General features: G+C 46.1%; 3 protein-coding genes across 11 annotated transcripts; all 3 read right to left on the bottom strand.

The window, feature by feature from the left end:
• Positions 1–61,632: 61,632 nt before the first annotated feature.
• On the bottom strand, positions 61,633–67,247 carry Ecm1 (extracellular matrix protein 1). Of its 4 annotated transcripts, none has more exons than XM_075978152.1 (11): positions 67,070–67,247; positions 65,944–66,006; positions 65,448–65,549; positions 65,258–65,332; positions 65,098–65,178; positions 64,628–64,681; positions 64,053–64,366; positions 63,409–63,783; positions 62,698–62,918; positions 62,323–62,410; positions 61,633–61,957 (listed from the first exon to the last, which is right to left on the bottom strand). In XM_075978152.1, exons 1-11 carry the CDS (start codon positions 67,137–67,139, stop codon positions 61,724–61,726), a joined length of 1,677 nt encoding a protein of 558 aa, XP_075834267.1. In that variant the 5' UTR covers positions 67,140–67,247; the 3' UTR covers positions 61,633–61,723. The 4 variants fall into 4 exon arrangements, with proteins under 4 accessions (XP_075834267.1, XP_075834268.1, XP_075834269.1 ...); XM_075978153.1 differs by having other exon boundaries at positions 64,628–64,678; positions 67,070–67,243; XM_075978154.1 differs by lacking the exon at positions 63,409–63,783 and having other exon boundaries at positions 67,070–67,245.
• A 409-nt stretch (positions 67,248–67,656) lies between these two features.
• On the bottom strand, positions 67,657–83,746 carry Tars2 (threonyl-tRNA synthetase 2, mitochondrial). Its single transcript, XM_075978150.1, has 18 exons — positions 83,402–83,746; positions 82,987–83,183; positions 81,009–81,132; positions 79,548–79,672; positions 78,781–78,898; positions 78,618–78,682; positions 78,350–78,428; positions 76,814–76,960; positions 76,365–76,463; positions 75,766–75,983; positions 74,912–75,074; positions 74,453–74,590; positions 74,206–74,283; positions 70,478–70,578; positions 70,235–70,336; positions 70,021–70,093; positions 68,953–69,067; positions 67,657–67,984 (listed from the first exon to the last, which is right to left on the bottom strand). The coding sequence occupies exons 1-18, from the start codon at positions 83,480–83,482 to the stop codon at positions 67,836–67,838; spliced, it is 2,172 nt and encodes a 723-aa protein (XP_075834265.1). The 5' UTR covers positions 83,483–83,746; the 3' UTR covers positions 67,657–67,835.
• Positions 83,747–89,571: 5,825 nt separating this feature from the next.
• On the bottom strand, positions 89,572–142,874 carry Rprd2 (regulation of nuclear pre-mRNA domain containing 2). 6 transcript variants are annotated; one of them, XM_075978145.1, is made up of 12 exons: positions 142,136–142,873; positions 118,629–118,758; positions 114,726–114,826; positions 113,777–113,854; positions 112,492–112,544; positions 111,069–111,195; positions 107,226–107,401; positions 105,099–105,381; positions 103,310–103,570; positions 100,202–100,402; positions 94,386–94,805; positions 89,572–93,483 (listed from the first exon to the last, which is right to left on the bottom strand). In XM_075978145.1, the coding sequence occupies exons 1-12, from the start codon at positions 142,338–142,340 to the stop codon at positions 93,395–93,397; spliced, it is 2,124 nt and encodes a 707-aa protein (XP_075834260.1). In that variant the 5' UTR covers positions 142,341–142,873; the 3' UTR covers positions 89,572–93,394. The 6 variants fall into 6 exon arrangements, with proteins under 6 accessions (XP_075834260.1, XP_075834258.1, XP_075834262.1 ...); XM_075978148.1 differs by having other exon boundaries at positions 93,252–93,483; positions 93,624–94,805; positions 142,136–142,874; XM_075978143.1 differs by having other exon boundaries at positions 89,572–94,805.
• Positions 142,875–144,179: the final 1,305 nt, after the last annotated feature.

Below are 144,179 nucleotides of genomic sequence, written 5' to 3'. Positions count from 1 at the left end.
AGGAAGCAAATAATCTGGGCCAGTAACCTCCCTTCAGGGATGGCGGCCCGACCGGAACGCTGAACTTGTGGCTTTGATACAAGCTCTACAGATGGCAGAGGGAACGTCTATACTAACAGCAGGTATGCTTCAAAGCAATATACAGACAAAAAGGACTGTTGACATCTGCTAAAATTTTGAGCCTCCAGGAGGCCATACATTTGCCAAAGAAGACAGCCATCATACATTGACCAAGATTGAGACATCCAATGTAATGGCTAAGAAGATCATAAAAAAAAAAAAAATCATCCTAAGGTTTGGGATGCCCAAGATAATCATGTCCCAAAATAGACCTGCCTTTGTTGCCCAGGTAAGTTAGGGTGTGGCCAAGACATTGGGGATCAATTGGAACTTAAGCTTACCAACCCCAAAGCTCAGGTCAGATAGATAGGATAAATAAGATTCTAAAAGAACAAATTGACATAATTGGCCCTGGAGACCAGCAAAAATGACTGGACAGACCTCCCTCCCTCCTGTCCTGTCCTGGGTTCAAAACACCCCGGCAATCGCTGCCACTAGTTCTGTTGCCTGGCTAGTTAGCTGCTGCTCATGTATCCGCTGACAGTGGCTGACCCTGGTGATGAAATCCTGAGCTCAAGGCTTACACAGGGCAGGCACATCCGCTATAAGGTGGGCTTACATCACCTTTTAGGCTCTTCTTTCCTAGAGTCAGAAACTCACAGGGCTCTGCTCATTTTTTTTTTTTTTTAGGGTCTTTTGAAGCACAATATCAGACAGCAGAAGCAAAAGGCAATTCTGTTCTGTTCCTCCACTGTGTGTCTGGGACCTATTGACAGGAATTATTTTTTACAATTTGAGATTTTTCCGGATCAGACCATTTTGTGCAGATAACTTCAGAGAAAAAGCAAACACACCTAAAGCTTCCTTACCTCTTGATAGGTTTTGTTTTTCTACAGGAAAATCTTGTTTTAATCTGTGGGGTTATGAAATGATATGGCTTTCAAAAGATAAACAGATATGGTTTAATATATGATAAAATAGATATCAATGGGATGTTAAAACTTTTTTTAATGCTGTACTTACAAATGTAAAGCCTGAGTAAGTCAGTCTCAAAAAGATATTTATGTCCTCATTCGCTGTCCTCTGGCTTTAGGGCTTTTTGTTTTGTTTTAAACATTTGTCATCCTGTATTGCATTTTCTCTCATTGTTTGTTAAAGTTCTCACAATGGACACAACCCTGTACATTTGGATAAAGCTGATGCTACAGGATGCAATGGAAACCTGTAGATGCCATGTGGTGCCAGCTGGACCGAAACTGACTTCTCCGGCACATTCTCTGGAGTTGAGGAACAACACTCCCGGTGTCTACAGCAAAAGAGATTTGTATTCATAATACTGAACTTGCCTCTTATGAGAAGGCATCCATGTGTTTCTTAGGGCTGAGTTAAGCTCTTTGTAGTCAATAGACTATTATTGCCACAGTGTTGGGTGCTATTCTCGGGACTACAGTGGTTCACAATGTCTACCATGTAGTTACTTTCAAGCCTCATTCAGATAATTTTGTTAAGAGCTATGTACACCCTAGAGATGTTCTACTATCTTCTCCCAATACTGCTCTGTAAAGTATAAGTTATTTTGTCCCATCAGTTGTACTAGTTTTCATATGGCTATTGTCTGAGCAAATCTTTCAGAGGTGGTGCTCCATAACAGGAGGGGCCTAGACCTGTTGCTTTTAAAGAAAGGGAGTCTTTGTGCTACACTCAGGGGAAAATGTTACTTTTATGCTGACCATACTGGATTGGTTAGAAGATCCATGACCAAGCTTAGAGAGAGGTTAAGACAGAGACAAAGCTGTTCGAATCACAACAAGGATGGTTCGACGGATGGGTTAATAAGTCTCCCTGGTTTACAACTCTATTGTCTTCTTTGATGGGTCCCTTGATTATCCTCCTCCTGATTCTCCTGTTTGGGCCCTGCATCTTAAACCGCCTGGTCCAGTTTATAAAAAAACAGGCTGTCAGTCATTCAGGCCCTAGTACTGACCCATCAGTATCACATGTTACCACAACAAGATACCGAGGTTCTGTAATTGCTTTGAGTAAAAGATTTAACTCATTAACAAAAAAGAAAAAGGGGGAAATGAAAGACCCCACAGACCCCCTCCTCAAAACCCGCAGCTAGCATGCTCCCGGGGGAACGTCCTGTTTGTTTTAAACAAATCTCCGGATCAGCAGCCAGCCTGCTCCCGTAAGAACATCCCAGGTGCCTGAGAGAGCAGGAGATAGAGATAGGAAGACTGCAAGGCAAGATGTCAATAAGATAGGATGTCAACAAAGCAGGTTAGTTATAAGATAGGAACAGGATGACTGTTGCCAGGCATCCATGCTGAGAGAGGAAACCTTTCATGCCCCCCGCCGCATTCCGATAACCACGCTTTTGCTTCTGTAAACTTGCTTCTTGCTGACACCCATGCTAAGAGGGGAAACCATTCATGCCCCCGCCTCATTCCGGTCGATCGATAACCACGCTTTTGCTTCTGTAAACTTGCTTTTTGCTCTTCCCTATAAAAAGCCCGCCCTCCAGTTGGCAGGCGCGCAAGTCCTCCGAAAGACTTGCTGCCCGCAGGTACCTGTGTTTACTCAATAAACCTCTTGCTAATTGCATCCTGTGGCCTGGTCTCGGAGTGTCCTGGTTCTGGGGTCTTCATCAGAGAGGAAAGGTCCTCTCTGAGGGTCTTTCACTGAGAATGGGTTTCCGTCTGCCGGGAAGAACCTGTTCGCTTTTCTTCCCCTACCAGATGGAGTAAACCGTGCACCTAGTTTCCTATCAGCACATACCTGTAACACGCATCCCACAACCTCCCCTACCACCACCTGAACTTCTAGGTTGTTCTGGCGTGCACACCTTCTTCCTGGAAGCTGCCCCTCTCTTTATAACTGGCCAGACTTTGCCCGCCTTTTTGCTCTCCCTCCGCCGAGCCCCGAGAGATATAGCCTTGGGAATTTGAATCAGTTTCCCTTTCACGCACGGGAGCAATCTAGTTCCTCGGCTTTACTGCGCTATGGGCAAATTATTAAAGTCATTTACAGTTTATCTTCATTTTCAGGACTTGTTCCCCAGACTTTGCCCTTGCCTGGCTCATTTTCCAAACCTTTGGACAGGCTTGGCTCACACTACACTCAGCAACTACCTGGGGAACCCTCACAGAACCTTTGGGGCTACTGGATGGACTTTTGAGCACCTACCAAACCTTGCTGCTCACAGTCGCTGGCTCCAGGCGGAGCCGCCCCTGGCTCAGTCTGCAGAGGTCAGCCTTCACTTCTCTCTAAGGAGCCCGGCCTCCCTTTCCTACTTCGCTTAGCCGCTCCCTCCACAGTCAGCATCTAACAAAAACTCTTTTGTGATTTTATGCCGGGAGGGATTCATCTGAGTCAACCGCCACAGCGATTCCCGCGGAGCTGAGTCCAAAGGTCTGCTCAGCGTTTCCTTCGCTGAGGCCAGAGACCCGCCCTGAAGCCCCGCCCCGAAGCCCCGCCCCTCACCCTGGCGCTGGCTCGGCGCGTGCACTGGGGTCTGGGGAAGCCAAGGATCACATGAGACCAAATGAGCAAACCTAAGGCGGGGTACCGAGAACTTTCAGGGGAGCGAGAAGGCAAGGTCGTGACACAGGAGGAGGCTGTCGGCACTGGGAAATGGCGTGCAGCCTGCGCGATCCACCCTGGCTTTCTCTGCCAAAGCGCTTTAGGTTTCCAGCACTGGCAGTTTCAAGCTGATGATGGCTTAGCTCCTTGGTTTCCTGAACTGCCCCGATACAGTGCCTCGCCTGTAAAACAGGATTCCTGCAAGATCGTGGATAACCTTGCTCGGCCTTTTGGTCGTCCCAGAAAGGATACTCTATCTTGGCAAATAACATCATTGACAAGCCCTTTACCCCGTTCCTAACCGCAGCATCAGTCAGCTCCTCCTACCCCCTGCCGATCTCCCAATTTCCCACGGGAGAGAGGCTGCCTCTTGCTGAGTGTGCTAATAAACACAGCCCAAGCTGTGTCAGGCTCCTGTCTTTTCTGCCTCCTGTCGCTTTAATTGGTCTCAGAAATCTCACAGTCCGAGAGCTGACCTTTTGGCCTCCAACAAGTCTGACTTCTTTGTAGACCTGAGGTTCCCCTAGCTGCAGGTCGCTGAACACAGCTGTAATAATTTTTTAACGTTTTTGTGCACTTAAGTGTTTTGTTTATTAACATATGTTAATTACCTGTAACAATAGGCTTCATTATGACATTTTTGTTGTTTTTCAAGATAGGGTTTCTCTGTGTAGCACAGGAGCCTGTCCTGGAACTAGCTCATGTAGCCCAGGCTGGCCTCGAACTCACAGAGGTCTGCCTGCCTCTGTCTCCTGAATTCAGGGATTAAAGGTATATGCAATCAACTCCCGGCTTCTCTCTCTCTTCCTCTCTCCCTCCCTCCCTCTTCCTTCCTTTCTTTTCTTTTCTTTTATTTTTTAAGATTTATTTATTTATTATGTATGCTTGTGTGCCAGGAGAGGGCACCAGATCTCATTACAGATGGTTGTGAGCCACCATGTGGTTGCTGGGAATTGAACTCAAGACCTCTGGAAGAGCAGTCAGTGCTCTTAACCTTTGAGCCATCTCTCCAGCCCCTCTTTGTTTTTGTTTTTTTTTTTTTGGTTTTTTTTTTTTTTGAGGCAAGATTTCTTGGTGTAACCCTGGCTGTCGTAGAACTTACTCTGTAGATCAGGCTGGCCTCAAACTCACAGAGATCTGCCTGCCTCTGCCTCTGCTGGGATTAAAGGCGTGCGCCGCCACCGCCCAGTGCTTAGTCTTATTTCTGATAACTTAAATGTATCCATTTCTATTAATTTATATGCTGCCACGTGACTCACATCTCCTTACCTCATCTCCTACATGTCACGCTTCCTCTGCGTCTCCTCGGGACCCAGCTCTTCTTCTCAGTGTCCTCTGTGCCTGGAAATCCTGTCTAGCAGTTGAACATTCAGGGTTTTTTTGTTTGTTTGTTGTTTGCTTTTTGTTTTTGGCTTTTGGTTTTTTGAAACAAGGATTCTCTGTGTAACAGCCCTAACTGTCCTGGGAACTAGCTCTTATAGACCAGGCTGGCTTTAAGCTCACAGAGATCTGCCTGTCTCTGCCACACACACACACACCCCGCACCCAAGTGCTAGGATTAAAGGCATGCGCCGCCACTGCCCAGATCAGCTTTTTATTAAACCAATCAGAGTGGCAATGTCACAGTGTACAAAAAATTATTCCACAACATTTCCCCCTTTCTGTCTAAACAAAAAAGAAAGGTTTTAACTCTAACACAGTAAAACTATACACAATAAGAACAATTATCAAGAAAGAATTAAATTTACAATGTCCAGTCCATTTGCATTTGATTTGACAAAGTCAGAAAAACACTCCATTATCTATCCTATTTTGATGAGTCCAGAGCTTTGTACCTAATTTACTTTCTATCATGACTAAGGAAAATTCTATTATTATCTAGTTTTCAACTCCATCAAAGACCCAAGAAGGATGTAATATTACCTGGGTAAACAGGAAGTGCAGAGCAAACTTCCAAAATGATGAGACAACAGAGATATTTGGCTGCCTGGACAATTGCCCCAAGGTTCCTGTGCAATGTTGGGGCATCTGTCTTCAGCCTACAAGCCTAGAGTATCTGATAGACTTTTCTGTGAAGCAGTATTTTTGAAGAACTGTCCTCCCCTGTCTTGGCAAAGATTGGCAGTTGCTTTCTTTTGTGTCCTGCTTGTCCAGTTTGGACATCATACTGTCAGCAGTCAAGGTAAGGGCAGTTTCTTGCCCAGGGGCTAACTTTTGCCACAAAGACAGCAAACTCTATGTGAAAGTTCTTTGATGCTCAACATCTTCTCTGAATTAGATTTGTGCTTCCAGGAGCAGATGTGTCTCATTGTCATGAAAAGCCTTAAGTTATTAAAGCATCTTAAAGCTATATTATGTAAATCTCTGAAGTGTTTGAAGACCCCATGTCTATCTAAAATATATCTGTTTGACCTTGAAAACATACCTAATATGAATATAAGTTTGATTATTAAAGTTACTAACTACCAACCTATATTTCTTAATTATTCTAAATAGTTTATAATAATAATTTTCAAGGACTAGAAATGTACATTACAGGGCTGGAGAGATGGCTCAGTGGTTAAGAGCACTGTCTGCTCTTCCAGAGATCCTGAGTTCAATTCCCAGCAACCACATGGTGGCTCCAAACCATCTGTAAAGAGATCTGGCGCCCTCCTCTGGCATGTGGAGGCAGAAAGTTGTATACATAATAAATAAAATCTAAAAAAAAATGTACATTACATTGTTTTATTTTTTGTTTTTGCTTTTGTTTTCGAGACAAGGTTTCGCTGAAGCTTTGTAACCTGTCCTAGAACTAGCTCTTGTAGACCAGGCTGACCTCAAACTCACAGAGATCCGCCTGCCTCTGCCTCCTGAGTGCTGGGATTAAAGGGGTGCGCCACCACTGCCTGGCATTGCATTACATTGCTACATGAGCTGCATAGGTACAATAACAAGAGTAGAAATGTATGTACAGTATGTTCTAATGAAAATAACCTTAAATTTGTATTAATATACAAAAATCCATACCAATGTTAAATATTTAAGACTAGTAGTTTCTTTTTAAAAGTAGATTCTAATCTATTCTTTTTATCCATTATTTCTATGTCCCCCCTTTTCTTTTCAGAATAAGATACCTGAATCTCATCTCCTTTGCTTAGTCTCCTCCCTGATTATGATCAATAACAACTTGCAATCAACCCCCCTGAATAATAATAAAATTTCATAATCTACTGAACAACCAAAACTGTCCACCTAACCCTTGGGAATGTGGGTGTCATGTTTTCTAGCCTGCTTCCTGTTTTCTGGGGTCAATGACGTCTTTAGGAGACCATGAGAAAATTAAGATAATGATCAAGTCCTGAGAGAGCTAGCTATTGTCTAGTCTCGGTGTGATAAGAAAATTCAGGGTTTATCTGAAGTGTGGCTGGAGTAGTCTGTGAGGCTTTGAAACTGTTCTATATATAGAACTGCAACAGAGGCACCCTGAGAGGCTGGGTCACCTGGGCAACCCGTTTTCACTGATGTCTGGTCCCCTTGCTCTGAAAACACACAAGCCTTTAAAGGTAACATACATGTCTGCATTAACACAAGCATGAGTGTGCAATGAGCTCAGGTCAGTTAATGTTGACTTTTTATTCTATATTTGAGCAGGTAGAAGTCTGTCAACTTTATAAGGCCATTTGGACTGTGTAATCAAACTGTAATCTAGTCTCTATCCATGCCACATGAAAGAACAACATGAGCCGGGCGGTGGTGGCGCACGCCTTTAATCCCAGCACTCAGGAGGCAGAGGCAGGCAGATCTCTGTGAGTTCGAGGCCAGCCTGGTCTACAAGAGCTAGATCCAGGACAGGCTCCAAAACCACAGAGAAACCCTGTCTTGAAAAACCAAAAAAAAAAAAAAAAAGAAAGGACAACATGTAATAAGCCATGAGGACCTATAACCAACAAGATTTATCATGTCTCATCTCGTCTTTAAGCTGTTCCCATGAAGAAGGGATCAGTTTACGCATCTCCTATTTTGCAGTCTTTCTTAGCTTCCTCCCCTGGTCAAATATGATCTCAATTTACCTGGAAGGAATCCACAGCCTTTTGTTTCCTAACCTGCTCCACAACCTAATACAGTCTTTCATTTAAAATTAAGGCATTTCGCTGGGCGGTGGTGGCGCACACCTTTAATCCCAACACTCGGGAGGCAGAGGCAGGCGGATCTCTGTGAGTTCGAGACCAGCCTGGTCTACAAGAGCTAGTTCCAGGACAGGCTCCAAAACCACAGAGAAACCCTGTCTCGAAAAAACCCAAAAAAATAAATAAATAAATGAAATTAAGGCATTTCTATTTCTTTTCTTTCTTTCTTTCTTTCTTTCTTTCTTTCTTTTTTTTTTTTTTTGGCTTTTCGAGACAGGGTTTCGCTGTGGCTTTGGAGCCTGTCCTGGAACTAGCTCTGTACACCAGGCTGGCCTCAAACTCACAGAGATCCGCCTGCCTCTGCCTCCCGAGTGCTGGGATTAAAGGCGTGCACCACCACCGCCCGGCCTGTTGTCTGTTCATTAGCAATCAAAACGCTCAAATGTAACAAAGCAAAGGTAAGACCCACCACTTCCTGTGTTGTAATGTGTCCCATCCTTACACGGCTTGTTTTTATTACTCTATTTCCTTCTCTCTTTAAAGACTGTATTATTTTTTAATTATTTTTTTCTCTTAAGCCTACACACACTGATAAACACACTGTAACCTACTTAGAGGGTTTTTTTGGTTGTCCTTTTTTACTTTTTTGTCTGAACCAACTTTACTGCATATCTGTAACCTTTTCCGTCTGCATGAACAAAACAAAACTTAAACCACCACACAGATTAGCTCATGGTGTGCTGGCGATTCAAGCACACAGTCAGTGGCCAGGAGACGGGTCTTTGTACTGCATTGCACTGTAGCCCCGATGAGAGACTTCGGGATTAGAAAGCCACGTTTGCCTTCATTTTTGTGTTTGGGGCCCTTTTCCTTTTTTTTTTTTTTAAGCTTTCTCAGATTGTTTTGTTTTGTTTTTCAAGACAGGGTTTCTCTGAAGATTTGGAGCCTGTCCTGGAGCTAGCTCTTGTAGACCAGGCTGGCCTCAAACTCACAGAGATCCGCCTGCCTCTGCCTCCCGAGTGCTGGGATTAAAGGCGTGCGCCACCACAGCCCAGCTTGCTTTCTCAGCTCTTATGTGGAAATATGTGCCCAGACACTGGGCATAAGATATAGCTAGTTTTTTCCTGTCCCATCAGCCAGCTCCCAAATCATAACATGGAGACTTACTATTAATTGTGATAGCTTAGCTGATAGCTTCGGCTTGTTTCTAACTAGCCCTTACACTTAATTAGCCATCTCTATTAATTAGGGGCTGCCGCGTGGCTCGTGTTGTCTCCTCTCCTGTTTCCACTGTGTCTCCTTGTGACTCCACCCTTCTTCTCCCCAGGCTCCTCTGTGTCTGGAAATCCTGCGGAGCTTTTAGTCAGTCGGCTTTTTATTAAGCCAATCAGAGTAACACATCTTCACGGTGTACAAAAAGATTTTCCCCTAACTCAACCAGCTTAAGATGACCTTGACTGTGCTAGCCTGGCTGTAACTCCCAGGTGCTGGGATTGTAGACGCCACTGTGGGGACGTGACAGCCAGCCCTACCCTGATGGCTGTGTCATTGCCTACCAGGAATGAACTGCTCTATCCCAGTCTGTCAGCGTGCTCAGACCTGACTGATAATTTGCACAGTTTCCCTGTGTTGGCTAAAGCAACTCAACATTGACCTTTAGTTCTGGAATGCCTGGGGGATCCCAGTGGCCTGCAGGTGAGGTAAGGACAGTTTAATGAGTTATTAACAACTTGCTTCTATAAAGTTTGTCTATTGCTATGGGAAAGGGATGAATGATGTTTTTATTATTATATAGCAGGAAAGCAACAACCGATGGGGTCAAACGTTGTTCCCTGCCAGCGGGGGGTTCCCTGGACAGCTGCACCGCACACCTTTCTGGGGTCCCCCGCCTTACCCCACTTCCGCAGGGCACACTGTCTTCTATAGCAGTAAGAGTAAATTCATTTCATCTGAATTTGAATCGAGTCTCAGTCCTTGGTCTTTCCCAGTAGATTTGAACAAACCCCCAAACAGACCACACCTAGTTCACCTCCCTTTCTTTCATGGGGGAATTTAACTCAGGGCCTCAAGCAAGCTAGTTCTACCTCCCAGTTGCTCTTGGTCTGTCTGGGTGACCAACCTTCCCTTCCTGTAAAGGTGTGAGTCCTGAGAAAGAGAGCTGACTCACGAGCCCCTCCTCTCCTTCACTCAGGGCCTTCGTGACTGCCTGCTTCAAAGCCTGTGCCAGCTAAAGAAGCTCTAGCTTCTGTTTGCTTGCTGTTTGAGACAGGATTTCTCATAGCTTTGGGGCATGTCCTGGAGCTCGCTCTGTGACCAGGCTAGCCTCGAACTCACAGAGATCCACCTGCCTCTGCCCCCTTAGTGCTGGGATTAAAGGCGTGCCCCACAACCTGGCAAGAAGCTCTATTTTATGCTAGGCATCCATCTTGGTACCTGTTTGTCTGTGACCCCAGTAACCCAGTGACTCCCAACAAAAATGGACAGTCCTGGTTACGGTATGACTAGTTGCTTTTTTCTGTCTTCTGTAACTTGCTTTCACAGATACCCAAAGATTGTTTGGAGTTGTTTTAACCACTTAACCTGGAACAACAGAACAATTTTCACTAGCTAGCACAGATATTAAAGGACTCTGTGTGCTTTTCCCCACACACCTTTTACATGGCAATCTCAAATTTGGTCCTGAGATTGTTCCTCCTGCTAGCAACTAATCAATAAACCGTTCAATTAATTGGATTAAGTCTATGACCTTTTCCCAGGGGTCACAAACTCCGTAGCAAGCCCATGTACTAAAATCACAACCAAGCAGGGTGGTGATGGCACAAGACTTTAATCCCAGCACTTGGGAGGCAGAGGCAGGCGGATCTCTGTGAGTCTGAGGCCAGCCTGGTCTACAAGAGCTAGTTCCAGCACAGCCAGGGCTACACAGAGAAGCCCTGTCTGGAAAACAAAACAAAACTAACAACAACAAACCACAGGGAATGACACGGAGATGGGATGGTCCCTGTGACGGTGACATGCTGACTCCTGAAGTGTGTCAGGACTCTCTGCTCCCTGTTTGTTTTTAACCAGGGTCTCCTGTCGCTGAGGCTGGCTTTGAACTTCTGAACATCCAGGCCTCTAACCTCCCTCAAAGGGCTAAAATTACAGACAAACCCCACCATGCCTGATTAGCTTACCGTTTCATAGCTTAGAGAGAGAGAGAGACCGACACAGAGAGAGGGAGAAAGAAAAAGAAAGAAAAGAAAACACACACCTGAAACCCAAGACTGAGGCCAGAGAGTCTCAAATTTGGGGCTAGCCTGGGCTATGTGAAGTAATAGCATCAAAACCGACACAGTGAAACCTTGTCTTGAAAGGCAAAACAAAAAAGAACAAAAAAGTAACCATCAATCCTAAAAGGGATATCTTCATCAAACCCTTGCTCTTAGGGTTCAGGAACTATAGAGAAGAGGAGACAGCTTTTTTTTTTTGGGGGGGGGGTGATTTCAAGATAGTCTCTCTGTGTAGTCCTGTCTGTCTTGGAACTCACTCTGTAGACCAGGCTGGTCTGGGACTCACAGAGATCTGCTTACCTCTGCCTCCCGTGTGCTGGGATTAAAAGTGTGTATCACCAATGCCCTCTAAAAAAAAAAATTAAAAACAAAAGTTCAAGGTTACGCTTAGGTCAGGTGGTCATAGCATAAGCTTTAATCTATCCATATATGTAAAGTAAAATGGCTTTACAATATAAATAAACCAGTAAGTGATGACTGGTGGGCAGGAGGGCAGGTGTGTCTGGTCTGACAGCAGCCACGGGGTGGGCAGAACTAGGACTCCTGATTTCAAGATCCCCAGGGCTTTGTCACCCCAGAGTGGGAAAGTCAGGGAGTCCCAAGAGGAAGGGGACAGGGGAGAGGCCTAGGTTTAATCACTTCCTCTCTCTGTGGCTCAGTTCTTCAGCCTGTGGGCTGTGGTGAGAGACAGTCTGTGAGAAGATGCTTTGTAAGCTGAGAAGGTTCCAGAAGACAGAAAGCGTGGGAACCTGGTGGGAAAGGCTTGACTCCTCAAGGAAAGTTAGCCCGGGGGGTGGGGTGGGGGGGTGACGGTAGGAGAGCTGCTATCTGGGGAGTGAGTCAGCCACCAGAGCCCTGGAGAAACCCCACAGCCACCAGGAAGTGTTATTATCACCCTTTCATTTGTCTTCTGGAGACGGGAGCCTGGCTGTGGAGACTGTGGAGCCGTGACTGCAGTGGAGACTGTGGAGACTGTGGACCCATGACTGGCTCAGACTCCCGTGAGCAGACATTTGTCCAGGATCACACAGTGGACACAAGGACAGAGAACGGCTGGATCTCGTGACTTACACAAAATGAGCGGTGCAGATTCTAAGTCAGAGTCATCGTCTTGAACTGTAGATGCCCAGTGTGTGCAGTGTCTTGGGTTTGATCCCCCGGAACCCTAAATATGCACAAAATTTAAAAGTCCTTAGCTGGTCATAGAGCCAGCTGTAGTCCCAGCTGTAGTCCCATCTGTAGGAAAGGATTTCAAGTTTGGGGCCAGCCTCAGCTACTTGAGACCTTGGGTCAAAGCAAAACGGGGCAGAACATGACAGCACAGAGTCTTTATTATTTATTTATTTATTTTTCTGAGACAGGGTTTCTCTGTGTAGCCCTGGTTATCCTGAACTCCCTCTATAGACCAGGCTGGCCTCGAACTCACAGAGATGCTACTGCCTCTGTTTATCTCTCTCATTTTAAAGATGAGGAAATGAGGCTCAGATTGATCAAAATCCAGCAATAAACAATTTTAAATGTTTATTTATGTAATTTGTGTATATGGGTGTTTTTGCCTGCAGGTATGTCTGCCTACTGGAACAGTCTGTAGGCTCCCACGGAACTACAGTTATAGACTGTCCTGAGTCACCTTATGGTTGCTGGGAATTGAACTCACGACCTTTGGAAGAGCAGCCAGTGCTCTTAACCACTGAGCCTTCCCTCCAGTCCTAATAATAAGAATTATTAATTAACTAAAAATTAACTAAAAATAAATGTTAGAAGACCTTGACTCTCCTTTTTTTTCCTGTCGCTAAAAAAAAAAAAAAAGGCCAGGCGGTGGTGGTGCATGCCTTTAATCCCAGCACTCGGGAGGCAGAGGCAGGCTGATCTCTGGGAGTTAGAGGCCAGCCTGGTCTACAAGAGCTAGTTCCGGGACAGGCACCAAAGCTACAGAGAAACCCTGTCTCGAAAAACCAAAAAAGAAAAACAAAAAACAAAAAAAACTGTGTGTGAATGCCGATCCTGACTCCTCGCTCCTCCACGTTAGTCACACAGACCTTGCACAACCTCCGAATTACATATTCCCGGCTGGTTTGACTGTTAGAACCCTCGAAAGAAGAAAACTCCCCAAGATGTCAAGTAATTTCCTCAAGGTGGTACAGCCCAAGCTCTGGGCCTGACGTCTTTCCCTCCACCTGTGTCACACTCCGGTTTAGGGGCAAGTGGGTTGTGCGCATCAGTCAAGCCCTGATGGGGGACTCTAACCTCATGTTAGCGGGCGCTCGGTCGGGACCACAGACCCTGCAGGGAAGAGCGCACGCAGGCTCACACTGTCTTATGTCCTCGGGAGCCCGTGGACTCCTCTGCTGTTGTCTAATCGTAACTGCTGGGCAGTTAGGCGGTGAGGGACCGCTTGCAGGACGGATGCTGAAGCCCAGGCAGTGTTCCGTCTGGAGAAAGGATGCGCCTCCAGCTCTGACCGGGTTCATTCCCTGGAAGGAAAAACCCACACTTGCTTCCCCGTGCTCCGTCTTAGAATACAAAGCGGCCAGCTCACAAGCCCTCATTTTTGGATTAATCTAATCAGTTTCTTTCCTACATCCAGGGTGCTGTGGGGGAAACGTCTCCTAATTCTGCCGATTCCTGCCAATGCACATTTACGGTTTCCGGGCGCAGTGACGTCTGTAACACTTCTTGGCAGCTCTCCCTTGAGCCGGAGCGCGCACGCCCAGCGGTCTCACGGCCCTTCTGAATGGGCAATGGAGCTTTACAGGTTTTCCTGTCATTGAAGAAGCTCGTGTACACACTTTTAATTCCCACCTCTGTGTTTTTGTCCTGTTCCCTCCCACCGGCTAGTTTGTTTGTTTGCTGAGAGGGATCTCCTGTGACCCGGGCTAATTTCAGAGTTACTATATAGATGAGGCTGGCCTTGAGTTCCCTGTCCTCCTGGCCTGCATTTACTGAGTGCTGGGATTACTGCCTTGTGTCAACACACTTGGTTTTATTTTCTTTTCTTTTAAATTTTTTTTGAAAGGAGCTGGGCAGTGGTGGCGCAGGCCTTTAATGCCAGCATTCAACAAACAGAGGCAGGCGGATCTCTGAGTTCGAGGCCATCCTGGGCTACATAGTAAATTCCAGGACATCCAAGGCTACACAGAGAAACCCTGTCTTTTAAACAAACAAACAAACAAACAAATAAATATAAATAATAAACATGAAAATTTTTTTGAAAAGGTTTCAGTTTGTAGCACAGCCTAGCCTTGAACTGATAATCCCCCTGCCTCTGCGTGTCAAATGCTGGGTTGCAGCTGTGCGCCACCATGACCACTGGGTCTTTTGAGCCTGACGCTGGGGGCGGTGCCGGGATGTTTGCCGTAGTCTTGATGCAGGGGACCCTTGAAGCAGTAAAACTGACGCTATGAGGATTTACCAACAACCGCGCTTAACGCGCTTAGGAAATACCAAGTTGCCTGAGGTAGAATTGAGCTCAAGGAAGGCTGCTTCCGGTGACTGGAGGTAAGCAACGCTCTTGCAGGCTGACTAGACAGTGTACTAAAGAAAATCTGGACCGTGACTGATATTTAGCGTTCCTGAGAAAATTTCTGCTAACATATTTTTCAGCAAGACTGGTCTCCAATGGGCTCCATTCCACAGGACAAACCTGACTTAAAACTGGCCATTAGCCCATTCCCAAATCACAGAACATGCATCTTCCCCGCAGTTCATGGTCACAACCATAGCAAGTCCTGGGTGCCGTTAAGTCCTCTTCTCTCTTAACAGGAAAGCATAATCCTACAGGTGGGCACAATAGACCTGTGTAGCAACTGCTCAAAAAGAACAGCATTGGTGGACCTAAGAAATAGTTCTGGGGCTGGAGAGATGGCTCCGTGGCTAAGAGAGGGCACCCACATGGCAGCTCACTACTGCCTGGAACTCCAGTTTCAGGAGATCTAAGACCCTCACACAGACATACATGCAGGCAAAACACCAATGCACACAAATTAAGGCAATATATGTAACCTGGGGAGTGGAGAGAGGTTTAAGGGTGACAGCATACACGGAATGGAAGAGCCTGTGGTGTGTGTGTGTGTGTGTGTGTGTGTGTGTGTGTGTGTGTGTATATATATATATATATATAAATCTTCCCTTCCTGGCCGGCTCCTCTTTGAGCATCATTCAGAGCTGGATGCAGTAATTTCTTCCTTTACTACCTCTAAGTGGACGAGCCTTTCTCTCTGGAAGGCAGATTAATCCTGTAGCGCTCTGTCCTCCTGGGTCCAGAGACAAAGACAGCGCTCAGCAAATAATCACAGTGATGGTGAGAGGATTTTGAGGCGAAGTTAAGGGGACTTTAGATTGCTCTAATCTGAGGGTTTCAAGGATGTCTCCTTGAGAAAACGATATTTCAATGGCTTCTTCTTCTCCTTTTTTTTTTTTTTAAAGACAGTTTCTCTGTAGCTTTGGAGCCTGTCCTGGAACTAGCTCTTGTAGGTCAGGTTGGCCTCAAACTCACAGAGATCAGCCTGCCTCTGCCTCCCAAGTGCTGGGATTAAAGGCATGTGCTACTATCACCTGGCTCTCAAAGGGTTCTTTTTTTTTTTTTTTTTTTTTTGGTTTTTTCGAGATAGGGTTTCGCCGTGGCTTTGGAGCCTGTCCTGGAACTAGCTCTGTAGACCAGGCTGGTCTCGAACTCACAGAGATCCACCTGCCTCTGCCTCCCGAGTGCTGGGATTAAAGGCGTGCGCCACCACCTCAAAGGGTTCTTAAGTGATATGAGAATTAGAAAAGCCTGTAGTTGTTTCCCACAGCATGGAGCCCTAGGGATTCCTGCGATTTCCATAACACGGCACGCTCAAGAAAACCCAGAGCCAGGTCTTGAGGCGGGACCCACAGTGCGGAAGGAGGAAACAACCTCTGGAAAGCTGTACTTGAACCGACGTGCCAACCACCACCACCACCACCACCACACACACACACACACACACACACACACACACACACACACGTACGTACGTACGCAAAATAGGTAAATAAAGATGTAATAAAAAATATCCAAGGCCACCAACTGACAGCTGTAGTTCTTTTGGTTTCCTTTAGTCAAGAGGGCTGAGGCAAGGGAGACTGTAGTTCTTTTGGTTTCCTTTAGTCAAGAGGGCTGAGGCAAGGGAGACGTCCTTATGGAGAGCAAGGTCTCAAAGCAAAAGTAGAAAGTAAAAAGAGTCTAGTCTCAGGAGCATGGAAATTCATCTTCTTGGGTCTCTGGGTTCCACATAGGTCACATGCCTGCCTCAAATAGGCAAGGAACAAGAGGCAACCAAGACTGATTTGGACCAATCATGATTTATTTTTCAATTGCATGGTATTGTAAAAACCCCATCTTACCAGAGGATAGAGCTGCCCAGGGAAAGATCATGTGAGGGGTAAAAGGTCCTCAAACCCTCTACCAAACAACACTTTATTTTTATTTTATTTTATTTATTTATTTATTTATTTTTTTGAGACAGGGTTTCTCTGAGTAGTCCTGGCTGTCCTGGAACTTGCTCTGTAGACTAGGTTGGCTTTGAACTCAGAGATTCACCTGCTTCTACCTCCTGAGTGCTGGGATTAAAGGTGTGTACCACCACTGCCTGGCTTCTTTCTTTCTTTCTTCCTTAAAAAAGATTTATTATTATATGTGTATGGCGTTTTGCCTTCATGTATGTCTGGGTACCATGTAAGTTTCATGCAGTGCCTGGGGAGGCCATAGGAGGGGCTTAGAGCAGATGCTTGTGAGCTGCCGTGTGGGCGCTTGGAACTGAACCCAGGTCCTTTGGAAGAGCAGTCAATGTTGTTAACCGCTGAGCCACCTCTCCAGCCCCCAAAGAATACTTTCTTTTTCTTTTTTTTTTAAAAATATTTATTTATTATGTATACAATATTCTGTCTGTGTATATGTCTGCAGGCCAGAAGAGGGCACCAGACTTTATTACAGATGGTTGTGAGCCACCATGTGGTTGCTGGGAATTGAACTCAGGACCCTTGGAAGAGCAGGCAATGCTCTTAACCACTGAGCCATCTCTCCAGCCCCCAAAGAATACTTTCTTACATAGACTTTTTGTTTTGTTTTTCGAGACAGGGTTTCTCTGTGCAGCCCTGCTGTCCTGAATCTCGCTCTGTAGACCAGGCTGGCCTTGAACTCCCAGAGATCCTCCTGCCTCTGCATCCTGAGTGCTAGGATTAAAGGTGTGTGCCACCATGCCTGGCTTATTTTTATTATTTTAGGTGATGTGTTTATGTCTGTGCGTGGTTACACAAGAATGCATGTACCAACAGAGGTCGGAGAAGCCCCAATCTCCTGAGAGCTGGAGTTATAAGTGGTTGTGAGCCACCCAACGTGGGTACAGGGAATTGAACTTGGATTCTCCAGAAGAGAGGAACATGGTTTTCACCACGGAGCCAATACTCTAGCACAAACCACAGGTATCTGTGATACCGAGTGAGCCTGGAGGCCAGTATGTGCTTTGTTGTGCTAATAGGTACTACATACAGACATTTGTTCCAAGTTTCTTTTGGAACCGATCCCCTCAAACATATTATATGATTAAAAATATAAAAAGTCAAGATTCAAGCAGGCTATGGCATTTGCCTTTGATGCCAGCCCTCAGGATGTACAGGCAGCTAGACCTCTGAGCTCCAAGTCAGCAAGGGCTACGTAGTGAGACCCCATCTCAAAAGAAAATAAGTAGCCCAACAGTGGTGGCGCACACCTTTAATGCCAGCACTCAGGAGGCAAAGGCAGCTGGATCTCTGAGTTTGAGGCCAGCTTGGTCTACAGAACAAGTTCCAGGCTCAAAGCTACACAAAGAACCAAGGTTCGATTCCCGGCACCCACATGACAGCTAACAACTGTCTGCAACCCCGGGTCCAGGGAACCTGATGCCTCTTTCTGTCCTCCTTACATTCAGATATACACGCAGTCTTTAAAAAGAGCAAGCACCTTTAATCCCAGCTCGTGGGAGGCAGAGGCAGGTGGATCTCAGTTCAAGGCCAGCCTGGTCTCCAAGAGCTAGTTCCAGGACAACTAGAGCTGTTCTACAGAGAAAGCCAGTCTTGAAAAACAAACAAACAAAACAACATCAACAAAACAGTACAGCCTCTTACACACTATTTGCAGTGTAAGACTCAGCAGAGAGCTAAAGCAGACAAAATTAACAAAGAGAACTTGGGATACCTCAGACGCAGCTGCCTAAGGACTAGTAACCCAGAAACAGCAACCTTGACGTCTACAAGGACTGGCTCCAGTGTCAGACAGACAAGTCCATTCCAGGACAAGGACACTGGACTAATGTCCCCTTTGTCCTTTTGTCAGGGTTTTTGAGAAAGTCTTGGGTCAGTCTAGATCCCTGCAGAAATCTAGGCACCATGGCAAACACCTGTGACCCCAGCCCTGGGGAGGTTGAGGCTGGAAAATTGTTGAGTTTAGGGTGTCCTGGGATCCCCATTCTCCTGCCTTCCCTCCCCCAAATGCTGGAATTACAGGCATAGTCACCATCTCGAGCTCAGTTTGAGATCAGCCTGGGCAGCATCCACACTCCGCGTCTCTTTTTAAAGACTGTATGATTGCAGGTGAGGAGGCCAGAGGAGGACTTCAGGTCTCCTAAAACTGGGGCTGCAAACAGTTGTTAGTTGTCATGTGGGTGCTGGGAATCAAACTTTGGTCCTCTGGAAGAGTAACCAGTGCTCTTAACCTCTGATCTGTTTATCCAGCCACCAAACCCAGCCGTTAAGTACGCTTGCAGCTCTTCCAGAGAACTCAAGTTCCATTCCCAGCATCCAAGTCACGCTTCACAGCTGCCTGTAACTCCAGTTGCATGGGATCCAGTGCCCTCTAACACACACACACACACACACACACACACACACACACACACACACACAAATAAAATTAACTCTTGCCAGGCATAGTGGAAAGTGGCAAATGCCTTTGATCCCAGAACAACATAGTGAGACCCTGTCTCAAAACAAAACAGGACAAAATCTTTAAACAACGACAACGAAGACAACAAAGAACCCGGGTGTGGTATTTCACGCCCACAGCTCCAACACCAGGGAAGCTATGGCAAGAGGCTCCTGGATTCCAGACCATCCCAAGCCAAAGCCAAGCCAAGCCAAGGCTTGACCAAAGTAACACCAGCAAAAGATGGTGGGTGTAAGGGTATCATAGACCCTAGGAACAGAGCCACGAGGTTTCCAGATGCTGAAAATGAATAGCATGGATCACAAAACAATCGTACATTGTGCAGTCAAGAGTAAAAGCCAGAATTAGCAAACTGATCGAGAATTAGAAATTTCAAAAAAATGACGGAGCAAGAAGTGGCACACACCTGGGATCCGAGGCCCGGAGGATCGGAGTTCTTTAAGGTCACTATTGACTTTATAGCAATATAGCAAGAGGCTGTTGCACAAATTCTAATTGGTATCAATAATAAAAGCCCAGAGCCAGACACAGGGGTTAATGCTGACTGAAGTTCAGAGAAGCTGAGTGACCAGCCACTAGAGAATTCTTTTAGCTCTACCAATGCTCAGACAGAAGGGTGATTCTGTCCTTAGACTGTCTCCTCAGACTTTATCTTCTCTGCAGGGCGACCCTCAGACTGCAACTGTCTTCACCAAACCAAACTTCCCTGAGCTCCTGTCTCCTTCCACCTCATATTCCCCTCTCTGCCCAGCCATATCACTTCTGTCTCCACCTCCCCAGTGCTGGGATTAAAGCCTGGGATCCCAAGTGCTGGGGTCACCTTTGTGTGAGCGCTGTTTCTCTTTTAGACAGATTCAACCTTAAGTAGCCCAGGGTGGCCTTGAACTAACAGAGATCCCTCAGCCTCTGTCTCTCTCTCCAGTCCTGGGATGAAAGGTGTGTGCCACCACTCCCTGGCCTCTAGTGGCTTACCTCTGCACTCTGATCTTCAGGCAAGTTTTATTTGTTAAAATATAAACAAAATAAACAAGAGGCTAGCCAGCACCATATGGAATTCTGTCCAAAAAAAGGAGGGTCAGGGGTAGGGTCAGCTCCTACTATGCACACGCTGGTACCTCTGGATTCTTCCATTCTATAGAGACAACCTCAAAGACAGTGGCTGTCTCTCTCGCTAGGTGTCCTCGTTAGAGTGACATCGTCTTTAAACCCTATGTGGCAATCCCTGATGCACCACTGTGGTGCCCAGGGAAGACAGGGCGACCTGGAAGTCCAACTACTTCCTTAAGATCATCCAGCTTTTGGATGATTGCCCAAAACGCTTCACTGTGGGAGCAGACAATGTGGGCTCCAAGCAGATGCAGCAGGTCCGCATGTCCCTGCGAGGGAAGGCTGTGGTGCTGGTGGGCAAGGACACCACGATGCGGAAGGCCATCTGGGGGCACCTGGAGAACCACCCAGCTCTGGAGAGATCTGCACTCTCGCTTCCTAGAGGGTGTACAGAATGTTGCCTGTGTTCATCTGCAGACTGGCTATACCACCGTGGCTTCAGTGTCACACGCTAGCACCCATGGGTACGAGCGGGTTCTGGCTGTGGAGACCGAGTACACCGACCCACTTGCTGAAAAGGTCAAGGCCTTCTTGGCTGATCCATCTGCATTCGTGGCTGCTGCCCCTGTGGCTGCTGCTGCAGCAGCCCCAGTAAAGGCTGAAGCCAAGGAAGAGTGGGAGGAGTCAGATGAGAGGATATGGGATTTGGTCTCTTTGACTAATCCTCTCAAAGCAACCAACTCAGACAACTTAATCCGAGAAACATGGAAATAAAGGCTTACTTCTGTTAAAAAGTTGATTGGAAAAGTCCTTTTTGTTTGTTTGTTTGTTTTGACTTTGTTTTTTGGTTTTAGGACAGGATTTCTGTTTCTGGCTGTCCTGGAACTTGCTTGCTTTGTAGACCATGATGGCATCAAGATCCACCTGTCTCTGCCTCCTAAGTGCTGGAATTAAAGGTGTGCGCCACCACCGCCCTGCTGCCTAAGTCTTTCTTAACACATTCCACATTCCAAACCTTTTCCTCGGACCTGAAGCTCTCTGACTATAGTAGACACGTAGGTAGGGGCCCTGGAATCTCATCCTCCATCCCGGGAATCTGAGGGGTGGCGACGTCCAAACTGCCTCTAAGTCTGTCTGCAGGTGAAGCCCACAGAGATCAGACAGCCTCAGCGGTCCATACAGGAGCTGGGATTTATTTTAGGGTTATTTTTATTTTATGTGTGCGGATGTATTGCCTGCATGTGTGTCTGTGTGCCATGTGCAGCACCTGAGGACGTCGGAAGAGGGTGTCCTGTCCCTTGGAACTAGAGTTACAGACATTGGGAGGCTCCACAGTGTTTGAAAAGCTCCATAGTACAGTTAGAGGTCACTAGCATTTATTAGTGATAAACAGGACCACAGCAAAAATATTTTTTGAGCCAGGCAGTTGTTGAGGTCTGGTGCCATCCCGGACCATAAATTATTTCTCTGGACCTGAGGGGAGGCAAGGGAATAAATATACAACTCACATGGCTTTATCAGGAAGAGTTTTCAAGGATCCTCATGAAATCTGAGTTCACATCCTGAAAATCACCTGTGTTTATTCTCCAAACAGCTTTTATACCAAAATGCAAACTGAGGGGGAAATTCACCAGCATTCTGTTTCCTAGGTAACCGGGAGAATGGTTGTGGTCATGTCTACGCCTTTGACCACACCTTTCTATGCCCATTTTATCTTTCTGTCTTCCTGTTCTGTATGCCAGCTCTGTCATGTAGGCCAAATTAGCCTCTCTATCTCAGGCGTCCTTCAAATTATAAAGAAGGAGCAGAACAACATTAGCATATCCTGACCCTTTGTCTGTAAAGACTAGGTGACCTTCTGTGAGGCCAGGTGTAAACTATGAGCTGGAAGTCTGGCCTCCATCCACTGTAGGGATATGGGCCTGTATGGTCTACAAGCCTACAATCTGCTCTCGGTATTTAATTTTAATAAAGCCTGTGCTTCTACAACAGGACAGGTGATCGCGTCTGCCTTGGGCAAAGACTCTTCCCATTACCCAAATTTATCCGTTGTTGGAAATTAGGAATATTTTATGTAAGCTCTTGTCTTGGGTTTTTGGGGAGGAGAAGCTTTAAACCTGTCATTGCTGACCTCTGTGAAGAAAAGAGATTAAGGGAGGATACCTTTGGGCTCTGCCTCTTGGAGCCATAATTTTTTGTAGGACAAATTATGATGCTTTATGCATAATCATGTCCTTAAAGGCCATAGTCTCCTATTTAAAGAAGAGAATCACCTGAGTTTAAAACGTTTTTTAGCTAGTTTAGAGCACCTCTTTAATTTTTTTACATTGTATCAAAATCTAAAATTTTTTTTTTTTTTGGTTTTTCGAGACAGGGTTTCTCTGTAGCTTTGGAGCCTGTCCTGGAACTAGCTCTTGTAGACCAGGCTGGTCTCGAACTCACAGAGATCCGCCTGCCTCTGCCTCCCAAGTGCTGGCATTAAAGGCGTGCACCAACACCGCTCGGCAAAATTTTTAACATATGCATTAAATCTAAACATTTACAGAGTATGTCAAACCATTCTCAACATCTTACAAACAGTTACAAACATTATCAGGTCAATACCATAATTTTAGAATGGGAATTAACAATGAATCCACAATAAACATATCACAGTTTTTTTTTTAAATCCACATTCATCAAAAGACAAGAAAAGCTTTTCTGATGGGTGAGAGTCCAGTGGCATTGCTGTTATCAAATACCAGTTCCAGTCTCTGAGCAGTTAAACCCTTAGGCTGCCCCCCTCTTAAGTGAAGAAAGGTTTTAGTCATATTTTATTTTGAGTCTTTTTTCCGAAGAGAAAAGCTGTCTTAGTTCTCAGATCCAATATTTTAATCAAAATGAGTTCTGTATCCCACTTGATATGACTGCCCTTCTATTGGGCCAACTTTCTTGAAAATGAAAAAATTAAAAATAAAATAAAAATCCATGTGGGGGCCGGATGGTGGTGGCACACGCCTATAATCCCAGCACTTGAGAGGCAGAGGCAGGTGGATCTCTGTGAGTTCGAGACTAACTTGGTCTACGGTGCTTTGTGCCTGTAATCTAATTTTTAGAGAGGCAGAGATAGGAGACAGGGGATCACTAGAGCTCCATTTCCAGGCAGCCTGAATGAATCAGTGAGAGACCCTGCCTCAAAAAGCTAAGTGATAGCATTTTTAGAAGAAGCTGAGTCTGCCTCTGGCCTCTGTGTGCTTGAGCACACGCGTGCCCTCAGACGCACACACCATATTTCCTGTGTGCCCTCAGACGCACACACCATATTTCCTGTGTCCTCACACGCACACACCATATTTCCTGTGTGTCCTCACACGCACACACCATATTTCCTGTGTGTCCTCACACGCACACACCATATTTCCTGTGTGCCCTCACACGCACACACCATATTTCCTGTGTGTGCTCACACGCACACACCATATTTCCTGTGTGTTCTCACACGCACACACCATATTTCCTGTGTCCTCACACGCACACACCATATTTCCTGTGTGTTCTCACACGCACACACCATATTTCCTGTGTTCTCACACGCACACACCATATTTCCTGTGTCCTCACACGCACACACCATATTTCCTGTGTCCCCTCACACGCACACACCATATTTCCTGTGTGTTCTCACAAGCACACACCATATTTCCTGTGTGTTCTCACACGCACACACCATATTTCCTGTGTGTGTTCTCACACGCACACACCATATTTCCTGTGTGTCCTCACACGCACACACCATATTTCCTGTGTCCTCACACGCACACACCATATTTCCTGTGCCCTCACACGCACACACCATATTTCCTGTGTCCTCACACGCACACACCATATTTCCTGTGTCCTCACACGCACACACCATATTTCCTGTGTCCTCACACGCACACACCATATTTCCTGTGTGTCCTCACACGCACACACCATATTTCCTGTGTCCTCACACGCACACACCATATTTCCTGTGTCCTCACACGCACACACCATATTTCCTGTGTGTCCTCACACGCACACACCATATTTCCTGTGTGTCCTCACACGCACACACCACATTTCCTGTGTGTCCTCACACACACACACCATATTTCCTGTGTCCTCACACGCACACACCATATTTCCTGTGTGTCCTCACACGCACACACCATATTTCCTGTGTGTCCTCACACGCACACACCACATTTCCTGTGTGTCCTCACACACACACACCATATTTCCTGTGTCCTCACACGCACACACCATATTTCCTGTGTCCCCTCACACGCACACACCACATTTCCTGTGTGTCCTCACACGCACACACCATATTTCCTGTGTCCTCACACGCACACACCATATTTCCTGTGTGCCCCCACACGCACACACCATATTTCCTGTGTGTTCTCACACGCACACACCATATTTCCTGTGTGTGCTCACACGCACACACCATATTTCCTGTGTCCCCTCACACGCACACACCATATTTCCTGTGTGTCCTCACACGCACACACCATATTTCCTGTGCCCTCACACGCACACACCATATTTCCTGTGTGTGCTCACACGCACACACCATATTTCCTGTGTGTTCTCACACGCACACACCATATTTCCTGTGTCCCCTCACACGCACACACCATATTTCCTGTGCCCTCACACGCACACACCATATTTCCTGTGCCCTCACACGCACACACCATATTTCCTGTGTCCCCTCACACGCACACACCATATTTCCTGTGCCCTCACACGCACACACCATATTTCCTGTGTGTGCTCACACGCACACACCATATTTCCTGTGTGTGCTCACACGCACACACCATATTTCCTGTGTCCCCTCACACGCACACACCATATTTCCTGTGCCCTCACACGCACACACCATATTTCCTGTGTGTGTCCTCACACGCACACACCATATTTCCTGTGTCCCCTCACACGCACACACCATATTTCCTGTGTGTGTCCCCTCACACGCACACACCATATTTCCTGTGTGTGCTCACACGCACACACCATATTTCCTGTGTGTCCTCACACGCACACACCATATTTCCTGTGTGTCCTCACACGCACACACCATATTTCCTGTGTGTCCTCACACGCACACACCATATTTCCTGTGCCCTCACACGCACACACCATATTTCCTGTGCGCCCTCACACGCACACACCATATTTCCTGTGTCCTCACACGCACACACCATATTTCCTGTGTGTCCTCACACGCACACACAACATTTCCTGTGTGTGCTCACACGCACACACCATATTTCCTGTGTGTCCTCACACGCACACACCATATTTCCTGTGTGTCCTCACACGCACACACCATATTTCCTGTGTCCTCACACGCACACACCATATTTCCTGTGTGTCCTCACACGCACACACCACATTTCCTGTGTGTGCTCACACGCACACACCATATTTCCTGTGTGTCCTCACACGCACACACCATATTTCCTGTGTGTCCTCACACGCACACACCATATTTCCTGTGTCCTCACACGCACACACCATATTTCCTGTGTGTCCTCACACGCACACACCATATTTCCTGTGTCCTCACACGCACACACCACATTTCCTGTGTGTCCTCACACGCACACACCATATTTCCTGTGTGTCCTCACACGCACACACCATATTTCCTGTGTTCTCACACGCACACACCATATTTCCTCTGTGTGCCCTCACACGCACACACCATATTTCCTGTGTGTCCTCACACGCACACACCATATTTCCTGTGTGTCCTCACACGCACACACCATATTTCCTGTGTGTCCTCACACGCACACACCATATTTCCTCTGTGTGCCCTCACACGCACACACCATATTTCCTGTGTGCCCCTCACACGCACACACCATATTTCCTGTGTCCTCACACGCACACACCATATTTCCTGGGTCCTCACACGCACACACCATATTTCCTGTGTCCTCACACGCACACACCATATTTCCTGTGTGTCCTCACACGCACACACCACATTTCCTGTGTGTGCTCACACGCACACACCATATTTCCTGTGTGTTCTCACACGCACACACCATATTTCCTGTGTGTTCTCACACGCACACACCATATTTCCTGTGTGTCCTCACACGCACACACCATATTTCCTGTGTGTCCTCACACGCACACACCATATTTCCTGTGTCCTCACACGCACACACCATATTTCCTCTGTGTGTTCTCACACGCACACACCATATTTCCTGTGTCCTCACACGCACACACCATATTTCCTGTGTCCTCACACGCACACACCATATTTCCTCTGTGTGTTCTCACACGCACACACCATATTTCCTGTGTCCTCACACGCACACACCATATTTCCTCTGTGTGTTCTCACACACACACACCATATTTCCTGTGTCCTCACACGCACACACCATATTTCCTGTGTCCTCACACGCACACACCATATTTCCTCTGTGTGTTCTCACACGCACACACCATATTTCCTGTGTCCTCACACGCACACACCATATTTCCTGTGTCCTCACACGCACACACCATATTTCCTCTGTGTGTTCTCACACGCACACACCATATTTCCTGTGTCCTCACACGCACACACCACATTTCCTGTGTGTGCTCACACGCACACACCATATTTCCTGTGTGTTCTCACACGCACACACCATATTTCCTGTGTGTTCTCACACGCACACACCATATTTCCTGTGTGTCCTCACACGCACACACCACATTTCCTGTGTCCTCACACGCACACACCATATTTCCTCTGTGTGTTCTCACACGCACACACCATGTTTCCTGTGTGTGCTCACACGCACACACCATATTTCCTGTGTGTCCCCTCACACGCACACACCATATTTCCTGTGTGTCCTCACACGCACACACCATATTTCCTCTGTGTGTCCTCACACGCACACACCATATTTCCTGTGTCCTCACACGCACACACCATATTTCCTGTGTCCCCTCACACGCACACACCATATTTCCTGTGTCCCCTCACACGCACACACCATATTTCCTGTGTGTCCTCACACGCACACACCATATTTCCTCTGTGTGTCCTCACACGCACACACCATATTTCCTGTGTGTCCTCACACGCACACACCATATTTCCTGTGTGTCCTCACACGCACACACCATATTTCCTGTGTCCCCTCACACGCACACACCATATTTCCTGTGCCCTCACACGCACACACCATATTTCCTGTGTGTGCTCACACGCACACACCATATTTCCTGTGTGTGCTCACACGCACACACCATATTTCCTGTGTCCCCTCACACGCACACACCATATTTCCTGTGTGTCCTCACACGCACACACCATATTTCCTCTGTGTGTTCTCACACGCACACACCATGTTTCCTGTGTGTGCTCACACGCACACACCATATTTCCTGTGTGTCCCCTCACACGCACACACCATATTTCCTGTGTGTCCTCACACGCACACACCATATTTCCTCTGTGTGTCCTCACACGCACACACCATATTTCCTGTGTGTCCTCACACGCACACACCATATTTCCTGTGTGTCCTCACACGCACACACCATATTTCCTGTGTGTCCTCACACGCACACACCATATTTCCTGTGTGTCCTCACACGCACACACCATATTTCCTGTGTGTCCTCACACGCACACACCATATTTCCTCTGTGTGCCCTCACACGCACACACCATATTTCCTGTGTGCCCCTCACACGCACACACCATATTTCCTGTGTCCTCACACGCACACACCATATTTCCTGTGTCCTCATACGCACACACCATATTTCCTGTGTCCTCACACGCACACACCATATTTCCTGTGTCCTCACACACACACACCATATTTCCTGTGTGTTCTCACACGCACACACCATATTTCCTGTGTGTCCTCACACGCACACACCATATTTCCTGTGTGTCCTCACACGCACACACCATATTTCCTCTGTGTGCCCTCACACGCACACACCACATTTCCTGTGTGTCCTCACACGCACATACCATATTTCCTGTGTCCTCACACGCACACACCATATTTCCTGTGTCCCCTCACACGCACACACCATATTTCCTGTGTGTCCTCACACGCACACACCATATTTCCTGTGTGTCCTCACACGCACACACCATATTTCCTGTGTGTCCTCACACGCACACACCATATTTCCTGTGTGTCCTCACACGCACACACCACATTTCCTGTGTCCTCACACGCACACACCATATTTCCTCTGTGTGTTCTCACACGCACACACCATGTTTCCTGTGTGTGCTCACACGCACACACCATATTTCCTGTGTGTCCCCTCACACGCACACACCATATTTCCTGTGTGTCCTCACACGCACACACCATATTTCCTCTGTGTGTCCTCACACGCACACACCATATTTCCTGTGTCCTCACACGCACACACCATATTTCCTGTGTGTTCTCACACGCACACACCATATTTCCTGTGTCCCCTCACACGCACACACCATATTTCCTGTGTGTCCTCACACGCACACACCATATTTCCTCTGTGTGTCCTCACACGCACACACCATATTTCCTGTGTCCCCTCACACGCACACACCATATTTCCTGTGCCCTCACACGCACACACCATATTTCCTGTGTGTGCTCACACGCACACACCATATTTCCTGTGTGTGCTCACACGCACACACCATATTTCCTGTGTCCCCTCACACGCACACACCATATTTCCTGTGTGTCCTCACACGCACACACCATATTTCCTGTGTGTCCTCACACGCACACACCATATTTCCTGTGTGTCCTCACACGCACACACCACATTTCCTGTGTCCTCACACGCACACACCATATTTCCTCTGTGTGTTCTCACACGCACACACCATGTTTCCTGTGTGTGCTCACACGCACACACCATATTTCCTGTGTGTCCTCACACGCACACACCATATTTCCTGTGTCCTCACACGCACACACCATATTTCCTGTGTGTCCTCACACGCACACACCATATTTCCTGTGTGTCCTCACACGCACACACCATATTTCCTGTGTGTCCTCACACGCACACACCATATTTCCTGTGTCCCCTCACACGCACACACCATATTTCCTGTGCCCTCACACGCACACACCATATTTCCTGTGTGTGCTCACACGCACACACCATATTTCCTGTGTGTGCTCACACGCACACACCATATTTCCTGTGTCCCCTCACACGCACACACCATATTTCCTGTGTGTCCTCACACGCACACACCATATTTCCTGTGTGTCCTCACACGCACACACCATATTTCCTGTGTGTCCTCACACGCACACACCACATTTCCTGTGTCCTCACACGCACACACCATATTTCCTCTGTGTGTTCTCACACGCACACACCATGTTTCCTGTGTGTGCTCACACGCACACACCATATTTCCTGTGTGTCCCCTCACACGCACACACCATATTTCCTGTGTCCTCACACGCACACACCATATTTCCTGTGTGTCCTCACACGCACACACCATATTTCCTGTGTGTCCTCACACGCACACACCATATTTCCTGTGTGCCCTCACACGCACACACCATATTTCCTGTGTGTGCTCACACGCACACACCATATTTCCTGTGTGTTCTCACACGCACACACCATATTTCCTGTGTCCTCACACGCACACACCATATTTCCTGTGTGTTCTCACACGCACACACCATATTTCCTGTGTTCTCACACGCACACACCATATTTCCTGTGTCCTCACACGCACACACCATATTTCCTGTGTCCCCTCACACGCACACACCATATTTCCTGTGTGTTCTCACAAGCACACACCATATTTCCTGTGTGTTCTCACACGCACACACCATATTTCCTGTGTGTGTTCTCACACGCACACACCATATTTCCTGTGTGTCCTCACACGCACACACCATATTTCCTGTGTCCTCACACGCACACACCATATTTCCTGTGCCCTCACACGCACACACCATATTTCCTGTGTCCTCACACGCACACACCATATTTCCTGTGTCCTCACACGCACACACCATATTTCCTGTGTCCTCACACGCACACACCATATTTCCTGTGTGTCCTCACACGCACACACCATATTTCCTGTGTCCTCACACGCACACACCATATTTCCTGTGTCCTCACACGCACACACCATATTTCCTGTGTGTCCTCACACGCACACACCACAATTCCTGTGCCCTCACACGCACACACCATATTTCCTGTGTGTCCTCACACGCACACACCATATTTCCTGTGTGTCCTCACACGCACACACCACATTTCCTGTGTGTCCTCACACACACACACCATATTTCCTGTGTCCTCACACGCACACACCATATTTCCTGTGTGTCCTCACACGCACACACCATATTTCCTGTGTCCCCTCACACGCACACACCACATTTCCTGTGTGTCCTCACACGCACACACCATATTTCCTGTGTCCTCACACGCACACACCATATTTCCTGTGTGCCCCCACACGCACACACCATATTTCCTGTGTGTTCTCACACGCATACACCATATTTCCTGTGTGTGCTCACACGCACACACCATATTTCCTGTGTCCCCTCACACGCACACACCATATTTCCTGTGTGTCCTCACACGCACACACCATATTTCCTGTGCCCTCACACGCACACACCATATTTCCTGTGTGTGCTCACACGCACACACCATATTTCCTGTGTGTTCTCACACGCACACACCATATTTCCTGTGTCCCCTCACACGCACACACCATATTTCCTGTGCCCTCACACGCACACACCATATTTCCTGTGCCCTCACACGCACACACCATATTTCCTGTGTCCCCTCACACGCACACACCATATTTCCTGTGCCCTCACACGCACACACCATATTTCCTGTGTGTGCTCACACGCACACACCATATTTCCTGTGTGTGCTCACACGCACACACCATATTTCCTGTGTCCCCTCACACGCACACACCATATTTCCTGTGCCCTCACACGCACACACCATATTTCCTGTGTGTGTCCTCACGCGCACACACCATATTTCCTGTGTCCCCTCACACGCACACACCATATTTCCTGTGTGTGTCCCCTCACACGCACACACCATATTTCCTGTGTGTGCTCACACGCACACACCATATTTCCTGTGTGTCCTCACACGCACACACCATATTTCCTGTGTGTCCTCACACGCACACACCATATTTCCTGTGTGTCCTCACACGCACACACCATATTTCCTGTGCCCTCACACGCACACACCATATTTCCTGTGCGCCCTCACACGCACACACCATATTTCCTGTGTCCTCACACGCACACACCATATTTCCTGTGTGTCCTCACACGCACACACAACATTTCCTGTGTGTGCTCACACGCACACACCATATTTCCTGTGTGTCCTCACACGCACACACCATATTTCCTGTGTGTCCTCACACGCACACACCATATTTCCTGTGTCCTCACACGCACACACCATATTTCCTGTGTGTCCTCACACGCACACACCACATTTCCTGTGTGTGCTCACACGCACACACCATATTTCCTGTGTGTCCTCACACGCACACACCATATTTCCTGTGTGTCCTCACACGCACACACCATATTTCCTGTGTCCTCACACGCACACACCATATTTCCTGTGTGTCCTCACACGCACACACCATATTTCCTGTGTCCTCACACGCACACACCACATTTCCTGTGTGTCCTCACACGCACACACCATATTTCCTGTGTGTCCTCACACGCACACACCATATTTCCTGTGTTCTCACACGCACACACCATATTTCCTCTGTGTGCCCTCACACGCACACACCATATTTCCTGTGTGTGCTCACACGCACACACCATATTTCCTGTGTGTGCTCACACGCACACACCATATTTCCTGTGTGTCCTCACACGCACACACCATATTTCCTGTGTGTCCTCACACGCACACACCTTATTTCCTGTGTTCTCACACGCACACACCATATTTCCTCTGTGTGCCCTCACACGCACACACCATATTTCCTGTGTGTCCTCACACGCACACACCATATTTCCTGTGTGTCCTCACACGCACACACCATATTTCCTGTGTGTCCTCACACGCACACACCATATTTCCTCTGTGTGCCCTCACACGCACACACCATATTTCCTGTGTGCCCCTCACACGCACACACCATATTTCCTGTGTCCTCACACGCACACACCATATTTCCTGTGTCCTCACACGCACACACCATATTTCCTGTGTCCTCACACGCACACACCATATTTCCTGTGTGTCCTCACACGCACACACCACATTTCCTGTGTGTGCTCACACGCACACACCATATTTCCTGTGTGTTCTCACACGCACACACCATATTTCCTGTGTGTTCTCACACGCACACACCATATTTCCTGTGTGTCCTCACACGCACACACCATATTTCCTGTGTGTCCTCACACGCACACACCATATTTCCTGTGTCCTCACACGCACACACCATATTTCCTCTGTGTGTTCTCACACGCACACACCATATTTCCTGTGTCCTCACACGCACACACCATATTTCCTGTGTCCTCACACGCACACACCATATTTCCTCTGTGTGTTCTCACACACACACACCATATTTCCTGTGTCCTCACACGCACACACCATATTTCCTGTGTCCTCACACGCACACACCATATTTCCTCTGTGTGTTCTCACACGCACACACCATATTTCCTGTGTCCTCACACGCACACACCATATTTCCTGTGTCCTCACACGCACACACCATATTTCCTCTGTGTGTTCTCACACGCACACACCATATTTCCTGTGTCCTCACACGCACACACCACATTTCCTGTGTGTGCTCACACGCACACACCATATTTCCTGTGTGTTCTCACACGCACACACCATATTTCCTGTGTGTTCTCACACGCACACACCATATTTCCTGTGTGTCCTCACACGCACACACCACATTTCCTGTGTCCTCACACGCACACACCATATTTCCTCTGTGTGTTCTCACACGCACACACCATGTTTCCTGTGTGTGCTCACACGCACACACCATATTTCCTGTGTGTCCCCTCACACGCACACACCATATTTCCTGTGTGTCCTCACACGCACACACCATATTTCCTCTGTGTGTCCTCACACGCACACACCATATTTCCTGTGTCCTCACACGCACACACCATATTTCCTGTGTCCCCTCACACGCACACACCATATTTCCTGTGTCCCCTCACACGCACACACCATATTTCCTGTGTGTCCTCACACGCACACACCATATTTCCTCTGTGTGTCCTCACACGCACACACCATATTTCCTGTGTGTCCTCACACGCACACACCATATTTCCTGTGTGTCCTCACACGCACACACCATATTTCCTGTGTCCCCTCACACGCACACACCATATTTCCTGTGCCCTCACACGCACACACCATATTTCCTGTGTGTGCTCACACGCACACACCATATTTCCTGTGTGTGCTCACACGCACACACCATATTTCCTGTGTCCCCTCACACGCACACACCATATTTCCTGTGTGTCCTCACACGCACACACCATATTTCCTCTGTGTGTTCTCACACGCACACACCATGTTTCCTGTGTGTGCTCACACGCACACACCATATTTCCTGTGTGTCCCCTCACACGCACACACCATATTTCCTGTGTGTCCTCACACGCACACACCATATTTCCTCTGTGTGTCCTCACACGCACACACCATATTTCCTGTGTGTCCTCACACGCACACACCATATTTCCTGTGTGTCCTCACACGCACACACCATATTTCCTGTGTGTCCTCACACGCACACACCATATTTCCTGTGTGTCCTCACACGCACACACCATATTTCCTGTGTGTCCTCACACGCACACACCATATTTCCTCTGTGTGCCCTCACACGCACACACCATATTTCCTGTGTGCCCCTCACACGCACACACCATATTTCCTGTGTCCTCACACGCACACACCATATTTCCTGTGTCCTCACACGCACACACCATATTTCCTGTGTCCTCACACGCACACACCATATTTCCTGTGTCCTCACACACACACACCATATTTCCTGTGTGTTCTCACACGCACACACCATATTTCCTGTGTGTCCTCACACGCACACACCATATTTCCTGTGTGTCCTCACACGCACACACCATATTTCCTCTGTGTGCCCTCACACGCACACACCACATTTCCTGTGTGTCCTCACACGCACATACCATATTTCCTGTGTCCTCACACGCACACACCATATTTCCTGTGTCCCCTCACACGCACACACCATATTTCCTGTGTGTCCTCACACGCACACACCATATTTCCTGTGTGTCCTCACACGCACACACCATATTTCCTGTGTGTCCTCACACGCACACACCATATTTCCTGTGTGTCCTCACACGCACACACCACATTTCCTGTGTCCTCACACGCACACACCATATTTCCTCTGTGTGTTCTCACACGCACACACCATGTTTCCTGTGTGTGCTCACACGCACACACCATATTTCCTGTGTGTCCCCTCACACGCACACACCATATTTCCTGTGTGTCCTCACACGCACACACCATATTTCCTCTGTGTGTCCTCACACGCACACACCATATTTCCTGTGTCCTCACACGCACACACCATATTTCCTGTGTGTTCTCACACGCACACACCATATTTCCTGTGTCCCCTCACACGCACACACCATATTTCCTGTGTGTCCTCACACGCACACACCATATTTCCTCTGTGTGTCCTCACACGCACACACCATATTTCCTGTGTCCCCTCACACGCACACACCATATTTCCTGTGCCCTCACACGCACACACCATATTTCCTGTGTGTGCTCACACGCACACACCATATTTCCTGTGTGTGCTCACACGCACACACCATATTTCCTGTGTCCCCTCACACGCACACACCATATTTCCTGTGTGTCCTCACACGCACACACCATATTTCCTGTGTGTCCTCACACGCACACACCATATTTCCTGTGTGTCCTCACACGCACACACCACATTTCCTGTGTCCTCACACGCACACACCATATTTCCTCTGTGTGTTCTCACACGCACACACCATGTTTCCTGTGTGTGCTCACACGCACACACCATATTTCCTGTGTGTCCTCACACGCACACACCATATTTCCTGTGTCCTCACACGCACACACCATATTTCCTGTGTGTCCTCACACGCACACACCATATTTCCTGTGTGTCCTCACACGCACACACCATATTTCCTGTGTGTCCTCACACGCACACACCATATTTCCTGTGTCCTCACACGCACACACCATATTTCCTGTGTGTCCTCACACGCACACACCATATTTCCTGTGTGTCCTCACACGCACACACCATATTTCCTGTGTGTCCTCACACGCACACACCATATTTCCTGTGTGTCCTCACACGCACACACCATATTTCCTGTGTGTCCTCACACGCACACACCATAATTCCTGTGTCCTCACACGCACACACCATATTTCCTGTGTGTCCTCACACGCACACACCATATTTCCTCTGTGTGTCCTCACACGCACACACCATATTTCCTGTGTCCTCACACGCACACACCATATTTCCTGTGTGTCCTCACACGCACACACCATATTTCCTGTGTGTCCCCTCACACGCACACACCATATTTCCTGTGTGTCCTCACACGCACACACCATATTTCCTCTGTGTGTTCTCACACGCACACACCATGTTTCCTGTGTGTGCTCACACGCACACACCATATTTCCTGTGTGTCCCCTCACACGCACACACCATATTTCCTGTGTGTCCTCACACGCACACACCATATTTCCTGTGTGTCCTCACACGCACACACCATATTTCCTGTGTGTCCCCTCACACGCACACACCATATTTCCTGTGTGTCCTCACACGCACACACCATATTTCCTGTGTGTTCTCACACGCACACACCATATTTCCTCTGTGTGTCCTCACACGCACACACCATATTTCCTGTGTCCTCACACGCACACACCATATTTCCTGTGTGTTCTCACACGCACACACCATATTTCCTGTGTCCTCACACGCACACACCATATTTCCTGTGTGTCCTCACACGCACACACCATATTTCCTGTGTGTGCTCACACGCACACACCATATTTCCTGTGTGTTCTCACACGCACACACCATATTTCCTGTGTCCTCACACGCACACACCATATTTCCTGTGTGTTCTCACACGCACACACCATATTTCCTGTGTCCCCTCACACGCACACACCATATTTCCTCTGTGTGTCCTCACACGCACACACCATATTTCCTGTGTCCCCTCACACGCACACACCATATTTCCTGTGCCCTCACACGCACACACCATATTTCCTGTGTGTGCTCACACGCACACACCATATTTCCTGTGTGTGCTCACACGCACACACCATATTTCCTGTGTCCCCTCACACGCACACACCATATTTCCTGTGTGTCCTCACACGCACACACCATATTTCCTGTGTGTCCTCACACGCACACACCATATTTCCTGTGTGTCCTCACACGCACACACCACATTTCCTGTGTCCTCACACGCACACACCATATTTCCTCTGTGTGTTCTCACACGCACACACCATGTTTCCTGTGTGTGCTCACACGCACACACCATATTTCCTGTGTGTCCCCTCACACGCACACACCATATTTCCTGTGTCCTCACACGCACACACCATATTTCCTGTGTCCCCTCACACGCACACACCATATTTCCTGTGTGTCCTCACACGCACACACCATATTTCCTGTGTGTCCTCACACGCACACACCATATTTCCTGTGTGTCCTCACACGCACACACCATATTTCCTGTGTGTCCTCACACGCACACACCATATTTCCTGTGTGTCCTCACACGCACACACCATATTTCCTGTGTCCTCACACGCACACACCATATTTCCTGTGTCCCCTCACACGCACACACCATATTTCCTGTGCCCTCACACGCACACACCATATTTCCTGTGTGTGCTCACACGCACACACCATATTTCCTGTGTGTGCTCACACGCACACACCATATTTCCTGTGTCCCCTCACACGCACACACCATATTTCCTGTGTGTCCTCACACGCACACACCATATTTCCTGTGTGTCCTCACACGCACACACCATATTTCCTGTGTGTCCTCACACGCACACACCACATTTCCTGTGTCCTCACACGCACACACCATATTTCCTCTGTGTGTTCTCACACGCACACACCATGTTTCCTGTGTGTGCTCACACGCACACACCATATTTCCTGTGTGTCCCCTCACACGCACACACCATATTTCCTGTGTCCTCACACGCACACACCATATTTGCTGTGTGTCCTCACACGCACACACCATATTTCCTGTGTGTCCTCACACGCACACACCATATTTCCTGTGTGTCCTCACACGCACACACCATATTTCCTGTGTGTCCTCACACGCACACACCATATTTCCTGTGTGTCCTCACACGCACACACCATATTTCCTGTGTCCTCACACGCACACACCATATTTCCTGTGTGTCCTCACACGCACACACCATATTTCCTCTGTGTGTCCTCACACGCACACACCATATTTCCTGTGTCCTCACACGCACACACCATATTTCCTGTGTGTTCTCACACGCACACACCATATTTCCTGTGTCCCCTCACACGCACACACCATATTTCCTGTGTGTCCTCACACGCACACACCATATTTCCTCTGTGTGTCCTCACACGCACACACCATATTTCCTGTGTCCCCTCACACGCACACACCATATTTCCTGTGCCCTCACACGCACACACCATATTTCCTGTGTGTGCTCACACGCACACACCATATTTCCTGTGTGTGCTCACACGCACACACCATATTTCCTGTGTCCCCTCACACGCACACACCATATTTCCTGTGCCCTCACACGCACACACCATATTTCCTGTGTGTGTCCTCACACGCACACACCATATTTCCTGTGTCCCCTCACACGCACACACCATATTTCCTCTGTGTGTCCCCTCACACGCACACACCATATTTCCTGTGTCCCCTCACACGCACACACCATATTTCCTGTGTGTCCTCACACGCACACACCATATTTCCTGTGTCCTCACACGCACACACCATATTTCCTGTGTGTCCTCACACGCACACACCACATTTCCTGTGTGTGCTCACACGCACACACCATATTTCCTGTGTGTCCTCACACGCACACACCATATTTCCTGTGTCCTCACACGCACACACCATATTTCCTGTGTGTCCTCACACGCACACACCACATTTCCTGTGTGTGCTCACACGCACACACCATATTTCCTGTGTGTCCTCACACGCACACACCATATTTCCTGTGTGTCCTCACACGCACACACCATATTTCCTGTGTCCTCACACGCACACACCATATTTCCTGTGTGTCCTCACACGCACACACCATATTTCCTGTGTCCTCACACGCACACACCACATTTCCTGTGTGTCCTCACACGCACACACCATATTTCCTGTGTGTCCTCACACGCACACACCATATTTCCTGTGTTCTCACACGTACACACCATATTTCCTGTGTCCTCACACGCACACACCATATTTCCTGTGTTCTCACACGCACACACCATATTTCCTGTGTTCTCACACGCACACACCATATTTCCTGTGTTCTCACACGCACACACCATATTTCCTGTGTCCTCACACGCACACACCATGTTTCCTGTGTGTGCTCACACGCACACACCATATTTCCTCTGTGTGCCCTCACACGCACACACCATATTTCCTGTGTGTCCTCACACGCACACACCATATTTCCTGTGTCCTCACACGCACACACCACATTTCCTGTGTGTCCTCACACGCACACACCATATTTCCTGTGTGTCCTCACACGCACACACCATATTTCCTGTGTCCTCACACGCACACACCACATTTCCTGTGTGTCCTCACACGCACACACCATATTTCCTGTGTGTCCTCACACGCACACACCATATTTCCTGTGTTCTCACACGCACACACCATATTTCCTGTGTCCTCACACGCACACACCATATTTCCTGTGTGTGCTCACACGCACACACCATATTTCCTGTGTTCTCACACGCACACACCATATTTCCTGTGTCCTCACACGCACACACCATATTTCCTGTGTGTCCTCACACGCACACACCATATTTCCTGTGTCCTCACACGCACACACCACATTTCCTGTGTGTCCTCACACGCACACACCATATTTCCTGTGTGTCCTCACACGCACACACCATATTTCCTGTGTGTCCTCACACGCACACACACCATATTTCCTGTGTCCTCACACGCACACACCATATTTCCTGTGTTCTCACACGCACACACCATATTTCCTGTGTCCTCACACGCACACACCATATTTCCTGTGTTCTCACACGCACACACCATATTTCCTGTGTTCTCACACGCACACACCATATTTCCTGTGTCCTCACACGCACACACCATATTTCCTGTGTGTCCTCACACGCACACACCATATTTCCTGTGTCCTCACACGCACACACCACATTTCCTGTGTGTCCTCACACGTACACACCATATTTCCTCTGTGTGCCCTCACACGCACACACCATATTTCCTCTGTGTGTCCTCACACGCACACACCATATTTCCTGTGCCCTCACACGCACACACCATATTTCCTGTGTGTCCTCACACGCACACACCATATTTCCTGTGTGTCCTCACACGCACACACCATATTTCCTGTGTCCTCACACGCACACACCACATTTCCTGTGTGTCCTCACACGCACACACCATATTTCCTGTGTTCTCACACGCACACACCATATTTCCTGTGTTCTCACACGCACACACCATATTTCCTGTGTGTTCTCACACGCACACACCATATTTCCTGTGTGTCCTCACACGCACACACCATATTTCCTGTGTCCTCACACGCACACACCATATTTCCTATGTGTCCTCACACGCACACACCACATTTCCTGTGTGTGCTCACACGCACACACCATATTTCCTGTGTGTCCTCACACGCACACACCATATTTCCTGTGTCCTCACACGCACACACCATATTTCCTGTGTGTCCTCACACGCACACACCACATTTCCTGTGTGTGCTCACACGCACACACCATATTTCCTGTGTGTCCTCACACGCACACACCATATTTCCTGTGTGTCCTCACACGCACACACCATATTTCCTGTGTCCTCACACGCACACACCATATTTCCTGTGTGTCCTCACACGCACACACCATATTTCCTGTGTCCTCACACGCACACACCACATTTCCTGTGTGTCCTCACACGCACACACCATATTTCCTGTGTGTCCTCACACGCACACACCATATTTCCTGTGTTCTCACACGCACACACCATATTTCCTGTGTCCTCACACGCACACACCATATTTCCTGTGTTCTCACACGCACACACCATATTTCCTGTGTTCTCACACGCACACACCATATTTCCTGTGTTCTCACACGCACACACCATATTTCCTGTGTGCTCACACGCACACACCATATTTCCTCTGTGTGCCCTCACACGCACACACCATATTTCCTGTGTGTGCTCACACGCACACACCATATTTCCTGTGTGTGCTCACACGCACACACCATATTTCCTGTGTGTGCTCACACGCACACACCATATTTCCTGTGTGTCCCCTCACACGCACACACCATATTTCCTGTGTCCCCTCACACGCACACACCATATTTCCTGTGTCCCCTCACACGCACACACCATATTTCCTGTGTCCTCACACGCACACACCATATTTCCTGTGTCCTCACACGCACACACCATATTTCCTGTGTGTCCTCACACGCACACACCATATTTCCTGTGTCCTCACACGCACACACCACATTTCCTGTGTGTCCTCACACGCACACACCATATTTCCTGTGTGTCCTCACACGCACACACCACATTTCCTGTGTCCTCACACGCACACACCATATTTCCTCTGTGTGTTCTCACACGCACACACCATGTTTCCTGTGTGTGCTCACACGCACACACCATATTTCCTGTGTGTCCCCTCACACGCACACACCATATTTCCTGTGTCCTCACACGCACACACCATATTTCCTGTGTGTCCTCACACGCACACACCATATTTCCTGTGTGTCCTCACACGCACACACCATATTTCCTGTCTGTCCTCACACGCACACACCATATTTCCTGTGTGTCCTCACACGCACACACCATATTTCCTGTGTGTCCTCACACGCACACACCATATTTCCTGTGTGTCCTCACACGCACACACCATATTTCCTGTGTCCTCACACGCACACACCATATTTCCTGTGTGTCCTCACACGCACACACCATATTTCCTGTGTGTCCTCACACGCACACACCATAATTCCTGTGTCCTCACACGCACACACCATATTTCCTGTGTGTCCTCACACGCACACACCATATTTCCTCTGTGTGTCCTCACACGCACACACCATATTTCCTGTGTCCTCACACGCACACACCATATTTCCTGTGTGTCCTCACACGCACACACCATATTTCCTGTGTGTCCCCTCACACGCACACACCATATTTCCTCTGTGTGTCCTCACACGCACACACCATATTTCCTCTGTGTGTTCTCACACGCACACACCATGTTTCCTGTGTGTGCTCACACGCACACACCATATTTCCTGTGTGTCCCCTCACACGCACACACCATATTTCCTGTGTGTCCTCACACGCACACACCATATTTCCTGTGTGTCCTCACACGCACACACCATATTTCCTGTGTGTCCCCTCACACGCACACACCATATTTCCTGTGTGTCCTCACACGCACACACCATATTTCCTGTGTGTTCTCACACGCACACACCATATTTCCTCTGTGTGTCCTCACACGCACACACCATATTTCCTGTGTCCTCACACGCACACACCATATTTCCTGTGTGTTCTCACACGCACACACCATATTTCCTGTGTCCCCTCACACGCACACACCATATTTCCTGTGTGTCCTCACACGCACACACCATATTTCCTCTGTGTGTCCTCACACGCACACACCATATTTCCTGTGTCCCCTCACACGCACACACCATATTTCCTGTGCCCTCACACGCACACACCATATTTCCTGTGTGTGCTCACACGCACACACCATATTTCCTGTGTGTGCTCACACGCACACACCATATTTCCTGTGTCCCCTCACACGCACACACCATATTTCCTGTGTGTCCTCACACGCACACACCATATTTCCTGTGTGTCCTCACACGCACACACCATATTTCCTGTGTGTCCTCACACGCACACACCACATTTCCTGTGTCCTCACACGCACACACCATATTTCCTCTGTGTGTTCTCACACGCACACACCATGTTTCCTGTGTGTGCTCACACGCACACACCATATTTCCTGTGTGTCCCCTCACACGCACACACCATATTTCCTGTGTCCTCACACGCACACACCATATTTCCTGTGTCCCCTCACACGCACACACCATATTTCCTGTGTGTCCTCACACGCACACACCATATTTCCTGTGTGTCCTCACACGCACACACCATATTTCCTGTGTCCCCTCACACGCACACACCATATTTCCTGTGCCCTCACACGCACACACCATATTTCCTGTGTGTGCTCACACGCACACACCATATTTCCTGTGTGTGCTCACACGCACACACCATATTTCCTGTGTCCCCTCACACGCACACACCATATTTCCTGTGTGTCCTCACACGCACACACCATATTTCCTGTGTGTCCTCACACGCACACACCATATTTCCTGTGTGTCCTCACACGCACACACCACATTTCCTGTGTCCTCACACGCACACACCATATTTCCTCTGTGTGTTCTCACACGCACACACCATGTTTCCTGTGTGTGCTCACACGCACACACCATATTTCCTGTGTGTCCCCTCACACGCACACACCATATTTCCTGTGTCCTCACACGCACACACCATATTTCCTGTGTGTCCTCACACGCACACACCATATTTCCTGTGTGTCCTCACACGCACACACCATATTTCCTGTGTGTCCTCACACGCACACACCATATTTCCTGTGTGTCCTCACACGCACACACCATATTTCCTGTGTCCTCACACGCACACACCATATTTCCTGTGTGTTCTCACACGCACACACCATATTTCCTGTGTCCTCACACGCACACACCATATTTCCTGTGTGTCCTCACACGCACACACCATATTTCCTCTGTGTGTCCTCACACGCACACACCATATTTCCTGTGTCCTCACACGCACACACCATATTTCCTGTGTGTTCTCACACGCACACACCATATTTCCTGTGTCCCCTCACACGCACACACCATATTTCCTGTGTGTCCTCACACGCACACACCATATTTCCTCTGTGTGTCCTCACACGCACACACCATATTTCCTGTGTCCCCTCACACGCACACACCATATTTCCTGTGCCCTCACACGCACACACCATATTTCCTGTGTGTGCTCACACGCACACACCATATTTCCTGTGTGTGCTCACACGCACACACCATATTTCCTGTGTCCCCTCACACGCACACACCATATTTCCTGTGCCCTCACACGCACACACCATATTTCCTGTGTGTGTCCTCACACGCACACACCATATTTCCTGTGTCCCCTCACACGCACACACCATATTTCCTCTGTGTGTCCCCTCACACGCACACACCATATTTCCTGTGTCCCCTCACACGCACACACCATATTTCCTGTGTGTCCTCACACGCACACACCATATTTCCTGTGCCCTCACACGCACACACCATATTTCCTGTGCGCCCTCACACGCACACACCATATTTCCTGTGTCCTCACACGCACACACCATATTTCCTGTGTGTCCTCACACGCACACACCACATTTCCTGTGTGTGCTCACACGCACACACCATATTTCCTCTGTGTCCTCACACGCACACACCATATTTCCTGTGTCCTCACACGCACACACCATATTTCCTGTGTGTCCTCACACGCACACACCACATTTCCTGTGTGTGCTCACACGCACACACCATATTTCCTGTGTGTCCTCACACGCACACACCATATTTCCTGTGTGTCCTCACACGCACACACCATATTTCCTGTGTCCTCACACGCACACACCATATTTCCTGTGTGTCCTCACACGCACACACCATATTTCCTGTGTCCTCACACGCACACACCACATTTCCTGTGTGTCCTCACACGCACACACCATATTTCCTGTGTGTCCTCACACGCACACACCATATTTCCTGTGTTCTCACACGCACACACCATATTTCCTGTGTCCTCACACGCACACACCATATTTCCTGTGTTCTCACACGCACACACCATATTTCCTGTGTTCTCACACGCACACACCATATTTCCTGTGTTCTCACACGCACACACCATATTTCCTGTGTCCTCACACGCACACACCATGTTTCCTTTGTGTGCTCACACGCACACACCATATTTCCTCTGTGTGCCCTCACACGCACACACCATATTTCCTGTGTGTCCTCACACGCACACACCATATTTCCTGTGTCCTCACACGCACACACCACATTTCCTGTGTGTCCTCACACGCACACACCATATTTCCTGTGTGTCCTCACACGCACACACCATATTTCCTGTGTCCTCACACGCACACACCACATTTCCTGTGTGTCCTCACACGCACACACCATATTTCCTGTGTGTCCTCACACGCACACACCATATTTCCTGTGTTCTCACACGCACACACCATATTTCCTGTGTCCTCACACGCACACACCATATTTCCTGTGTGTGCTCACACGCACACACCATATTTCCTGTGTTCTCACACGCACACACCATATTTCCTGTGTCCTCACACGCACACACCATATTTCCTGTGTGTCCTCACACGCACACACCATATTTCCTGTGTCCTCACACGCACACACCACATTTCCTGTGTGTCCTCACACGCACACACCATATTTCCTGTGTGTCCTCACACGCACACACCATATTTCCTGTGTGTCCTCACACGCACACACACCATATTTCCTGTGTCCTCACACGCACACACCATATTTCCTGTGTTCTCACACGCACACACCATATTTCCTGTGTCCTCACACGCACACACCATATTTCCTGTGTTCTCACACGCACACACCATATTTCCTGTGTGTCCTCACACGCACACACCATATTTCCTGTGTTCTCACACGCACACACCATATTTCCTGTGTCCTCACACGCACACACCATATTTCCTGTGTGTCCTCACACGCACACACCATATTTCCTGTGTCCTCACACGCACACACCACATTTCCTGTGTGTCCTCACACGTACACACCATATTTCCTCTGTGTGCCCTCACACGCACACACCATATTTCCTGTGTCCCCTCACACGCACACACCATATTTCCTGTGTGTCCTCACACGCACACACCATATTTCCTGTGTCCTCACACGCACACACCATATTTCCTGTGTCCTCACACGCACACACCATATTTCCTGTGTGTCCTCACACGCACACACCATATTTCCTGTGTGTCCTCACACGCACACACCATATTTCCTCTGTGTGTTCTCACACGCACACACCATATTTCCTGTGTGTCCTCACACGCACACACCATATTTCCTGTGTCCTCACACGCACACACCATATTTCCTGTGTTCTCACACGCACACACCATATTTCCTGTGTCCTCACACGCACACACCATATTTCCTGTGTCCTCACACGCACACACCATATTTCCTGTGTCCTCACACGCACACACCATATTTCCTGTGTCCTCACACGCACACACCATATTTCCTGTGTGTCCTCACACGCACACACCATATTTCCTGTGTGTCCTCACACGCACACACCATATTTCCTCTGTGTGTTCTCACACGCACACACCATATTTCCTGTGTGTGCTCACACGCACACACCATATTTCCTGTGTGTCCTCACACGCACACACCATATTTCCTGTGTCCTCACACGCACACACCATATTTCCTGTGTCCTCACACGCACACACCATATTTCCTGTGTCCTCACACGCACACACCATATTTCCTGTGTCCTCACACGCACACACCATATTTCCTGTGTCCTCACACGCACACACCATATTTCCTGTGTGTCCTCACACGCACACACCATATTTCCTGTGTGTCCTCACACGCACACACCATATTTCCTCTGTGTGTTCTCACACGCACACACCATATTTCCTGTGTGTCCTCACACGCACACACCATATTTCCTGTGTCCTCACACGCACACACCATATTTCCTCTGTGTGTTCTCACACGCACACACCATGTTTCCTGTGTGTGCTCACACGCACACACCATATTTCCTGTGTGTCCCCTCACACGCACACACCATATTTCCTGTGTCCTCACACGCACACACCATATTTCCTGTGTGTCCTCACACGCACACACCATATTTCCTGTGTGTCCTCACACGCACACACCATATTTCCTGTGTGTCCTCACACGCACACACCATATTTCCTGTGTGTCCTCACACGCACACACCATATTTCCTGTGTGTCCTCACACGCACACACCATATTTCCTGTGTGTCCTCACACGCACACACCATATTTCCTGTGTCCTCACACGCACACACCATATTTCCTGTGTGTCCTCACACGCACACACCATATTTCCTGTGTGTCCTCACACGCACACACCATAATTCCTGTGTCCTCACACGCACACACCATATTTCCTGTGTGTCCTCACACGCACACACCATATTTCCTCTGTGTGTCCTCACACGCACACACCATATTTCCTGTGTCCTCACACGCACACACCATATTTCCTGTGTGTCCTCACACGCACACACCATATTTCCTGTGTGTCCCCTCACACGCACACACCATATTTCCTCTGTGTGTCCTCACACGCACACACCATATTTCCTCTGTGTGTTCTCACACGCACACACCATGTTTCCTGTGTGTGCTCACACGCACACACCATATTTCCTGTGTGTCCCCTCACACGCACACACCATATTTCCTGTGTGTCCTCACACGCACACACCATATTTCCTGTGTGTCCTCACACGCACACACCATATTTCCTGTGTGTCCCCTCACACGCACACACCATATTTCCTGTGTGTCCTCACACGCACACACCATATTTCCTGTGTGTTCTCACACGCACACACCATATTTCCTCTGTGTGTCCTCACACGCACACACCATATTTCCTGTGTCCTCACACGCACACACCATATTTCCTGTGTGTTCTCACACGCACACACCATATTTCCTGTGTCCCCTCACACGCACACACCATATTTCCTGTGTGTCCTCACACGCACACACCATATTTCCTCTGTGTGTCCTCACACGCACACACCATATTTCCTGTGTCCCCTCACACGCACACACCATATTTCCTGTGCCCTCACACGCACACACCATATTTCCTGTGTGTGCTCACACGCACACACCATATTTCCTGTGTGTGCTCACACGCACACACCATATTTCCTGTGTCCCCTCACACGCACACACCATATTTCCTGTGTGTCCTCACACGCACACACCATATTTCCTGTGTGTCCTCACACGCACACACCATATTTCCTGTGTGTCCTCACACGCACACACCACATTTCCTGTGTCCTCACACGCACACACCATATTTCCTCTGTGTGTTCTCACACGCACACACCATGTTTCCTGTGTGTGCTCACACGCACACACCATATTTCCTGTGTGTCCCCTCACACGCACACACCATATTTCCTGTGTCCTCACACGCACACACCATATTTCCTGTGTCCCCTCACACGCACACACCATATTTCCTGTGTGTCCTCACACGCACACACCATATTTCCTGTGTGTCCTCACACGCACACACCATATTTCCTGTGTCCCCTCACACGCACACACCATATTTCCTGTGCCCTCACACGCACACACCATATTTCCTGTGTGTGCTCACACGCACACACCATATTTCCTGTGTGTGCTCACACGCACACACCATATTTCCTGTGTCCCCTCACACGCACACACCATATTTCCTGTGTGTCCTCACACGCACACACCATATTTCCTGTGTGTCCTCACACGCACACACCATATTTCCTGTGTGTCCTCACACGCACACACCACATTTCCTGTGTCCTCACACGCACACACCATATTTCCTCTGTGTGTTCTCACACGCACACACCATGTTTCCTGTGTGTGCTCACACGCACACACCATATTTCCTGTGTGTCCCCTCACACGCACACACCATATTTCCTGTGTCCTCACACGCACACACCATATTTCCTGTGTGTCCTCACACGCACACACCATATTTCCTGTGTGTCCTCACACGCACACACCATATTTCCTGTGTGTCCTCACACGCACACACCATATTTCCTGTGTGTCCTCACACGCACACACCATATTTCCTGTGTCCTCACACGCACACACCATATTTCCTGTGTGTTCTCACACGCACACACCATATTTCCTGTGTCCTCACACGCACACACCATATTTCCTGTGTGTCCTCACACGCACACACCATATTTCCTCTGTGTGTCCTCACACGCACACACCATATTTCCTGTGTCCTCACACGCACACACCATATTTCCTGTGTGTTCTCACACGCACACACCATATTTCCTGTGTCCCCTCACACGCACACACCATATTTCCTGTGTGTCCTCACACGCACACACCATATTTCCTCTGTGTGTCCTCACACGCACACACCATATTTCCTGTGTCCCCTCACACGCACACACCATATTTCCTGTGTGTCCTCACACGCACACACCATATTTCCTGTGTGTGCTCACACGCACACACCATATTTCCTGTGTGTGCTCACACGCACACACCATATTTCCTGTGTCCCCTCACACGCACACACCATATTTCCTGTGCCCTCACACGCACACACCATATTTCCTGTGTGTGTCCTCACACGCACACACCATATTTCCTGTGTCCCCTCACACGCACACACCATATTTCCTCTGTGTGTCCCCTCACACGCACACACCATATTTCCTGTGTCCCCTCACACGCACACACCATATTTCCTGTGTGTCCTCACACGCACACACCATATTTCCTGTGCCCTCACACGCACACACCATATTTCCTGTGCGCCCTCACACGCACACACCATATTTCCTGTGTCCTCACACGCACACACCATATTTCCTGTGTGTCCTCACACGCACACACCACATTTCCTGTGTGTGCTCACACGCACACACCATATTTCCTCTGTGTCCTCACACGCACACACCATATTTCCTGTGTCCTCACACGCACACACCATATTTCCTGTGTGTCCTCACACGCACACACCACATTTCCTGTGTGTGCTCACACGCACACACCATATTTCCTGTGTGTCCTCACACGCACACACCATATTTCCTGTGTGTCCTCACACGCACACACCATATTTCCTGTGTCCTCACACGCACACACCATATTTCCTGTGTGTCCTCACACGCACACACCATATTTCCTGTGTTCTCACACGCACACACCATATTTCCTGTGTCCTCACACGCACACACCATATTTCCTGTGTTCTCACACGCACACACCATATTTCCTGTGTTCTCACACGCACACACCATATTTCCTGTGTTCTCACACGCACACACCATATTTCCTGTGTCCTCACACGCACACACCATGTTTCCTGTGTGTGCTCACACGCACACACCATATTTCCTCTGTGTGCCCTCACACGCACACACCATATTTCCTGTGTGTCCTCACACGCACACACCATATTTCCTGTGTCCTCACACGCACACACCACATTTCCTGTGTGTCCTCACACGCACACACCATATTTCCTGTGTGTCCTCACACGCACACACCATATTTCCTGTGTCCTCACACGCACACACCACATTTCCTGTGTGTCCTCACACGCACACACCATATTTCCTGTGTGTCCTCACACGCACACACCATATTTCCTGTGTTCTCACACGCACACACCATATTTCCTGTGTCCTCACACGCACACACCATATTTCCTGTGTTCTCACACGCACACACCATATTTCCTGTGTGTCCTCACACGCACACACCATATTTCCTGTGTTCTCACACGCACACACCATATTTCCTGTGTCCTCACACGCACACACCATATTTCCTGTGTGTCCTCACACGCACACACCATATTTCCTGTGTCCTCACACGCACACACCACATTTCCTGTGTGTCCTCACACGTACACACCATATTTCCTCTGTGTGCCCTCACACGCACACACCATATTTCCTGTGTCCCCTCACACGCACACACCATATTTCCTGTGTGTCCTCACACGCACACACCATATTTCCTGTGTCCTCACACGCACACATCATATTTCCTGTGTCCTCACACGCACACACCATATTTCCTGTGTGTCCTCACACGCACACACCATATTTCCTGTGTGTCCTCACACGCACACACCATATTTCCTCTGTGTGTTCTCACACGCACACACCATATTTCCTGTGTGTCCTCACACGCACACACCATATTTCCTGTGTCCTCACACGCACACACCATATTTCCTGTGTTCTCACACGCACACACCATATTTCCTGTGTCCTCACACGCACACACCATATTTCCTGTGTCCTCACACGCACACACCATATTTCCTGTGTCCTCACACGCACACACCATATTTCCTGTGTCCTCACACGCACACACCATATTTCCTGTGTGTCCTCACACGCACACACCATATTTCCTGTGTGTCCTCACACGCACACACCATATTTCCTGTGTCCTCACACGCACACACCATATTTCCTGTGTCCTCACACGCACACACCATATTTCCTGTGTCCTCACACGCACACACCATATTTCCTCTGTGTGTCCTCACACGCACACACCATATTTCCTGTGTGTGCTCACACGCACACACCATATTTCCTGTGTGTGCTCACACGCACACACCATATTTCCTGTGTGTCCTCACACGCACACACCACATTTCCTGTGTGTGCTCACACGCACACACCATATTTCCTGTGTGTCCTCACACGCACACACCATATTTCCTGTGTCCTCACACGCACACACCATATTTCCTGTGTGTCCTCACACGCACACACCACATTTCCTGTGTGTGCTCACACGCACACACCATATTTCCTGTGTGTCCTCACACGCACACACCATATTTCCTGTGTGTCCTCACACGCACACACCATATTTCCTGTGTGTCCCCTCACACGCACACACCATATTTCCTGTGTGTCCCCTCACACGCACACACCATATTTCCTGTGTCCCCTCACACGCACACACCATATTTCCTGTGTCCCCTCACACGCACACACCATATTTCCTGTGTCCCCTCACACGCACACACCATATTTCCTGTGTGTCCTCACACGCACACACCATATTTCCTGTGTGCCCTCACACGCACACACCATGTTTCCTCTGTTGTTGGACATCTAGGTTGCTCCCATTCCTTGGCTGTTGAGGACAGTGCAGCAGTAAGCACGGATGGGTGAATGTCTCTGACGTGTAAACAGCCGTGAGTGTTCGGCGTCTGCACTCTCCTGACCTTGGGGTATGCCTCCTCGGCTGCAGCCACTGAGAGTACCTCTGCACATTCACTAGGTCCTTCCCTTGGCTGGGCAGTGGTGGCATTTGCTGTTAATCCCAGTGCCCGGGAGGCAGAGGCAGGCAGATCTTTGTGAGCCTGAGGTCAGTGAGGTCTACAGATCAAGTTCCAGGACAAGTTACAAAGCTACACAGAGAAACCCTGTCTCGAAAAACAAAACAAAACAAACAAACAAAAAAATCCCAAACAACAACAACAACAACAAAATTCCTGCCCACCTCCCATTTCTGTCTCTGTCTGTCTGTCTCTTCTCTCTTCTTTTCTGCCACTCCTGTCCCCAGAGGCCCGGTGTCCCCTCGCCCTTCCTTCCTTTAACGTTCCCTTTCCCTTAATACAAACCCCTCTATATGGACTCTGTCTCACGACGCCTTTCTCTCACACGCCACTTTTTCTGAATTACAACATTGGTCTCCTGAGCGGAAAATCTGCCTTCTTGTTCTCTGGCGGCCTCGCCTTCCATTCAATATTGTTAATTGGGTCTGACCATCCATGCCTGGGGAGGTGAGGCTTCCTCTCCTTGCCCTCTGACTTTTCTCGAAGTCCTGGTACAAGGTGACTGTGCCTCTTTCGGGCTCAGAGCCCTTTGCCTCCGCCCTTTGCGTGACGACCCGCTGGACAGCCTGTGCCTGTCTCGAAATTGATCTCTGAATTCCTGGAACACTAGGAATTGCAGCCCCTTGGGTCTTGTCACTCATGGGAGCTGTGTCGTCGTCTATACCTCCTAGCTCCCACTGGGATGTTTTTGGAGACCTACCGACCATTACCGGCTGTTGGCCACAGAGCTGGAGGCTCAAGAACCATCAAACATGTCCGAGTGACTCTGTGGTGATGGGAAAGATCAGGTGCTGTAAGCCCTAGGGAGTCTACTTGGATCCACCTGGAACAGCATTTTGCCGGGTCCTAGCAGGCCTGACAGTTCCTCAGTCTGGGCAGTGAAGTGAAACATTCAGCTACTCCAGAACGTGGCCAGCATCCCAGTTTTCCCAGGTCCCCCCAAAATGAACAATGCCCCCCACCCAGGTCAGCAGCAGGATGTAGTCTTGAGAACTCAGCATCCTCATCCCGCCTCACTTGCTCCCTTTTCTAACTCCTCGCCCTTTTGTTTTGTTTTGTTTTTGTTTTTCATAGCAGGCTGTCCTGGTCCTGGAACTCACTCTGTAGACCAGGCTGGCTTCAAACTCACAGAGATCCCCTTCTCTGCTTCCTGAGCGCTGGGATGAAAGGTATGCGCCATCACTGCCTGGCTCCACCTTTTTATAATAAATAAAAAAGAGAGGAATGTTAGCATCCAGACGTTTGTACTGGCCTGGCCTTAGGGTATATGTCCTCAGTTGCTGCTGTTTGTCTGTCTCTCTCTCTCTCTCTCTTTTTCTCATCTCTCTTCTGCCACTCCAGTCCCCGGAGGCCAGTCTCTCCTCTTCCCTCCCCCCATTTCCCCATTCCCTTTCCCCCTGATAAAATCCTCTCCACCTGAGCTCTTTCGCATGGCGTCTTTCTCTCTTGTGCCGTCTTTCTAAATCACAGCACCTGTGTCATAGGAAGACCTCTTTCCGTTTCCTGGGAAACCTCTGTCCTGATGACCTCAGAGGCTGGACTCGTTTTTTAGCTCCGCCAGCAGCATATAAGGCTCCTCTCCGTCCACATCCTGGTCAACACTGTGATGTTTTCTTAGTGACTACCATTCTGACTAGGGTGAGATGGAATCCCGGTGTGGCTGCTCCCGCTTCTCTGATGGCCAGAAAGATAAAGCAGTTTCCATGTTCTTGGGCCTTTGTGTTCCACCTTTTGAGAATGGTCTGTTCATGTCATGAGCCCATTCCCGAGTGGGTGGGTTGCTTGTTTAGTTACTTGAGTTCTTTGTGTATTCTAGATATTAATCTACACCAGATGTATAACTAGCAAAGACTCTTCCCTACCTGTAGGCTGTCTCTCTCTCTCTCTCGACAAGGTTTCTTTGTGTAGCTTTGGAGCCTGTCTTTTGCTACTCACTTTGTAGCCCAGGCTGGCCTCGAACTCAGAGATTCCCCTGCCTCTGCCTCCCGAGTGCTGGGATTAAGCCACCACCGCCCAGCTTGTAGGTTGTCTCTTAGCTCTTTGCTCTGCAAAAGCCTTTTAATTTCATGAGGTTCCCTTATCTAATTGTTGGTTCTCTCTCTCTTTGTTTTTTTCTTTTTTTTTTTCTTTTTTGGTTTTTCGAGACAGGGTTTTTCTGTGGCTTTGGAGCCTGTCCTGGAACTAGCTCTGTAGACCAGGCTGGCCTCGAACTCACAGAGATCCACCTGCCTCCCCAGTGCTGGGAATAAAGGTGTGCGCCACCATCGCCCGCCGGCCATCTCTCTTTGTTTTTTCAAGACAGGGTTTCTCTGTGTAATAGTCCTAGCTATCCTGGAAGTCACTCTGTAGACCAGGCTAGCCTTGAACTCACAGAGATCCGCCTTTACCTCTGCCCCCTGAGTGCTGGGATTAAGGGTGTGCACCACTATGCCAGGCTAATTGATAAAATTTTAAAAGAAGTCAGCCAGTAGTGCACACCCATTATCCTAGTACTTGAGAGGTGGGGATGGGAGTTAATTTAAATTCATTCTTTCTACACAGAAAGCTGAGGTCAACCTGGTTTACGTTAGATCTGTCTCAAAGAAGAAACTCAAGAGAATGCTGTGAACTCTATACCAAAAGCATGAAAATTTGTAAATTCCCTCAGAGGAAAAACTGTTCACAAAAATATAGATATGAGAAATTCTGATTAAACAAGACTTTTTAAAAACTGTGAAGAAGGGCTGTGGTGGCGTGTGCCTTTAATCCCAGCACTCGGAGACAGAGGCAGGGGAATCTCTGTGAGTTCAAAGCCAGCCTGGACTATGAAGCAAGTTCTTGGATAGCCAGAGCTGTTACACAGGGAGACTATGTCTCGAAAAACTAAAGAATAAAAATTAAAATAAAAAAAATAACATGAAAGAGGCTGGGTGGTGGGGCACATCCCTTTAATCCCAGCACTCAGGAGGCAGAGGCGGGCGGATCTCTGAGTCTGACACCAGCCTGGTCTACAGTGTGCGTTCCAGGACAGCCTGTTGGACTCTAGCGTCTAAACACCGAGGAGGAGTCGCCCCCAGAGACCATCTCACACACCACAGCCGATACAAAAGCATGAGGATTTTATTAATTCTGTCATGACAGGGTCCCCCAGCATTCGGGAAGCCGAGGGACCCCGAGTAGCTGGTACAGTCTATTTTTAAAGGGGCCACAGAAGCAAGGGGGGTTGTTCTTTGACTATTCTGATTGGCTTATTTGAAAGGGCTATTACCAATAATTGACTGGAGAGCTGTTGCCAGATCAGATGAGGTAAGAGGTCATTTTGACCCCGTTTCCCAGGGGACCGAACCAAAACATACGTATATGGGTAATTGTTCAGGAACTGAGTACGTGCGAGTGTAGCTGTTAGGTCCTTGGTTCCCAGGGGGAGGAGGGGAAGCACTATGGCACAGAGGCTGAGAGGATTCAGAATTGTCAAAAATGGCTTCAGGATTGTCTTAAAGTCTTACAAGCCAAGGTTATATGGAGAACCCTGTTTTGAAAAACAAAAATCAAAGAGCCAGGCATGGTCCCAGCACTTAAGCCTTTTAGACTAGAAGATCATAAGTTAAAACCAGAGGCTGAAGAGATGGCTCAGTGGTTAAGAGCACAGCTGCTCTTCCAGAGGTCCTGAGTTCAATTCCCAGCAACCACATGGTAGCTTCAAACCATCTGTAATGAGATCTGGCACCCCCTTCTGGCCTGCAGGCATATGTGTAGGCAGAACACTATACATAATAAATAAAACAGATTGATAGATAAATAAACTTTAAAAGGTTCCCACAAAGCCCAATATCAAATAAACAAATGTAAAATGCCCTGTAGGTTTCTTTTATGCTGGTGATTTATTACTATGTCGCTAATTAGCCCAGCGTTATCACAGATTCCGTGCTTGGGAATTTTGGAAGGGACTTAATTGGATCTGGCTCAGGCACCCACTACAATGTCGCCTTGTAGGGAGGCAGGGCGGTTGCCACTCACTATGCTATGTGTGTGTGGCTTCCGCCGTAAACAACAGTCTCATGCAGATGTAACGCCACCGAGCCACACCACCAACCTTTGGGTCTCTTTCCTTTGCCTTATTTCCTTCCTGCTCTTTCTCTCTTCATTTTTGCTTTGTTTTGAAACAGGGTTTGTTGTGGGCCTTGTCTTGCCTGCCTCTCACTCTGTAGATACTCAGATACACCAGCTTCTGCCTTCCACATTCTGGAGCTAACGGTGTGGGCTGCCACTCTGCCCTCTTTATTTTTATATTATTATTTGTTTGTTTTATTTTTCAAGACAGGGTTTCTCTGAGTAATTGCTCTGGCTGTCCTGGAACTCGCTGTGTAGACCAGACTGGCCTTGAATTCAGAGACCCTCTGCCTTTGGAGTGCTGGGACCAAAGGCATGCGCCACCACCACCACCTTGCTTTATTTTTATATTATTGTTATTTTGTGGCCATTTTCTTGTTCTTTGCTTAATTGCATTTCATGGATACTTTTTTTCATTCTAAGTTTCTGGACTATGAGGCACCCGCAGCCCTTCCAACGGTTCAGATGATTGTTACCTTTGTTTAGCCACAATGTGTTTTTTTTTTAATTATAAAAAAGTGAATTTTAGGGCTGGAGAGATGGTTCAGTGGTTGGGAGTGAGGCTACTCTTCCAGAGGACCCTGGTTCTGTTTGTGATTCCTGTCCCAGGGGATCTGACACCCTCCACAGATACACTTGCATGGACGGCAGTGTAAACAGAGGCTGCTCGTTCATTTCCCCCGATGCCCAGACCAGAATAATCACACAGAAACTATAGTAATTACAACTGTTTGGCCAATTCCTAGTTAGCTCAACCCATTTCTTTTATATTTTACCTTGAGGCTCGTGCTCGCTTCTTTGGCAGCTACATAGCGTCTCCGTGACACTGCCTACCCTCTCTATGTCTCTGTTCAGATTTCCTGCCTGACTTGACTTTGCTAAACCATTGGCTGAAATAGCTTTATCAACCAATAAAAGCAACACATATACAGAAGGACATCCCACATCATGGCAGAATACCAATGAACATAAAATATAAATAAAAACTATTTTCTAAAAGTGAATTTTATTCCAATTTAAGCATAGATCTCATCTTGAAACAGACATCTGTGTGCTTAGGGTCATGGAAGCCCCATCCTCTGTTTCTACCTAAAAGACCTGGAACTAATTTCCAGTAAACCTAGTGGAGTAGATAATTGTGCCTTAGATGAGCTTACTGAATTAATAATAATTTAATTATTAAAATTAAAGTGTTGCTATCACATCCGGATAGTGCTTTTAAGGTTTTTTTGTTTTGTTTTTTGTTTGTTTGTTTGTTTTGTTTTTGGAGACAGGATCTTTCTGTATAACCCAGGCTGTCCTGGAACACACACACACACACACACACACACACACACACACACACACATTTTATAAGATTTTAAAATGTAATTTAAGTTTTTAACATGTTTTGTCTGTAGGTCTTCATGTCTGTATGTATGTCTGTTCACCACATACATGCCTGGTATCCATGGAAGTCAAACAGGGCATAGGATCCCTTGGAACTGGAGTTATAGATTTATAGTGAGCTGCCATGTGGGTGCTGGGAAGAACACACAGCTGAGCCATCTCTCCAGAGCTACGAATCTCTCTCTCTCTCTCTCTCTCTCTCTCTCTCTCTCTCTCTCTCTCTCTCTCTCTCTATCCTCCAGTTCATGGCTCCTTTTGCCTTCAGCTCCCCAGTTTATTGTTAGAGGCATGGGCTACCATGTTTGCTTTCTCATGGTGCTTTGAAGAGTCTGAGTTTCCTAGGCTTGCCTTAAACTCACTCCATAGCCCGAAGAGGCCTTGAAGTCATAATCCTCCTGCCTCAGCCTCCTGAGCACCTGGGACTACAGGTACAGGACACCATGCTCGGTCATTCCCCTTACCTTTTTATTTTTTCTATACTTTTTTCCTATATTTTATATTTTTCTATACTTTATTTTTTCTATATTTTTGGTGTGTGTGGGCCCAGCCTACCTTGGGCGGTGCCATCCCTGGAGGTCCTGGGTTGAGCAGACCGTGAGAATCAAGCCAGCAACCTGCTTCAGTTTGTGCCTCTGGTGCCTGCCTTGGGCCTTTACTGCAGACCTTGGGTTTTAAGCTAAAACAAACCCCTTTCCCCTCAAGTTTACCACAGATTGCCGTGGTAAGCAAACAAACGGGAGCGGGACATCTGTCTACCGTAATTTAACTCTCCACGGAGTCTGGGTGCTGCTCAGGCCAGGCTCAGACCAAGTTCATGTCTTGGTGGTGGATGGGTCTGTAATCCCAGCACTTTGGCAATTGGGAGGCTGAGACAAGAGCATAGTGAGTTCCCCTCCAGCGTTTTTGTTTTTGTTTTGTTTGTGGTTGGGTCTATCTACATAGCGCCAGCTGTCCTGGAACTCACTTTGTTACTCAGGCTGGTCTCAAACTCAGACCTGCCTGCCCTGCGAGAGTAAAGGCAGTACTACCACACACCCAGCCTCAGTCCCAGGCTGGCCTTGAACCCGTGGAGATCCACCTGCTCTGCCTCCTGAGTGCTGGGGTTGAAGGTGTGCGCCACCACCACTCAGCCTCACTTGATTTCTTTTGATGCTTTTCTTCTAGTTGGGCTTAGATATTTATTTATTCTTGAGTCAGGGGCTCATGTAGCCCTGGCTGTCCTGGAACTCTGTAGAACAGGCTGGCCTCAAACTCAGTAAGGTCCACTGGCCTGTGCCTCCCAAGTTTGAGGATTTGAGCTACCACCATCTTTATTGTTTGGTTGGTTGGTTTTTGGTTTTTTTGAGACATGGTTTCTGTGTGTAGCTTTGGAGGCTGTCCTGGAACTCGCTCTGTGGACCAGGCTGGCCTCACAGAGGTCCTCCTGCCTCTGCCTCCAGAGTGCTGGGATTAAAAGTGTGTGCCACCGCTGCCTGGCCACCACAATCTTTTTTCTATTTTGATTGTATGCCGCATGTCTGCCACATGTCTCAGGTGCTGGTGGGGGGAGTGGGATCCCAGGATCTGTAACTGCAGGCAGATGTGAGTTGCCTGAGTCCTGGGAACCAAACTCGGGTTTTCCTGACTGCTAAACCAGCTCTCCAATCTCTTCCAATAAAAAAAATCTAAAGGTGTTTATTATTGTTTTTATTTTTTTGTTTGTCTTTTTGTTTTTTTGAGACAGGGTTTCTCTGTATAACAGACCCAGCTGTCCTAGAACTCGCTCTGTAGACCAGGGTGGGCTCGAACTCACTAAGATCATCCTGCCTCTGCTTCCCAAATGCTGGGATTAAAGCCGTACACTACCACCACCCAGCTATTTTTGTAATTTTTAAAAGATTGGCTAATTCTCTGCGTTTTGTCTGCATGCCTGTATGTGCCTGGGGCTAACAGAGGCCAGAAGAGGGCTTGGATTCCCTAGAATGGCAGTTACAGGGTTGAGAGCCACCCTGCGGGTGCTGGAAATCAACCCGAGTCCTCTTCCCGCTCAGTCAGGGCTCTTAGCCACTGAGCCACCTCTCCAGCCCTTTGCGCTTTAGCGGCTCTGTGGAATTCAGCTCTCCTCAGTTAGAAGCTCTGATTCCTGTGTCTCCCACAAACTTAAACTGTTTTTCTTTTCTTTTGGTTTTTGTTGACAGGGCTTTTCTGTGTAGTCCTGGTTGTCCTGGAACTCTCTCTGTAGACCAAACTGGCCTAGAACTCAGAGATCCACCTGCCAATGTCGCCTGAGTGCTGATGTTAAAAGCGTGCGCCACCACCTGGTTTAAATTCTATCTTTTTTTTTTTTTTTTTTTTTTTCGAGACAGGGTTTCTCTGTGGCTTTGGAGCCTGTCCTGGAACTAGCTCTGTAGACCAGGCTGGTCTCGAACTCACAGAGATCCGCCTGCCTCTGCCTCCCAAGTGCTGGGATTAAAGGCGTGCGCCACCATCGCCCGGCTTAAATTCTATCTTAATAGTTAATTTTCACATCTAATTGCTGTGAATTTTAATACTTCCCCTTTTCCTTGGTAACCGCAACCCATTTCATGCTGTCCAAACTCACCGCCTAGTTACTATCTCTGGTTCCTTCTTCCCTTCTTCCCTCCCAGCACACTGTGTACTGCGGCGGCCGGTGCTGTGCAACTTGGTGCTGCGCTACAGCCCGGTAAAGACAGAAGGGTCTTGGGGTGTGACTTCCGGTCAGAGTGCTTGGGACTTCTGCACGGACTGCTGGGGCTCTGGAGCTCCGGACAGGGGCTGGGGTGGGCCGATGAGCTGCGGCCGCCCGCCTATTGGCCCTAGTGCTGACAGGCAGGCAGGATCTGCTAAGCGGTTGCTTAGGAACAACCACTGACCAAAAAAAATAAATAGAAGGCTGTGGCGGTGCAGGAAGCGGCTGGTGTGGGTTGGGTCCTAGCCAGGGTGCATGACCGGTGGTGGTTCGCCCTTTTGGCTAGAACTGGAACTCAGAAGTCTGTGTTTCTGGAAAGATGTTCTGCCACCACCCGGGTCCCAGAGGAAGTCCTCCCCAGGAGTATTCTTCCATCTCCAGCCTTGAGGTTCAGGGTTCCAGGGCAGCTTCGCAGGCCTTGAAGGTCCCCGTCAGTCACTGCCCTTGTCTGATTCACCTCAGGGCTGGCGTTCAACCCCTTGTCTGGGAACATGGTTGCTGACTAGACATCTCCCAAAGCAAATTTGAGTACATCCTTTGCTGGAAACTCCAGTGGCCTTGTATCATTCCGGGAGCCAAAGGGGGCCACGAAAGAGTAAAGCCTTGGTGTTCGCGCCCGAGGCACTCATCCTGCCGGTCTGGAGTGGAAGCTTTGCCACCCGCTGCCTCAGCTCAGCCTCACCCCACTCACTCAGGTCTTGACCTGCTCAGAGTAGATTGGCACCCTAAGCACCCTGTACAACACTCGGCACACCTGCAAACAGGCTCTTGGACAGTGAATGACCAGGCGGGGGCTGTGTGTTTTAAACTGTGTTTTTCCCAGGTCTGACATGATCACAAATGGGGGGCAAATTGATAATGAGCCAAAGTGGAAACTTTTGTTGTTGTTTTGTTCTTGGAGACAGGGTCTCTCTGTGTAACAGCTCTGGTTGTCCTGGAACTCGCTCTGTAGACCAGGCCTGCCTCTGCTTCCTGAGTGCTAGGATTAAACGCATGCGCCACCACTGCCCAACACAAAGCAGGAATTCTTAAAGGACTGAAAGTGATTTAAAATGCCAGGCTGGGGCAGGGAGATGGTACGTGCTTGCCGTTGAGCTGGGATCTCTAGCTGAGGTGCTATTGTGGGTCTGTGAGCCAGTGGGCAGCGGAATCCGAGGATCCACATAGCTAGCCGACTGCTTACCTGGGAAGCTCAAGTGCATACATACATACATACACACACACATATGCACACATGCACATTAACAAACACACACCCAGAGACCACGCAGCCTAGGCTGGGGACATAGGGACACAGCTCAGTGTAATAACGTGATTAGTTGTCAGGACGCTGGTTCCATCCTGAGCACAGCAGGATTAAAATCTCAGCCTGGGCTGTGGCCCATCAAGAACATAGATTACATCTTTTTCACCCTGAATCCCAACAGCCAGTTACAGGGGTGGTGTTTTTTCAAAGACTTGGTCACGATGGCAAGAGACCCAGCTGTTTAGCTATGGTCCCCCACCTGAGGAACACCTCCTGTGCCGTCGGTGGGGACGGCACTGGGCCAGTCTTAAGGAGCTTAGGAGGGCGTGTTCGTGCATTAAGGACAGTGAGGATGCCAAATCCAAGAGGCATTTATTGTAATGAGTGTTCAAGGAGGGTGGAGTAGGGTGGGGTTCCCCATCTAATCCTCCGAGGCTCAGGGTGACTCATTTTTCTTCCTTGGACCCAGGGGTGGGGTTGACATTTGTTCCTCCAGTTGGACCCTGCTCCCCCTGGCTGGTGGCATCCCTAGTGTCTCCGGACACTAAGGCCACATTTCTCAGATAGTTGACATTGAAGCAGTTGGCTTGCTCATCCCCAGGAGACAGGTTACAGCAGAGGGCAGGATCTTTCCAGGAGTTCCTTCGGGGACCACAGAGATTCTCAACGAAGGCTAGTTTCTGGAAAAGGAATGTAAAATTGGGTGTGGTGAAGTCACAGGTTGGCTCGGGGGCCCTCAGTCCTCCTTGGACAACTTCTGCTGCTTGAGCACTGGATTTCCTCCGGAGGCCCAGAAGCTGTGCAAGCCTTCCTAGCACAGCAGGATTCCTTGTGACTGACAGATGTGCACATCTGGAAATGCCAGAAGCTTGAGGCCCAGGGCAGGGATAATAGGTCAAGCCGGGAGGGAAGGCATCTGGAACACCGAGGAGGGTATAGCCCTCTCACCCTCTGGTTTCTGGGAGCAGGTTTCAGAGACTGCAGTGAAAGCCCATTTCTACCTCCAGCCCTCTCCCCTCCTCCTCTGTTTCCCAGAGTCACCCACCTCGTCTTCACCGCAGCAGGCCTGTTCTGGAAACGGCAGGTCACAGCAGCGGACAGTCATGTTCTGGATCAGCCCAGGAATCTGTTTACTGACGGTATGAGAAGGGCAGACTCAGGGTCTTGTGCCGTCCAGAGCACCCAAAGGCTGTGTGGGTGGTGGCTTATGCCCACCCTCCTACTACTCGGGGTGCTGAAGCAGGAGAATTGGCTCTGTTCAAGACCAGCCTTGACCACAGAGTGAAACTCTTTCAAAATAAATAAACAGCCTTCCCCCAAATGGTACTGGGAGATCATGATTTTGTTTTCCCCAAAGATACCCCAGGAAGGAGGAGGTTTGGACAGACAAGAGGGTTGGGAACATCTAATCAAGACTCACTGCTTGGTGAGAACTCTTCCGTTTCCACAGAGATGGCCCATGAGGTTAGGGGTGACTCGGCTGAGGTCAAGGGTCAAGAGATCCCGGTCATAGTTGGGGTAGGGAGCCCGTTGGGCGAAGCATTCGTCACGGGCAGGGCTAGGAGGGTAGTGGCAACAGGAGTGGGGGTGGGTCTTTATAGCCAGTTCCCGATCACAGTATTCATCCAGGGTGTCCTCCCACTGTGGAGCAGAAGAGATTACGTCAGAGGCCCGACTACCTGGCCCCTCTCCCCTGGCCACACCTTATCACTATCATCTAGGAGACGAGGCCCCATGGGCCGAGGGGGAGAGTGAGGAACTGGAGGACCAGCGGGCAGTTATGGCTGTGTGGGCTGGGGAAGGTGCGAGGGAGGAACACAGATGAAGCTCCTAGTTAGCCACTGGAGACGAGCTGCAGCAGCAGGTACAGAGGGTCAGCTGAGGCCAGAGCTGGACAGACGGACTGACGGCAGACAGGTGCATGTGTAGGGTCACGGGTGGGTCACGGGTGGATACGCCAGGACGGCAGACTCAGATGACAGACACAGCGATGGACGGACAATCACAAGCAGACGAACGTGGATGTGCTCACGGGGAAGAGCGTGGATGGGCGGCTGTAGAGTCAGCAGTGGAGCTGGGGGGCAGGTGGGCAGGCAGACAAGCTTCCGAGGTGGCTGGGGTGCCCACTTACGGCCTTCCATGTGCAGGTGTGGTTGTGGCCCTGGCGGCAGCAGCGCTGGAACTCCATCTCCAGCCGGGTCAGAGCCTGCAGCTGCCTCTGGATGGGGTCAGTGGCTAGGAGGTTGCGTGGCACAGAGCGGAAGCGTCTCAGGAGACAGATGTTTTTGACATTGTCCGGAGTGGGCAACCCCGGGGGGAAAGGCAGCTGGGGCCCTGAGGACATGCCAGTCTGGTGGATGGGGCAGGGCTGGAGCCGGTAGTGTGGCCGCGGAGCTTCCTCTTGGAAGCAAGAGAATCGCTCCTCCCCCCGCTGTCTGCAGCACCGGTGAGGTCGGGTCTTGACAGAGAACTCGGCCTCACAGAACCTGGTCATTGTGTCCTCCCACTACAGTGAGAGGGATGGGTCAGCCTGGAAACCCACTGTCCGCATTCCTGCCTTCCGCCCGCGCTCCAGGAAAGGACCCCAGGCAGGTAAACAAGAAAGCAGCATGGCCATCCAGTGCTCTTGGGGCACGCAGAGGAGGTCTTTGCGGTAGAGCCAGTGAAAGGAGCCTGAGGTCCTCCGTACCCAGGGTGAGGTTCTAGCCCTTCCATACCCCACACACACTGTCTGGAGGTTAAGAGACACCCCGGCCCCCGCAGTCAAACCCTTACCACAAGCTTCGCGCAGTCTAGGCGGTTTGTGGGGTTGCGGCAGCGGCAACAGCGGGAATACCCAGTCTCCAACAAATTGAGGGACTCTCCTTGGCGACTAAGGTGGGAGTAGCCAGTCTGCGGCAGGTTCCAGGGGCCGTACACCACATGCTGGCGCTCAGGAAGGCAGATCTGGTTGAGATTGTCTGGAGAAGGCCGTCCAGGAGGGAAGCCATCCAGCCGGTGGCCCCAGCCTCCTCTCCGGCCCTGTTGGCAGTGCTGCACCGGGTTCGAAGGCTGGGGTTCTGGGGCGCGCTGGCCCACGAAGGGCTTCTCTGAAATTGGGAAAGCAGTAGGGAGGGTTATGCTAAGGTGGACTGAGCTGAAAGAATTGGAAGACCGTGGGTTGAACAGGAGGGTTGGGAGCGTGTGTGGAAGCAGGAAGCTAGTCCCGGCTTCTTACCTTGACCCGCACTGAAAGAAAAAGGTTAACTGCACTGACCTGCAGCCCAGGCCTGCATAAGGTCCTTCCTTGAGGCTCAGGTTCTGAGCCTGCGGGCTAATGCCCGGGGGCAGAGACAATTGCTGTCACTCACCCTCTGTCTGCCTGGACTGGAGCATCTCCTCCTGATGCTGGGCATATGGCTCTACTTGGGTAGAAGGAGATGTGTAAGCAAAAGGCTTGTGGGATGGGCACCTCTAGAAAATGGGCCCTTCCTAGTTCCCATGCACGAAGGAACTCGAGAGGCCAATGAGACACAAGCCCTACTTTGTATCACTTAACCCATAGCTATGGAATAGACACCGTTTCCTTCCTTTCTTCCCGCCTCCTTTTTTTAAAGAAAGGGCTTCATGTACCCCAGGGTGACCTTGAACTCTGATGGTTAGGCCTCCTCCCAAGTGCTGGGAACACAGGGAACTGCCACAACGAGGTGCTGTGGTGCTGGGGACCAAACCCAGGCTCAAAGAAGTGAGCAGTGCACGGGGTCCCACAGGCCTCAGTGGCAGAGCTGCCCACCCCGTCGGCCTCCAAAGCCCATGCTCTGGAGTGAGAGGAGTCACTTACTTTCCTTCTGCTCAATAGGAACTTGGAGAGGGGGCTGCTCTTCCTGTAGGGGGATGGCTTCTTGAGGGACAGGACGACCGACTGCAAGACGGGTGTGGAGATCAGACAAGCGTCATCAGGACCACAGTGGGGTGGGGCGGGGGACCAGGGAAGCACTCACCTATATTCTCTCCCGACCTTGGGAGAGTGGGCCACTCTTCCTGGACAGGGACGGCTTCTGGAGAAGGCGGCTGCACTACAGAACGGGCAGTGCGGGCAGTCAGTCCACCCCTCTGAGCCAGACAGCAGGGTGGGGGTCCCTCCTCCCCACCTGGAGAGCAGGAAGCACGAGGAGCTTGTGGTAGCCTTACCTTCCCTCTGTTCCTCAAAGAGAGGGTCGGGCTGAGAAGTTTCAAAGTGGTCCACTCGGAGTCTCCGGGTTTGTGATGGGGAAGGAGGGGCTGCATAGCCAACTGGAGGCAAGAAGGGAGGACGGTGAGAACCGCAGCTCCTAGACTAGAGGCAACTGGAGGCAAGGGAGACAGAACCGCAGCTCCTAGACTAGAGGCAACTGGAGGCAAGGGAGACAGAACCGCAGCTCCTAGACTAGAGGCAAGGGAGACAGAACCGCAGCTCCTAGACTAGAGGCAAGGGAGACAGAACCGCAGCTCCTAGACTAGAGGCAAGGGAGACAGAACCGCAGCTCCTAGACTAGAGGCAAGGGAGACAGAACCGCAGCTCCTAGACTCATCGTGTGCTTGTTCCCCCAAGTGCATCAGCCATGCACCCTGAACGCTTCTGTCCTCCGACCTTGGTGACCAGGGAAGCTACGGAAGATAGACTTGGTTCTTGGGCAGGGGTTCTCACCTTCATGAAGGTGCAAGAACAGGTTCTCTGGCTTCATCTCTTTTTGCTCTGAAGGCTTGAAGGCTGGAGGAAGGAAGAACAAGTCAGAGGCAGTGTTGGGAGGTCCTTTCTTGTGGGGCCAAGAGTGTAGAAAGACCACTGTGTGATGTCTTCCCCTCAATCTCCCACACCAACCTTGATGTGAGTGGGTTGGGGCCTGAGAAAACCTGAGTTTGTATCTAAAGGGAGTGTGACATGTGGCTGGGACTCGTGGCTGTCCCCATAGCCACTGCTCTGCTGGTCTCTAGCTTCAGAGGACCTACCTCCCCACCAACCTCTTCCTATAGGCCTTTGGATAGGAAGGCCAGCTAAGCGTTTAACTGCCGTCTTCAGTCAATCTCAGATCCTAACTTTGGGTATGTGTGTGTGTGTATATATATGCACATATATACACACAATATGTATATTTCTAATAAATGGTATATAAAAGATACTTTTCTATGTGCACTGTGTCCCAGCGAGTGTGTGGAGGTCAGAGGACAACTGTGGGAGCCAGTCCTCTCCTTCCATGTGGGTTACTGGGCTCGAATTCAGGTCACCGGCCTTGTTGGCAAGTGCCTTTACACACTGAGCCATCTCACTGGCCCTCCTTTAGGCTGTAGCTGGACACAGGATACCAGACTAGGGACCAGGACAATGGGTAGGGTTCTGCCAGGCACAGGCTGCATATACTGGAATCTCAGGGTCTCCCCCCATCCACAGTGAGCATTCCCTTTTGTTCAGACTCCAGCAGTGTGGATGTGCTTAGGAGAGGGTGAATGGGCACCCCTCACTGGCCTTCTAGGCAATGACTCAGAAGGCTCTCAGGGTCAGCAGACTGGTTTTGAGCAGCCTGGGGACCTCTTTTTCTTCCTCACCTCCTGAGAGCCATCCTCAGACATCTCCAGGCCCCACAGCTTGTACATTCACCTGTCCCGTGTTGTCAATCTGATTCCAATTTGTGTTTCTTAGCAACTATCCCTAGGTATCCCTCTCCTGCCCCAGCCCCATGGTGAGCATGCTCACAAAAAGGAAGCTCTGAACCCAACTGCTGATGAGCTGTTTAGAGCCTGGCTACTAAGCAACTGCTGACCCCACCCCGACTCACCTCCCTCAGAGGCAGCAGAAGCAAGGGCCAAGCAGGCCAAGATCAAGGCTGCTCTGGATAAGGTCCCCATCCTGGGGCAAGAACTGGTCACTGGCCACCCAGAAGCTGGTTGTCCCAGGTAGATCTGGACTTGGAGGTCTGGGCCACTTGCTGCCAGCCTGCTGCTACTGCTGCTGTGTACTCCAGGGCCTGCTGTCTTTTTATATGCTATCTCCCGCCCTCCTGTTTCCTGCCGTGACTCAGGCCCAGCTGCTCCTCCTCTCAGCCACTCCTCTCAGTCATCCTGGAGCCTCCTTACAAGACTGGGAATAATGGAGGTGATGGGAGGGAGCCCTCACAGGACCCCAAAGCTGACGCAAGACAATCACAGAGCAACTTGATATCCGAATCCGTAATCTGTGCTTTGGTTTTCCATCTGTAAACTGTCTTTGTCGGGAAGGGGTCTGACAGCCTTGGAATAGGACTGGGAATGGCTGCCTGAGACACTTCCCGGGCTGCTCAGAGGCCTCAGTATCTCTTTTCCTCAGCTCTGGAGCAGCAGGAAGACAACACAGACCCTTCCCGTCAGATCAGATGAAGACACAGTCTCGGCTTCAAATTTATTTTTATTCTCCCCCCCATGCAAGCAGCACATCATTCCTTGCTGTGCAGGGCCCTCCGAACCTGGCAGTTCTCAAGAGTCAGGGACATTCTGGGCTGCCAGCTGGGCTGGGATCTCCCATGATAAGGGGCTCTCAGGAGTCTATGCCTCACCAGGGAACAAAACTCAGAACATTTCTTCCGCATTGGGGACCCGGGCGTCCTGTAACTCCAGCAGCCTCTGCACAGACTCAGCCAAGCCTCGCTCCCCAAGCTGTCGGTTGTCTCGAGTGCGAATGTTCACTGTTCTCTTACTCTGCTCTCTCTGGCCGACCACTGCAGGAAGAGGAAACAACTGCAAACCCAGGAAAGCTCACCCTATAGGCTATTTCCTTTTACTCTGCAGAAGCTTCAGAGTCCTGAATCTTTAGGCAGGGGGAGGATGGGAACAGAGTCTAGACACGGCTTAAAGGAGTACATTCAGTTGTGCCTGCTACGCTGCTGCCTGTCCATTCTGAGGAGATAAGGAAATGGTCCAGGCTCCACTCGACTTATCACTACTGGTCAGGAGACCAGGGCTGGAGAGTCAAAAAAACAGGCGAAGAGCTCACACAAAGAAAAAAACATATGTGTGTGCCCGGGGGAGGGGTACAATACAGGAAGGGAGGGGGGCTGGACTGTGGCATAGCTGGCTCTTTGTGCAGGCAAGGCGACTGGCATGTGTGAGCCCATCAGGCAGTTTCTGCTTCTTGCCTCCAGAGTCCCAACAGCCAGAGCAACTTCCTTCCTAGGGCCCTGCTTGTGCCCTAGAGCTGCCTCCACCCACTCAACAACAAACAAGGCCAATCCATTAAAGCTTTCGGTGGTTTTGGTGTTGGGATCAAACTCATGCTCTGGCACAGAGCTACAAGCCCAGCTCTTTGTTACTGAAAATCTTGATATATATATATGCATACATACATACATACATACATGTACATATACATACATACATACATACATGTACATACAGCTCAAACTTTTGATCCTCCCGCATGCACCTCCCCAATCCTGGACTCAGGTGAGCTTCATCTTAGCCCTCTGCTGTCCCATTCTCTCTGCTGTTGGCTTGGCTGGGTTAATGAGAAGAAAGCTGTTCTGAGTTGGAAGAGGTTGTGGGAAGGAGCAGGGGAGGCAGATTAGTCAGGCTCCAACCCGGACTAGGTAATGAGCCCAATTAATCCAATGTACACAAGCCAAACAATAGACTTAATACCGAGAATGCAGAGCCTGGGGCTCTGAGCACCAAAGCTAACCAAACTTACCAAACTGAAAATTGTAGTGGGCAAGCTGGGCCCTGCGGACTCTCCTGCTGAGGGTCAGTCCAGAGTCGGCATCAAGGTCACCGACAAGCCCTGCAGCCTGTAGGGACTGTTGCACCTGGGACGTGGGGATGGAGGTTTGGTGATAAGTAAACTTTTTTCTTTTTCAATTTGAGACAGGGTTTCTCGTTCTAACCCTGGCTGTCCTGGAACTCACTTTGTAGATTAGACTGGCCTTGAACTCACCTGCCTCTACCTGGGATTAAAGGCATGTGCCACCATCACCCGGCTAGTGATGAGTCAATTTCAATGGAAGCTTGAGCTACAACACTCAGTCGCCTGTCTCACCCCATCCCCCGCCTCAGTGCTCTCAGCCTTGCTGACTCCCTGCCTCTTCTGAGACACTGAGGCCTCCTTCCCATCCTGGACCTGAAACTTCTCTGTGTGCTTCTCCTTGAGCGAACCCCGCTAGTTCTGGGCTCTGTGTGCTGTCGCTGCCAGGCACCCACCTCCCCACCAGCTCTACTACTTTCCCTGTTATTAGTCTTCTTAAAAGACGACGTCATGCAGCCTGGGTTATGAACCGTGCTCTCTGATGTTCCGGTGTCCCTCCCAGGTGGCAGGCATGTGCCCGGCTCATCTGGTGCTGGGACCTGAACCCACTGCGCTGTGCATCCTAGGTAAATATGCTACCAGCTGGACTACATCCCTAGGCCCCACCTACTAGGTGTCACTGGTAAGCCCAGGCTGGACTCAAATTTGTGACCCTCCTGCCTCAGCTTCCCAAGTCCGGGTTCTGTATGTGCTGCTTTACCTGCCCGTCAGTTCTCTTTGGAAGGAAACTAAACCCACGTGTGCGCTCTGCTGGCAATGTTAGACATCTATTAGTCAGTGTTCACACATCCCCACAAGGCAGGGGCTGATTTCCTTTCTGAGATAGAGAATGTTCAGCACACAGGACAGCTGCCACTCAGGCCCTTCCCCCCATCCTGCAGGGCCTCTCTTCCCCAAGGACGCATGTCAGACGCCCTACTGTTCCTGTCTTTGCTCTTCCCCTTGCCACCAACTCACCTGCCTAGCATATTCCTCTTGCTCTGTTCCCACAGGGATGACCACCACCTGGAGCGGGGACAGCCACAGGGGCCTGTTGGGAAGAAAGAGGAGGAAATCATTCAGGTACAGCCGCAGGGAGATCTGAGAAGGAAACAGGCAGGATAAGGTCAGAAACTAAGGCTCGAACTGTGAGGCTGGACAGGAGGACGGAAATCTGGTGCTCATGACTCACCATTTCCCCCCGTAGCTTTCTGCCAGCACGCCCAACATCCTTTCCACAGAACCAAGTACTGCTCGGTGAATCAGGACTGGATGCTCCAGGGCCCCTGCCTGCCTTGGAAGGAAAATGGAAGTGAGTGGAACGGGGCAGCACCACAAACTGAGCCCTAAATCGCCTTCCAGTTATCAAGACACATCTCTGGTGGGGTGGGGCGTGCGGGGCTGGACTGGCTCAGGCTGAGGCAGGGTTCTATACCCCTTGTACTGTAGGTTGAATCTCAGTGGCAGCTGGAAGTCAAGCTGGATCGTTCCACACTGATGGGGCCGCCCCAGGGCATCGTGGAGGTGCACATCAATCTAAAAAGAGATGGGAGCAAGAGAAATCAGGTCCAATAGCTGCCATCACCTTCAACAGCCAACACTTCTACCACCCACGTCACGGGCTACTCCTCCGCTCCTCTTAATCCCCTGAACTCTTCATAGCAGAGGACTATACCCCACCTTCTACACCAGGTTCTGTCACCTCCCTCAAGGCTGCACTTGAGTCTACCGCTCGGTCTGGCTACTCTTTCCTACCCACAGGCTCACCTTTACCACAGGCTCACCCCTTTACCACAGGCTCACCCCTTTACCACAGGCTCACCCCTTTACCACAGGCTCACCCCTTTCCCGCTCCACTCAGCTGCAGATCTCTAGCTCATTCCCGCTGTTTTGCTGTCAGATGTGGCAAATCTTACCTATTTCGTCTTCAATTCACCTACTTCCTTAGCCCTGCATAACTGCTCAGTGCCCTCTAACATGTCACATGCCGAAGCAGAGGTTGATGCCACTATGGAATTCAGTGAGTCCCCTGCAATCCCATGGCTGCCCTGGTCATTATTTTGTCTTGTTCTGCTTTGTTCTACTTAATGATTTTCAAATTCTTTCCTCTCTTGGTAACTTTTCTTTTCTCCTTTCTTTTTTGTTTTTTATCAGACAGGGTTTCTCTGCATAGTCTCGGATGTCCTGGAACTCCCTTTAAAGACCAGGCCGGACTCAAACTCACAGAAACCCTCCTGCCTCTGCCTCCCAGGTGCTGAGATTAAGGCCTGCGCCACCACCACCAGGCTTTTGTGTGTGTAATGTATGTGTGTGTGCCTGTGCATACACATGTGCACAGGGCTAGAGAGGCTTACCCTGTGTCTTCTACTGTCTCAGGAAAATGGTTAATGTCAGCTGCCAACTTGACAAGACCTAGACTCACCTAGGAAATAGGTCTCTGAGCATGTTTGTAGGGGATGCTCTCACTCAGGTTAACTCGTGTGGGGCCATTCCCTGAGGAAGTCCTGGATTATAAAGTTAAGCATTGGGTCCATCCATTGTTCTCTGACTATGGGGGCAGAGAGACCAGCTGCTGCACTGGGACTATACCCAAACTGGGGGCCAGAATAGACCCTTTCTCCCTTAGGTTGTTTTGTCAAGAGCATCTGGTCACAGACAGCAGCAGGAAATGAACCTAAGACAGGCAGGATCTCTCCCTGAACCTGGAGATTTCCTCCCACCTAAGCTGGTAGCTAGCAAGTCCCAGTGAGGAGCACTGGGGTGAGGGGCACTTGTGAGATCACAGCTAAAGTGTGTGCTGGGTTCCAAGCTCAGGTTCTCATGACTGGACAGCCCTCTTAACTCAGAACCATCTCTCCAGCCCCCTATTCATTCATTTGGTTTTTCGAGACAGGGTTTCCCTGTGTAGCTTTGGAGACTGTCCTGGAACTTGCTCTGAGGACAAGGCTGGCCTTGAACTCACAGAGATCCGCCTGCCTCTGCCTCTCAAGATTAAAGTGCTTGGATTAAGGCAAGCAGCCACCACCACATCAGGCCACCAACTTTGACTAAGAGCCATTCTTTTTTCCCTAGGATTTTGAGAAGAGGTTTTGTTATATGATTCAGGCTGGATTTGAACTCCATACCCTCTTATCTTAGTCTCCTGAGTGCTGGGGTTATAGGTGTGTACCAACATTATTATTATTATTTATTTATTTTGTGGTTTTTCGAGACAGGGTTTCTTTGTGGTTTTGGAACCTGTCCTGGAACTAGCTCTTGTAGACCAGGCTGGTCTCGAACTCACAGAGATCCGCCTGCCTCTGCCTCCCAAGTGCTGGGATTAAAGGCGTGCGCCACCACCGCCTGGATAAAATTTTTTACATTTATTTACTTTGTGTGTATGTGTATTGGATAAGGATGTAGAAGGTAGAGGACAACTTTTGGGAATTGGTTCTTGCCTTCCACTACGCAGGTTCCAAAGACAAGGTGTCACTGTGTAGCTCTCGCTAGCCTGAAACTCACTGTGTAGACCAGGCTGGCCTTGAACTCATGCTTCGCTGGCTGCCTCTGCTGCTGGGATTCAAGGTGTGGGCCACTATGCCTGGCTATAGATAAATCTTTTTTTTTAAGAGAGTTGTTTTTTTTTTGTTGTTGTTGTTATTCTGGAACTCAATCTGTAGACCAGGCTAGTCTTGAACTCATAGAGGTCCACCTGCTTCTGCCTCCTGAGTGCTGGGATTAAAGGTGTGCACCACCATTGCCCAACTTAAGATAAACCTTCAAAAAAAACTTTTTTAGAACATTTTGTTTTTATTTATGTGAATGCATGTTTTGCCTGCATGTATATATGTGCAGCACATGCACGGCACCGCCCCCTGCACTGGAGTTAGGACGTATGGCTGTGAGTCAGCAAACAGGAGAACATAGAGAACGCAGTGAGGGCTCTGAACTGCTGAGCAATCTCTCCAATCCCCAGAAATAAACAAATCTTTAGAAAGAACAATACAGGCTGGAGAGATGGCTCAGTGGTTAAGAGCACTGTCTGCTCTTCCAAAGATCATGAGTTCAATTCCCAGCAACCACATGGTGGCTCACAACCATCTATAATGGGATCTGGCACCCTCTTCTGGCCTGCAGACACACATGCAAACAGAATACTGTATACATAATAAATAAAATCTAAAAAAAAAAGGTCCTGAGTTCAATTCCCAGCAACCACATGGTGGCTCACAACCATCTGTAATGGGGTCTGGTGCCCTCTTCTAGCCTGCAGGCATACACACAGACAGAATATTGTATACATAATAAATAAATAAATAAATGAACAATACAAACAAAAAAACTGTAAAAACAAATAAAACCAAACAAACCCAGCAGACAAGCTGGGTGTAGTAGAGAACACAGGTAATCCTAGCACTGGGAGGCACAGGCAGGATGGATCTCTGAGCTCAGGGCAGCCTGGTCTACAGAGCGAGTTCCAGGACAACTAGAGCTACACAGAGAAAACCCGTCTTGAAAAACTAAAAATAAATAAAGTTCCAGATCAATCTGTGTTCACAGCGTGAGAAACCCAAGGAAACAAGCAGGCCTCACATCCAACAAGGCGACCTCAGGGCCTTGCCTCTTTTTCTTGCACTGTTGGAGATCAAATCTAGAGCCTGTGCAACTTGTCAAGTTATTCTACCACTGAGCCTTATTTCTATCGTCCTGGTTTTGTGGTGAGGTCTTTGTTTGCTACCCTGGCTGGCCTCAAATCCCAGGGCTCATGTGATCCTTTCTGAACCTCCCAAGTACCTACAATTATAGCCCAATGCCCATAGTAGGCTCCTAACAGCCTTTTTGCCCTATACTTTCTTCTCTTCTAACTTGCTCTGTGAGTTCTTACCCCATCCTCCTACCTCTCGATGCCTACACCATTCCCTCCTGAGACCCAGTTCCTGCAGGAGGCTTCCCTAGACTGAGTCCTGCTGCACCTGCTGCGCTTCCACAGCGCTACACAGCTTGGCTCCACTGGGCTGACACGGCCGGTTCACCCAGCTCGGCCTTCAGGGAGCACTAAGCTCCACAGGGCAGACATGCACTGTTTTTTTATGGCCTACACAAGTTTTAAAGCAGTTCTTTGTAGATACAACTTAATTAAAGAAGACAGACTAAATACAATTCCTAACTGTGGTTCCAGCTTGCCTTAGGCCCATAGAAAGCACCATCTCCAGGGTTAAGGTCCCAGGGTTCTCCAAATTCCTCCAAGGCTTGTTGTAGGACCTTAGAGAGAGCAAGATGAGGAGTATGAAGGAGACATTAGCAAGATAACCTGCTGGCCCATGAAAATTAACACCCAGAGCTCATGCCTTTCTCTGAAGACCTGGGCTACTCCATCCCCCTCCCCACGGCAGACTGGTTTATCTGCTTGGTTTCCCTTTCTCCTACTCACCTGCTCAGCCTGGTCCCATAGGTGAGGTTCCCCTAGGAAGCCAGACGGCCGGGTAGATAAAGCCAGGTGGAAGGAAAAACCAAGAACAGCATAAACAGATCGGAGAAAATCAAGGCAGCCTCGGATCTCTGCTTCCAGCTAGAGACAGGAAGTCAGGATGTCAGCTAGATGCCAGCTGGAAATCTGAGGTGATAGGTAGTTCTAGGGAAGACAGGGCAGGGTGGGGTAGTGGTGATGGACCGGGACCAGAGGGATAACTATACTACAGTATACAAAAGGCACCCGAAGCCTATGGATGCGGCTTGGTTGGTATACTGCCTGGCTAGCACGCATGATTTCTAGCACTGTATAAATTAGGCATGGTGGCACACGCCAGTAATCCCAGCACTCAAACGAAGATGATTCTCGGCTACATAAGAAGGCAGAGGAAGTTAACACATCTGAAGAACACGGAGTCACCTGATCTGGTGCACAGAAGATGTGAGCATCATCCTGTTGGAAGCGCCACAGCCGTGTCAATCCTCCCAGACCGCCAGAGGCCTCGGCACGATGCAAGACTCCAAAATCAGCCAGTCGCACAGGTAGTTCCCGCCAGGATCTGGGCCGGTGGGCGAACATGAGGCTGAAGTTGGGATGGGAAAAAGTTAGGGCCAAAGGGAAAAGGAGCCATGGCTAACTGTTCCTTTTCCTACTCGTTTTTTTTTTTTTTTTTTTTTGAGACAAGGTCTTAGTATGCAGCCTGGCTGGCCTAGAACTTGCTGTGTGGCGTAGGCTGGCCTTGGCCTCTCCCGTCCTGAGGCTGCTACTGCTGTCTACAGAGCTCGCCTTCCCTCTGCACACTCTCCCACTGGCTCCTGCCAATCCTATCCTGAGTGTCTGGTCAACAGCCGCATTTCGGCAGGGCACGGTGGTGCATGCCTTAACACCACCAGGCAGAGACAAGCGGGTCTCTAAGTGTGAGGCCAGCCTGGTCTATGTAGTGAGTCTGGGGCCAGCCAGGGCTGCACAGTCGGACCCTGTCTAGAAGAAGATGAAAAAAAGTTAAACTCTCAGTCACGTAAGAACAGGCATCATTTACTGTGTCCATATTCTGTGATGGGTACAGAGTCTCAATATTGCTAATGAAAAAAGGCCCAAGAAATGGAATAGTTTCCCAAAATTCACTCGGGTAAATACTGAATCTACCTGTAGTAGATTCAAGACCCAAATGAGATGCCCCGATATTCTTTCCAAGGTACTTTATATTACTTTACATTTTTGTGACCTGTTATCCCAGTCCCTGGAGGAACCAGGCTTCCTGGCTCCCAACTCACCAGTGTGCAGGGCAATTCATGGGCTTGAGAGCAAGTGTGTCTTTGGGACACCTGGCAGGGTGGCCACTCTGAGAGCTGTCGGGACCATTAGTGCCTGGGGGCTTCAGGGAAAACATGTTCGCCCTATAATGCTGCCAATGCCCTGACTGTTCCCAGAGTTTTGTAGAAAACAGCGTGGGAGTTTTCACCTCTGAGAAACCACGACGGGCGTACTCGGCCTGAAAAAGTGAACACAGACACCAAAAGTCAGTGTTACTGAGAGGAGAGGAAACACGAGCTTTGTGATTCTCTCAGGGACTCAGACCACGTTGGCCACAGCCACAAGCGATTAAACACCATGCAGACCCTTTAAGCTGCTTCCCTGCAGACCACACAACAGTTAATACCTTGTTCAAAGTCAGCAGAACGTTACAGGTTTACGCTCTTTTCCTTTGAGACAGGATCTTGCTATGCGACCCAGGCTGTCCTCAAACTCATGATCCTCTGCTTAGTCTCTGTCCGGGACTACAGGCACATGCCACCATGCCTGAGCCAAACTCAGAGACCTTGGCTTCCTCTAGGCCCCACCTGGCTTTCGTCTGCACATGTGCTCTGCTTACCCTGATGAAAGCCACCAGGGCATTATAGACTCTTGTCCCACGGGGCAGGAAAAAGCAGCTCCCAGGGCTCAGTTCGTGGAAGAAGAAGAGCTCCTGTTCCTAGGGAAAGGATATTACCTGTCACTCAAAGAGGGGAGGGCTTTGGAACTAAAGGAGCAAATGACAGAGCTGCTCCCTGCATTGACTGAATCTTTGGGCAAATTCACAATTACATTCTTTGGTCAGGTGTGGTTGTTTGAGCATGTAATCCCAGTACTTGGGATGTAAGAGGCAGGGGGGTTAAGAGTTTGGGTCATTCTTGGCTACAGCGGGAGGCCAGCAAGGCTACATGAGACTGTCTAGAGAAATAAAAACTGAAACAAAAATCAAGACAAAACCAACAAAAAGCTCTCATCACATCCCTTCACCTTGCACTGTGTCACCATCCTCCCCTCTTTTATGTTCTGTACCTTCCCGATGCGTCTGTGGTCTCTCAACTCCGCTTCCTCCCTCCAGGCTTCCCAGCTCCTCAGTAACTCTGCCTTGGGGAAAGAAATTCCTGACACTCTCTGCAGTGTCTCCGGAGCTCCTGAGGATCTCCACACGGCTGAGGAGTTCTGTGAGAGGCAGAGGATATCAAAAAGAAGATGAAAAGGACCGGAGACACCGACCTTCTGTCAAATCTCTGATGCTCTCGCTCTTGTGTCAGAGGTGACCACCTGAAGACCAGTTCACCTCCGAGTGCTTTCCTTCCACAAGTACCCGCAGGATGGCTTCTCCATCCTTTGGTGACCTGGGTCGTATCTTCTATGCATCCTGGTCAGCTGCAATCTCACACAGCACTTCTCTACATTCTCATTGCCCCACCAGCGCCTTACAGTAGGCTCCACCTCCTAATAAATCACTGCTTAGGAGAAAAACTAAATGTCCGTCTGTCCACCTTTCCTTATCAGTACTACAGACAGCTGCTAGAGAAGTCAGACTTCCACACCCATCTACGCCTAGCCGTATGAAATTCAAATGTCCCTGCTTGCGCTTCAACAGTGTTAATAAGAACCTTCGCTGTTGTTTTTAACACAGGGCCTCAGGTAGTCAAAGGTGACCCCAGATGTGATGTAACACTCAAGGATAACCTTGAATTCCTAATCTTACTGCCTCCATTTCCCAAGTGCTGGGATCACAGGCATGTATTAACGTGTCTAGTTTGAAAGAACCAACAATTTATAGCTTTTTTCTTTTCTTTTTTTAAAATACTTTTATGGTTTATTTAACTTTATTTTATATGCATTGGTGTGAAGGTGTCAGATCCCCTGCAACTGGATCTTCAGACAGTTGTGAGCTGCCATGTGAGTGCTGGGAATTGAACCCGGATCCTCTGGAAGAGCAGTCACTCTTAACCACTAAGCCATCTCTCCAGCCCCTATAGCCTTTTTCTTGAACACTGTCCTGAGCTAGCTGACTTTGTTTCTATAGTGTGGCTGTACCAGTGGTACAGGAATAGTCAGTCTCATTTTACAGATAGGAGCAGCAGGTAAGGAGATTTGGCTAACGCTACACACCTCACTAGTAGCAGAATAAGATCACGCACATGACTAAGTTTTCAGGAGGTTTTTTCTACACATCTGCCTATCTCTTGCTACCTTCCATCCCATGCAGTACCACGATGTGTAGGAAGAGTACTTCATGGAATGCCCTTGCCTTGGGTGATCTCCCTGGTATCAGTCAAACAGAAGCACCTGTTCTCCCAGACATGGTCCTTCTCGACACATGCCTTCCTCATATGACCCCGTCACGATCTTGCTTCATTTCCCTTAATCCAGACCCAAACTAGGGAGTCTAAATTGAATTCTGGACCCTGCCATGAAACCTTGATTCCAGAATGGGGGAACCTGTCTTCCTCCTAGATTCCCTCATAGTCATCAAGCGGAGAAGGGGCAGAGGGCTTTCTTTCGGCTCTGCAGCGCTCTCCCGAGAGAGCAGGGCATCTAATCACACCGTCAGCTCACCGCCAGCAGCTTCAGAGCTCCAATCTGTCCAGCGTGCCGCAGATGGGGGCCCCGGCAAAGATCCACTGACATGCCACACCTGAGACAGAGAGGCCTCTTAGTGCTTTCCAGGTGTTCCTGTTCAGTTTAGTTCAGCTTCAACTGACAGAGGGGTGTTGATACAGAAGCTGTTTTGCCAACAGAGAGTAAAAGCAAATTCCTCTTCCCACTTCTTTTTCTAGAGCCACCGCCCTCCTTCAGTCCAGTTCTCTGTCTTGACAAGGCTCACCCATACACTGTTGCTGTCGGGCCTGTCACTTTCTCCTCGATCAGATGAAGCTTGAAGTGGTTATCCTGGAGGAAGGCAGAAAGGCTTGTGGAGCTACAAGGGCATCCTGGAGCCACCCTTTCCTTCAAGTCTCACCAAACTCCTCTCCTCACTGCCAACTCACCTTGAAGAGCTGCCGAAGCTGATCCCGAGAAGCCTCTAGCCTCCGGAACGGTGGTGCTGCAGCTATGATCTCCTGGCAAATCCGTTCTAAAAGGGGCAACTCTGGGCTCCGGACTGTCCTGGAAAAGGGAATTGTTGACCTGCTTCTTCAGAGACAACCTGAGTCATGACACATTAGCTAAGGAGTAAAGTTCTGCCCTTTGACGAAGAAATCTTTAATTAACTGGCAAAGACAAACTCAGAAAAAACAAATCGAAAATTATGTATAGTTTTTGTTTGTTGGATTGTTTTTCAAGATAGGGTTTCTCTTTGTGGCCCTGGCTATCTTGGAACTCACTCTATAGACCATATAGGTTAGCTTTGAACTCACAGAGATCCGCCTGCCTCTGCCTCCTGAGTGCTGGGATCAAAGGGCTGCACCAGAACAACAGCATAGATTATTTTGTGTGTGCATGGTGCTGAAGACTGAACCCAGGTCTGTGATCATGCTAGGCAAGCACTCTATAGGCAAGACAGGAGGATCATGAGTTCAAGACCAGCCTGGGCTAAAAATGAGAAAGGGAGAGAGAAGGAGCAGAAAGACAGTGTGTGCTGAAGGAAGGAAAGCTGGAGGAATGAGACCACAATAGTAATAAACTCCCACAGACTGGAAGAGGGGGGCTCCAGCAGAGTTAGAAGACAAACTTGCTAGAGCTTCTCCTCGAAACTGCATTTGCTCTGAGACCCCGGAAACCACCCCAGAATCAATCCCCTTCCTTGACGGCTCACCTCTCTTTTCCCAGGAAGAAATCATGGTAAAAGCCAGATTCTGTACTTGGACCTCGGCAGAGAACAGCACCCAGTTGTTGCTCAGCTGCTGCGCCCAGAACGTGGGCACTAGAGTGCCAGAATACCTGGAGGAACAGGACCAAAATGAGCTCGGCAACTGCTGGCTAGGTCCCGGCTCTGCTGCCTTCCTCGGGGCTGGCTGAGAAGTTGCAGCACTTGTCTTAAGATTGCCTGCTGCAAAATGGAGAGTCTAGGTTTCTGAGAGTGACTTCTGCACAGTAAACAGTTGTCTAAAGGGGGCTGGAGAGACGCTCCAATGCTCAAGGATGCTGTTCCTGCAGGTGAAGCAGATTTGGGTCCCAGCACCCAGATCGTGGCTCACAGTCACCTGTAACTCTGACTTCAGGGGATCTGACACCCTCTTCTAGACTCCATGGGCACCAGGCACATAGGTAGACATGTACAAACACACAGGCACTGACAGGTATAAAATAAAATCTTTCTTTAAAGCAGAGAGCCAATGTCGTCTCTTCTGCTGCTGGGTGGAAGTGCAGATCCAACTCACACATCTTCAGTGTTCCTGGGCCAGGGGCACAGAAGCAGGAGGCCAGTGCCTCCTGCTTTAGAGCTTCCTGATATAGTACTTAGAAAGAATGTGGTTCCTGACTGGCTGTGCTGGCACACACAGACAGAAAGCTACGGTTGGTGTCTGCTGTCACTGTTGCTTGTGTGTGTGTGTATCGCTACAATTCAGGGCTTCATCCATTCGCCATCCGCAGCTTCTGCTTTGCCTTCTGGTGCCACTTTTTTCTAGTCCAGAAATCTAGTATGATGGAACTATTCTTGGATTTGTTCACTGTCCACATTTGGATGACAAAAGAAATACATTTTTCTGGTAAGCAAGCTCTGTGATACCTGAGCTGACACGGAATGAACAAAGCACCTAGGTTTTGTGCTCAGTCATGGAACCCCATGAGAACTGAGCACACATCACGGGTGACTTGCACTGTGTGTACGCAAGAATTGCGGAGGTTGAAAAGGCACGTTACCCTTCTGCTTCTCAGCTCATTCTCTCCCTTTCGCTAGCACACAAGCTGTTTGATCAACAGAACAATGCTAAGTAAATGCCTTCATCAAGGCTTCCAGCTTTGATTAGATGGTGAATATAGTCTGTGGCATGTCTCCTCAGTTGCAAACTGAGAAACTGAGGCAAAAAAAATTTTGAATTTTGCTAGGTGGTGGTGGTGCAGGCCTTTAATCCCAGCACTGGGGAGGCAGAAGCAGGGAGATCTCTGTGAGTTCAAGGTTAGCCTGCTCTACAGAGTGAGTTCCAGGACAGTCAAGGTTACACAGAGAAACTCTATCCTGAAAAACCAAAATACATAAATAAAAATTAGAATTTCCAGTTTAAAGATCGTTTAGCTAATTAGGTTCTGTTCTTGTTATGTGGAAGAAACTTACCGCTTTGCCTTCTGGGGAATCAAAGGTCAGGAATCTGAGGTGGCAGTCTGTCTCCAAGGGCCGCTCCAGGTCATAGAGCTCTCCATCTACTTCAGCAGCCACAGCGGTGTCAGCCAGTGTTGAGCTGCAGCAGGCGAGGGCAGGAGCGATGGAGAAGAGTGAGGTCACAGCCCACAAGGACAAGAGGCAGGTATCTCAGGAGCTTTATGTTTGTTAAGTGGAAATGAGCTTCCAGAACAATAAAACTTACAGAAGGACAGAGACTCTGAAACTACAAGGATAAATTATCAAGGACCCCTCGCCCCCTTTTAAAGATAGGTCTTGTTATACGGTCCAGGCTGGCCTTGAATTCTGAATCTTTTGCCTCCACTGTCTGAATGTGAAGATTATAGGCCTCTACCACCAAATTTGGCAAGAAAGGCTATTCGGGTATAGTGGCTCACACCTGTAATCCAGCACTTGGGAGGCTTAAGCAGGAAGATTTTCATAAACTCAAGGCCAGCCAAGACTACAGTAAACACCGCCCTGAGTCACCATGAGGTGTGGCTGGGTCTCACTACTCTTCCGTAGACAGTAAGCATGCTTTCTCTGATTTCCACAACTTAGCAGCCTGGCCTTGCCCCTTCTCTCCTCGTTCTCTTCAGGCAGCTGCTAAGATTTACAGCTTGACTGCCCTGCAGGTAGGTTCTCTTTCTTTCTTTCTCTCTCTCTCTCTTTTAGTTTTTCGCGACAGGGTTTCTCTGTGTAGCTTTGGAGCCTGTCCTGGAACTAGCTCTTGTAGACCAGGCTGGCCTTGAATTCACAGAGATCCACCTGCTTCTGCCTCCCCAGTGCTGGAATTAAAGTCGTGTGCCACCACTGTCTGGCTTTATTCATATTTTGAGACAGGATTTCTCTGCATATTCTTGGCTGTCCTGAAACCTGCTCTGTAGACCAGACTGACCTCAAACTCACAGAGATCCACCTGCCTCTGTCTCCCAAGTGCTGGGATTAAAGAACTGTGCCACCACTGCCAGGTGGGAGGTTTTTTCTTTAAGTCAAGTAAAACTGTCCTTGAACTTGGAAAAAAAAAAAAGCATGGGTAGAAGACCTAACTCAGTCTGTAGAAAGCTTGCTTGCATGCAAACAGACCTGGGTTTGATTCCCAGTCTTCTATTAACTAGAAATGGTGGTGCACATCTCTAATGTCAGAACTCAGGAAGTGGAGGCAGAAGAGTCAAGACATGGAGCCCGAGCATGTCTGTAAGGGGTAAGGGTGCTTGTTGTCAAGTCTGATGAAGGAAAGAACTTCCTCCACTGTGCACTGGGTCATGCATGTGTGTGGGCGTGCACAGGCACACGTGTGTGAGCGCGAGGACAGGGAAACATACTAAACACAAAAAATAAATAAATTCTGTACGAAAAAATTTTGGAGACAGGCTCTCCCTACACAGCCCAGGTTGCCTGGAACTCACGGTATCCAGCAGGCTGGCCTTGCATTAGAGACCCACCTGCCCCGTGGATGCTGGGATTAAAGATGCACACCACCACACCCAACAATATTTTTTCTTTTAAAAGATGCTTCTTTGGGGGTGGGGGGTATAGGTGTGTATTCTTCCCTGGGAGCCATTAACCATGTTTTTAGAAACAGAGTCTCTCATTGGCAAAGGAGCTCCCCCAGCAGGGTGGGCGGCTGGCCAGACAGTACAGGAATCTGTTGGGATTATAAGAACATGTCACCACATCCACCCTTTTTATTTTTAAACTTAAAATATTATTTCATTTATTTATGGGGGGGGGGGGCATATGCTACAGGCCCTTATGCTTGTGTGACAATCACTTTGATGACTTCACCTCCTCTTCCTGACCAAAGACTACCCTTTTGATACCAAACAAAGAAAAAGAAAAAAAAACAAAACTGTTTTCTTTCCCTGACCAGGTGCAGAGAAAATAATGGACAGAAAAAAATAATTCTTGTAAGTAGAGGATGGCTTGATACCTGATCTGCTGGGCTAGTTGGTAAGGGGTTGTGTTCCACGCAACACCATCTACCTTCTGGCCTTCAGGAAGTGATATCTTAATAGCCCGGGCTTTCTTCTGTATCACACTCGCTAACCTTTTCACCTGAGCGGCCCACAGCTCCTCAAAGAGGGCAAATCGCTCTGCCAGCCAATGGGGAGGAGTCAGCACAGAGGCCTGAGGAGAAAGGCACAAATTAGGAGGTTATTTCTGGCCGTATTTTCACTACTCCGCAAAGGGGGCGGTGGGGGCTGTGGATGTTTAAGTTCACAGTAGGCGTCAGGTTGGGGATTCAAGGGGACCGCACATTTCAGAGTGGGGCAGCAGGGTATGGGAAGGCTGGACAGCTTGTGCTTTGGACTCTGCTGGGCTGGACGGTTAGGGGCTTTGCGTACCTCATGCACTGTGTGCAACTCGCAGCCGCGGAACCCCGGCAGCGGGAGCCCGAGCCGGCGCCACCTCAGACAGAGAGCCATGCTGCCTCAAGTCGGTGCCTCCATGCTCAGATCACCGCTTCTTTCTCACCAGAGTCCTCATTGGCGTCTGAGCTAACAATATCCCCTCCTATTGGATAAAGTAGCCGCCACTCGGTCAGGTACCACCCCCAGGATATCCGCCGAGGCACGTCACACACCGCAGCAGTCGTTCCGGGAATGGTTCCGGTTGACCGGAAGGTGGAAGCTGTGGCACATACCTGATGCCCAAAGTGACAGGAAGGTGCCCAACTTTTAGGACAAGGGCAGACCTCCTGAGAGCAAGAGTGAGAGAAAAACAGGAGTGGAAATTAGTCGTTTTCCTTTAATCATAAATTTTTAAACATCCTTAAAAAGGCAGGAAGGAAACAAGAGTACAGACACTAGAATTAAACATCTAGTGTAAATCTTGGAACTGGTACTAAGTAGTTTTTGGTGAACTGTTTCTGTAATCTCGATTTTCTCATCTATAAAGCTAGAAGAAAAATATCCAGCCCAGCTGGGTGGTGGTGACACACTCCTTTGAGAACAGCTTGGTCTACAAAGCGAGTTCCAGGACAGCAACCCTGTCAGGGGCAGGGGAGTATCTGTTCCAGTTGTTGAGGCACACCTGATGTAAATAGTTAAACTCTCAATGTTTGGTATACCATAAGAGGCACCAGCAGCAAAATGCTGCTATTACCATTGGATATAACAACTCTAAGACTGGGACAATCGGTGGAAGCCATTCCTTGGGCCCTTCCTAGTCATTCCTGGTGGAGGGACTTTAAGACACAGCTAGATGTGAATTTTAATTTGTCATTGCTGTGTGTGTATGAAGTATGTTTGTGGGCACAGGCAGCACAGCTGTGGAGGCCAGATGCCACCCTCCTGCAGATGCCACCCTCCTGGAGGCAGCTCTGTACTTTCACATCATGTGGGTTCTAGGCATAGAACTTAGGTTGCCAGGTTTGGGCAGCAGGTGCCTTTATCTGACAAGCCATCTTACTGGTCCCAGAAATGGAATTTGAAAAATCACAGAAGATAGTTTAAGGTCAAAAAGTGCTGATGACCTGGGCGGTGTTGGTGCAGGCCTTTAATCTCAGCAGTAGGGAGACAAAGGCAGGTGGATCTCAATGAGTTCGAGGCCAGCTTGGTCTACAAAGTGAGTTCCAGGACAGCCAGGACAGTTCCACAGAGAAACCCTGTCTCAAAAAAAAAAACAAATAAATAAAATTATAAACAAAATAAGGTGCTGATGAATTTCAGGTTTGCACGCTTCCAGCATTCCGTTTCCTTCCTCTAGCTGACCCCCTGATCACCTTAGAGGCATTTCTCTGTTCCTCACCTAAGCTTTGTGCCTTTCATTACTACTCCAGCCTTCATCTTCCTTTATCTTTTATTCTTCACCATTCAATCTAGGATACAGGGCTAGCTATATTTAGTTAGCTTTATACAGTAAAAACAGAAACATGGTCAGATGTGTGGAGAAGCATAAAGGGAAGGGAACTTGTTAGCGCCTGTTCGGGTTCAATTAGTTCCCTCACCTGGGGGTAAGGATGCTTAGTCCATTCCCAGACTGCAGTGGTGATAGGATCAAGGGGTCTTGTGGAAGAGTTGTCAGAAAAAGCTGCTTAACTTAGGCTTCCAGAGAGGCCCAAAGTTCTGTCTGGGGATGGCAGCTGACTTGCATCATAGCCCACTCTGGGGCTCCATCTTCTGATATCTTAGACATCCTGAAATACAAAGAAAGAGACAAGGCTGTAGAGATTTTGAGTGTGCATTCTTGTGGTGAGAGCACAGCGTTTTAAGTAGCATTTAGAAAGGATGGCAATGGCAGAACAAGGTTTTCTTGTGACGCTGTAACAGAGACAGGCAACAAAATGGTAGGACACTCAATAATCACTGAGTTAAGTATGTACTGGAAACTCTACCTTTTGACATTAAAAAAAATTATTCCACTGTGTCCTTTTGCTAGGATCACAGAGAGATGCCACCCTGCATGACAGCTCCTTACACTCATCCTTCAACATTTATTATGTGCAATGCACCGGGCTGGTGTTGATTGATCAGCTACCACATCATCACATATGTAACTTGGGCTGCAGTAGAGGAAGGAATGTTGTATGCCCACTGAAGCAAACCAGACAGCTAAGACCAATGCATTAATCAATGGTTCTCCTAGTACATGCCTTGGCTTCGGGGAACCCTAAACCTTTAGTCTATCTGAAAAAATATCTCTGAAACTTTTTTTTTTGCCCACCCCACTCATGCCTGAGTCCTTGGGTGCATCACTATTTCATCATTTCATCTCATTCCAAGAACTCAGTCTAGTGTTCTTATGCTCCCTTTAAACCATGGGAAATGATCCCATGGCCAAATCCTAGTCTGTCCAAACCCACGACCTTGCTTGCTCATACATCCACGATGACACCCTAAGTAAAGCCAGATTACTCATAATGAATCGTGCTTGCTAACATGGATTTGCTTCTTTTTCTTTCAAACATCATGACTCAGATGTTTGTGGCCAAAAAGGTCTTTTAGAGTGAAGAGTTTCAAGAAAGTCAAAAAAGGTGATGCCTCCCGACTTGCTTCTATGGTTGTAGAAAATGAATAAACAAGAGTCACAAAAGTGTAAGGAAAGTCTGCAATGAAGGATGTTTTAGATCCTTAATCAAAATTTAGGAATCTCTCTTCTACTCTTAGACCAGGCTTCAATTAAATTAATAAAAAGAAAACAAAAAACAAAAACAAAGACCAGGGATCCTCACCTGGCTGAAGTTTTGGTAAAAGAAAGAGTTTGTCTTTCTAGCTTTAAGCCACTAGAAGCTATCTCCAATGAGCGGCTTTTTCATCCACCGGGATCAGTGTATAGCCCTCAAATCCATTTTAGCTCTGGGACACGGCCTGAGCCTCACAAACAAGAACACTACCACTCTTACAGCTCCAGCTCATTTAGCAAATGCTGGGAAGTCAAGTTTAGATAGAGGATTCGCTAGTCATGTGGAAGGTCTAACATGGGACCAATTTTATACTTTAATAACCTCTATTGGCCTCGGCAAGGACTAACTGCTCATGTGGACGCAAAGGGCTCTACCATATGAAAGCAGGCGGGGGAGCAAAACTGGATGTTGTCAATATCCTTTCTTCCCATTTTCACAGATGGCCCAAGAAAAACAGAACCGTCAGGTCCTTTCTTTTCCACAGATCAAACGTCAAAGGACTTGACCATGTTACAAATACAAGAGAATACAATAAGAAACAAAAATTTGGAGAACACTTAAGTTTGCCATGAACCCAAACAAGTCCAAGATAGACTGGGTTAGCAACATCCTTTTGAGTCAAACATGAACAGATGATGGTTTCGTTTCTCAGGTGGCACCACAGATCTCCCTATGCCTCCGCCCAAAGAGGCTCCTGCCTAGGTGAGAACAAAGGGACTAGGAAACAAACAAAAAAGGGGAGAGGCTGGGATACCGATTCGTGCTTTATATGTATGAGGTCCTGAGCTTGATTCCAAGCACGCATGCAGAGACACACACCAAAAAAATAAATGAAATTAAAAAAATAAAATCCCCTTTGTTCCTAGACCGGGGCCTTTTAAATGTTAAGCATGTGCTCTACTGCAAATTAGTCCCCTCCTACCCACACAAAAACAAAACAAAAGCAACTTTTTAACTAAGGAAAGCATTCCTCTGTTCACAGGTTGACTGGGACCTCTAGCTTTGTATCTCTTCTTCCTTTCCCTTGTCATGTTCTCCCCATCTGCACAGAAACAGGTCCTTGAGACAGCTTACAGGTGATCTTCTAGAAGACTTGTCTTTACCACCTCAGTGAGTTACTCCTCAGCAATTGTGAACAGCAACTGATCAGATTTGTCTATAGAGTTACTCATGAGCAGGAATGAGAAACACCCTAATACCCCCAAACCCATTCTGATGATGTTACTAAGTCTCCCCACAAGAGGAGGTAACTCATTCCTGTTGTGTAAGATTAGTCCGAATATACCAGGCGGTAGTGGCACATGCTTTTAATCCCAGCACTCGAGAGGCAGAGGCAGGCAGATGTCTCTGAGTTACAGGCCAGCCTGGTAGAAGAACTAGTTCCAGGACAGGCTCCAAAACTATAAAGAAACCTTGTCTCAAAAAACCAAAATAAGAATAAAAAATTGATTGGCCCAACTAGAATAAAACAAACTGGAGGAGGGGAGCAGAAGCCACGTAGTTTTTCACCAACATGCCCAGAGGCCAAGGCAGAAGTCTAAAAGACGTTGCTCCTTCAGGTGCAGACTTTCAGTGACCAGCTGAGCTTTAGTGGAGACAAGGAAGCAAAGGTGAATCACACTCCAGAGTCAGTGTAGTGGTACGCCCTGGGAACTGGGTGTGCTCCCTAGACTGCTGCCACTTCTGAGGTCTTGTGACACGGGGAGCTTCACGAAATCAGGGCTGCTATTCAGAGCCTTCTACCCTGCCAGTGACCCAAGCCTGGCCCAGATGTAGTGACTATCCCGTGTGATCCCTTTAAGCCAACATTCCATTTATTAAGCCTCACTGGGTTATGAAAAAGGATGGAGTAAGAGAGGCTACGTATGAGTTCTACATGACAGGTCAATCACCCATGTCACCAAGGACAGATATAGATGACCAAAAGGACGCTTTCCCACACATTGCCCTCAACTCTATGCTTGCTTTGAAAATGTTCCCTATAGTTAGATGTCCTTCAATGGTCCGTGCTTGCTTACAATGCACAAGGCGTGGGTTTGATGCTTAGCACCGCAAGCCTGACAACCAAAACATCACCTTTTCCCCTTGGTTCACAGCTGTACAGTATTTGGAAAACACACATATAATCTATACAGTATAACCCACTTCACTTATCGATCACTCCCTGAGCACCCTGACCGCATCCCACCCATTACAATGCAGAGGACCAAACAGAACACCGAGGAGGCCATGAAGATCTTACAGGCTCAGCCAGACTTCAGTGACAACGCACAAGTCTAAAGAGGACAGATGGAAAAGTTCAATGTAAGAGGGGAAAAGTTAACCACACAACAAAGAAAACCACATTTTATTAAACTGGAAAACAATATTGGAGGCAATTTCCCCCCCAAAGCTGGGAAAGGTTAAGTGCAAGTGGCTACAGAGAGAACGAACAGGTGGTCTGTGCACACATGCCTTGTGTGTGTGGGTACACATGCCACTTTCTGTCCTTCCCCATATACCCCAGAAGGCATCTTCAGGGCTACCCCCAGCTTTTCTTTCTCCATTCTGTAGCCTGTTTCTCCTTTGACCCTGGAAAGTCACGCCACATCTTCGATGGAGGAAATTTAGCATCTCTAACCACAGGTCTGTGATACAAAAGTTGCAGTTTTGGCTCTTGAGAAGTCGTTTCTGTTTGCATTCACCAGAGCAGCCAGGGGCCCTTGGTCAAAGCCCGAATCTCAAAGAAAAATGTCAAACCTTTAGAACTGTTATTTTATTAAATGATATTAATACACATTCCAAAAGGATTTCATTGTTCTTGCCTCTAAAAGCATGTATTTGTTTTCCACACTGAACACGTGAGAGTATCAATCCAACATATCTATTTTCCCCCCCTAAATCTTAACAGGTTACCCCACCAATTAAAAATATGGAGGTGGGGGACGGAGCAGTAATTTACAGCTGATTCAAAAAAAAGCTGAAGCTTAACTGCGTCAATGGTAATGTTAGGACCGAGTGGATATTCTGCGAGAAGAAAGCTGAGCCAATTCACATTGTCTAGATAGCCTTGCTGTACCATACATAGCATACTGTTTCTGATATCAGAAAGGATCTGTCCTACACTGCTCACTGCACCCTCCAGGGAACCAACAGAGTTCTGCTGACCTCCATCCTTGGGAGGGCAGAGAGGTGCAGTGAGGAGCTATCATCTAAGCTGACTGGAGAGTGAACTCTCAGGAAACCTTTAAGGATCCTAGTTCTGATCTAGCATCAAGGAATTTTGGGTGGTATAGAGTATTCATAGAATTCTTTGTCTGTGGTTTTACAATGAGCACCAAGGACCTTAGGGACAACTACTTAATTCTGCTTCATGACTCAAGTCCTCGCTGAGACACACTATGTTGTACATTCTTTAAAAAATATCTTGTTTATTTTGTTTAAACTCAGGGGAAAATACAAAAGTCAGAGCATGGTACGGAGTTTAAATCACAGACACAGAAAGAATAAAATCCCTTGTTTTATCTTTATGAATACCAGAAATGTCTTTTGTTTCACTATATCACATATATACAGTTGTCTTCATTTACTGTTGCAGACAGATTTCCTTAAAATATCCAACAGCTTCATACAATCCTCACTTCCACCCTGAAAAACACTCAAGATTTTGTGGCAAAAACAAAAAAATGTCCCACAAAAGCCCAACCCCCGGGGAGTCCACCCTTGAACTGTACAAAGTACTCGTCTCATGTATTGGCCAGTATGTGTTTGAGGACAATTGCTGCTACACTCCAGAAAACACTATCCCGGTACTCCCATGTTTTCTTAGAAAACCAAATGGTCAGAGAGCCTTTTCAAGTAAACAGCGGAAGAAAGAATTCACATTCTTTTATTCTAGACTGAAGAACATCACTTAATTTCGGGGGGAGGGGAACCCAATCCCGAAAGTCACAATTCTCCTGCTCTCCCACCCCCGTTTGATGCTTTTTTACTAAACAAATGTCTTAAGACTGAATATAACTATATTTCCTTTGCTTTGCTATGCTACATACCCAATCCCCTCACAAGGTCATGGTATCATGCATTTTTGTGGACTGAACTACAGAAGTTTGAGAAAGGAAAGAAAGAGCTGGATCAAAAAGGGAAGTGAATAAAGACGATGTCTTGCACCCTTACACGGAACACATATCCCAGACTATGTTGGACAGTTTTTCTTCTGAAAGTGGTTTGTTCTGAGGCAAAGGATTGTCTTTGATTACATGTTGCACTTTTCTCCATCTTTCCTACCCCACTGAGAAATTCAAAGCACTCCCTTGATTCCTGATAGTTCTATCCTAACTTGTCAAAATTCCCTCAAAAGCTCATCACTGTTTGACACACCTACCTGGAGATTATTAGCGTTTACCCTGGTGCAACACACCAACAGAAATTGTAGTAAGCGGTATTTGCTTCCCAGATAAAGATAAAAGCACTCCAAACACAGTGATTGTCTTTCCCCTAAGTATAAGATGCAGAAACACAAACAAGCCTTTTAATGTAAGGAAGAAAACTCTTTCCCTTCGTGGCAATGACACAGGCAAAACATCTGCAAGTTGACATGGGAGGTGGGCACCGAAAACATCTAGTTACTATCTGCTGAGGGCCAACTTGGATTCAACAGGACCCCACTTCCCCTGTAACAAAGGCCAGCAATACCCACCTGTCTCCTCTGAAGGAACAAGAGCAGGGTAAACAGAGGACTGAGGGGAAATTACTCTAAAGGCAAAGTACTTCCTCCGGTAGTTCATGTTTGCAGAAAACCACCAGTGAGGCGGCACTGTAAAACGAACGTCTACGTAAACATTTAAGAGAGCAAGGATAATATTTTACCTACACTTGTTTAAGAATTTAGTCAGAATTAGTAACTCAGGGAGAAAAAGTCAGGGAAAACAGGGGGTAAGAGCTTAGAACAAATACGCAGACCCATCCAAACGCTTCCTTGTCCACAAAGGACAGATGGTCACACAGCACCATTAATGATCCCTTCCCTAGTTTACATACTATGACCATTCCTCATCTTCATATTGAAATTTTATTAGGCTTCTCACTTAAGAATGAGACTTTTTCTTTCTTTTTGAGACAAAGTTCCACTATATAGCTCAAGCTGGCCTCAAACTTGCCATTCTCTCCCATCCCTGCCTCCCTGCACTAAGACTATGGGTGTGTGCCACCACACCCAGCAAGAGAAAACTTTCTTCTACATAAACTGAAGTTTGTACTGCCTAGATTCACTGCCTGGTAATAGTGCAAAGGAGAATGCTTTAAAAAAAACAAAAGATAATAAAGAACTACGTCTCAACATGCCTTTAAAATAAAGCAAATACACCTGGCAGGCCCAAAATTGCCCACATTTTGTCCTTCTGCAAACATCTCTTGGCCTTCAGCAGGGCAGAGCATACAAAGGGAGAAAAGCTGGTCCCAGAAGTTGCTTAGCTGGAGGGGGAAGGAGACAGAGATCCTCCCACCACTATTAGCAAGTTCAACCCCCAAATGACACCCCAACATTGCACATGTTATTACCTGTACTGACCGAAGTTTTATTTCAAATGTAAGTTATCTTTCCAATAGAAATGGGATAAAATATTGTTCTCCTTCCTACTCCCCAAACCCACAGCCAAACGAAGTGGACTTAGTTATGTTCACTTTTTTTTTTTTTTAAAGAAAGGGGGAAAATGCAAGTAATTTGGGAAAGGTCCTAAGTGCACAGCCATCATGTATGCTTTCTGAATTTGTAAGGGAAGCCCTTCATTAAAAACAAACAAACAAACAAACAAAAAATTCAAGAGAGGAAACAAAAACAAGAAACCAAACTACTACTTCCAATGCTCTCTAGACTGTTCAAAATGCCTTCCCTGATTTCCATCAGTACCTGGGAGGGAAGAATGGGCGTTTTGGTGCAAAGAACGGAGGGCCTCTAACAAAAGGTGGCCGGGGTCTCTTTAAACTGTGGAATGGGTCTCTGCCGAGAAAAGCTTCCCTAGGCCGAAAGTCTGGCCGGGGACTCCGTAAAATCATACCACTCCGGCCGATGGCGTCTCTGTGTGCGGGACCCAAGGGAAGGCCACTGCTGCTGGTGTTGCCTCCCCCACCTCCTCCAAGGGCTGGGCCCAGATGCTCCAGAGGGCGGGAAGGCAGGCTCAGGCTCTCTCGTGCACGGCTAAGACCAGGGCCATTGAGGTCCCTGGGTCCTGTGAGCACCCCAAAATGCTCAGCCAAGGTCCCTTGAAGGAGGGAACTATGGTCCTTGGGAAAAACTGCCACAGGCCCAGTCACTCCATGCTCTGGCAGTGGTGGTGTTGGGAAAGGTACAACCCCAGAGTGGTCAACAGGAGGCGGAGGAGGGGGTGGAGTAGCAAAGGGGACACCACTCCCTCCACTGCTGCTAAGTTCCCCAGGGGGTGGAGGAGGGGGTGGGGGAGGGAAAGGAACTCCGCTGTGCTCTCCAGGAGGAGGTGGTGGAGCAGCATGGGCCAGAGATGCCTCCTTTGTAAAGGGGTTCGAAAGATCCACAGAGGGCAGATGAGTGGGTGCCTCTCGAGAGAAGATACCACCATGATCCTTAGGAGGGGCAGGTGGGGCAGATGACGGCCCCACTGGCTCTCTTTGGAAGGGTGTCCCATGTTCCAAAGGGGATGGGGGGAGATGATGCTCAAATGTTGAGTTGAAACTGCTGGAATGAAAGCTGGCGACACTCTCCTGAAACTGGGGTGCCCGTTCCTTGTATGGCGTTGTCTTAAAGCCAGTGAGGCCTCCGCTGCTCCCACCCCCAAGGGATGCCAACTCAGAGGCACCTGAGGGACCATTGTCAAAAGAGCTGCCTGGTGTGCTCAGATCAAACCAACCTACTCTTGAAACCTCTCGCCCATGTCCTCTATTTCCCTTCCCAGGAACTCGTATGGACTCTACAGTCTGTATTGGCTCCCCTGACATCCTCCTATTGGCTGCATTATGATAACCCAGAGTTTCTATGGGGGCTCCCTTTTCTTCTGTGCTATCAGGCAAGTCTAAACAGGAGGAAGAGACGCGGGTTTCTATGCGATAGTGTTCTTCCTGTTGCTGGTCAGGGGTAGGCAAGCTGGGCTGGGTGAGGTTTGACAGACTGACACCATCACTTGAAGTACCCTTGTTGGGGGTCTGGCCAAAATGCTTATCATCTGAGGGTTTGCGCGAGGCGTTTTTAAGCATATTCTTAAACTCAATCGTCGATGTGGCGGAAATCGTGGAGGCCAGGACTTTTTCCACACCTGATGTGGGAGGGTGTCCCGTTGGAGCAGCAAGGGTATTCTGCGAAGAGAAAAGGGAACGATGTGGGACTGAGTGAGGAGAGTCTGGGTACTGCTTCTGTGGCAAAGTGAGATGCCCAGTAGCAGGCTGAGACAAGTTACTGTGGTTGGAGTCAGGGGTGAAAAATGAATCATTCTTACTCGGTGATGGTGACCGATCAGACCCAGGTTCATTCCCTCTTATGCTGAAGGCACCAAATAGCCCAGGGGAAGATGAGAGCTGATCACAGTTCTCACTAGAGTCAAGGAGGGCCCTTACAGATGGAGGGAAGGCAGACTTTACCCCAAACTCTTGGGCCCTGTGGTTATAACTGGACAGGATTGGCTGATACTCAGTGGTGTCAGAAAGCTTGCTTGACTTCAGGATGGATTTGGCTGGTTTCTTCTCTAAGTTCATCACGGCAGAGGGGGGAGGCCCTGAATACTCAAAATCTCGGTAATCCTCATCTTCCTGGAAAGAAGTATCAGGGAAGAACTTTTCCTGTGACGACTCCATCAGGGAAGATGGCCTCTCTACTCCCTCCGAAGGCTGCTTGTAGGGAGAATCACTGGCCAGGCCAAAGGGCCGATATGTAGACACAGAATTGGGGAGCTCTTGAGGGTAGCTTTCATCTCTTCCAGGGGGTGGTGATCTTGTGCTGCTGGGTGTTGAGGAACCAGGGCTGATAATCTTAGATAGCAGGGACATAGTATCCACACTGCTGGACGTGGGCTTGTCCATCATCTCATCCTGGGTGGGCGTCCCACTCCGTTCATCCCGAACAGGGGTTCCATCAGTGTTGTCTGCTGAAGTGCTAGTGGGACCACGCTGGAAGTCTGAGGAATGGCTCTCTGACGGGGCACTGGATCCCAAACTGCTCAGGATTGGGATGTTTAAATTTAAGCCACTGAAACCAGGATTACCTTTTAAGAAGTTGTGGATCTTCATTTCCAGGCTTGGGGAAGTGGACTCTGATTCCAGCTTTGGCTTGGAGACCTCTGAGGATTGGCACATGGCAACTTCAGCAGGTGGGGCAGCAGGGCTAGTATTGTGGGTACCTGTAAATCCTAAAGTACTGGACGGTAATTTAAAAGGAGTGCTGGGGAGCACTGGGCTCTGCCCAACCGGCGCCTTGCTTGCTGAAGTTGAAGAGACTTCAGCAGTTGACGAATTAGGAGAATAGTTGAAGCTTTTGGAAATAAAGGACTGTGTATTCGAGAGCAGGTTTCGCCCCTTTATGGTAGAACCTGTGGTGCTAGCAGGGGACGTTGTAGAGCTCTGGGATGCAGCATCACTGGCCGGCACTGGGTTCCCAGTAACACTCTGAAGTAAAGATGACAGGCCTGCAGAAACACAGAGTAGAGGAGTTAAAGAACACTACCCACACTGTGATGAAAACAAGGCAGGCTTATTAGATATGATCATTCATTCTGGTGGGAACCAGACAGATTTTAAAACATGAAGTTAAAAGGAATCCAGACTAAGCAGGCAGTGTCTAAATGTCACAGAAAACATCAGGCCTATTTATCAACAAAGCATTCAGACATTCCCAGAACAATCCAGATACAATTCCAATAATAAAAGGTCACAGGAAAGGGGGATTTTCAATGTCAGAATCATTCATAGTTTAAACAAAGCAAAGCAGGAGAGGAACGGAAGCAAATTCTTAACACAACATTCCAAGCCAGTATCTGTGTCTGAGCTGTGGAATCTCTCTAAACACAAATGAATTTCCCACCTTTCTATTCTTCATAATTTACTCAAATATGTTAGCAAGCACTGCTGCTTTCATGAAGAAAAGAACATATACAAAATTCAGAAATCTGCTTTAATAGAGAATATATGAAGAAGTTTATCTCTTGTTAGATTAGTGTCACTTTTAAAATTATTTTGCATGTGTATCGGTGTTTGGCCCCCCTAGCCTCATGTATGTCTATATGCCACATGCATGGCCAAGGAGGCCAGAAAAAGGTACTGGATCCCCGGAACTGGAGTTACAGACTGCTGAAAGCTATGTGGGCAATGAATTTCATCTCTCCAGCCCTGTCTTTTTTAATTAATTTTTTTAATTTTATGTGCATTAGTGCTTTGCCATGGGTGTCAGAAGCCCTGGAACTAGAATTACAGACAGTTGTGAGTGTGGGTGCTGGGAATTGAAGTTGGGTCCTCTGGAAGAGTAGTCAATGTTCTTAACCACCGAGTATTTTCCTCACCCCAGTCTTGTATTTTATGGGGGATGGGAGTTTGTGGGAGGGGGTCTCATGTAATCTAAGCTGGCATTAAACTCTAATCCTTTTAAGTTGGGATTTTAAGTGTACACTATCACATCCAGTCTTTTTTCCCCTTTAAAATTTGAATTTATTTAATTATTTATATTTGAGGCAGGATGTCAACTACCTAGCTCTGGCTGGCCTTGAACTCATGGAGCTTTGCCTGCCTCTGCTTTCTGAGTACTGAGATTAAAGGCATATGCCACTACAGCCAGCTCTTTTCTTTTTTCTAAATTATTTTTATTTATGTGTATGTGTATATATTTGTATAAATGTATGTAATATGTGTTCAGGAAGAAGGCGTTACATAGTCTGGAGCTAGTCACAGGTGGTTGTAATCTACCAGATATGAATGCTGAGAACAGAATTTGAGCCCTCTACAAGAACAGGTCACGCTCTTAACTGTTGGGCCACTGTTCCAGCCCCTCTTTTTGTTTTCTTCTAGTTTTTTTTTTTTGAGACAGAGTGTTGCTATGTACGCCAGGCTGTCCTCATTCAGTCTTCCTTTCTCTTAATAAAGGTAGGATCACAGGCGTGCATCACAGAGATTGCTTTCAAGACCAAGGCTGTGAAAGACAGCAGTGACTAACAGAAAGCAGGTACCACAAAGACGGACAAAGCCAGACCAGGAGAAGTGCTGATATTTACATACAAAAACGCACAATTCCTGCTTTACCGCCAGGAAAACCCAAGGATTATTGGTTTGTACAAACTGACAATGATGAGACTCAACTCTGTTCACTAACTGACAAACCTCAGAACCATGAGAAAAACAATCTTTGTTGCAGGCTAAAGTTAATGAAATCAAAGTGCTCTGAAAATGAAACGAAACCAACCCCAGGATCTCCTTCCATAGCTGGGATGGACTCATGGTATTCTTCCCTGCCAAAATTACAAATGTATACCGCCATGTCCAGGCCAAAAAAGTCTAAAAGACAAAAAACTAAAAAGGAAGATCCTGTGAACCAACTATATTTTGTCAAGTTTATTCACTTCCTAGACATAAATGAAAATTTTAGTTCTTGCTAAATCTGCCAAAAGTATCTTTTGGTAAAGAAATATCTAAAGAAAATATTCCTGGGGGCTGGAGAGATGGTTCAGTGGTTAAGAGTGTTGCCTGCTCTTCCAAAGGTCCTGAGTTCAATTCCCAGCAACCACATGGTGGCTCACAACCATCTGTAATGAGGTCTAGTGCCCTCTTCTGGCCTGCAGGCATACAAACAGACAGAATATTGTATATATAATAAATAAATAAATATTTAGAAAAAGAGAAGAAAATATTTTTCATACTTCAGTTAGTGCTTCTTCAAAATATCAATTTAAAATCCTATTTACTAAGGAATTTAAAAATTAACTCTCTTTGTGCACAGGCACACGTGGCACCTACATGTGGGAGCCAGAGGTCAACTTCAGTTTCAGCCTCTCAGGAGCCTCCACCTGTCTCTGAGGCAAGGTCTCACTGGGAGCTGGGGTACCCCATCAGGCCAAGTCAGCTGGCCAACAGGATTCTTTTGTTACTGCTTCTCTAGCACAAGGATTCCAAACACAACTCCAGGCCTGGATTTAATGTGGGTACCATAGATTAAGCTCAGGTCTTCATGCATGCACAGAAAACAATTTACTGCCTGAACAAATCCTCAAGTTAATTTCAGTAAATGGGCCTCATCATGGCACGTTCATACACCACGTGTCATTAAACTTCATTAGTCACCTTTCCACCCTCCACCCTCCTCTCTGTGGACAGGAATTCCACCTGCTGTCATGCCACATCTATTTCACCCCCAATCACGATCTTTGTTTCACCTCTCATGGATCTTTATTTTAACATCTACACAGACAGACACAATTTATTATGCCTTTGAGAGAAAATATGGTTATTTGTATTTCTGTGTCTCGCTTAACACAATAATCTCAGTTACACCCATTTCCCTGCAAATGTTGGGTTTTTCAGGTTCTTCATGAGGCTGGATTAAATTAGAAGGGCAGTGTGCATATTTCATCTCTCTTGGCTGGTTCCATTTTCTGCCTACTGAAAGCAAGGCAATGTTAACAAGGACACACAGAATCCCTGTGCTGTGTTCATGTGAGTTCTTCAGATGTAGACCCAGGAGCAATCATATCTGAGTTCCATTTTCAGTCAGGAAAGTTCATCCTGACTTCCATGGTGGCTATACCAGCTTACAAACCTACAGACCAGACACAAATTTTATTATAACTGTTTCTGCTTCACATACTGGCATAAATTGTGATCCTTCTGACACTGCCTCTCAGGTAGGGGTCAATTGCAGCATGTCTGTCCTTTGTTTATTCTTTTATTTTTCAAGACTAGATGCTCGAGAACTCACTATATACACTGCACTGGCCTCAGACTCACAGGGATCCACCTACCTATACCTCTCAAGTGCTGTGATTACTGGTGTGAGGTATGTATGACTATTATGTCTCAGACACTGTGGGCATGTGCTTTCACAGAGCACTGTCTTCTCAGATAGACACTGTCAGGCCAGTGCGATGGCTCAGCAGGTAAAACACCTGATGCCAAGCCTGACGATCAGCATTTGATCCTCAGCACCCACATTGTATGAGAGAACCAATTTCAACAAACTGTCCTTCAACAAATAAATAAATTAAAAAAGATATTAGACTTTCGTAATATTTGTAATATGACGTTTTTGTCACTTTACTACATTTCTTTCATGTCAACAAGCCGTGAAGTCTTTCTTTTGAAAATTTGTCAACAGGTTGTGGATAACAAAAACAGAACAAAGTTCTAAGAAATTTTCTTTTCTTGTTTTGAGACAGGGTTTCTGAACTCAGATCTGCCTGCCTTTGCCTCCTGAGCACTGGGATTAAAGGTGTAAAAAAATTGTATTCTCAGGGTGGTAGTGGTACATGCCTTTAATCCCAGCACTCAGGCAAGAGGACTCTAAGATACAGTTATGCATCTGAAGGGAAAAAAACTAATATGAATGACTTTAAATTTGTTACTCCATCTACAAGATGGTGGTAGAAAGGGAGAACCCAAGAGCACTGTGATCTCTCTTGAGTTGTACAAGATGAGCTATTAGAGATTATCAAACCTCTTTTTGTGCTTAAAACAAAACCACCAGCACAAAAACACAGTGCTAGAAAGATGGCTCACTGGCTAAAAGCACTGACTGCTTTTCCAGAGGTCCTGAGTTCAATTCCTGGCACCCACATGGTAGCTCACAACTGTTTGTAGCTCCACTTCTAGGGGATCTGACACCCTCACCCAGACATACATGCAGGCAAAAACACCAATACATATAAAAATAAATTATATATATACATATTACACACACACACACACACTCACACTACCACAGAAACAGAACCCCACTGTAGCCTAAGTTAGCCTTCAACTTGAGATCTGAGTATCCTAAGAACTGGGATTACTGGGAACATCAATTCTTTCCTGTTAGTTCCAATAGAGAGAGGTTTCAGATGATCACTGAATAGTATTTACTTTTATAAAATAAAATTCTTTGTCTAAGGATAAACAATAATTTATCCAGAACAGTTTGGAAGTAATACATAGCTGTAGTGCTCTTCTCACAGCACGGGGCTCCTCACTAATACTGACATGTTACACTACATACATTCCGTGGCTGAGACTAGTCTATGCATTATAGGATATTTAACAACATCTGTCTGACCTGGTTTTATAATGCTGACACTGTTCTGGAATTCATAATTAATGGCATAATTATACTGAGATGCTTAAGAAAGGTTGTGCAGGTATCTGGGTAATAAGAATTGAAAGATCAGGTAAGACTCATGAGAAACTGAAGCACTTTTATGTAGAAGATGTAACTGGGAAGGCCAAAAAGAGAAGTTTAAATGAGGCACAGATTACAGATAGAAGAAAAGAAAGATGTATTATAGGTCAACATTAGACCTCAACACATACCAGGTAGTGGTGGTGAACTCCTTTAATATCAGCACTTGGGAGGCAGAGGCAGGTGGATTTCTGTGAGTTCAAGGCCAGCCTGGTCTACAGAATGAGTTCCAGGACAGTCAGGACTACACAGAAAAACCTTGTCTTGAAACCACCCTCATAAAGGGGGAAAAAAAAAAAGTCAACACACACTAACCCTATTCTGAAATTAATATAACCCTCCAATGGTGCCATGGTGCAGGTCAGAGTATTAAATAATCAAGAAAACTGGTTTTCAGTTTTAACATCACACATCAGACAGGCTTAACCAACCAAATCACAGCAACAAGCCTAGTTTTCCTATCTTAATGGGATGGTAACAGACTAGATAATATTTAGTCTGTTTCAATGTTGACATTTTCAATTCTATAAATGCCACTTCACAAGTGATAACTATAAAGGCACTAAGGAGTTAACTATAGTGTACATTTCATGACTTTGGATTCTTAGAACCAGAATACAAGATTACACTGTTACACAATTCAAGTCCCTCTGGCACATGTCCGTTTACCTTGGAGTGCAGGGGCTGACTGTGTCTGGGTTTTGGAAAGAGCAGAGAGAATGCTCTCTGGGGTGATCTCCACCTTCGAGAGGATATTTGCCAGAGGGTTGTGAGATGCTGTTGTGGCAGGAGCAGGTGTTTTCAGGCCACTGGTGAGGTTGCAGGGACTGGTAGGTGTTGCTGGAGAAGGTCTTGATGCAGAACTGACCCCTGGTGGCAGAAAGATGAACTCAAGAAGAAGCAATACTCAATTCATGACACTTTCCACTCAATGAATGATTGTTTAATAGTAATTTTTGTGACTTATGTACAAATTGTGCCCATTCTGACACATACAAAGATAAACACCTGAAAATATGAACTGTTCTATTTATAATATTCTTAAAACAAACAAGCATTATGTTATCTTCACACACATTGGTTTTCACGGCAGCAACCAGACAACCTACTTCTACTCTGATGATATGCCTGGTGTGTGGGCTGTGGTGGGGGGTGTGGAGATCAGTGATGTGGGATGTCCTTCTGTATATGTGTTGCTTTTATTGGTTGACGAATAAAGCTGTTTTGGCCAATGGCTTAGCAAAGTAAAGACAGGCAGAAAATCCAAACAGAGATATAGAGAGTGGGTGGAATCAAGGAGATGCCATGTAGAAGCTGAAGGAGAAAGATGTCACAACATTACTAGTAAGCCAGTCTCGTGGCAATACATAGATGCATAAAAATGGGTTAATTTAAGATGTAAGAGCTAGCTTGGAATACACCTGAGCCACTGGCCAAACAGTGTTGTAATTAATATAGTTTCTGTGTGATTATTCCAGTCTGGGAGTCTGGGAAATGAAAGCACAGTCTCTGCCAACAGGTTGGGAAGTGGGGGGAAGGGATGGGGTAGTAACGACAAGCCTATGTTATTGGCCAGGATTTTTCTTTGAAACAACCTTTAAAATGACATTATACAAACAAACTCCTTTACACTTTTACACCTCAAAATATTGGGTTGGTTATTAACACATTAAAAGGGGAAATGCAGACAGGAGAAAATAAGTAAATGAAAAATAGTCTAATTAAAAGAATAGATACTATCTTTTCAAGGTTGACCGTGACAATGGAAAGGGTTGGTAACAGTTAAATTTCCAACTACTAGGTATATAAAGGAGTATACTCTCTTAGGGAACAATTTAGTCCTAACACATGAAAATACTTTAAAAAAATCTACATGCTGTTTTTTGGTTTTGTGTTTTTGAAACAGGGTCTCCAGCTGTGCAGTGATAGCACACACACTTTTTTTTTTCCGGCACACACATTTAATACCAGCACTAGGGAGGCAGACGCAAGCAGATCTCTTTGTGGGTTTGAGGCCAGCCTGGTCTACAGAGTGAGTTCCAGGACAGGCTCCAAAGCTACAGAGAAACCCTGTCTCAAAAAAAACCAAACAAACAAACAAAAAAGAAATAGGGTCTTAACAATATAACCAATGTTGGCCTAGAATTCTCATTCTTCCTCATGGTTTTCTGAGTGTCAGCATTGTCTAGGCCACATGCTGATCCCTAGCCCCAAATAACACAGAGAGGGCAGAGCACAGATGAAATATCTGTTTCCCCATCTTTCTGCAGTTGTGTGTTGTACATTCTAGTGTTTTTATTGTTGTTGTTGTAACTCTGTGGAGAATGGGGGAAGCGTGTGGAGATCAGATGACAATTCTGTGGAGTCAGATCTCTCCACTCACATATGATCCTTAGAACAGTCAGGAGGTGGTGGTGCACGCCTTTAGGAGGCAGAGACAGACGGATCTCTGAGATTAAGGCCAGCTTGATCTACAAAGCAAGTTCCAGAACAACCAGGATTGACTGCTTTAGAGAGAAACCCTGTCTTGAATTAAAAAAAAAAAACTAAACAAACAAAAAACCCAAAAACAATAAAAACAGATCCTGAGAATTGAATGCAGGGCTCATCAGGTTTGCATAGCAAAGATCTCAGCATTCTTTACAAAGCAAAATGCTGAAAACATAGTGATATCTAATAACAAGGACTATCATACATTACCATTAAAGTTGACATAGATAAATTTTCTTTTCTTGTGTATGTGGTATATGCACAGGTACACTCATTCACATGTGTGCACCTGGAAGCCAAGTGATATTGGGTGTCTTCTGTCACTATCTAATTTCTGGAGACAGTGTCTCAAACACTAAATCTGGAGCTTTATGTTTCTTCTAGACTGGTTGCCAACCCCAACCTGTCTCCACTCACTCCAGATGGTGGGGTACACACATATGGCTAAGCCTAGTTTTTACATGGGTGATGGTGACCTGAACTTAGATACTCAGATTTATGCATCAGGTCGTTCTCTGGACCATTTCCCTACCCACTCTCATTTTTTTTTTCCAGAAAGGGTTTCATGTACCCCAGGCTATCCTTGAACTCCGGATTCTCCTGCTCGTCTTCCAACTGCGGAGACTGTAGATATGCACCATCACAACCAGCTAGCTGTTTAGACAATTATTTAATGACATAAAAATGTGTGATATCATAAAGTTTTTAAGTAAAATGGCTTAAAAATAATATAGACAATGTTTATTTTTTCTTAGTTTTTCGAGACAAAGTTTCTTTGTGTATCGTTGGTTCTCCTGGAACTTACTATATAGAGCAGAATGTATTCAACTTCACAGAGATCCAATTGTCTCTGCCTCCAAAGTGCTGGGATTAAAGGTATATAGCACCACTGCCCAGCCAACATTTCAACTACTAATAGTATTACAAATATTTAATCCATCAAATTCATGCATCCATAAATATTTGTGGGTGGTTTGTTTTGGCATATTAAGATTATTTTTGAGCTTTTTTAAAATAATGTCTATCCATTTGTTAATGTATTTAAAATGAAAAAATTTGTCGGACGATGATGGCACACACCTTTAATCCCAGAATTTGTGAGTTTGAGGTCAGCCTGACCTACAGATCGAGTGTCAGGACAAGCTATAAAGCTACGCAGAGAAACCCTCCCACCAAAAAAAAAAAAATTGAAGAAATTTCACCATTAGCAATAAAAAAAAAAAATTGATGGTTCAGTGAAAACCAAGATGGAATCCAGGTTTTACCATCCTCACTAGGCTCACTTACCAGTGTTTTTCATGACTGAAGTTAAGCTGCTAAGGATGGAACTAATTTTTGCCAGATCCACATTTGCCAGGTTTGGCAAAACCAAAGCAGGGGAAGGGGACAGAAGCGAAGTGTTCATGGGCTTTGGAAGAGGTGGAGCTGCTGTCGTGGGCACAGTTGCTGGGGCACACGGTGAGGCCTTCGAGACACTTTCTGTTGACTTTGTGGGTACAGAAGTGGAGACAGATGGTTTTTCCAGAGGTTTTTCTTTCCTGTCCTCTACTGTTTGAACAAACAAGAGGCAATGTTATAACCTATTTTCTAGATTTTACTTTCAGTATGAACCAATATTATGTCCCTAATATTTCCTACTCTGAGGGCAAAAGCCCTACTCTCACTTTATGTTTTTAAAACAAAACAAAACACAAAAGCCCCACCAGTTCCTAGCGGCCATATTAGATGGCTTAAAACCCCTGTAACTGCAACTCCAGGGGAGTAGATGCTCCTTCTGTCTTTTGGGGGTATACACAGATATGTACACTCATACACATAAATATAAGAGAGGGCTGGAGAGATGGCTCAGTGGTTAAGAGCACTGACTGCTCTTCTAGAGGTCCTGAGTTCAATTCCCAGCAACCACATGATGGCTCACAGCCATCTGTAATGAGATCTGATGCTCTCTGACCTACAGGCATACATGCACACAGAGTACTGTATACATAACAAATAAATAAATCTAAAAAAAATACAAAATAAAAAAATCAGTCTTTATAGTTTATGATCATTCCCAACATAAATTATCTGTATTTTACTTCTTAACATGAATTATTTTATGCACATGACTGCTTTTTTTGTCGGCATGTTATGTGTATATGTATGCAGCTCCCCAAGAGGCCAGAAGATGTGTCCTCTAAAAGAGCAGCAGTGCTCTTACCTGCTCCAGGCCTTAGGTACTAATTTGAAACTGCAATTTTTTTAAGTCTTAAATTTTGGAAATACACTCCTCTTACTACTTTAAAGAACACAGGGTAAGTAGTGTATTTAATTCAACACAAGCCAAACTACTTAATAAAAATAATTATAAAAGTGCAGATGTCAGACAAACAACCATTTAAGGTTAGTTCTGAAAATTAATTAATCAACTGCAGCTTTGGAATTCTTTTTCCTTAAATTATTTTTGGATTTATATATGTTATGAGTATTATGTCTCTATTTATGTACGCCACATTTTTCCTGGTGTCCAGGGAAGTTACAAGAAAGTGTCGGATCTCTTGGAACTGGAGTTAAAGACAGCTGCGAATTGCCATGCAGGTGTTGGAAACTGAACCCAGGTTCTTTGCCAGAGCAGCAAGTGCTCGTAATTGCTGAGCCATTTCTTCAGACCAGTCAAATTAAAACAACACAAACAAAAGTTTAAAGTTATAAATTCTTGTAATATATTTTGTTTATCTCAACATATCCAAATTTTGTTTTGTTTGTTCAAGACAGTGTTTCTCTGTGTAGCTCTGGTTGTGCTGGAACTCTCTCTGTAGACCAGGCTGGCCTTGAACTAATAGACGATCCACCTGCTTCTTCTTCCTGAGTGCTGGGATTAAAGGCATGTATTGCTGCCACCACCACCTGACTTATATCCAAAATATTTTTTTTCAGTAAGATATTAAAAATAAAAATCATTTCTGAGCAATAGGATACAGCTCAGAGTTAAGTGCCTGAGAAAGGCCCTGGGTTTGATTTCCAGTACCATGAAAAAGCAAGTTTGGCTAACTAATTAGCAGGAAAACAAAGTCAATACAGAATATAAGCTACTTACCAATGATTTTTGATCCATCATCTTCTACATCAGAGAGTTCCATGTCTTGCACATCACGGTTATCTGTCACAGGCTCAGGTGTGGCAGATTTTTCACTCTCCATGGCTGGTGACCGGGATTCCTCACCTCCCATTCCCTGAAACGGAGACTCAGAACCAGTTGGGGAAGGAGCATCCATACTTGGAGAAGGAACTGGCGATTCCTCAGGATCAGGAAGGGTTGACTTCAATTGATCCAACTTCTTCTTTAAGTTGTTTACTCTGTTAGCAAAGGTTTTATAAGCCTAAGTAAGAGAGGGGGGAAAAAAAGACATTATTTCTCTGAAAAAAACGAACACCCAGCCACCATTTTGACTATGATCACATTTCCTCGTTATTAAAAACAACGAGAACAAAACAAGAATATCATCATCTGTTGAGCACAGAGTAGTCTGGATATCTACTGTGTTCAGTGAATATTACAACCCAGTCATCTGAGTTAAAAATCTGTTTTTTTGGGGGGGTGGGTTTCTCTGTATAGCCCTGGCTGTCCAAGAACTCACTCTGTGGACCAGGCTGGCCTCAAACTCAGAGTTCCACCTGCCTGTCTCCCAGTGTTGGAATTAAAAGTTGTGAGCTACTACTGCCCAGCTTTCCACACATATACACATAACCCTCTCCCCCTCCTTCCCTTTCTATATGTGTACACATGTATATATGCATATATATATATAATATATAAAATAACTCAGACACATTTATTTTGGGGGTGGGCATACAGGTATGTAGGTGTCACAGCACACATATAGAGGTCAGAGGAAAATTTGTTGGAAAGCTGGTTTTCTCCTCTCACACTAGTCCCAGGGACTGAACGCAGGTCATCAGGTTTGGCAGCAAGTGCCTTTACCCTCTAAGCCATCTCACCAGCCCCCAAAACTATTATAGTCTATATACTGAGTCATATATGTTTTACCCATATATATTTCTAGTCTTAGTTTTCATTTCTATAACACTGTGAACTCCTAAAAATAAACAAATAAATGAATGAATGAAACAAGGAGGAAAAAAGAACCCATCAAGGCATGATAAGCAAACAATCAAAAGCAGAGGGACCATTACAATAAGTTACTATGGTAACTTAGGCTGTCTAGAGCTTGGAGGAAATCACTTCTTGTTATTTGAAGCTGAAACCTTTAATTAAAACATTCTAGGGAAAAAAAGAAAAAAACAAAAAAATTCTAGGAAACAACTGCAGGCTTCTCTTAATGTCTACCCCTATGAGAATAGAGTCCCCAAACTTTCATATGTTTGTGTTTTCTCTTTGTGAATACGCATGACTTGGAGGGAGGGGTCATTATACCTTCCCCTCAAGAAACCTATTTCGCTCTGGTACCCTGAATCAGCAAATCCTTGCTTCTTCGATCACTTGTATGTTAAAAATTACAAGAGTACTCCTAGTCATTCATGGTACTCCAGCTTAAAAAAAAAAACCTCTACAACTGGGCAGAGGTGGTGCACGTCTTTAATTCCAGCACTTGGGAGGCAGAGGCAGGAGGATCACTGAGTTCAAGGCCAGTTTGGTCTACAGAGCAAGTTCCAGGAGAGGCTCCAAAGCCACACAGAGAAACCGGTCTTGAGGGGAAAAAAAAAAACAACTTTGCAATAGTCCAAATGTATAAGGCACTATAGAAAGAACATAAATATCACACACACACAAAAGGAAAAGGGGAAAACGAGAAAGAAATACTAATGCGCAATGGTTAGGATGTTTAAGAATGTTAGTATCTGAGGGACCCATGTCTTAATCTAATCAGCACTTTTTACTATTCAAGAGTAATTTCTTTATGTGTCTAATGTCTATTTTTTTTAAGATTTATTTATTTATTATGTATACAACATTCTGCCTTGACATATGCCCGCACGCCAAAGGAGGGCGCCAGATCTCAGTACTGATGGTTGTGAGCCACCATGTGGTTGCTGGGAATTGAACTCAGGACCTCTGGAAGAGCAGTCAGTGCTCTTAACCTCTGAGCCATCTCTCCAGCCCCTGTGTCTAATGTCTAATGCTTATTCTCAGTGTTACTCACCCTATGTAAAAAGTATCTGACATACAGTAAGTATTCAATATAAAATAGTTGCAATTACTTACGTTGGCCACCACTTTCACTTCCTTGTACTGTGCTTCATAGAAAATTCCAGCATTTTCTAGTGCTTCTGTTAGGGAGGGCCCGTTTTTCACCTGTTTATCTAATCCATTCACAAACTCCTCTAGCTTTGAACTTGCTTCTTCAAATTCTTTGGAAAACTTCTTTCCCCCTGTTTTATCTAAAAGAATGGAGAAGATATTTATATTAAAATTAGAAAAGTAAAAACATTAATCTCAGCCACGTGGTAGTGGCACACGCCTTTAATCCCAGCACTCTGTAGGCAGAGGCAGGTGTATCTCTGAGTTCGAGACCAGTCTGTTCTACAGAGTGAGTTTCAGGACAGCCAAACAGAGAAACCCTGTCTTAAGGGGAAAAAAATATTTTGAGTAAAATTTCCATGCAACAGTTCTTACTGTTCTGTGACACTTTTCCTGCTGCGTTAGCTGAAAATTATTTTTGTTTTGAGTGTGAGACTATGTAGTCAATGCTGGCTTAAAATTCATGGTCTCCTGCCTCTGCTCCCCAAGTGACGAGAGTCCTAGAATGTGCCACCACATCTGTTTTCTAGTGTACGATATTTCTCGTCCCAACTTTAAGACAGAGTTTCAATAAACTGTTTAGGTTGTCCTTCAGTGACTGATATTATAGACTTGTGCCACCAGGCTATAATCACAACAACAGTTTTACCTTTAAGAAGTTAAACCAACACCTCCCCCGAGACACACACACACAAACACAAACTTGTGATTGTTCCAAATGAAGGTGCCTATAATAAGATAAAGTTCACCTGAAAGAGTTATTATTTTTCTTTTTTTTAAACATTTATTTTTAGCCAGGCAGTGGTGGTGCATACCTTTAATCCCAGGATGAGGGAAGCAGAGGCAGGTGGATCTCTGTGAGTTCAAGGCTAGTCTAGTCTACTGAGTAACTTCCAGTACAGCCATGGATAGACAGAGAAACCCTGGTAAAAAACAAACAAACAAACAACAACAAAAACAACCAAACAAATTTATTTTTAAATTTTATGTGTATGGGCAAGTGTTGCATGTATGTGCACCACATGCAGGCCCTTGATGCCCTGGAAATGGAATTACAAGCCAATGGCGGTGAGTCATCCAGCATGGGTACTGAAAACTGAATCTAGGTTCTCCGGAAGGATAGCAAGTGCGCTTAACCACTGAACCACCTCTCTAGCCCCATCCATCACTTCTTTTAGCCATACTCGTCCTTAGGAATATCATATGAAGCTCCATTCTCTTTACCTGTATCTACTTTCTGTAGTACAGAAGGTTCTAACACATGTCTCTCATATGAGAAGCCACAGTTCAGAGAAGTCAAGTCATCTCATACAGTATTCACTCTTCTATGAAAGTGTCCTTAAAATTCAACAAATGCTTCTCTTCTAATGCCTGCTGGAATAGAGCTGTGGATGGATATGGGCATTCATTCTGTCTTTGCCTTTCATTAGCTATGCAACTTGAGCCTACTTATCTCTTCATGAGGCCTGTTTTCTCATGGGTATAACAGAGCTTTATAAAATGCTTCCAGGTTTTGATTGAGATTAAATTAGATGGCCTGTGTTCAAGTTAAAGTATGGTGCAGTGGACAGGGATAATATTCAATATCCAATGGATAATATTCAAGTCACTCTGATTAGCAAGTATAATATCACTTATTCTGTCAAGACTTTTTGTTTATATTCAATGGACACACCCTTAGAGATATTACAGAATAAAAGCCCAAGCATCTTCATCTTTGGTGACTAAATACACATTTATGTATTTAGTAAATTTATATCACCGTTGTAGAACATGAGCAGATGCTAGAAGTACCATCTGGGTTGCTGAGAACTGTTTAAAAACAGTGTGCACTGCTTTTATTCCTTTCCCCATCATGGTTTAAGTATAAAGCCTCCCGAGTGCTGGGATTAAAGGCGTGCGCCACCACTGCCCAGCTGCAAAAGGCAGATATTAGGGTTAGCTACAGGTACATGGCTGGTTTTGTTTTACGCAAAAGTGGTCTTGTTCTAATTTATAGTTTACATTCCCCTTCTCCCTCTTTGTAGTCCCTAGCTGCAGTGGTTCAACATAGCTACTCTGTTCTTTAGAGCATGTTCTAACTTTATGTAGATAATGCAGGTGGACAAGCTAGATTGTTAGAGGCAAAAATGGAAACATTAAACAAACACCACAGTGCTCACTAACAGCATTATGATTCTGCTATAAAATGTGGATTTTCCTCTTTGGGGAGAAAGCTTATAACTATTTTGTATGGCTTATCTGGAAACTTCTGTATGACTTTAATCCCAGCACTCTGGAGGCGGAGACAGAGGCAGGTGAATCTCTGAGCTCGAGGCCAGCCTATTCTACAAAGTGAGTCCAGAACAGCCAGGGTTTACACAGATAAACACCGACTCAGAGAAAAAAAACAAACAAACAAGGAAAGAAAAACTTACGTCCTAGTAAAATATTGTTATTCCATAAATAATTGAAGTAAAACATGGTACAGAAAGGAACAAAATGGACATATAAATGAACAGCTAACCATCATTTATTCTTTATTTCAAAAACATGCATCAAGAGCAGATATGTGTAATTGTTCAAGCATTAGAGTATAGAAATAGTCAAGTAAAAGATAATCTCTGATTGTAAGAGGCTTATCTTCTAATAAATTATGAGTATAACTATATAAAATCATAATATAAAAAAGGAGAAGACAATAGAGCAACCTTACTAAAGAATATACTCAAATCAATTAACCACAAAGGGGAAACAAAACTGTTTATATCTAATTCAATATAACAAGGAAGTGAAAAGAGCAGGAATTTAGGGGCTGGAGAAATGGCTCAGTGGTTAAGAGCATTGCCTGCTCTTCCAAAGGTCCTGAGTTCAATTTCCAGCAACCACATGGTGGCTCACAACCATCTGTAATGAGGTCTGGTGTTTTTTTCTGGCCGGCAGACATACACATAGACAGAATATTGTATAATAAATAAATAAATAAATAAAGTTTAAAAAAGGAGTAGGAATTTATATACAAAGCCAGGTGTGCTGGTAGACAAGAGGTTCAGGCAGGCAGATCTTTTTGAGTTCAAAACTAGCCTGGCATATAGAGTGAAACCCTATAACAAGCAAGTAACTCCCTGTCTCAAAAATGAAAAAACGGGGGCTGGAGAGATGGCTCAGGGGTTAAGAGCACTTGCTGCTCTTGCGAAGGACCTGAATTATTTCTATATTCACACGGTGGCTTACAACCATCCTTAACTCTAGCCCAGGGGATCAATGCCTTCTTTTGGCCTCTGTAGGCACGAGGCACAGATGTGATGCACATATAGACAGTCTGGCAAAATATTGATACATATAAAATAAATAAGTCTTTACCGCCACCCCACCCCCCAAGAAACCCAGGAAACCTCCTCCCCTCAGGGGAATTGATTTATTTATAAGGTTCATACAAATCAAACTGCTACGTCAATGGAACACAATCACTTCTGAAAATTGCTTTACCTGAAGGGGTTGAAGAATCCTCCCCACTCCTCTTTAAATACTCTGTAATGATCCCACCCAGAACTAGGTTTAAAGTTCTTTTTATGAGGCAAACCAGTCCGAAAGGAAGAAAACTTTGAGCTTTTTTTGTTGTTGATATTGCTTTTATGTTGTTATTGTTTTAATAAAACAGGTTTACTCTGTGTAACTCTGGCTGTCCTGGAACTTGCTTGGTAGACCAACCTGGCCTTGAACTCACAAAGATTCAACCACCTCTGCCTCTGGAGTGCTGGAATCAAAGGTGTGCATCACCATTACCTGGTTACTTTGAGCTACTTTATTTAAGGATGTGTTTGTTACCTTTTAAACACTTGAGAGTTTCTGTGCTGCAAACATCCACTCTCATAGTTGACAACTGTTTCTCCTTCAGTTCTATCTGATCTTCTGATCGTTTGTATGTCAACAATTCTTCAATGAGGGCCTGAGACTGAACATAGACCACAATCAATTCTCATTCATAAGATCAAATATTCTCTCCCCTAGATATGTAAGACTAATGACTAAAGAAGCCCTAAGAGGAAAAACAAATTCTTTTACTTTTCCTCAGACAACAGAAATCGATCTTCAACTCCCAGTCAAAAAACATATTCTTTTTTTTTTTTTTTTTGGTTTTTCGAGACAGGGTTTCTCTGTGGCTTTGGAGCCTGTCCTGGAACTAGCTCTGTAGACCAGGCTGGTCTCGAACTCACAGAGATCCGCCTGCCTCTGCCTCCCGAGTGCTGGGATTAAAGGCGTGCGCCACCATCGCCCGGCAAAAAACATATTCTTAATTACATACTTATTTTAAAACTTACTTTTAGTTCTTGAAGACAGTTTTACTATTTAGCCCTTGTTCCACAGATCAGGCTGACCACAAATTTGTCCCTGCCCCCTGAGTGCTAGGATTAGCCTTCACAACTGCAATCAATAAGTTATAAAAACAAAACCAAAAAAAAAAAAACCCAAAAAGCCAAAACTTTTATTTACATTAAAAATGTTGGGCTGTCTATAAGAGCTAGTCCCAGGACAGGAACCAAAAAGCTACGGAGAAATTCTGTCTCGAAAAAAAAAAAAATGTTGGGCTGGAGAGATGTCTCAGAGGTTAAGAGCACTGGCTGCTCTTCCAGGGGTCCTGAGTTCAGTTCCCAGCAACCACATGCTAGCTCACAATCTATAATGAGATTTGGTGCCAGAACACTACATAATAAATACATAAATAAATAACTATTAAGAATGTTTTTATCTTCTAATTTAATTTTCACTCTGTACATATGTGTAGGCGCACAGCACCACGGTGCATGTGGAGAGCAGAGAGTAACTCTTCAAGAGTCAGCTCTCTCCTTTCATAACGTGGATCTCAGTTATTAAACTCAGGCTTGGTGGCTATCTACCCAGTCCCTAATTATTCAAGTTAATTTACAGATATGGGGTTAACATAGAAACAAAAGCCCCTTACACCCTCCCTAAACTTAATTATAGTCCTGTGCTGCTCTAAAAAAATTTTAAGTTTAGTAGCATTAAATTAAAGAAGAAGGCTCCCTGGTAACATACACTAAACACACAGCTTAGCTGGCAACAGATGTTCTACACTGTTGTTTCTTCACTAGGAAAACAGACAGAACTCTAGGTAATCTAATCCTATTCGGATTCCCCATGTACACATGAGCAGAAATAAATATAACTGGGAACTGTGACTTCAATGGTGAATAAATGATCTTTACTATACTTAAATTCTGGAACTTACTCGAAACTCAGCAACTATCTTAGATTTGAGAGCAGCTTTTGGATTCGTGGATGCTGTTGAATGAAAAAAAAAATCAATAAGAATACAACACAAAGACTTAACCAAATCTAGGAAAATCTGAGATGTAGAGTTAAGGGTGTACTCTGCAAACATACAGCAGCCATGCACACATAAATCACAATATAATCCTGCAGCAAAATAATTGGCTATGAAATTTAAATACTCCTAAACATAACCAATAGAAAAATAAACTATTTAGATAAGTCTAACAACTTACCTCCAAAAGACTTGTTAAGTCCCAGAATTAATGATTTGGAGACACTGAGGTAGATACATGAAGCACCTCCCTCTAGTCTCATCAAGTGTAAGAAAATCTCAGTATCTCAATGTAAGAGTGTCCAGGAACAAGACATCCAATTAATCCTGAGCACTGGCTGAAGAAAATTATTTATCAACTTCCATCTGGCTAAGTTTAGATTTTTTTTTTTAGCCGACTTAGTTCATACCAACAAAAGATCTAAATGCATTATCACTGCACTTGAACTTTGGTCAGACTGATGGCTTCCGTTGTTCCTAAGCATGCAATGTATGACCAAAAGGATGACAGAGGACTCCCTTAACCATGATGAGTAAGTATCATATGCTTGATGGAGCAAAACATCCCAACTCTCTTGTTTCACCTCCCACTTCTCCACTGTCCTCCACCTTGTTCCCTCCAAACCTTCCAGTCTCTCGACAGTCCTCCGTTTGCCCACAACAGTCTATAACATGCAGCATTCCTCTCCCTTGATATCATGCTGGGTAAACAGGACAAACACAACAGTAGCTCCAGATAGAGAATGAGTTTCTGGCCAAAATTGGAGGCCCATGTCTAATCTGGTAGAGTGTATCCCCAAATCTGAAGGCTTTCATGGCTCCCAGAGAAATGCTTCTTAATGCCTAGTCTCCTCTTCAGCTTTGTGGTGTAAACCAGCCGCCTCTAACTCCGCACATCTCTGAATGTGGAAATTAGCCTGGTACTATCAAGCTTTTTTTTCTTCTTTCAATCCCCCAACTACTCTTGGATCTTCGCTCAAACCCTTTTTCTGCATTTCCTCTGTTTAACAGTAGCTTTTAAAAGAAGTAACTTCATGCTGCCTTGATTAGTCTGAGACTGGGAACCTCCCAGGCCTAGAAACACAGGCTTGCCCATGGTTTATGCCAGGCACGGTGTCAAACGGTCTACAGTTTCTTCTGCTCCAAAAGGAGGAGGTAATTTTATATTAGTTGAGATTTTGTTCCTTACTTTGTGATTTCTTCCACTGCTTATTCGGTTGTTTGTTCAGATTTTCTTTCAGCTGCTTCTGAGTTTTGAAAGTGGTACCTGGAAAACATTGCAGTTTTTGCAGTCTGGCATTATGGGAAGCTGTTCTGTCTGTCCACTTCAGTGCCAAAGATGTAGCAAGAAAAAGGTAATCCAAGACTGTGTAGTTTCTTTCATTTTTTTCTTTTATTTTTATAAAAACAAAAATAGACAATACCCACCAAATCTAAGAAGCTATTAAATAAATGTAATTTCTACAATTAATGAAATCTCCAGTTCTGAAAGAGAATAAGGCAGAGGCTAAAAATAAGTTTCTTTTGAATAGAATACAAATGTGTATGCAGGATTCAACAGCTTCTTAGAAGGTGTTCTTTTAAAAGCCAATTTCTAGTGAAATGATGATCATGGCAATAATTACCATGAACTTCTATTTGGTGGTTTAATAACATAAATCTTATATATAAGAACTAATATACTTAACACACACATACACACACAAACACACAAAGAATAGATATATAATTATTGCAAAATGAAATCAAATGGAGCTTAGAAACTATACAATTATGTCCACCACCAAACAACTTAAAGATGTGAAACCATGCCCAAACTTCCCCAACAATAAATAGGAGGACAGAACAGTATTTACCAAACATAATCAATGAATAGTAATATTTAATGAAAGCAAACACAGAAAAATAACCAGATGACTATCATCATTTAACATATTTACTGTTTTTAGTCAGCAGAAACAAAGGTCCAACTACCTATCCCAACCAATTTAATTAAGTCCAGATAGTCATATTTTTATGTATTTAATTTTAAACAAATCAGGCCAGATTCCTTTACCAGTTTAGTATTATACAACAGGACTGGACTGTGGATACAGAAGAATTGCAAAGACTGACTTTTAGGAAAAAAAGGCACTTACTTAAAGCTTCTCTCAATGCCACAATCATGTCTTCTGGGTACACATTTCTATCTTCCCAGATTTTAAAGATTCGCTCTATTGACTTAGAGACGGATGGATCCCTAAAAGAAGAGTAAAATATAAAAATACTGAGCTAGAGATGGTTCAGTGGTTAACAGCATTGCCTGCTCTTCCAAAGATCCTGAGTTCAATTCCCAACAAACATATGGTAGCTCACAACCATCCATAATGAGATCTGGTGCACTCTTCTGGCCTGCAGGCATACATACAGGCAGAATACTGTATAAACTAACAAACTAACAAGCCGGGCAGTGATGATGGTGCAGGTACTCTGTGATTTTGAGGACAACCTGGGCTACAGAGTTAAGTACCAGGACAGGCTCCAAAGCTATACAGAGAAACTCTGTCTCAAAAAAACTAATTAATTAGTTAATTAATTAAAATATATAAAAATACTGACATATCCTCAAACTAGAAATCTGTGAATAAAGTTACCAACAATTTAGTATCTAGCAAATTTCTTGTGTTATTTTTTTAGTTTTGTTATTTATTTTATTTTAAAAAAAGAAAACAAACTATCTTTTTCATTTTACATAGCAATCCCAGTTCCCATCCCATCCCCTCCCTTTTCTCCCTTCCCCCATCCACTCCTCAGAGAGGGTAAGGCACATTGCTTTGGGGAAGGTCCTTTTTAATTCTGAGAAAAGATCTACTATTCACTGCACTTTATGTGCTTTGTCTGCATGCACACACATGGGCCACGATATCTCTGAATTAGAGCAACGGATGGTTGTGAGTCCCATGTGGATGCTGGGAACCAAACCTGGGTCCTCTGGAAGGACCAGCAAGTACTCTTTACTGACCCAATCCTCCAGCCTTATGTATACCTTTAAATATTTATTCCTACATTACTTATTGCTAAAGAAAATTACCTTATTCAACACTTTATCAATGACAAAATGAGGCTACAGATATATAGTAAACATTGTGATGCTTGTAAGACACATGTAGTGTGTATACTCACGCAAACACTGGTCAGCCCACACATGTAGTGTGTATACTCACGCAGACATTGGTCAGCCCACACATGTAGTGTGTATACTCACGCAGACACTGGACGGCCCACATGTGTAGTGTGTATAGTCACAGACATTGGTCTGCCCACACGTGTAGTGTATACTCACGCAGACACTGGACTGCCCACACATGTAGTGTGTATACTCACGCAGACAATGGTCTGCCCACACATGTAGTGTGTATACTCACGCAGACACTGGACTGCCCACACATGTAGTGTGTATACTCACGCAGACAATGGTCTGCCCACACATGTAGTGTGTATACTCACGCAGACACTGGTCAGCCCACACATGTAGTGTATACTCACACAGATACTTAAATGGAGAGGGAAAAAATGATATTTATTTATCTTTGTTTTTTTGAGACAGGGTCTCACTCTGTATCCTTGGCTGGCCTGTAATTCAATATGTAGACCAGGCCCTGAACTCAGAGCCATCTCTGCCTCCCAAATGCAAGGATATAAAAGCATATACCACCATGTTTGGTATAAAAAGAAATTTAAGCCAGGCATTGGAAACCCACACCTTTAACCCCAGCACTGGGGGGAAAGGCAGGTGGTTCTCCGTGAATTTGAGGCCAGCTTAGTCCACATAGTGATTCCCAGAACAGTCAGGGCTACACAAAGAAACCCTGCCTTTAAAAAAGCAAAACAAGGGGCTGGAGAGATGGCTCAGTGGTTAAGAGCACTGGCTGCTCTTCCAGAGGTCCTGAGTTTAATTCCCAGCAACCACATGGTGGCTCACAACCATTTGTAATGAGATCTGGTGCCCTCTTCTGGTGTGCGGGTAGACATGGAGGCAGAATGTTGTATACATAAGAAATAAATAAATCTTTAAAAAAAAAAAGCAAAACAAGAAAACAACCTCCCACCAAAAGAAAAAAAATAAAAAATATTTTTTTTAAAGGAAGAGATTGTTCAAAAAAGCAAAAGTCGATGGCATTATCGTGGGGTAGTTTTTATAATCCCGGCATATGGGAAGCTGAGGCAGAAGAATCATCAGTTTGAAGTCATGTTAATTACCGTGAGAAACACACCTTAAAAAAGATATGGCTCAGAGGTTAAGAGCACTGGCTGCTCTTCCAAAGGTCCTGAGTTCAATTCCCAGCAACCACATGGTGGCTCACAAACATCTGTAATGAGATCTGGTGCTCTCTTCTGGCCTGAAGGCAGACATACAGGAAGAACCCTGTATACATAATTAATAAATAAGTCTTAAAAAGAAAAAAAAATAACAAGGGAGAGCAAGGATGATGACTGGGACCCACAGGGTGAAATGAAGAATTAACTCCTGAAAGTTGTCCTCTGACCGCCACATGCACGCTGTGGCATATGTCTACACATGCATAAATACATAAATGTGAAGATAAATCAAAAACAAAACAAACAGTGCTGGAGAGAAGAATAAGTAGTTTAAAGCACTTATTGCTCTTGCAAAGGACCTGGTTTGGTTCTTTTCACCCACATGGAGCTTACAACAGTCTGTAATTCCAGTCTGAGGATCTGGTGACCTCTTCTGGCCTCTACTAGCACTAGCGGTGTGTATGTGTCCACGAGCATGCGCGCACACGTGCACACATAGCATTCATATACACATATAAACTTTAACAAAGCTAAGAACTGAGAGGAAGCAGAGTGACAGAGCACTGGCTTACCAAGTGTCCATACAGAAGGCCCCGACTTCCATCCTTAGCACCAAAACAAAACAGAACACGAAACCCAAAATAATTGTACTAGGATAGAAATACTGGGTTTGTCTTCCTTTTAGAGTTTACTGAAGGGCTGGTGGGATGGCTCAGTGGTTAAGAGCACTGACTGCTCCTCCAGAGAACCCGGGTTCAATTCCCAGCACCCAGATGGCAGCTCGCAGCTGTCTGTAGCTCCAGTTCAAGAAAATCTGACATTGTTATACCAATGTGCATGAAATAAAGTTGTTGTTTTTTAAAAATAAATAAATAAAAATAAATAAAAAAATAAAGTTTACTGAAAAATAAGCATTAATCAACTCCACACTACAACACATGTTCTAAGAAGAGGATTTTCAGCCTGATCACATACCGCCGTACATGCAAGCAAAATATACATACATATATATGCCTATAATATCAGCAACTAGGATGCTGATCTCCAGTTAAAAGCTAGGCTAGAGTATATATGTAGCAAGACTATGCCTTTTAAAACAAAATTTTTATAAAACACTAACTCTGATATTTTCTAGGGGGTTATTAACTGGAACAAACAAATGATACTTCCATTTTCTCTACACACATACACACATTTGTTTTGTTTTGTTTTTAGAGACAGGGTTTTTCTGTGTAACTTTGGCACCTGTCTTGGAACTTGCTCTGTAGACCAGGCTGGCTTTGAATTTATAGAGATCCACCTGCCTCTGCCTCCCGAGAATTAGGATTAAAGGCGTGCAGTGCACCAGCAATACCCGGCTTTCTCCTATTTTTACTCTGAGATTCTTTCATCATTTAAAAAAAAATCTGTAAGTTGAAGAACACTAAAAATTAAATTACAAATGAGTACAGAGAGAGAGATGAAGAATTAGACCCCCCCCCTTTGTTTTGTTTTTTTTTTTTTGCTTTTTTTAGATAAGGTCTCACTGAATAGCCCCAATGGCCTCAAATTCAAGAAATCTGGCTGAATCTGCTCCCCAGATGCTGGGGTTAAAGAAAGTGCCACTACTCCTGGCCATGAACAAAATATTTTATTTGGATCTTGAAATATGCACAATTATTCAAGTTCTTCCTTATAAGTAGGAAAGAAAAGAAAAATTTTAAATTTTCTTAAATCCCAAAGTACAGTAAAGATTTACTCACTTCACTAGAGCAGCTGCTTCGGGAAGCACATCAGCAAATGATTCACGGAATATGATTGCATTTTTCCTCTTACAATTCTGTATGACATCATTGGCAAGATAAAAGAGGTTCAAACGGTGGGGATATGTAGCTGGAGATGAAAGACAATAAAAAAAAGTTTTTATACTTAGTGAAACTTGTTCCAAATATATTGTTTGCAAACAGCTAACTTTTGAAATTACATTTCATTATCTTAAGCTTATGAGTGTTTTGCCTGCTTGTAGGTATATCACAAACCATGCAGTGCCCACGGAGACCAGAAGAGGGATCAAAGCAGTCAGTGCTCCTAACCTCTAAGCATCTCTCCAGCCCCAGTTAACTGTTTTCATATGGACTAATTACATGAATGGACTAACAAATAAACAATTAACTAATGGATTAACTTATCAAATGTACTAAAACCCTAAACCATTTGAGGTTAAATTTCTGCTCAAGGTACTCTTCAAGTAGACCACCTCACTCTGTAGATGTTTGGCACTAAAGGAAAAAAAAATCCTTTAGTGGCTTTAGAGACACTAAGACAAAATTGTTTCTCCAATTATTTGTGAAGACACAAAGAGAGAGAGAGAGAGAGAGAGAGAGAGAGAGAGAGAGAGAGAGAGAGAGAGACACAGAGAGTTGAATAAACTCAACTTGTTACAAAAATACCAAGCACAACACTGAATTCTAATCATATATCAACTGTGTAAATAATGTTTAATAGTATATTCTACACAAATCCCTAAATCAACCAATCTAAACACCACTCACATTAACACCTAAAAGTCCAAGTCTTCCCGTTTACCGGTTATTTTAATTTTTTGAGTGTTCTGGGGATAATTTGACTTCATATATACATAAAGGTTAAGCTTTTCCAAGGCTCAGCGTACCTAAGGTTCACTGTTACATGCTGGGCAATTCCAATTCCAATATTCACATAGATGATCTGTGTTTCTACAGTTCCATGGGTTCTCCAATCTCAAACTCAGTAACTTCTAAGATCTCTCCCATATTGCTTTCTCTTCAGATAATCTCCTACTCCCATTATACTGGTTCACAATTTCATCAGACATCAGTTCATTTTCCAACTCCTTGGTCTCTTTTAGGATTCACTTATTTCTATTATTTCGAGAGTATTTGATAATTATTTAAGTTACTCTTATCAAATCCCTCATTTTCTCTTTCTTCTCTACCTAATTTAGTTTTCTAGAACATGCATTCAAAAAAGTCCAAAATTAGCATTAGTATAAATGAATGCTTTTACTGTACCATTCTTTGCTATTTTTAAAAAATTATATTAGCTGGGTGGCAGTGGGTGGCACACACCTTTAATCCCAGCACTCAGGAGGCAGAGGCAGGCGGATCTCTCTGAGTTCCAGGGCAGCCTGGTCCACAGAGCGAGTTGTGGGATAGGTTCCAAAGCTACACAGAGAAACTGTCTCGAAAACAAACAAAAAAATTAGACTTATTAAGCCAGGCAGTGATGTGCACGCCTTTAATCCCAGCACTTGAGAGGCAGAGACAGGTGAGTTCGAGGCCAACCTGGTCTACAGAGTGAGTTCTAGGGCAGGCTCCAAAGCTACAGAGAAACCCTGTCTTGGGAGAAAAAAATGTTTTTGGCCTGTATGTACGCACATGTACCATACATGTGTACCATCCTCTTCTTTTCTGTTCTCTCTCTCTCTCCCTCCCCCCTTTTTCTTTTGAGACAAGGTATGGTGGTTTGAAAAAGAATGGTCCCTACAGGCTCATATTATTTGAATGCTTAGTCACTAGGGAATAGAAATGTTTGATAGGATTTTTTTCCCCAAATCACTATGGAGAAGTTGAAAGGGCTTAATAATTATAAAAATGAGGGTTATTCATTTTGTTTGAGATAGAGTCTCATATGGTCCAAACAGATATCAATATATTATTTAAAGATGACCTTGAGCTAAACCTCCTGCCTCTCTAATATGAACCTCCCTCACACTGGAATTACAAGTGTGTACCCCCCTGCCCATGAGGAGCTGGGGATCAAATGCAGGGCTTTGTTAAGCACCCTAAGCAAGCACTATCAAATGAACTACATTCCCAACCACTGGATTGCTGATTTTTTTTTTTTTTTTTTTGGTTTTTCGAGACAGGGTTTCTCTGTGGCTTTTGAACCTGTCCTGGAACTAGCTCTGTAGACCAGGCTGGTCTCGAACTCACAGAGATCCACCTGCCTCTGCCTCCCGAGTGCTGGGATTAAAGGCGTGCGCCACCACCGCCCGGCTCGGATTGCTGATTTAAATGTGGCAATATCAAAATAAAGCTGTTAGCCTGGCAGCAGAACAACTGGGCAAATTTTAGCATGATAATATTACTATTTTATGTCTACCCTGGTGAGGGGCAAAACTAAGAGATGGCTCAGCATCTAAGGGCAAGTGCTCCTCTTTAGAAGACCAAGTACACGACTGCTTGTGACTACAACGGATCTCTTATAACCACACTTTGAATAGCGCTGGCACGTGGTGTATACATATTCAGACACTTACACACACACAGTAAATAAATAAGCAAATATTTAAAAAGAAAAAAATATTTAAAAAGAAGTGAGGGCAGGAGAGATGATTCCTTGGTTAAGCGATTGGCTGTTCTTCCAGAGGACCAGAATTAGATTCCCAGCACCCACACAGCAGCTCACACAGGCCAAGGGGATCTGATGCCCTACTCTGGTTTCTGTAGACACTAACATGGTACATAGATAGGCATGCATGCAGGCAAAACATCCAATTAAACAGAAATATGGGCCATAGAGAAATGCTAATAAAGAAATGGAAAAACAAGTATCTTTACAAAGATAAAGAGACAGAACAGCCCATCAAAATCCCAGCAAAATTCTTCAAAGACCTCGAAAATGGTACTCAATTTCATTTGGAAAAGCGAAAAACCCTGGATAGGCAAAACAATCCTGGGCAATAAAAGAACTTCTGGAGGCATCACAATCCCTGACTTCAAACTCTACTACAGAGCTACAGTACTGAAAACAGCCTGGTATTGACATAAGAACAGACAGGAGGACCAATGGAACCGAATAAAAGAACTGAATATCAATCCACACACCTTCGAACACCTGATCTTTGATAAAGAAGCAAAAAATAGCAAATGGAAAAAAGAAAGCATATTTAACAAGTGGTGCTGGCATAACTGGGTATCAACATGTAGAAGAATGAAAATGGACAATGTGCATGCCTGGTGCCCCCAGAGGCCAAAAGAGGGCAATGGAACTAGGGTTAGACAGTTGTGAACTCCTATGTGAGTGTAGGAACTGAACCCAGGTCCTCTGGAAGAGCAGTCAGTACTTTTAACCACTGAGCCACCCCTCCCCGACCCCTGAGAAGGATTTCTCTGTAGCTTTGGAGCCACCATCACCACCACCAGGTCTGGTAATTGTACTCTTAACACCCATACATATCACAAGAATTTATCTTACTATGTTTCAGAGTCTTTTTTTTTTTTTTGAGACAGAGTCTCACTGTGTAGCCCTAGCTGTCCTGGAACTTGCTATGTAAGCTACGCTTTCTTGGAACTCAGAGATCCTCCTTCCTCTGACTTCAGAGTGCTGGGATTAAATACATGAGCCACCATACCAGGCCTCTCAGGATGCTTTTCATTCAAAATATAATCCTCTTGACCTACAATATGTTATACAGTAATTAATCCACCTGAATTTTTTAAAAAATCCACTATTGGAATGGTTGTTGTTATAGTGAATGTCTAAGCCTAGCACTCGGGAGGCAGAGGCAGAGGCCAGCGGATCTAAGTTCGAGGCCAGTCTGGTCTAAAGTGAGTTCCAGGACAGCCAGGGCTACATAGAGAAACCCTCTCTCGAATCCCCCACCCCCAAAACAATCCGCTAAAGATAGGCAGTGGTGACACCTGCCTTCAATCCCAGTGCTCAGAAGGCAGAGGCAGGTGAATTTCTGTGTTTAAGAACAGTCAGGGCTACACAGACAAACCTTGTCTCACAAAAGAAAACACTAAGCACAAATTTAGTGTTAATTTGGATCTATACTCATAATTACTAGCGTATGTGCTCAGCACTGTATTTGCTTGTTTATGCCTTCATCAAAGATGATTTACCTTCCTTCACCCAAAGAAATAGTCTTTAAAAATCATTAGCTGGGGCTGAATAGATAGCTCAGTGGTTAAGGGCACTTGTCGCTTTTGTAAAAGACTGGTTTGGTTCCAAGAACCCACTTGACTGTTAACTCCAGATGCCCAGATTCTGACACCATTTCTGGACTCCTTGAGCATTAGCATATATGCACATGCCCAAGCACATGAACACACATGCTTAAAAAATAAATCGGGGCTTAGTGATTAAGATCATTTAATCTTGCAGAGGGCTGGGTTTCATTCTCAGCACTCACATGGCAGCTCATAATTATAACTCCAGTTCTTGGGGATCTGATCTCCCACTCTGAACTCTGTGATCACAAGGCATACATGCAGTACACAGACATACATGCAGGCAAAACACTCATACACATAAAATTAAATCTTTTGAAAATAAAATAAAATTTAAAAACTATTAAAAAACAAATACCATTATTTCTTAAACTAAAGACCAGGTAGGCCCTCTTGTCCAGCTGTATGACCCTTCCAAACATGGCTCTCCTCATTAATACAATAGGGTACTAATATTAGTTTCTATCTGCTCAAAGTAGTTGTCAAGATTATGTGACACAAAACATCCAGCATCTAGTACATGAGCTAAAAGTATAAACAGTATGTTTCTGAGTACCGTGTGTCTGTGTGTGTGTGTGTGTGTGTGTGTGTGTGTGTGTATAAAATACCCATATATATGGGTATAACTACACAATTCTTCTCAGGCGACCTACGGACGCCAAAGCCATGTAGTTCAAACCTGCTCTCGTTATCTGTTATTTCCAAATTCCCAGCCACCAAAGATGTAGAGAACTCATCTTCTAAATGTTCCTCTAAATTATAACAACATTCAACTGCCAAGTTCTGCTTTCTAAATACTTCTAGGTATTTCTCCTTCTCTTGTTTCTTTCTTTCTTTATTTATTATATGCTGTTTTCTGCCTATATGTGTGTCTGCAGGCCAGAAGAAGGCACCAGATCTCACTATGGATGGTTGCGAGCCACCGTGTAGTTGCTGGGAATTGAACTCAGGACCTCTGGAAGTGCAGTCAGTGCTCTTAACCTCTGGCCATCTCTCCAGCCCCTCTCCTTCTGTTTTTTGTTGTTGTTTTTTTCGAGACAGGGTTTCTCTGTAGCTTTGGAGTCTGTCCTGGAACTAGTTCTTAGAGACCAGGCTGTTCTCAAACTCAAGAGATCCCCCTTCCTCTGCCTCCCGAGTGCTGGGATTAAAGGCGTGCGCCACCACCACCCGGCTCCTTCTCTGTTTTAATTCAAACTTTTTTGGTAAGATTATGTAATAGCCTTCTAAGATTTCTTTCACTTTATGTCACTATGTAGTTCAGGTTGGCCTTGAACTCACTATTATCAGTAACTAATATCAGTTTCAGATACTGCAGTTTGTGGTTCTCTTTTATTTGAGACAGGGATCTATGTAGCCAGGCTGCTCTTAAACTATGTAATCAAGGCTAGCCTTCAACTTCTTATCCTCCTGCCTCCATTGCCAAGTGCTGAGCTACACAGACCAGGGGTACCTCTGGCTTCACAGAATACACTAATGATGGTAGAAAACAGAAGCCGCTTCCCATCCTTCACTGACTCACTGTCTAGCTCAGACTGCCCGTAACTTGGTATGTAGCTTAGGCTGGCTCTGATCTTGCTTTGACTCCCCTGGTGCTGGGACTACAGGTATACACCAAGTTTCATTACTTTCTTGATTTTTTTTTTAAATAATAGAGCTTCACCAAGTAGCCCTAGCCGGCCTCAAACTCAGAAATCCACCTGCCTCTGCCACCACACCAATGTGTGGTAGATAATGTCATCTATCCCTAATCTCACTTTCACTACAAATCCTATCCTTGCCACCCAGCCTGGGAAACTCCCCTAACTCACTCCTCTCTATTGTGATCAGCTTTTCACCTTCAAGGGTGATGGACATGCATCTCTGTGAAGAGCCTCTGCCCAGGATTACAGTGCCCTGGGTTCAATTCCCAGCACCCTCTTCATATCTCACAGAAAAAGGACCTAACGAGAAAGAAGGGAAGATATCATGATTGAGGCAATCTTTCCTAAATTAGCCAAGAGAAATTTTTTTTAAATATTTATTTATTTATTTATTATGTATACAATATTCTGTCTGTGTGTGCCTGCAGGCCAGAAGAGGGCACCAGACCCCATTACAGATGGTTGTGAGCCACCATGTGGTTGCTGGGAATTGAACTCAGGACCTTTGGAAGAGCAGGCAGTGCTCTTAACCACTGAGCCATCTCTCCAGCCAGCCAAGAGAAAAATTAGAAGTTCCGTCTACTTTTTCTCCCCCCCCCCCTTTTTGGAGACACAGGCTCGTATAGGTTGTCCCAATTTACTACAAAGCCAGGAATGACCCTGAATTCTTCTGCCTCCACTTAAATAAAGTTTAGCTATTTTGAAGTGCTGACCAAACAAATGGTTCTGAAAGAACTACTTAAATGTGGCCAAAGATACTGAAATCCAATGCAGCCATGTACAGTACACATAGTAACTACAAAGGTGCTTCAGGCAAAGACTAAAGTCAGATGCAAAGCCTACAACAGCTAATGACTAATCTTAAATGTAATTCTTTTTTAAATTATTTTTATTTTCTGTGTATGGGTGTTTTACATGCATGTATATATGTGTGTGTATGTATGTATGTATGTATGTGTTACATGTGTGTGTATGGTGCTCAAGGCCAGAAGAGGGTGTGAGATTCCCAGAACTGAAGTTACAGAGAGTTCTGAGGCCATGTGGATGGTGGGTCCTCTGAAGGAACATCACGGGCTCTTAACTGCTGAGCCATCACTCCAGTCCCAGCAGATAATGTATTTTGCAATGATAGTCTATGTTTGCTGCTATATTTTTACAAACTCGGGTTTTTATTAGATGGCCTAGAATATGATCACTGATGATATATTAAATTCAGGGATTTGGCACTGCATACCTGTCATCTCAGCACTGGCTGATGCAGATCAGGGGGATCATTGTGAGTTCAAAACTAGCCTGTATAAATAGTGAGTTCTAAGTTAGTTGAGACCCTTTCTCAACACAAAAACCAAACAAAGCTTTAGGACGGCCTTGGCTACATTAGGACCCTGCCTCAGAAATACACACACAGGAAGCAAGTCTTTCACCGTAATTTGACACTGTGTGTACCTCTGACACATGCTCACACGATGCCTTCTTTCACCTGCTTCCCATTTCTGGAGCCATGCACACAGATACGGTTACTTTGTGCTCTGCCATTGAGATATCCTAGAAATTTCTGTGTAACCAAGTTTCCCAACATATGTGCTCTGAAACAACAATCACATGAAGAAGTGGATTCACCAGGCAGGTGGTATACACCTGTAATCCACTTAGAAAGTGGAGACACAAGCATCAGGAGCCGGAGGCTATTCTTAACTACATCCTGAGGGACTCCACGGTCAAATAAGTATAGAAAATGCCGAATACCCTACTCTCCAACCCTCAAGGGAGTTCAGGAAACATTTATTAGTGGTAATTAAAGTTTCACAGCATAAAAGTAGATTTAACAATAATTTGGTAGCACCTTACTTGTTTGTTTGTTTATTTGAGACAAGGTTCTTTAAGTACCAGCCCTGGCTGTTCTGGAACTCACAGCGATCCTCTGCCTCCCGAGTGCTGGTTTAAAAGCTTGAGCCACCACCGCCCACCTGAATGCCATTTTTTAAAAGATTTATTTTATTTATTATATACACAGTGTTCTGGGAACTGGATCTCGTTACAGATGGGCATGAGCCATGATATGGTTGCTGGGAATTAAACACAGGACTTCCAGAAGAGCAGTCAGTGCTCTTAATCTCTGAGCCATCTCTCCAGTCCAAGAATGCCATTTTTAAAGTGAAGTGCTAGTTGGGCAGTGGTGGCACACACCTTTAATCCCAGCACTCAGGAGGCAGGGGCAGGTGGGTTTCTGTGAGTTTTTTTTTTTTTGGTTTTTCGAGACAGGGTTTCTCTGTGGCTTTGGAGCCTGTCCTGGAACTAGCTCTGTAGACCAGGCTGGTCTCGAACTCACAGAGATCCGCCTGCCTCTGCCTCCCGAGTGCTGGGATTAAAGGCGTGTGCCACCATCGCCCGGCTTTCTGTGAGTTTTTTTGAGGCCAGCCTGGTCTACACAAGAGCTTGTTCCAGGACAGGCTCCAAAGTGACGGAGAAATCCTGTCTCGAAAAACACTAAAAAATAAAAAACAAAAATAAAAAGCCATTCTTGGACTGGAGAGATGACTCATACTGGATGCTATTCTAGAGGTCCTGATCTCAATTCCCAGCAATCACATGGTGGCTGGAAACCATCTATGAGATCTGGCGCCCTCTAATGGTGTGCAGACATATGTTGGCAGAACACTGTATACATAATAAATAAATAAATAAATAAATAAATAAATAAAAATTTTTTTTTAAGGGATGGCATTCTTGGGTTGTAGAGACTCCTCTGAAGTTAAGAGCTCCAGTTCTTAGAGCTCTGGAAACTTTTTCCTGGTCTCCATACACATTCCTCAAATAGGATGCATAGACATACATGTAAGAAAATCACCTATACAAATTAAATAAGGGCCAAAAATGGCATTCTTAACATCACCGTATTTTGGGAAATGTATGATCATGAATCTTCAGTTCTATTTTTGTCACTACTTTACTGTAGTTTATGCACTCTTATGCTCATGCATATGGTACAAACTATAGTCTGAGAAACCTAAGATGAGAGATATAAATTATTTAAATCTAATAATAAATAGAAATAAATTATTTTATTTTCTTCAACTCTAGAGATTGCACCTAGGGTATGGCACACGCTGATGGGCTTGAGTCCCATCCCTAGTTCTAGAAGTCTATAACCTAGTTGGTCCTCTGAGACACTGTGAGTTCACATGCTCTTCCCTTGCCTGCTATCAGGATTTTACTTGCCCAGGCTAATCTTAAAGCCCTTGTCTCAAACTGATCCACTGTTCCAGGACAGGCTCCGAAGCTACACAGAAACACTGTTTCGAAAGACAAATTTCAAATAACTTAATAGTTTGGAAATTTTTTGCTCTGAGATAATGTGCTTCTAACTCTAACAGTCTGTAAAATAGTAATTATATCAATGGCAGCATTTTATGCTTTTTGGCAAAATAAAGTGACAAACTTGAGATTTCACACATTATAAAAAAAAAAAAACTAAATTTGGGAGATTGCTCAGTTGGTAAAAGTACAGCAATGGGGGAAGGAGGCTCTCCAGGGCTCGCTGGCAAGACAACCCAGTACCAGGCCAAGGCCAGTGAGTGTGGTTGTGGGTGTTCACGCAGATTCATGGAAAACACAGTGGCACCTCAGGGATGATTTCAGCCGTTTCCAACCACAGAGTGGATTCATCTCTATCGGAGGCTGTGGGAGGAGTTACGGCAGGTGACAACTAGTGTTCAGATGTCAACCCACCAACAAATGATTCTCTGATGGAGAAGATTCCTGTCTAGGCAGGGTCTATGGGATCACCGACTCTGGAAACTGTTGCTCCTGTCTGCAATTACACATTTGCTAAAGCAGCTATGGTGTCTCCAATACCTGTACTGTGGTGTATAATTTCATATGATATGTATGTGTAATCTCATGTTTGCATCTCAATCAGGAAGATGACTTTCCATTAAACATTATAATTTTGATATATAGAAAATATATTAGGATATGCTTCATAACTACATCTATTGACCCACAAGGACTGGAAGACACTTAAAAACCTGCTTTGTTCTTTTTATTCAAACTACACACAACTAGCTCATTTTTACCTCAGAGCAAGTTCAAACTAGACTGAATGTTTTTGTAAATAAATTCTGTAAGTTAAAAACTTCATAGATATGCACAAGGTCAGAGTTACGGAAGTCTAACCAAGGTTATTAACACAAAGCAACCTAAAAAATCATGTCAAGGAGCTCAGCGGTTAAGAGCACTGCCTGCTCTTCCGAAGGTCCTGAGTTCAATTCCCAGCAACCACATGGTAGCTCATGACCATCTATGATGAGATCTTGTACCCTCTTCTGGCCTGAAGGCATACAAGTAGACAGAACACTATATATAATAGATAGATAGATAGATAGATAGATAGATAGATAGATAGATAGATAGATAGATAGATCTTTAAAAAAATTTTAAAAAATCATGTCGATTCTTCACTTGCCAAGTCTGGTTGATAAACACCTATGTCTTGCAGCTTGTCTCACCGGGTACTGTGCACCCCCCCCCACACCCCATCAGTCTCAGCCTCTGGTCAGTCTTACACCAGAAACCTTAAAACCTTGCTTTGTCATGGTAAATGGCTCTGTCCTTATAATATACCAAAAAATGTGTTAGGACCGATGAGATGTAACTCTTGTAACTTTTTTTTCTTATTGCCTCAAGTCTCTTATAAAAAATGTATTTAGGGGGGCTAGAGAGATGGCTCAGTGGTTAAGAGCCCAGGCTGCTCTTCCAGAGGTCCTGAGTTCAATTCCCAGCAACCACATGGTGGCTCACAATCATCTGTAATGAGATCTGGCGCCCTCTTCTGGCATTCAGGCATACATGGAGGCAGAATGTTGTATACATAATAAATAAATAAATAAAATCTTTTTAAAAAAATGTATTTAGGGGGCTGGAGAGATGGTTCAGAGGTTAAGAGCACTGACTGTTCTTCCAGAGGTCCTGAGTTCAATTCCCAGCAACCACATGGTGGCTCACAACTGTCTATAATGAGATCTGGTGCCCTCTTCTGGCCAGCAAGCATACAGACAGAACACTGTATACATAATAAATAAATAAATCTCTTTAAAATGTATTTAAGCTAGGTGAACAAAGAAACAGGAAAAAATTAGAACAAAAAAATGAAACAAAAAACTAAAAAGAATTAAAACTTAGAAAAAAATTAGAGAACAAAAGAAAAAAGACAGAAAAATAAAGAACATGACCCAAACATCATATGTATAAATTTATTCTGTACCCCTCAGACAGAAAAACCTTAAGTTCAATTTCGCTACACTGTGAAGTTTTTCTTCAAAACCTGGAGGTAGCCTCGAGAGCTCGTCTGTCAACCTACTAATAATATTAAGGACCGCTTTCCCTTCTATTCAGGACTTCTTTATTGTTCTTACACCTTAGCAAGTTGATTTCCATGTCCACAAAACATTTTAATTAAGCCTCCAAAAGGATAATGCCAAATGAAAATTCTCGATCAGAATACTGCAGTTTTCCAAGTTTTTTTCTAACCAGATTTTGCATAGGTTTTAAGAAGCAAACATGATTCAACATATGTTAAACAGAAGGTCCTGAGAACAAAATGCAGCTTAAGGCATTCAGGAGCCAGCTGCAGCTGTGTAGGGGTAAGCCCTGACAAGTAAGAGATCCTGTCTATTTAAAAAAAAAAAAAGACTGGGGGTCCTCAGCAGTTAAGGGCAGTATTGCTCTTGCAGAGGACTTGATTGCTGGCACCAAATGGTGGTTCACAATATGTGACTCCTCCAGTTCCAGAAGCTCTGACTTCTGTGGGCACATCAAGCACAGAGTAGACATACAGACATGGAGGCAAAGAACTCAAACACAAAAACTAAAAGAATAAATCTTAAAAAATAAATAAAAAAAACACCACCAAGGATGCTCTCTGGATGAAGGCTACCTAGTACACCCATTCATATGAATACGCACACACACAAGTTAGTTGAGCTGGATACAATGGTGCACATCTGTAATCCCAGTACTAGGGAAGCCAAGGCAGAGGAAATACTAACAGTTTTTTTTACTAACATGAGCTACATACATTAATTCCTCGTCTCAAAACCAAAAGACAGAAGGAAGCAGCAGCAGTTTGCCCCACATGTTGCTAGGTCTTGTGTTCAATTCCTAGTGCTACAAAAGTAAGTACATAAAAATAAAAAATAAAGAGGGAGCAAGGTGGCTCAACAGATGCCGAAAAGCCTGATGACAGTTCTAACCCTGGAACCCATGTGATGGAAGTTGTCCTCTAACCTCCAGATAAATGACGTAGCGTGAGTGCACTCATATGTGCAACACAAACACGCAGTGCAGCGCGCGCGCGCGCACACACACACACACACACACACTAAGTAAGTAAGTAACTGGAGGCATTCTGAACTCTGGCTCAGACGGTCTTCTCACCCTTCATCAATAACACTTCTTTCAGCAACAGACACCTACAACTGGTAAAACACAGAACATAAGAAGCTGTAAGCTGCCCAACCAACACATCTACCACACAACTTCCACACCTAAGGCTCAAGGAATATCATGAAAGAGAGGGTAAAAGATTTAAGAGCCAGAGGCACAGGACATCTATAGCTAAATTGTGTACCTTAGGAATGGCAGGGAAAATAAACCAATAAAACCTCAAAAAAATGGTTGCCTGAACAAGATCAGCATGACAACAGTCAGTATGCTAACTTGGACAGCAAAATTTCCCTAGGGTCCCTATCCTAGAAAAAACTACAGGTGGTCAATGGCTACTGAGACAAGAAAAATTAGTTTCCCTCATGGATGAGATCCCAAATGGGATGTCCGCCCTAGACATAGGAACAATACTGAGTCAGTAAGCGTATATACATGTACACGTGCACACACACACAACAATAATCAGAGACCATGAATTTGGAGAGGGGAGGAATTTAGAGGGAAGGAAGGGGTGGAAGTGATGTATGACGTTCTCAAAAAGAAAAAAAAAAATAATAGGCTGGAGTGATGGCTTTGTTCTTGCAAAAAAATCAAAAACCAGATTCAGTTCCCAGCACCAACATGATGGTTCACAACCACCGTACCTACAGTCCAGGGAATCTGACACCCTCTCCTGACCTCTGCAGGTCCTAGGGACTGATGTTCTCATACATACATGCAAGCAAAACACTCATACACATAAAATTAAAAGAGAAAAGTTTAAGGCATGATGGGCTAGCAAAAGACCTCAGGGGCAAAAGAGCTCAGGGGCTAAGAGCACTTAATTATTATGTCTGGAATATATTAAACATGTTTTTTGTTGCTGATACATAGCCCTGGCTGGCTGCAAATTCAGTCCTCACATCTTAACTTTCCAGGTCCTATGGTGATTTAAATAATGCACATTATACATTAAAACAACTGCAAATGAGGGACTTACACCTGTGAATTGTATGTAGCTCAAGGTATTTTAAAAAACAAGACACCCCAAAATTTAACATATTCAAAATTAAATTTCTTTTTCTTTTTTATGATTTCTCTGTGTAACAGCTCTGGCTGTCCTGGAACTTGTTCTGTAGACCAGGCTGGCCTTCAACTCACAGAAATCTGCCTGCCTCTGCCTCCTGAGTGTTGAAAATAAAAGTGTGCGCCACTGTACCTGGCTTCAAGACTAAATTTCTCATCTACCCTTCAAAACCTGCTCTACTTGCAACCTTCACCAGTAACCACTAACTCCTTATAGTTGCTGAGGCAAAAATCAAAGTCATTGAGACAACTCTTACTCCATATTGAATCCATCCAAAAACATGAGATCTCCCTGTATGAAAAGGTTCTTACGAAACCCATCACTACTTTCAATGAATACCTACCAATAAGATATAAGTAATGAATAAATCTTGTTGGCCAGATGTCATGACTTACACTCAGCTTTCAGGAAGCTGAAACAAGAAGACTGACAGAAGTTTGAGGCCAGCCTGGGCTACATGGTGAGTTCAGGGCCAGATTGGGCTATATAACAATACTAATTAAAACAACTATCTGGTGGGATCTGCCTAGAAAACACAAGATTACTTTGAATCACCTCTCTCCACAAGCTGACCCATGCCATTAACATTTGACAACAGATTACACCAGCCATCTAGCTAACTGGTGTCCTTGTTTCTGCAGCAACCAGAAGAACCTTTTAAACACTTAAATCAGAAGCAAATAATATAGCTCATTTTGTTAGATTTATTTTATTCTATATGTGTATTTATCTGTGTATGTATACGCACCACATGTGTGCTTGGTGCTCACAGAAGACAGAAGATGTTGGATCCCCTGGAACTGGAGTTATTATTATTATTTTTTTTTTATTTTTTGGTTTTTCGAGACAGGGTTTCTCTGTAGTTTTGGTGCCCGTCCCGGAACTAGCTGGCCTCGAACTCCCAGAGATCCGCCTGCCTCTGCCTCCCGAGTGCTGGGATTAAAGGCGTGCACCACCACCGCCCGGCCTGGAATTATTATTGATAGCTATGAGCTACCATGTGAGTGTTGGGAACCAAATTCATGTCCTCTCTCTCTTAACTGCCGAGCCCTCTCTCCAGCTCCTATAGCTGAGTTTGTAGAATATTTGTCTAGCATTCACAATATCCAAGATTCTATCACAGTCACACAGCAGTGATCCTAGCACTTGGAAGGCAAAGGCAGAAGACCAGTTCAAGATCATTAAGGCTAGCAAGGGCTATGTAAGACTGTCTCAAACAAACACGAGCTAGCACATATTCAGTCAGACACATGTACACCATACTATCATAAATCAGTTACTATCCCTCCTTTGCTAAATGGCTCTCAGTATAAAAGTTCTGGGCTGGGGATATGGCTCAATTCACAGAGGGCTTGCCTAGAATTCACAAGACCTGGGGTTGCTGGGGATTGAACTCAGGACCTCTGAAAGAGTAGACAATGCTCTTATCCTCTGATTCATCTCTCCAACCTGGCTATTAATATTTTTTATTATATTTATTTTGTATGCACGCGCGCGCGCGCGCGCGCGCGCGCGTGTGTGTGTGTGTGTGTGTAATTCCCACAGGAGTTCTCTCCTGTGTGTGTGTGTGTGTGTGTAATTCCCACAGGAGTTCTCTCCTTCTACCATGTGGGTCCTGGGGACAGAACTCAGGTTGTCAGACTTGGTGGCAAGCACCTGTATACCAACCAAGCCACCCCCTACATACATTGCCCAATTTTTGCCTTCTTCCTCAAAGGTTACCTTCTCAGTCACATTAATCTGATACTCCAACCTCTCTAACACCCTGCAGTCCCCATTTCTGTTTGATAGCATCTATCACCTTCCATAGATTTAATTAACTTGTTATTCACTGCATCTGCTGTCTGTCTCAACTCACTAGAGTAAGCTGTCCGACAGGAAAATGCCCTGCCCACTGTGATCTTAGTGCCCAGACAGTAGCTAGCACAGCAGGTGTTCTGTAAATATTTCTGATGGTTAACAGGCACAGGAGTGCAGCTAGAGGGAGGAACAAACCCCAGTTCTACAGCACAGTAAGGAAACTATGCTCGACAACAACTACATTTCAGAATAGCTCATACAAGTTCTTCTGTTCTTTTTTATATATCTGTGTCTCTGTGAATGCATGTGCACTTGTGTGTGCCCACAGAAGTCAGAAGAGGGCATCAGACTCTTTGGAGCTGAGCTGCCTAATATAGTTTCTGTGATCCAAACTTGGTTTTCATGCTAGAGCAACAAGCACCCTGAACTGCTAAGTCAACTTTCCAGTGTCTTGTAGAGGATTTTCAATGTTCTAAATGCAAAGAAATGATGAGCAACTGTGGTGGTGACAAACGACTTTAATCCTGGCACTCAGGAGGCAGAGGCAGAGGCAGGCGGAGCTCAGTGAGTTTGAGGCTAGCCTGGTCTACACGAGCTAGTTCCAGGACAGCCTGAACTATACAGAGAAACTCTGCCTCGAAAAAAACAAAAAAGAAAACAGTCTGGAGAGATGGCTCAGTAGTCAAGAGCACTAGCTGATCTTCCAGAGGATCCAAGTCCAGTTCCCAACATCCACATGGTGAGTCACAAACATACAGTATACACGCATACATGTAGATAAATGCTCGATGCTGTGGTCTCTCCTCTCATTCTAGCTACTTGGGAGGCTGAGGCAAGAGGATCCTGAGTTCAATGACAACATAGATAACACTCCATCTCAAAATACAAACAAAAAGTATTCTGTAACTCAAAGTTCAATACCTGTATTAGTCATACACTGGGTATGTGTGGTAGTATTGTTAGTATACTCTACAAATCTAGCCTAAGTATCTGCTGCAACAGATAGATTACAAGAAGGTAAACAGTTGAAGGAAGAGACCAGACCTGCACAAAATGGTGTCATGTCTTTGATAAGTATAAAAACCAAAGGTAAACTAGCAGGTTGGGATTAAGTTCAGTGGTACTGGAGATCACATGCCTCTGGTATCTCAAGATTCTGAGCTCAGTCTCAAACTCTTTTATCCCATAAGACTGAACTCTCTACTGACTAGTATGTATCTCAAACATTATATGACCAAAACTTTTTCATTACTTAATGTAAGTGAACCTCACATTTAGAGAGGTTTTTCTTTAGTATGAAACTTAAATATGTTCAACTTGTTTTCCCTTTTTTATTGATAAAAACAGACATGATTTTCAGAACATCAAATAAGTACTTCTCCCACCGTGGGGAAAGAATAAAAAACTGAACAAACACAGCAGTGGTGGCACATGCCTTTAATCCCAGCACTTGGGAGGCAGAGGCAGGTGGATCTCTGTGAGTTCTAGGTCAGCCTGGTCTACAGAGGGAGTTCCAGGAGAGAGCAACACTGAAAAACCCTGTCACGAAAAACCAAACCAAACCAAATCAAAACATTAAAACCTTAGGATTGGAAAGAGTGCTCAATGGTTAGAGCAATTGCTGCTCTTACAGAGGAACCTATGGTCCACTTTGGAACCTGAAATTTGAACTGGGAAATCATTGCATAGATCAAGATAGTAATTGTGGGGGGCTGGAGAGATGGCTCAGCACATAAGAGCACTAGCTGTTCTTCCAGAGGACAGGAGTTCAATTCCCAGCATCCGCATACCAGCTCATAATTGTCTGCAACTCCAGTTCCAGGGTACCCGACACCCTCATACAGATATGCATGCAGGCAAAGCACCAAGGCAGCACATTAAAAAAAAATTAAATAAAAAAAAGACAGTAATTGTGATCCCAGGCTAGTTTGGACTAGAGTCAAAAAAGCAACAACAGAGCAGTAACAGCACCACATGGAAGATCACAAACAGCTGTATCCAGTTCTAGGGAACCAACACTCTTCTGGCTCTGCAGGCACCAAGCTCTCAAGTGGTATACACACATACACACACACGGAGGCAGGGAAAACACTCATACACACTCAATACACTCATACTCATACACACTCATATACTCATAGTGTGCGCACACATGCACAGTAAATACTAAAACTTCAACATTCTCCACAAAGATACGTGTTTGAGGAGATAATATTTACCTTGGTTTGAACATTATATATATATGTGTGTGTGTGTGTGTGTGTGTTCATAAATATGTACAATTTTATGTCAATTTAAAAACATAAAAACAAAAAAATTAGGTTTTCAGGGCATATCTTTAATACCAACACTCAGGATGCTGAGGCAGGAGGATCTCTAAGTTTAGTCTCCTGGTCTTCATAATAAGTTCCAGGACAGCCAACACCACACAGTTCATCCCTGGGTTATGCCATACTTTTAAAGGCGAGGCATAGTATACAATCAATCCCACCACTGGAAACAGGAGGATAAGGAGTATAAGGTCAGTCGGAACTACAGGAAACCCTAGCTCAAAAACAAAACAAACCTCTACCAACCTAAAAGATTAAAATAAGAGACACAATACCTCAATATTCTAGCTAATCTACATGGGCTAGGCTTGAATAAGAAGCAAATTATCTGGAGTTTTCTGCACTATAGAAATACTTTATCCTTTCCTCTTTTTTTCCCTTTCTCTCTTCTGTAGACAGGTCCTCCATTAGCCTTAATCCTCCTAGCTCTGCTTCTTAAATATTGTGATTACAGCAAATCCCATTATACCTAGTTGCCTTTCTATTTTTTGTAATTTTAACTAGAGATGGCTGAAGGGTCAGTGTGATTGTTCAAGTGGGAAAGGAGTCAATCATCAAGCCTGATGAACTGAGTTCCATCCCTGGAACCCACAGGATGAAGGAAGAGAACTGACTCCTACAAGTTATCCTCTGACTGACCATACATGCACTGTGGCATGGATATACCCCTGGGCCTCAAAACAGATAAATGCAAAAATATATATTCTTTAATAGCTGAATGAAGTCTTATGCAATGTTTTGGTTTACAATTGATTGCTAATTAAGACTTCTACTTTTCCTGCAGAACTCATTTAAATTTTCATTTTTGTTTCCTAAAATATATCAAACCACTCAATGATTAAAAATAAGGGCCGGGCGGTGGTGGCGCACGCCTTTAATCCCAGCACTCGGGAGGCAGAGGCAGGCGGATCTCTGTGAGTTCAAGACCAGCCTGGTCTACAAGAGCTGGTTCCAGGACAGGCTCCAAAACCACAGAGAAACCCTGTCTCGAAAAAACCAAAAAAAAAAAAATAAAAAATAAAAAAAAATAAGGGATGGAGCTGGGGGGGTCCCAGCACTCGGGAGGCAGAGGCAGGTGGATCTCTGTGAGCTCGAGGCCAGCCTGGTCTACAAGAGCGAGTTCCAGGACAGGCTCCAAAGCTACAGAGAAAAATCTGTCTAGAAAAACCAAAAAAATAAAATAATAATAATATTATTATTAATAAGAGATGGGCAGTGGTGGTACACGCCTTTAATCCCAGCACTAGGGAGGGAGATGCAGGCAGATCTCTGTGAGTGAGGCCAGCGTGGTCTACAAGAGTTAGTTCCGGGACAGCAAAGCTATCACACAGAGAAACCCTGTCTCAAAAAAAAAAAAAAAAGACTGAGTCTGAGTCTGAGTGGCTAAGAGTGCATACTGCTCTTATACAGGACCTGAGTTCAGTTCCCAGCATGCACATCAACATTCACAACTCCAAGGTCCAGGGAATCCAACTCACATACCCCCCAAGGCAGGCACATGTGTAGAATAAAAATAAAAATAAATTATCCCGGCCAGCGGGATACGAATAGGGGTCCCTGATAAACCTAGAGGAGAAAAAGGAATGGAGGGGACAAGAGACTCAAGAAATGACAGCAAAACAGGCTTTCTGATCCAGGTGCCACTTTATTATTGGGGAGGGTGTCAGGTCTGCTGGAATTCAGGTCTGGAGACGTCCCTAGCTGATAAGGAAATACTGAGGGTCTGTGATTGTTCACTAATAAAGGAAATGTTCAAGGCTTCTAAAGCCTGGGGCCTGCAGGTCTCACTAGGCTAATTTCCTAGGTGCAGAACTTGCCCTGCAAAGGTGAATATTTTACTTGTGAACTTAAGATTGCATAAATAAAATCAGGTCTCAAAATACAGGTCCTTGCTTCCAGCAATAAATCATTTTTTTAAAAGATAAAACAAAGGCTTCAGGAAACAGGGTTTCACTTTTGTCCCTTTTGTTCAGACCACCTTCTAATTCACTAAGAGGTTGATCTAAGTCTCTCCCAGAGGGGTAACTTCACCTCAGTACTCCAAGCAAAGCTAAGGATCTCAGCAGAAAATAATTCATGTTTCTGTAGGTTAATTCTATACTAAGATAGATGCATTATCTCCTTAAACTCAGCCCATAAATTCTGTGAGTACAATGCTCCCTGTATCTCTTTATCTCTTAAGATAAAGACCATGGTTTAAGTACTTTACACCCCCAGGATGAATCAATGGATCTGAACATAGCTCTAATTCTAAGGTTTTTCTATCTTTCTGTACTGACTCTTGTTTTATACTTAAAATGGGAGAAAAAATATAATACATCCTGACCCAGCAAGCAAGCCATCCCTAATGTTTCACTAAATTATAAACACTTTCATAATCAGGAATTTTAAAAAATTGTTCAAGTTTTTTGGGGGTGAGACTGTATAGCTCAGGTTGGCCTCAAACTTGTAATTCTCCTGTTTCGAATTCCAAGTGACTGGACTGCAGGCATGTGCAACCAGGCCAGGAGTATTTTTTTACTCATTTTGCAATACTATTTTGGCAAATATTTACTGATCTATATCCAGTGCTTGGGGATATAGGGACAAACAAGACATAACCCTGACAATTGAGAAAAATAGGTAATAAAGATATAACAAGTAAATACAGTAATTTAGCATGCTGAAAATAAGATGATAAGCCTGCCAGGTGTGGTGCTGAATGCCTTAAATACTAGCACTCAGGAAACAGAGGCAGGCAGATCACAATGAATTGGAAATCAGCCTGGTAGACATGGCAAGCAAGCCCAGGCTTCTCTGTGAGTTTGAGGCCAGCCTGGTCTACATAGTGAGTTCCAGGCAAGCCAGAGATAGATAATGAGTTCCCACCTTGAAAAAACTGAACGAAAAAAGAAAGGGGAAAAAAAGGAAAGAAACAATAGGAATTGAAGGTAATGAGAAAAGGCCTTCCTGAGGAGGGTAATACTTGAAGTGAGATCCACAAGAGAAGGTGGCAGGAGCTGAAGAAGGCTGGACAGGTAACACAGGCTCTTGGAGGGGCCACAGTACAAAAAACTTAACTCTACTGCAACAATATCACTGGAAGGTTAAAAAGAAGAGGCATGAGCTGGGCTTGGTAGCCCACTCCTTTAATTGAACACTCCAGAGGCAGAAACAGGCTGATCTCGTTTAGATTGAGGCTAGCCTGGTCTACATAGCAAGTTCAAGCACAGTCAGGACTACACAGAGAGAGACCGTGTCTTTAAAAGAGAAAAAAAAAGTAGAGGCCTACTATCTGTTCATAATGTAGAAAGACCACATCAGAAAACAAGCACGGTGGTGAACTACCAACCAGCAACAGGGAGGCTGAGACCAATGTGGGCGACACACTCAGTATCAAACCAGCCAGGGCAGCTCAGACAGAAGATAACAAATGTTACAGACATACCTAGATGAAATCAATGAAACCTGTCTATCGAATCCATCTCCAGAAAGCATGCTTGCTCATTAATTGTTTTCATTACAATGCATAAAAAAGCCTGTTATTACTACACATCGTAAGATTGAGGAAACAGTGGACTTGAGGTGTGTGTAGTCTAGTGGTAGTGACTGTTTGCACAGAACTCAGGAGGCCCTGGGTTAGATGCCTCATAAAATGACAGAAAGAAAACATCTCCTGAACGTCTATAGCACAGTCACTTAAAGTTAACTGAGGTCTAAATGATTAAGAACCGATGTCAAAAGAAAAGGGAGAAGCAAAGGTGACATCAGGAAAATGGACAGGGATTGGAAATGCCCAGATACCTACCTCACAATTTTGCCTAAGCAAACTTAGCAACCAAACTCTGTCAAGATCTACACAAAAATAAGTGATAATGCAAGCCTAAAACTATTTGTGTCTTACTTTTCAGCACCCAGGTTCCGTAAGCCAGAAATCCATCAGGTGTAAATGTGAATGAATGTCCACAAATTATTCTCAGCTATGTTAGAAAGTTAAATTCCACTCCAGCAGGTTTTTTTTAAAAAAAAAATGCATTTAACTTTATTTACATTGTGTAGAATGTACTTTTGAAATGAAATATTGCTCTCCTACTCTCAGTACCAACATACCAACAAAGGAAATAAGCTCAGACACAAAACAGCAGCAAGAGCAGGAAAAAGCCGGGTGATGGTGGCGCACGCCTTTAATCCCAGCACTCGGGAGGCAGAGGCAGGCGGATCTCTGTGAGTTCGAGACCAGCCTGGTCTACAGAGCTAGTTCCAGGACAGGCTCCAAAGCCACAGAGAAACCCTGTCTCGAAAAAAAAAAAAAAGAGCAGGAAAAATTCTGGTCTCATTGCTGACTAAGAAAAAAACAGCATTGTCACTTGTGATCCCACAAAGCAGAGATAGGAACCAACTTATTCTTGAAAATGGCATAAGCATAGAGTTTAAGGACCAGGGAGCAACAGCAGGAAATGAAGGCTGCTTCCTAACTGAAGACAGGGTGGAAGATGATCTCGTCACATCAGCACTGTCTACTACACTGATGGACCCAAAACATCAAACACTGCTCCAGAGTTAATGACAGACTCGAATCCTAAATACATTCTACTGAGTAACCTTTAGCAAAATCACATTTCTGAGCCCTAATTTCCTTAGTTATAAGTTAGATTATAAAGTACATTAAAAGGTTTAAGGATACGGCTGGCATGCGGCAGATACTTAACATGTGAATCTTTGAAGGTAATAGCATTATTTAATATTGCAGATTCTAATTTGGCAAGAAATAAATGAAGAAGAGATCTGATAATAGTCAACAGAGATTACCTAATCTGTCTTTTTCTTGAGTATCCTTCTCAGCACTGTATTTCAAAGAACTGTCCCATCAATAACTTTAAATACAAAAGCTTTCAAGTTTGGGGCCTTTAATTTTGTTCACAAACAAGCAAACTCAAAACTATTCCAGAAGCAAAGACAGCGGTGCAATAAGCAAACTGTTAAATGGGTGGCAAGGGCAAGAGGCTAGAAAAGGGGAGAGCAAACTAAAACTCTAATAAATATGTATGGAACTGGGATTAGGGTTGCTTGGAATCTACTATATAGCCCAAACTTCAAACTTGTGGCAATCCTCCTGCCTCAGCCTCCAGAATGGCGTGAGCCACCACGCCCAGTTTAACAATCTATAGTTTTAGAAGACCGCTTTTCTACACTAAAGCGGCGGTGCGGGGAGAGCCCCACAGGTTGAAGGGAAGAAGAAACTATAACTGGGGGGGGGGGGGAACGTATATGCTAAAATAAATACTGAGAAGCCTACACGCCCCATTTTGATTGCCTATGCAAACCAACTCGGTTCTCTAAAATGTAGTTCAGGTGGCTGGAAGTGGCCGGAGACAGTGTATGTTTCGGTAGCAACGGTGATGCCGACTACAGCTTCCCAGCGAGCCTGACTTTTCTGCTGCACACATACAGGTGAAGGGAAAACAGGTGGCCGCCTCCCAGCCCCGTCGGCGCTCAGCCCGCTTCACAGGCCACCTCCTCCCAGCACCGCCGGCCAGGAGAAGGCCCCTTCCCCGATCGGCACAGCCCCAGGGTCGCGGCGACAGCAAACCCTGAACGGCCCCGCAGGTCCCGGGGAAAGGGACAGCTCAGAGCTCCACGACCAGGAAACCCAGAAATCGCCAACACGCCAAGGCCTCGAAGGAACGAACGGACGCTACGATTTCCGTGAAGGCTCAGAAAAATCAACAGGACACCTTCCGAAGCTCGGGAGGGAAACCCGCGGACGCCCGTGGGTCTAGGCCCAACGGCCCAAGGTCACGCCAAAGGAGCCGCGGAAAAATTCCAAGCAATGAGCCCCCTGCAGACCAGGGCAACCCTGCCTAGGAATGGAGTCTGGGCTCGGGGGCACCCGCGCCCGAGCTGTAATGGGAACCCCAACTGAATGCAGCGGCTCCGCGGGCAAAGCCCCGAGGATCGGGGGCCGCACAACCTCCATTTCGCCAGCATCCCCCTTCCCGGTGCCCCCACACTCACATCTCCGCAGCCACTTCATCCAATGGTAGACGATCGTGCTGTGGTGCTTCTTGTTCTCTATACACCAGGAAGACAGGCCCTGAATGGATTCCATGGTGTTGGTCACCGACTGGAATTTTCGATCCAACGAGGACTCCAGGGCCCCGGCGGACGAGGCCGACGAGGAGGAGGCCTTACTGCTGCCTCCGCCGCCGCCGGCCGCCATCTTCCCGGTTTGCACAAGCGCCGCTGGTCCTGTGGCGGCGGCGACGGCGGCGGGAGCGGGCAAAACAATCAGTGCGAGTGCGTGAGAGCCGTGGGAGGGAGGGAGGCCAGGGGGTGGGGATGCTGCACGCGCCGGGCTCTCCGGGAGGCAGGACGACTAGCGGGGCACCCGGGCGGCCCCCACGCACGCCGAGGCGGGGCTGCGGCGGCCCAGGATTGTCACTAGGGTTCGGGGGTCGTGCTTGAACGGCGGCCGGGACCATGCGACGCCCTGCCAAACGCCCGGCGGCCGAAGCCAACACGTTTAGCCGCACGGCCCTCAACTCTCAAGGCCCTTCCCTCATCCCGTCGGCCGGACTCCGGCGAGCCCGGGCGGCATCGGCATCGGGAGCGCGACGCCGCCGGACCGTCTCTCGGGTGGCGGGACGCTGTCCTCTAGGCTCGCTGCCCCAGAGAAGGCCCACGGCGCCCGAGTCACAATTTTTTTTTTTTTTTTTTTGCAACGCAATAGCAGCAGAGGACCAGCTAAAGCAACGCGCACGCGCGCGCTAGCCCCGCCCCTCCGCTTCCTCCTGGCCCTTGAGGCCCTGATGGCCCTGCAATCTGGCCAATCACGGGAGGCGTCGGGGAAGCGCGCGCAAGAGTCGCCCCGCCCTGAGCGCTGAGGAGGTGCGGCGTTCCCTCGTGCGCCTGCGCGTTAGCTCTGCGCCGAGCGGGTTGGGTGGAAAACCTGGGGAAGGGGTACGCGGGACTGGGCAAGCTGGAGATGCGTAGCGCTCCTGCCCTGCCTTTCGCTTCCTAGCGGGGTTGCTCCCTTGGAGCCTTTAGCTCGCACAAGGCTGGGAAGTTCACACCGTTTTGTGACCACTGTTTTCCGGAAGCCGCGGCTGCGTCCGCTAGCACCCCTAAATCGGGGATGTACGGGTGACAAAATGGCTGGCGTCCATCTTGCCGCGCGGTAGGCGGTGCGCATGCGCCTGCGCCCGCTAGCCGTTCTCTACGCAGACTCCGGGACTAAACGGAGTTACACACCCGACTTGAGTGATATCATTCACAGCCAGTCGACCGTCAGCACTCTAGAAAGAGGGAATAAGGAAATTAAACAAAAATTTCTCTGTAAAGTTCTCGAGGCGAGGAAAGAGTAATTGACAAGATGTGGCTTCTTTGGTCGATTATAATAATCTCACAATTCTGTAAAGCACTATAGTTTACAAGTCTTAAATATTGCGTTTATTAGCCTAGACTCAGATTAACAATTACATATCATCTGCCTATGTTAATCTTTTGGGAATATTTGGGGGTTCGTGTATTCCTACTAAATAGGCCAATTTCATTTTAATTATGCCTCAATAGAAGAGAGGGGTTTTTTGTTTATTGTTTTTTAATATTTATTTATTATGTATATAATATTCTCTCTGTATGCCTACAGGCCAGAAGAGGGCACCAGACCCCATTACAGATGGCTGTGAGCCACCTGGTGGTTGCTGGGAATTGAACTCAGGACCTTTGAAAAAGCAGGCAATGCTCTTAACCTCTGAGCCATCTCTGTAGCCCCAGAAGAGAGATTTTTGCGGCAAGGAACTGTTTCATCAAGTTCACATTTAGTATTCATTAATGTCGTTGTGCCAAGAACTGTTTTAGGATTGGGGAAATGATGGCAAAAACAAAATTCCTCCGACTTGACTTGATATTGTGAGGGCCAGCCATGATAATCTAAGTCTGGGCAGGTCACCCAAAGAAAGTTCTTCCTCCAACCCTTATCACCTGGGACTCTGGCCATTGATGAAATTCAATGGAGGCTGGGGTCTCAACTGTTTACCCTGAGACAATGCCTAGATGA

Source organism: Microtus pennsylvanicus, chromosome 7, assembly GCF_037038515.1.
Source record: "Microtus pennsylvanicus isolate mMicPen1 chromosome 7, mMicPen1.hap1, whole genome shotgun sequence".
NCBI classification, from domain to species: Eukaryota; Metazoa; Chordata; class Mammalia; order Rodentia; family Cricetidae; genus Microtus; species Microtus pennsylvanicus.
The sequence above is the reverse complement of the archived record's forward strand: the minus strand, read 5'-3'. Positions and strand labels throughout refer to the sequence as shown.

What these genes read in the sequence shown, in the direction of transcription:
- Ecm1 (XM_075978152.1), bottom strand. Translation starts at nt 67,139, where the DNA reads ATGGGGACCTTATCCAGAGCAGCCTTGATCTTGGCCTGCTTGGCCCTT. An exon ending in TTCTGCTGCCTCTGAGGGAG is followed by an intron (nt 66,007 to 67,069) that starts GTGAGTCGGGGT and finishes TCCTTCCTCCAG; the next exon opens with CCTTCAAGCCTTCAGAGCAA. An exon ending in GTTCTTGCACCTTCATGAAG is followed by an intron (nt 65,550 to 65,943) that starts GTGAGAACCCCT and finishes TCTTGCCTCCAG; the next exon opens with TTGGCTATGCAGCCCCTCCT.
- Tars2 (XM_075978150.1), bottom strand. Translation starts at nt 83,482, where the DNA reads ATGGCTCTCTGTCTGAGGTGGCGCCGGCTCGGGCTCCCGCTGCCGGGG. An exon ending in ATGAATTGCCCTGCACACTG is followed by an intron (nt 75,075 to 75,765) that starts GTGAGTTGGGAG and finishes TCCCAACTTCAG; the next exon opens with CCTCATGTTCGCCCACCGGC. An exon ending in GAAAGCTACGGGGGGAAATG is followed by an intron (nt 70,094 to 70,234) that starts GTGAGTCATGAG and finishes TCTTCCCAACAG; the next exon opens with GCCCCTGTGGCTGTCCCCGC.
- Rprd2 (XM_075978143.1), bottom strand. Translation starts at nt 142,340, where the DNA reads ATGGCGGCCGGCGGCGGCGGAGGCAGCAGTAAGGCCTCCTCCTCGTCG. An exon ending in GGCATTGAGAGAAGCTTTAA is followed by an intron (nt 113,855 to 114,725) that starts GTAAGTGCCTTT and finishes AATGTTTTCCAG; the next exon opens with GTACCACTTTCAAAACTCAG. An exon ending in AACTCTCAAGTGTTTAAAAG is followed by an intron (nt 107,402 to 111,068) that starts GTAACAAACACA and finishes CCATTCTTTTAG; the next exon opens with ATAAAACAGGGGGAAAGAAG.